This window comes from Brachyhypopomus gauderio, chromosome 18 (genome assembly GCF_052324685.1).
Source record: "Brachyhypopomus gauderio isolate BG-103 chromosome 18, BGAUD_0.2, whole genome shotgun sequence".
Classification (NCBI taxonomy): Eukaryota; Metazoa; Chordata; class Actinopteri; order Gymnotiformes; family Hypopomidae; genus Brachyhypopomus; species Brachyhypopomus gauderio.
Genome location: NC_135228.1, coordinates 18,050,420 through 18,194,306, shown reverse-complemented (window position 1 = coordinate 18,194,306; position 143,887 = coordinate 18,050,420). Strand labels below are relative to the sequence as shown.

Sequence of the window (143,887 nt, the reverse complement as noted above, 5' to 3'; positions counted from 1 at the left end):
ATAAATATTTAACTTATCCCAACAAACATGCGACGTCAGAAAGATGTTAAAATCATTTCTGTATAACATCGGTCAGTCCAGACCCATTTTTGCATGTCTGGTAGACGTTCAAAACTGGTTCAAAATCTGACAGTGTGACTAGGACCTTAACCTTAACTTAACATGGACGTCTATGACGAGTTTTCTATCTGAACGTCTGACTAGGACCTTTATTGGATGTCAGTGGACGTGCAAAAACTGCAACTGAACGACAGTAATAGACGTTCAAAAGACGCTTAAAAAAGACATCGCAAAAACTTTCATTCTGGCTTTTCAGTGGACGTCTTTTGAACGTCTGACAAAGTGTCTTTGCTCATGCTGGGAAATATTGAAATGGACCTTAAAAGGGACATACAAGTGTTTGAATTCCACAAGGTGTATGAACCCTGCAAACATCACTGTTCATCGCGCTGAAGCGCGGCGCACGCGAGGTCATGCACCTCTCGAATTTTGTAACTTCGCGCGTGCCACGCCTCAGCGCAATGAACAAAATCATGTTTGCAGGGTTCATACACCTTTATAAGGTGAAATTCAAGCACTTGTACCAATATTTCCCAGCACGTTAAACTTAATTAAGTTAAATATTTATACATATACTCGAAATGATTCGACATATTGCGCTTTTAATCACATTATTTAATGGTGGTTTATTTTCAAAACGCCCCATTTTAACATCTTCACGTTCTCGCATGTTTCGTCCTGGAATTACAAGAGGCTCATATTTGTTAACGTAATATAGGAGAACTGTTCAATCAGGCAGCTATTTGTTGTGAAACGAAGTTCAATTACAATTGAAAAGTTACAATTTCAACATTTTCAAGTACTTTAGCCTAAATTCCAGCACTTTTCAAACCTGAAACACACTGAAACAGAAAGCAGCATTAAAATTTGTCGGGTAAGTGTTCATTCCCATGTTGTTGAGGGCTGTTTCTTTTATACTACCACATATAGTTTCGGACAACACTGCAAAGCGGAGGTTGGTGCGAGGTGGGCGTAGTCGAGCGCTATGTTCACTCAACCAGGATTTAGCACCCTTTGTTGAAATGTTCCGCTTGCAAACTGGCTTGTTCATGTCCTTCGGTTTTCCATCTGTATCTCCAACAGCACTGTGTTTGTTTTAACTGCCATTTTAGCATTACAAACTGTCCTGTGCATCACGGCAGCTTGGATGTAAAAAGAATCAATACTTAAGAGAAACGAGTATTGTACCGTTTCAGAATGTTCAGTATCGATATATTGATTTTTTTTGACAACACTAGTGCACACATGCCCAGAGCAGTGGGCAGCCCTAGCCCAGCAGTTGGGGTTATGTGTCTTGCTCATGGCCTCAGGCCTGGGAATCGAACCCACAACCCTCTGGTTACAAGATCAGTTCCCTACCACAGGACCATGACTAATGTGCAATTGTTAGAGGTATTCTCAGGATTTGCTTTCTATTGGTTCAGTCAATCAACCTCCTGGGACTGCCGTAGGAACCATGTGCTCAAGGAGAGACACATGCAGTTGTCAGTTGAGACACACACATTTGTCAATAGAGACACATACAGTTGTCAGGTCTTAGACTGATCTGCACAGCTAAACTGTGCTTGATGAGCAATGTGGTTACAAAAGTAAACATTTGTCCCTCATTTACAGTTGTAAAAATTTCCAACAACTATCAACAAATACAATAAAAGAGGTACGACTGTGAATTGGGGGGGGGGGGGGGGGGGGGCAGTAAAATTCCCGCGTGAATTGGCGGGAGTGATATGAGCTAGCAGATGTCATGGGGGGCAGTTAAACAGTGAATTGGGGGGTAGGGGTTGGGCTGTTGGGTGTATGTTTGTGTGACCATGGAGTTTGTATGATTGACAGATCTGGGGGGGGGTTTTTTGGTGGGGATAACATTTTTTGTGGGCCCAATCCTATATTCCCTGGACATTCACTTCCATCCATGGTAATTCTACACTCTTGATGAAATTATTGTTGAGAACATCCAATAATTCCTGGATTTTTTGGGGAAACATGACTCCTGTCAATGCAAATTCTATGCCTTTGGCAACAGTGATGAAAGACATTTTCATTTCTAACATGTAACATATTTTTGAATGTCCACTTATTGACTTCTCTACACAAACACCCTCCTGGACCTCCCGGACTCTACTCTCCCATTACAACCTTGGACCGGCCTGACCACCCCATGAACACTTTGTTGTTACATGCCCGAGTGCTTATTTATTGTCTATCGGATACTGTTAATGAACTCTGTGAAAATAAAAGCGATATGCTTCCGCATTTGGATCCCTCTCTGGTCAATCATACCAGAAATACTTTGCCTTACCATGGATCCAGTGGAGGCAGAGGCACACCTCGCACACCAGGATGCCACGATTGCTGCGCTCAACGAAACCATCCGACAACTCACCAAAACAGCACGGAATCAAGAAGCCACCATCACAGCCAGCCCCGTCGACAGGGGGGGACAACCGGGTCTGTTGTCCCGGGGCCCAGGGCCAGGGGGGCCCATCAAAGAGCCCAGCAATTTATTTTTTATTTAAAGTCTATAATTTTTTAATAATCTTAAAATCTTTGATTAATATAAAATTCTGTATTCAAAATAAGCTCAATGGCTAAAATATATATGTTTTTTACCTATCTGCATAGTTTCCATTAAGTGCATACACCCCCGCCTCCCACTGAAAAATGGTTTGATCCAGCACCGACTGTAACCGGCTGGTACCCGCCCAACAGCGGGAAATACAGTGGTGGGTAGTTAAAGTAAATACAGAAATCTGGAGCGCAGAAAAGAAAGGAAAAACATTTACCTGACGAATTTTAAAGTTGCATTGTGTTCCAGGTTTGAAAAGTGCTGGAATTTAGGCTAAATCCCCCCGCTCAACAAGTTACGTAAACTCAATCCATTCCAATGTGTCTACGGCTATCAACCCCTGTTTTTCCCATGGGATGAAACGCCCTCTGATATCCCTGCTCTTGACGAGTGGCTGACACGTAGTGCTCGTACCTGGGAACTCGCCCACGTTCAGTTAAGCGTGCCTTCCATACCCGCCATATAAATGCTGATCGCCGTCGTCTCCCGGCCCTGATTTATCACCCTGGTCAATGAGTGTGGCTCTCCACTAAGAATCTCAACCTGCGTTCGCCCTGCCATAAACTCAATCCTCGCTACATTGGACCATTCAAAGTGCTTAAAAGAGCCAATGCCGTTACCTATAAGCTCCTGTTGCCCCTTTAAGCCTGGTTTATACTTTCGCGAGCGACCGTAGCGCGCTACTCCGCCCACCTCGCGCGACCCTGCGCGAGCGGTGTAGGCGTTTATACTTTCGCGAGCGTCGCTGCAGTGTTCTCCGAAACGATAGGTGGCAGTGGAGAATAAAAAACCTCTGCAAAACCGTGAAAGAACATTTTTACCTGACCAGAGACCGTATATATACACCAGGCATCAAACATAAATATGGCTTTGCAATGTTGTCCGAAACGATATGTGGTAGTATAAAGAAACACCCCTCAAAAAAAGGGGAATGAACCTTTACCTGACGCATTTTGATGTTGCTTTGTGTTTCAGGTTTGAAAAGTGCTGGAATTTAGGCTAAAGTACATTAAAATGTTGAAATTACGTTAACAAATACGAGCCTCTTGTAATTCCAGGACGAAACATGAGAGAACGTGAAGACGTTAAGATTGGGCGTTTTGAAAATAAACTACCATTAAATTATGTGATAAAAAGCGAATTATTTCGAATTATTTCGAGTATATATATTAATATTTAGCTTAATTATGTTTATCGTGCTGGAAAATATTTAAATGGACCTTGAAAGTGCCGTACAAGTGCTTTAATTCCACCTTGTTTAGGTGTATGAACCCTGCAAACATGACTTTGTCGGTCGCGCTGAAGCGAGATTCGAGAGGTCCTCGCGCACGGGCGGAGCCACAGCGATTACGTCATTTTCGCCGCGCGCGTCAAGTATAAACCAGGCTTTAGTATCGCATTAATCCCTCCTTTCATGTTTCTCTCCTTAAGCCTGTTCATTTCAGGCCCATGTCCATCTCATCTGTTCCTGCACGTCCCCCGGAGCCGTTGGACATTGATGGTCGACTGACGTATATCGTCAGGGAGCTGCTGGAGTCCAGACTCCGACGTGGTGGTCTCCAATACCTTGTCGATTGGGAGGGCTTTGGTCCGGAGGAAAGATCCTGGGTGCCCGCAAGGGATATACCCTGCTCCTCGCTGATTATGGACTTTCACGCTGCCCATCCGCATTTCCCTGCCCCCCGGGGCAGTGGCCGTCCGCCTTCACGTCGTGGAGCGTCAAGAGACACCAATTTAAACTCATGCCAAAAGGCTTCCTTTTGTGCACTAGAATCTCCTCCGAACACACATGTACATGCACACATGTGCAAGCATACAAAAGAGACCAGTAGTTCGTCCTCTGTCTCCCCACTTATGACTGTTTTAATGATTAATTAGTGTATTTTGTGTGAACCCTTTTGCCTGAGTTGTTATCTTTTGATTACAACCTGAAGCCAAGACTAATGCTGATGTATAGCCTCCAGAATAAAATAATATTTAAGTTATTAAAATTACATTTTCTTTGAGCTTCCCATAAAAAAATGACAGCAACAAGGTTTAACATAGATAGGTCTTATGCCAATATTTATTTAGTGCAATTTAATGTTTTAATGTAATTTTATGGAGGAATGGAGGAATCAATACACATGGGTAAACTTGTCATATGCATATGTAATATGCAAATAAGTCCTGGCTCAATAACAGGCTAACTGCAGATAGAGCATATAAAAGCTTTGGCAGTAAACAAGACCAGAATATTTTTTGTTGCTAAGGTCTGGGGTATCTCTGTAGACTACATTTGCTTTTGAGGTTTATTATAACCATATCGATATATATTTTAAAATCAACAGCATTTTCCTTCTTTCCCCAGATTAGATATAGACTTGATTTGTTAACTAAACATGGTACAGTAAGTTTTGTATTTTTAAGGTTTACTTAAATCTCAGCAATGATTTCAGTGTATGATAACAAATCATATAATATTTTACTCACTTTGGATGGAATGCAAGATTTGAAGCCAAACTTTTTTTTCCTATTTTTAGCTCTGTCTGTATACCTCATAATAATAATTTTAAACCTTACATTGATCATTACAATTGTTTTAGACAAGTCCTTGCATGAACCTATGTATATATTTGTATGTAATCTCTGTTTAAATGAACTGTATGGGACAATAGGATTTTATCCTAAATTTTTGCATGATCTGTCTTCATCATCCAATGTAATATCATATATTGAATGTATGACACAGTCAGCTATTATATACTCATCGATCATGTGTGAGTTCACTACATTAGTTATAATGGCTTATGATAGATATGTAGCAATATGTAAGCCATTAGAATATCACAACACTATAGGGCCCCGGACAGTGACTAAAGCCCTTCTTTATTCATGGATGTTTCCTTTTGTTATTGGACTTCCAAATTTTATTCTTACAAGCCTACAGCCATTGTGTGGATCACATATAGACAAACTGTACTGTGACAACTGGTCTGTTGTGAAGTTATCTTGCATTTCAAGTACAGCCAACAATGTATATGGGCTTTTTTTGCTTTCTGTATTTATGGCTCATGCTGTAATAGTCTTGCTGTCATATCAAAGACTTATTGTTGCTAGCAGGAATTCTAGTGACAACAAAAAGAAATTCATACAGACCTGCGGGCCACATTTTCTGTCTCTGCTAAATTTTACTCTAGCTGTGCTCTTTGATGTAATGTTCAGTCGGTATGGGTCAAATGAATTTCCAAAACATCTGCGGAATTTTTTCCAAATCGAAATTCTTGTTGTCCCACCTCTTCTGAACCCACTCATGTATGGCCTAAAACTTTCACAGATCCGCAAGAAAATTTGTTCGAATCTTCGTTTGAGGTTGCATTTGCTGATGTTTTCTGTTATACCCTGGAGAGACACTGAATGTGTGAATCAAAAATAATTATTTACTTGTATACTATAAACATGTATTAGTAATGTAAAAATTGCTGCCGTTTTAATTGCAACAGAGTTAAAAACATTTATTGATTCCATTATTCCATAATTTGGAGATGTGATTTTGGAGATAGTAATTTTACTACATTACTGTGCAAAAATCTGAGACCTTTGTCATGTCATTTCAAATGCAATTGTATTGCGCCAATGTATGGGTTTCCTTGAAGAACAAGGAAAAAATGAATAGTCTGTTGTACGTAATGGCCATTTTGACTTGGAATAAAATAAATGGAGCCTGTTTACTTACAAAAATGTGAGTGGGAGAAGAGTTAATGCATGTAAAACTAATTTTAAACTAATGAATTTGTGAAATGTGCCATATTTGTCAATTGTGATTTTTCACCGCAATCGAAATTTGTCCTCTGTATTTACCCATCTGTGCAGTTAGAACACACACACACACAAGTGATTACTAGGAGGCTTTGGCGCACACATGCCCAGGGCAGTGGGCAGCCCTAGCCCAGCACCTGGGGAGCAGTTGGGGTTATGTGCCTTGCTCATGGCCTCAGGCCTGGGAATCGAACCCACGACCCTCTGGTTACAAGATCAGTTTCCTACCACAGGACCATGACTAATGTGCAACTGTTAGAGATATTTTCAGGATTTGCTTTCTATTGGTTCAGTCAATCAACCTCCTGGGAGTGCCGTAGGAACCTTGAGCTCAAGGAGAGACACATGCAGTTGTCAGTTGAGACACATACATTTGTCAATAGAGACACACACAGTTATCAGATGAGACAAACACAGTTATCAGATGAGACACAGACAGTTGTCAGTTGAGACACATACAGGTCTCAACTGAGATGAGCTAGCTGAAAGTCATGTTTGCAGGGTTCATACTCCTTTACAAGGTGGAATTAAAACACTTGTACGTCACTTTAAAGGTCCATTTCAATATTTACCAGCACGTTAAACTTAATAAAGTTAAATATTTATACATATACTCGAAATAATTCAAAATAATTCGCTTTTTTATCACGTTATTTAACGGTTGTTTATTTTCAAAACGCCCAATCTTAACTTCTTCACGTTCTCTCATGTTTCGTCCTGGAATTACAAGAGGCTCGTATTTGTTAACGTAATACAAGATAACTGTTCAGTCCGGCAGCTATTTGTTGTGAAACAAAGTAGTTACAATTTCAAGCATTTTCAAGTACTTTAGCCTAAATTCCAGCACTTTTCAAACCTGGAAAACAATGCAACATTAAAATTCGTCAGGTAAATGTTTTTCCTTTCTTTTCTGCGCTTCAGATTTCTGTTTTCTTTAACTATCCACCACTGTATTTTCCGCTGTTGGGCGGGTACCAGCCGGCTACAGTCGGTGCTGGATCAAACCATTTTTCAGTGGGAGGCAGGGGTGTATGCACTTAATGGAAACTATGCAGATAGGTAAAAAACATGTATATTTTAGCCATTGAGCTTATTTTGAATACAGAATTTTATATTAATGAAAGATTTCAAGATTATATTTAAAATTATAGACTTTAAATAAAAAATAAATTGCTGGGCTCTTTGACTCGGTTGTCCCCCCCCTGTCGACGGAGCTGCATGGGGGGGGGGGCAGTTAAACTGTGAAATGGGGGTGGGAGGTTTATTTAATGCATATAAAGCTAATGACAGATAAGTGAAATAAGCCTCATACAGTTATATGTATTTGCTAATATAACAGATATGTTGCAATTAATATTCAAGATTCATTACATCTACGGGCTTAAATGTATTTATAACTTGCATATAGATATGCAAATGTTTTTTTCACCAATGGGTGCATTTGTACTTTGTACATTTGTACAAAGGACTTGAAGGGAAGCTGAGGCAAAATGTATAGCCTTCTGATAAAGGTTGTCAGGAATAGCACCTGATCACCCCTTCCTAACCAGCCACACCTGTATCCTATTGCCACACCCTTCTAGCCACTATTTATACACTCCTCTGCACTTCCTGGTTGCGAAGTATTGCCAACACATGCCGCATAACGACCATTTCTATACACTGTTTGATCTCCCGTGTTCTGACCTTTGCTAACTCTCCAGACCTCACCCCTCGTCTAGCCCTCCTGTACCTCCCGGACTCTACTCTCCCATTACAACCTTGTTGTTACATGTCCGTGTGCTTATTGTTGGTCTATCGCAGGGGTGCTCATTACGTCGATCGCGAAGGAAGTGTCGGTCGATCGCGAAGGAATGTGCGTAGATCGCGTCACATAAAATAGTAGTAGATGAATCGCACATCTGCACTGACGGTTGTATTTTGATTGACATTCACGGTAGCCAATCTGCAATCCACTCAACAAATTACGTTCGCCACCCCCCAACCCCCCCCCCCCCCCAACTCAACAAATTACGTTCGCCGCCACCCCGGTAGATCTTTCTGACTGGGTCATCTTATAAGTAACTCGCAAGCTGAAAACTGTGGGCACCCCTGGTCTATCGGATACTGTTAACAAACTCTTTGAAAATAAAAGCAATACACTTCCGCATTTGGATCCCTCTCTGGTCAATTCATAACAGAAATACTTCGCCTTACCATGGATCCAGTGGAGGCAGAGGCACACCTCGCACACCAGGATGCCACAATCGCTGTGCTCAACGAAACCATCCAACAACTCACCGAGACAGCACGGAATCAAGAAGCCACCATCACAGCACTCAAGGAGGCAGTCCGACAAGTCACCAAAGCAGCGCAGAGCCAAAGGGGCTGCCACTGCTGCCACGACAACTGCAGCAGTTTCTCCGCCCGTGAGTGTCCCTGTAGCTGTGTCGGAATGATACGACGGATCCCCAGAGCGCTGCCCGAATTTCCTCATGAAGTGTTCAATGTATTTTTTTATCCCAACCACTTCAAGAATGTGCAGCAGAAGGTCCATTTATCCTGTCACTCCTCACCGGAGAAGCAGGTGCTTGGGGCACAGCACTGTGGGACAGTAAGGATCCAGCCCTCCAATCTGAGAATCAATTTTCGGCGCTGTTTAGAGCAGTCTTTGGTCATCCTGCCGCAGGCTGTGATGTAGGTAACTAGCTCCGCGATATTCAACAAGGGCAGCGCAGTGCGGCTGAGAGTTCCGTATGCTGGCTGCAGAGAGCGGCTGGAGCGACTTGGCCTTGAAGACTGTATTCTGCCATGGTCTAAGGACAGACTTATGGGTCAAACTTGCCTGTCAGAGTGAAACCCTGTCGTTAACGGATTTTATTCAGGCCACAGTAAATGTTGACAAATTATTGATGTCTCACTGTCCTGGTTCAGGAAGAAATCTGGTCGCAGTGACTCATGCACGGCTTCCCCGTCTTCTGGCTGAGAGGCCCCAGAGACAAAGGAGCCCATGCAGCTGGGCAGAGCACCGCTTACTCCCCATGAGAGGTCCAGACAACTCCGCGACTGATTGTGTATATATTCTGGTGAGGAGGGCCACAGGGAAATAATCAAGTTAACCTACCTGTTCAGTTATCTTGGGGGAGGGGTGTCAATATGAACCTGTCAGTGCTAGACTCAGGAGCGGCTGGTGAATTCCTAGACCTTGAGTTGACTCCTGCGTATTCTCACTAAATGGTCAACCCATAGGTGAGGGAGTTATTACACTTCGTACCAATCCCATAGTACTCAGAGTAGGACTACTCCACAGCGAGATGAGGCAATTCTTCCTCGTGTCCACTCCCCGAGATCCCGTCATACTCGGCTTTCCCTGGTTATCTACTCAAGATCCTGAGATTTCCTGGATGATATGAGAACTCAGACGGTGGAGATCCAGTTGCCTCAGCCACTGCATGCACTTACCTCTCTGATACTCCTCTCTCTGATGTCATCCCTGTGCAATACCAGGAGTATGCAGATGTTTTTATCAAAGATAGCGCCTGCCATCTCCCCCCTCACAGATCACAAGATAGACCTTCTGCCTGGAGCCCCCCTGCCTAGAAAAACAGAACCTTACCCTCTCGCCCCAAGGATTCAGCCATGGAATCTTACCTTACCGAGACACTGCAGAAGGGATTTATTCAACTGTCCACCTCACTTATCACAGCAGGTTTATTCTTTGTGGAAAAGAAGGGTGGGAGATTATGCCCCTTCATAGATTATCGTGCTCTTAATGCTGTCACATCTAAGTATGCTTACCCTCATCCTTTCATTTTTGCCTCACGTCTGATGGAAGCAAACATTTTCACAAAGTTAGATCTACAGAGTGCGTATAACTTAGTCCGCATAAGGGAGGGCGACGAGTGGAAAACTGCATTCGTTACCAACAGAGGGCACAATGAATACCTTGTGATGCCATATGGGTTGGCTAACAGTCCCTACGTAGTCCAGGCCGTCATGGATGAGATTTTTTGAGATATGATAGATAAGTTTGTAGTTGTCTACATTGATGACATCCTGATTTATTCTCTCTCTGTCACAGAACATGTCCAACACATCTCTACTGTTTTACAGCCCTTGTGCGAACATCACCTTTATGTGAAAGCCGAAAACTGCAAATACCACTGCTCCACGGTTACGTTTCTGGACTGCACACTTTCTCCTGGACAGATTTCTATGGATATGGATAAGGTGGAGGCTGTGAAGAACTGGCCAACCCTCCGTTTTACAAAGAAGTTGCAGCATTTCTTGGGTTTTGCCAACTTCTGTCACCATTTTAGCATGGGCGAAGCCACCGCGGTTGCGTCATTTTTGCAGCTCGGACCCTTACGCCATTCGTGACGCGTCAAGTGAACCTAGATTACAAAGCTCAAGTGTTGAGTGAAGGCAGCAGCAGATGCAGACGCGACCGGAGCATGCACAGTTTTCTCATGAGACAGCGGTCACAGCACCAGCTAACCCGGTCACAGCACCAGCTAACATGTTTATAATTGTAACGAGTAACCAGTGTTGGGAACGTTACTTTAAAAAAGTAATTAGTTATAGTTACTCACTACTTGTTCAAAAAAGTAACTGAGTTAGTAACTGAATTACTCTATAATAAAAGTAACTCGTTACCAGGGAAAGTAGCTATTTGCGTTACAGTTAAAACAAAAGTTATACGCCGATGAATAAGGATTTTTTTGAAAAAGCAGTTTTCACAGTCAGTTGAAATGAGTAGATCAGAAAGGTGTTTAACTTTTGATATTTATTGCACATCCACAGACCAGTGCAGGATAAAATCTTTTAAAATCCCAAATCTTTGTAAAAAAAAAAAAAAAGCAAAAGTAAACAGTTACACTATATAAATTGCATTTACGTCTATCAAATTTAATTAAATTCTCTCAACCTGAGACAACTGGTTTGTTCACAACAGAAGTAAACTTAACAATAAAACCTCTTTTCTTAAATAAATCAAATACCCAGTCTGGTAGACATTAAGGAACTTCAAGTATTTTCTTAAATAATGTTTATATCGCCACCTTGAAAATGCAAATTTTTCTTCGGCTTGCTCCTGACTCGCCATTTCAGCCTCTTCTCCGTTTGTGTCGCGTGTCTCTCCGTGTCACTGGCGTGCTTGATCGCGCGTGTAAAAACACTGGCTCTGATTCGCTTACTGACTTGTTAAGTTAAACAGGTGTTACACCGAGAACTGTGACCTATCGAGATCTGTTACTCCTCACCAGCCTGGACAGCGATCCGCTACTGTTAGTATATTAATATATAGTAACGCACCGCTTTTAATGACCAGTAACGTCAACGGCGTTGTAACGACAGGAAAAGTAATTAATTATATTATCCCGTTACTGACAAAATGACGCCGTTACCTAACGCCGTTATTTTTAACGGCGTTATTCGCAACACTGCGAGTAACTATAGAGCACATAGAAAATGTAAAAGTATTAAACTAATGGAAAATATGTAGTGAAGTAAAAGTGGAAGTAGGAGAAAAAAATATTACTCCAGTAAAGTACAGATACAGCATTTTAGTACTAAAGTAGTGAAGAGTTCTGCTTTATTACTATACATCTCTGGTTCCCATATTGCATCTCCCTGACCCCCAGCTCCAGTTTATCCTGGAAGTTGATGCCTCAGAGGTGGGGGTAGGTGCAGTCTTCTCTCAATGACAGGGGAGCCTGCCAAAATTATTCCCCTCTGCCTACTTTTCAAGGAAGCTGAAACCCACTTAGAGGAATTATGATGTGGGTAACCGAGAGCTCCTTGCCATAAAACTAGCTAGAAAAGTGGCGTCACTAGCTAGAAGAGGCGGAGCACACAATTATAGTTTATACGGACCACACTGTTATTTTCTCGGTTTTGGTTCTCTGTATCTTACAGACCAGGATCAAAGAACACAAAAGCTGATACTCTCTCTTGCATCTACGAGAAAGACCTGGGAATCAAGGTGCCAGAGCATATACTGCGGGACTCCTGTTTCCTTGCGATTGTTAGATGGGAGGTTCAATTGAAGTTGGATGAGGCACTTCATATTGATCCAGGTTCAGAGAACTGCACCGAAGGAAATCAGTATGTGCCCATGTCTCTCAGAGGGCGCATCCTTCAACTCGCCATGACACAGCAGGCACTGGTCACCCAGGTATTATATGCACAAAACATCTTATCTCACAACGATACTGGTGGCTGTCCTGGGAAGACGACATTAGAGATTATGTGTTTGCATGTGTCGTTTGTGCCCAATCCCGCACTCCACGCTCTCATCCAGCAGGCAAAGTTCTCCCCCTACCTGTTCCTCATCGGCCATGGACCCATCTTGCAGTCGATTTCATTACAGATCTGTCGGCAGCAGGAGGAAACACCGTCATTATGGTGATAGTTAGCCGGTTCTCTAAAAATGTTTTGTCTGATCCCATGTCCCAAGCTACCCACAGCTATGGAAACAGCACTTGACATATTTAACTATGTGTTTCGCATATATGGCCTACTCAAAGACATTGTTTCTGATCGAGAAGTGCAGTTCACCTACCATGTGTGGAGACAATTCTGTAAGTTACTGGGTATTACAGTCAGTCTGACTTCTGGGTACCACCCCCAATCTAATGGGGAGGTGTAATGTTGCAATCAGGAAATAGAGAGGTTTCTCTGCCAGTTCTGCGTCTCTCAGAATGATTGGCATAAGTACCTCCCATGGATGCAATATGCTCGAAATTCAATCGTCCATTCCTCTACAAAGCTCACACCTTTTCAATGTGTCTACGGATATCAACCGGCTTTCTTCCCGTGGGACAAGACCCCCTCAGATGTCCCAGCCCTGGATGAATGGCTAAAATGCAGTGCCCACACCTGGGAAATTGCACACGTGCATTTATGTCATGCCTTGCACACGCGCTGGCTTAACGCAGACCGCGGCCATCTCCCCACCCTGGTCTATCACCTGGGGCAGAGGGTATGGCTGTCTACCCAGAACCTTAATTTGTGTCTGCCTAGCAGAAAACTCAGCCTTAGGGATATCGGGCCGTTTAAAGTGCTCAGTCGAGTCAATGCAGTCACATACAAATTACAGCTGCCACCACATATTAACCCTACCTTTCACGTCTCACTTCTGAAGCCTGTTCACTTTAGCCCTTTAATGACTCCTCCCATACCTACTAGACCTCCAGAGCCCCTGGACATTGATGGCTGATGGTATGTGGTCCAGGAGTTGTTGGAATCTTGGCATCGACGAGGAGGTCTCTAGTACCTAGTTGAATGGGAGGGGTATGGCCTGGAGGAACGGTCCTCTGCCACTCTCTCATTGTGGATTTTCAGGCAGCTCATCCCAACTTTCTGGCTCCCAGGCACGGTCACCCGCCTTCTCGTCGTAGAATGGCTGGAGCTGCTCATTTGAGGGCGGGTACTGTCAGGAATAGCACCTGATCACCCCTTCCTAACCAGCCACACCTGTATCCTATTGCCACAAGGGGAGGTCTAACCCAGGAGGCTAGGGTGACCCCATGCCTCAGGTAGGGGTCAGCCCTGAGACAAGAGTTAGGTCCAGGAGTGGGACAGCTGCTCTGCAGCAAGGTTGTCTGTAGGGGAAAGAGCAGCCAGGTTCTGCCAGGGTGTGAGGGTCCTGTAACCGACTGGGGGGCTTGGAGCTGGCATTGTCACGTGTGTTTTGTGTTTTTGCAGCTCCAAGACCATAGGAAGCACATCCCTGCCTTGTTTCCGCCTCTTCATTGTGTGTTTTGTGTGCTGCCACTGCTGGCTGCTGCCGCTGGCCGCATAGCTGCAGGGATGTGTGACTTGCTGGGCAGGGTCTGATAAGCTACGGAGGCCCCCTGCCTCAGTCGCCTTGCCCCCTTGGTGAGACACCCCATGATATCCTAGAACCCATGTGATCAGTGTTAATTTTGACAGCAATTTTTGATTTAGTTTTAGTCTTAGTCTTTTGACTAAAATGTAATTTAGTTTTAGTCATAATTTAGTCATTGATTTGTTTTTAGTCTTAGTCTAGTTTTAGTCGACTAATTATCATTAGAATTTAGTCGAATAATATCAAAATAATTTAGTTGACTAAAATATAAATGGTGTAGTAGTCATTATATACACTTGCACAAAATGAAACATTTATTAACCAGTTACAGAATATTATTTTTTGTATGTGCAATATATACAAAAACAAATTTCCAAACAACTCTATTGACCTGAACTTATAGTTATTGAGCATAACAATAACAAAACATTGATGACCAGTAGGTCCGCTCTACCTGAAAACATATGGAGTTTATGAACAATGCATATTACATTCTATATAAAACTGGGCGCCGTAAAACAATGCCATAGCCCGCAGATGTCGTTTCATTTGTCGTATTTGTCCCGACATCATCATTCCTCATGGTTTACACAGCATCTTGTTTTTCTCAAAGTCAAAGGAGAAATGTGTCCATATATCGCCGCTCATCTTTCTCCCTGCTGACATTGTCGAGTTAACTTCGAGTTTAATTTCATGAGTGACCACAGTTCACGGGCTGGTTTTGTCCTAACGGGTTCTGCGCGATGTGAAGACGTTAGTTCTGATTGGATGGTTACCCGGTTTGTCCCGCCTCTCCGTGTACGCTAAAGTAGTTACGGTTGGATCTCTTCTTAACTTATCCCTACCTTTCACTAAACTAAATCAGGTCTGATTGAATGTCGTCGCTGGACAATATTTTCGTCTCGTTTTTATTCGTTGACGAAAATGTCCTTTAATTTCGTCATCGTTTTTATCCCTTCGTATAGTTTTAATTTAGTTATCGTCTCGTTTTCGTCATGAAAAAAGGTTCGTTGACGAAAACTATGACGAAAATTATTCGTCAACGAAATTAACACTGCATGTGATTGAGTAGATCTCCTCTGACACCTCAAGAAAGGGCCCATCGTATCCGTGAGGGCCTGTGCATCTACTGCGGTGAGGTGGGTCACTTCCAGGTTGGATGCCCAACTCGTCTATTCCACTCCAGAGACAGATCACACTCGCAAGAAAGAATAAACACACCGTTACTCTCTATAAGTGGCAGGTCTCAGCTTAACCTTCCCATACAACTCACCTGGGGTGGTATTACCAATATCTATTCGGCTTTAGTGGATGCCAGAGGTGACTTCTTAGACACAGATTTAACCAAGTCACTCCACATTCCCACTGAACCAGTGAATCCCCCACTATGAATAAATGCCGTCAATGGTCAACCTATCGGTGACGGAATGGTAACAGTACGTACCAAACCTGTCATTCTCTGGGTATTTATGTTCCACTCTGAACTGAAACAATTCTACCTGGTATCCTCGCCCCGAAATCCCATTATACTCCGTTTCCCTTGGTTAAAGACACATGATCCAGAGATTTCATGGAGGAATGGCGAACTCACAAAATGGCGACCACAGTGTTTACACACCTGTATGCACCTACCCCTCATACAGCAGTAGAGAGTCCCGACATGCCCCTCTCTGGAGTTGTACCTGAACAGTATCAGGAATATATGGATGTATTTAACAAAACACATGCCAGTCTACTACCCCCTCACAGGCCTAGTGACTGCGCTATCGATTTCTTCTCCGGGTCGGCCTTACTTAAAAGATCCAAGCCATACCCACTCTCCCATCCCGAGGATGCTGCAATGGAGTCATACATTAGTGAAACCCTGCAGAAAGGGTTCATCCGCCCATCAACGTCTCCTGTGGCTCCGGGTTCTTCTTTGTGGAGAAAAATGGAGGTGGGTTATTTACATTTACATTTATGGCATTTAGCAGACGCTCTTATCCAGAGCGACTTACAAAAGTGCTATGTAGTTGCTTGGAATCTCCAAGGTAGAATAGATAGTCCTGAACACAAGGTACTCTAAGCTGGAAAAACCACTAGATGAAAGTCAAATGATACCTAACAATTATACCTGAATATACACATCCCCTGAGGAAAAAGACAGTAAACAATTCCTATAACCCAATTATGCACAATACCTGAGGAAAGAGACGATAAAGTACAATAGACAATAGTCGAAGTCGACGCATCAGAGGTGGGTGTGGGCGCTGTTCTGTCCCAATGACAGGGAAAACCCTCAAAATTGTTTCCCTGTGCTTACTTCTCGAGGAATTTAAAACCAGCAGAAGTTAACTATGATAGAGAACTCCTGGCTATGAAACTAGCATTAGAACAGTGGCGTCAATGGATGGAGGGTTCTGAACTTCCTTTTATAGTGCATACTGACCACATATTCCTCGCATCCTTCCTCGCGTATTCCTCGCACCTTACCCACCGGTAAGCTTCTCCCATTACCTGTTCCACGTCGGCCATGGTCCCACTTAGCGGTCGACTTTGTCACTGATTTACCTGTCTCAGGGAGCAATACCATCATTTTTGTTGTAATGGATGTGCCATCTGATCCCTCGCCCTAAGTTACCCACAGCCATGGAAACAGCCTCCAACATCTTCCACTATGTCTTTCGAATCTATGGGCTCCCGAAAGACATCATATCAGATCGGGGAGTTTAATTCACCTCGCGCGTCTGGACCCTGTTCTGTAAACTGCTCGGAGTGACAGCCAGCCTAACTTCGGTATATCATCCTCAGTCCAATGGTGAAGTGGAGAGGTATAATTAAGAATTCTGCACATCCCACAGGGACTGGCATGAATATCTCCCCTGGGCAGAGTACACACATAATTCCATAATTCACTCTTCGACTAAACTCACTCCATTCCAATGTGTCTACGGCTATCAACCCCTGTTTTTCCCATGGGATGAAACGCCCTCTGATATCCCTGCTCTAGATGAGTGGCTGACACGTAGTGCTCGTACCTGGGAACTCGCCCATGTTCAGTTGAGGCATGCCCTCCATACCCACCATATGAATGCTATCACCCTGGTCAATGAGTGTGGCTCTCCACTAAGAATCTCAACCTGTGTTCGCCCTGCCATAAACTCAATCCTCGCTACATTGGACCATTCAAAGTGCTTAAAAGAGTCAATGCTGTTACCTATAAGCTCCTGTTGCCCCTTCAGTATCGTATTAATCCCACCTTTCATGTTTCTCTCCTTAAGCCTGTTCATTTCAGCCCCATGTCCATCTCATCTGTTCCTGCACGTCCCCTGGAGCCATTGGACATCGATGGTCGACCGGCATATATTTTCAGGGAGCTGCTGGAGTCCCCCACGCCAACGTGGTGGTCTCCAATACCTTGTCGATTGGGAGGGCTTTGGTCCAGAGGAAAGAGCCTGAGTGCCCGCAAGGGATATACCCTGTCCCTCGCTGATTACGCACTTTCATGCTGCCCATCCGCATTTCCCTGCCCCCTGGGGCCATGGCCGTCCGCTTTTACGTCGTGGAGCGTCAAGAGACACTCCGTTGAGGAGGAGTAATGTCAGGAATGACACCTGATAGCCATACTGGACTCAGCTGTTCCTCATCACCATGCCCACATTCCTGGCATTCTTTAACACCTCCGTCTCACTTCCTAGTCGCGAAGTACTGCCAACTATGTTGCGTACCGAGCATTATACTATCCTGTTGATTCTCCTGTGTACCTACCTCTGCCTGTTCCCTAAACCTCGTTTCCTGCCTAGCCCTCTGGCGCCTTACGGACTCGTTATGACCTTGGACTAGATTGACCATTCCCAGTCAATTATACTAGCTAAACCCCATCCATGCATTAACAACTCGCATTCTCTTATTGTATCTATGTGTCAAATAAAAAACATTGCGCTTTTGCACAAGGATCCCTCTTTGTCTCCTTTATTCGTTACACTATTGTTCTGAGACACCAATTTAAACTCATGCCAAAAGGCTTCCTTTTGTGCACTAGAATCTCCTCCAAACACACATGTACATGCACACATGTGCAAGCATACAAAGGAGACCAGTAGTTCGTCCTCTGTCTCCCCACTTATGACTGTTTTAATGATTAATTAGTGTATTTTGTGTGAACCCTTTTGCCTGAGTTGTTATCTTTTGATTACAACCTGAAGCCAAGACTAATGCTGATGTATAGCCTCCAGAATATAATAATATTTAAGTTATTAATATTATATTTTCTTTGAGCTTCCCATTAGAAAAACGACAGCAACAAGGTCTAACATAGATCCATGTGTCTTATGCCAATATTTATTTAGTGCAATTCAATGTGTCAATGTAATTTTAAACAAAACGAATGGAGGAATCAATACACATGGGTAAACTTGTCATATGCATATGTCATATGTAAATAAGTCCTGGCTCAATAACAGGCTAACTGCAGATAGAGCATATAAAAGCTTTGGCAGTAAACAAGACCAGAATAATTTTTGTTGCTGAGGTCTGGGGTATCTCTGTAGACTGCATTTGCTTTTGAGGTTTATTATAACCATATCGATATTTATTTTAAAATCAACAGCATTTTCCTTCTTTCCCCAGATTAGATATAGACTTGATTTGTTAACTAAACATGGTACAGTAAGTTTTGTATTTTTAAGGTTTACTTAAATCTCAGCAATGGTTTCAGTATATGAAAACAAATCATATAATATTTTACTCACTTTGGATGGAATGCAAGATTTGAAGCCAAACTTTTTTTTCCTATTTTTAGCTCTGTCTGTATACCTCATAATAATCATTTTAAACCTTACATTGATCAGTACAATTGTTTTAGACAAGTCTTTGCATGAACCTATGTATATATTTGTATGTAATCTCTGTTTAAATGAACTGTATGGGACAATAGGATTTTATCCTAAATTTTTGCATGATCTGTCTTCATCATCCAATGTAATATCATATATTGAATGTATGACACAGTCAGCTATTATATACTCATCGATCATGTGTGAGTTCACTACATTAGTTATAATGGCTTATGATAGATATGTAGCAATATGTAAGCCATTAGAATATCACAACACTATAGGGCCCCGGACAGTGACTAAAGCCCTTCTTTATTCATGGATTTTTCCTTTTGTTATAGGACTTCCAAATTTTATTCTTACAAGCCTACAGCCATTGTGTGGATCACGTATAGACAAACTGTACTGTGACAACTGGTCTGTTGTGAAGTTATCTTGCATTTCAAGTACAGCCAACAATGTATATGGGCTTTTTGTGCTTTCTGTATTTATGGCTCATGCTGTAATAGTCTTGCTGTCATATCAAAGACTTATTGTTGCTTGCAGGAATTCGAGTGACAACAAAAAGAAATTCATACAGACCTGCGGGCCACATTTTCTGTCTCTGCTAAACTTTACTGTAGCTGTGCTCTTTGATTTAATGTTCAGTCGGTATGGGTCAAATGAATTTCCAAAACATCTGCGGAATTTTTTCCAAATCGAAATTCTTGTTGTCCCACCTCTTCTGAACCCACTCATGTATGGCCTAAAACTTTCACAGATCCGCAAGAAAATGTGTTCAAATCTTCGTTTGAGGTTGCATTTGCTGCTTTTTTTTTGAATGTGTAAATCAGAAATAATTATTTACTTGTATACTATAAACATGTATTAGTAATGTAAAAACTGCTGCCATTTAAACTGCATCAGAGTTCAAAAAGTTAATTGATGCCATTATTCTATAATTTGGAGATCTAATTTCAAATTGCAATAATCTGAGACCTTTGTCATGTCATTTCAAATGCAATTGTATTGCGCCAATGTATGGGTTTCCTTGAAGAACAATGAAAAATGAATAGTCTGTTGTACGTAATGGCCATTTTGATTTTGATTAAATTAGATGGAACCTGTTTACTTATAAAAATCAGTGTGGGAGAAGAGTTAATGCATGTAAAACTAATTTTAAACTAATGGAGTAAATTCAATTGCAAAACAAAGCCCAATTAATATATGTGTAACTGTTAGAGAAATGTGTTACTGTTAATAATGTGCAACTGTTAGAGAAATAATCAGGATTTGCAGGTCTTGGTTCAGTCAATCAACCTCCTGGGAGTGCCGTAGGAGCCTTGAGCTCAAGGAGACCGTCCAAGAAGAGACACATGCAGTTGTCATTTGAGACACATACAGTTGTCAGTTGAGACGCATACAGTTGTCAATAAAGACACACACAATTATCAGAGAGACACACAGTTGCACAGCTAAACTGTGCTTGATGAGCAATGTGATTACAAAAGTAAACATTTGTCCCTCATTCGCATTATTAAAGTTTTTAAAATTTCCAACAACCATCAACAAATACAATAAAACAAGTACGACAGTGAATTGGGGGGGTGGGGGGTGGGGGGGAGTGATATGAGCTAGCAGATGTCATGGAGGGGCAGTTAAACAGTGAATTGGAGGGTGGAGGTTGGGCTGTGGGGTTTGTGTTTGTGTGACCATGGTGGTTGTATGATCGACAGATCTGGGCTTTTTTTTTTGGAGAGGATCACATTTTTAGTGGGCACAATCCAATACTGCCTGGACATTCACTTCCATCCATGGTAATTCTACACTCTTGATCAAATTATTGGTGGGGACATCCAATAATTCCATGATTTTGGTGGGGACTCATCCTGTCCATGCAAATTCTATGCCCTTGGCAACAGTGATAAAAGACATTTTAATTTCTAACATATAACATATTTTTGGATGTCCACTTATTGACTTCTCTACACAAACACCAATGGAGTTTGTGCTAGACATGGAAGAGGAAAACTACTGGGCCGTGATGTCACAAGGGAGAACTGAGCCCGTGGAGGCTCATTTAGTGCATATAAAGCTAATGACAGGTAAATAAAATCAGCCTTATACAGTTATATGTATTTGCAAATGTAACAGATATGTTGCAGTTAATATTCAAAATTCATTACATCTACAAGCTTAAATGTTTTTTATAACTTACATATAGCTATGTAAATGTTTTTTCATCAATGGGTGCATTGGTACCTTATCAGCACAAAGGACAGTTTTTGTATATCAGGATTATTGAGCTTATCTTGAAGAGAAGCTGAGGCAAAATGTGTAGCCTTCTGATAAAGTTTGCTTATAAGACTCACAAAAAAAAAATCTTTAAAAATGTTCTTGCAGCATAGTTTAATCACAAATTTAAGTAGACATCTCAGAGTAATAACTAAACAAGAATGTGTTAAACTATGCCTTGTATCTTGTTGGTTCTTTGATATGAGGTTTTCAATGTTTTCTTACTGAACCTCTAAACTTTGGTCAAGAGTTTATTACTCATTCTGACCCAAGTAATGACTTTATTCTATGAAAACACGTCATACGCTGCCATATTTACTATGTCTGGAATGACGGAATTGATGCCAAAATATTTGTTTCTTTTTTTATCTCTGTCTGTTTATCTCCTAATTATTCTTTTAAATTTCGCATTGATTGTTACAATTATTTTAGAGAAGCCTCTGCATGAGCCTATGTATCTCTTTGTATGTAATCTCTGTTTAAATGAACTATATGGGACAACAGGATTTTATCCTAAATTTATGTATGATCTGTTTTCACCCTCACATGTTATATCATATATTGGGTGTTGTACACAGTCATTTGTAATATACACATCTTTTATGTGTGAATTCACAACTTTAGTTGTAATGGCTTATGATAGATATGTAGCCATATGCAAACCGTTAGAATATCACATTATCATAGGAACCCAGACAGTGGCAAAAGCTGTTCTATACTCATGGGCCTTTCCTTTTATAGCTGGACTTGCAATGGTAATACTTACAATCCAAATGCCATTATGTGGCTCACATATAGATAAACTTTATTGTGACAACTGGTCTATTGTCAAGCTGTCTTGTGTGGCAAGTACAGCCAACAATGTTTATGGCTTTGTTGTCATCTCTGTATTCACAGCACATGCAATACTTGTCATATTCTCCTATCAGAGACTGATTTTTGCTTGTAGGAAATCTAAAGACAGCAAAAAAAAGTTCATGCAAACCTGTGTGCCCCACTTACTTTCACTAAGTAATCTCACAGTGGCCTTGCTCTTTGACACAATGTTCAGTCGATACGGGTCAAGAGAATTTCCTGAACATCTGCGCAATTTTGTCCAAGTTGAAATTCTTGTTATTCCTCCTCTTCTCAACCCACTCATGTATGGCCTCAAGCTCTCTGAGGTGCGAAAGAGACTTTTTCAAAAGTGTATAAAGAATAATAGAAAAAGGAAAAAGTAGCTTTCAAATTTTCTTCAGCATTTTTATTTGACCATTGTATGTTATCAGTTTACAATAACAAATCATCTTTCTCTTTTCTGTTAGATTGAATTTAATGGTGTGAAGATTATTTAGTCCATCATCCCATATCTGTTAGTAGTTTAAAAATGTCGTTTTTATAATGTAGGAGCTTTTCAATGTTTTAGACCACATGTGTGTTAGCATGTTTTGGATTGTGCACACCTATGTTATGTTTTAGAATGCAATTGCACATGTATTTGATATTTATCATGAGCTCTTGGCACTTTTGTTTGTTTAGAAAAAAAGAAAATAAAATATTCATCTAAATATATGTAGAATATGTATAGATATACAGAGGACATTTTGAACAACAGGAAGTATCACATTTAAATATCTGGAAATATTTGAAACTGCTGTGCTGCATCAGTGGTGCATGAGTTTATGACTCACATGATCATGGATTTTAAAAGCTTAAAGGGTTAGGGTTAAAGGGATTCCAAGTTCACACAGGGAGAATCTGCAGAAGAGGACTGTTTCTCAGTATAAAAACTGAGTGGTTGACCATGCCTCACCATGCCATGTACTACACTACCCTTCACATTTCCTATTCACTGCCTTTTCACTATTCACTTGCCTATATCTCATAGACAGGCCTTTTCACCAATAAAAAAAAACTTCCTAGACTGTTGATTCCACTCATTTTACCTGGATTGCACTAATTGGAAATCTAGCAAGCCTGAGCAAATTCCTGGTGAGGACTTTTATTTTCTGAACCTGGAATGCCCACCTCTGAGCATAAGGCAGTTGTGGACATGGTGTTGACAATATTCTTTAATAGGATTTTAACTGGGTTTTGGTTAATGTTTTTATCAGAATTAAGATTAGGATGGGTTTGAGGCTGAATTTAGCTGGCTTGGGTTGAGGTCTGATTGCCAACATTGACCTTTGAACTGTTTCAATTGTGAGTACTGCTTGGTGTAATAAACTTGCCTGTGGTTGCATCTAAACCCTCCTTGCTTCCAAACTCTTCATTCATGACGATATTGCTGATACTCCGTTGAGAATTTATAAAAAATTACAAAAGAAAAAGAAGTCAAATGTAATAATAACACCAATGAGTTCATTTAAGTCCAGGAATTTCATACTGTTATCTGCCAATTTGACCATGGCCACTAGATGGCAGACTAGTCTCAAAACATAGCAGATGTCATCTGGCATCAACATCTTCTCCAGGACATATTCAGCTCAGGTTAATTACGACATGCCACAGCATCAGTACCCCCATATTTAATTTGTGTTAGGATTAGGGTTATGGTTAATGTAAAGGTAGGATAGACTCCAGGTTAGATGCTGGGTGGAATTGCCATGTTCTTGATGCTTGATTACAATATATGGTTATCATGCTAACTTAGATGCAAAAGGTAGTTTTTATTCCTGTTTCATTAATTTGGCATTTCATTGTACATTAAACAAATGCAATGCAAGAACGAACGTACAGTATTATCTATATTAGATCATTATATGTATCATTATATGCTGTAAACCCAGCTATTAAATGTTATTTCAAATACTTTAATACTTTTTATAAAAATTTTAAAATTGACTATTCTTTCCAGTGTACAAGAGCAGACTGCAAAAAAAATTATGATTGAATAATACAGCATATAGCTAATCCCAACCTTTTCTTTACTAGTTGAAAAAGGTGCCGCGCTCCGACTGATGGTTTAAAGTTTATTACAGGTTGTTTTCTGTCTTACACTTCCAAGACCACCGTGAACACTGAAATAAAATACAATATACATCAACGAAAACATCATGTTCCGGTCTATGAATTATTTAACGAATTATTACATAAAACGCTAATGTTCTTCAACCTAATTTACACACACATACAGACAAGAATATTTTACTCAATTGATCATACCGTGTGCACCTCCAACCAGAAGGTTAGGCATAGCTAGAAGTCAATTTTCTTCCAAGCTCTTTGTCCTTTTGTAAGCCGCTTGCACACACCGACTAACTTTTTGCGAAACTTACATCCCTTCCCCCCAAGTGCATCACGTGACCAACTGATGACCTCACTGCTGACATGGTTAGGTGTTATTAACTAAACAATTCTTACACAATTCTTGTACACATAATAATCAAAATATACAAATATGAATAGATATTAAAAGAAAATGAATAAATTTACACAAACAAAATGCTTATATTACTGCATTCGTTACACTGCCACCAAAATTACAAAGGTTTGCTTTCACAATATTCAAAGAAATAAAACTTGTAATTTTCAACAACGTCAAACTCAAACCATAATTTTCATCAAATGTTATAATTAGGTGATTGGCTCCTTTTATTTTTGTTAATGTCAAGCTATTCTGAATAGCATTCAACCAACACAACTAATTTCTGGACTGGACGCTCAAGAAATGAAGGTTGTGTTAAGCGCTCACCTTTTGCTCCTAACTTATTTTGGCCTACTTGTATTTTCACCTTTCGTACGAGACCATCATCATCTTCCTGTGCCTCAACAACTTTAGCTAGTGGCCACTCATTTCTAGGAGTGTTTTCGTCCTTAACAATGACTATATCTCCAACTTGCACGTTTCGTCTGGTTGTATGCCACTGCTGACGAAGGCTAATGTTGGTTAAGTATTCTCGGCGCCACCTGCTCCAGAACTGTTCTGAGAGATACTGCACTTTGCGCCATCTTTTCCGTGCGTACAGATCCTCTTGAACGAACCTTCCAGGAGGTGGAAGGGGTGTTGTAGTCTTCATACTAAGCAAGTGATTGGGTGTCAAGGGTTCAATACTTTTGGGATCAGCGAGGGTGTTTGTTGTCAGCGGGCGACTGTTGACTATAAACATGGCCTCATAGAAGAACGTTCTTAACGAGGAGTCATCCAGTCTTCCTTTAGCCTGAGCAAGGACAGAGCTCATCACGCTTCTGGTCATCCGTATCTGACGCTCCCATATGCCTCCCCTATGACTGGCTTCGGGAACATTCATAAGGAAATCACATTCCTTTCTTGCCAGATAGGTCGCAATCCTTTCCTTGTCAAGTTCCATTAAGCACTTTCCCAACTCATTCCTTGCCCCTATGAAATTTGTACCTTGGTCAGATCTGATTTGTCTGACTGTTCCTCTTATTGCAAGGAAGCATCTTAATGCATTTAGAAATGCATCAGTTGTCAGGTCCTCGAGCATCTCAATATGGATTTCCCTTGAGCTTAGACATGTTAACAACAACCCATATCTCTTGTATTCCTTTCTACCCTGTTTTGTGTAGAAAGGGCCAAAGCAGTCGATGCCTGTATATGAGAAGGGAGGTGATGGCTCTATTCGATCAACAGGCAAGTCAGCCATGCGCTGTTCTTCAGTTCGGCCCCGCACCCTCCTGCATGTCACACAACCCTTGATGTGCTTGGCCACCACTTTACTGGCACCCATTATCCAGTATCCGTTGGCTCTGAGCTCGTTTAGTGTTTGCCCTCGGCCTTGGTGCTGTGTTCGTTTATGGCAATGGTCCAGTATCAGGTGCGTTACGATGCCTTCTTTCGGGAGTATTACGGGATGCTTGAACTCTAGTGAAGCTGATGACCTTCTTAATCTGCCACCAACTCTGAGCACTCCGTCCTCAAGAAACGGGTCAAGCTCATACATTTTATGAGTTTTCCTGAGTTTTTGTGATTGGCTAAGAAGTTTCAGCTCTTTTCCAAATGCTTCCCTTTGTGCCGCCTTCATCAACACGAGAGCTGCTTTCTTTCGCTCTTCTACAGTAACAGGCCCAGATATGTCCCTATGTACCAGCCTTTGAATGCGAGCAATGACGTTAAGGCAAGTAACCCAGTCTGAAAATCTTGCCAACCTTTTCAAGAGGTCGTCATCTTTTACCACATCAGTTTTCAGTACCTTGACCTCTGGGTCACCTATTAGAAGCTCTGGGGTTGTTGGGTTAGTCACAATGTCCTGTTCCCATAAGAAATTGGGTCCTCTTAACCAATCTGATGTCATTAGATCTGCCACCTTGAGTCCTCTAGATGCATGATCTGCCGGGTTTTGACTTGTTTCAATGTAAAACCATCGATTGGGGTCAGTAGACTCTCTGATTTTCTGGATCCGATTCGCAACAAAAACATGAAAGCGCCGGGCATCGTTCTTGATGTACCCCAATACCACTTGTGAGTCCGTCCAAAAGTACTCAGCATCTATTCTCAGGTCCAACTCTTCTCTGAGAATCTTACTTACGACTGCAGAGATTGTGGCAGCGGTCAACTCCAAACGTGGGATACTGACAATCTTCATAGGTGCCACTCTGGCCTTGGCCACAACCAAAGTGCAATGCACTTGTTTTTCAGCTACTACCCTGATGTATGAGCACTGCCCATAGCCATTAATACTGGCATCAGAAAAGTGATGCAGCTCAATCTTCTGGATCCTGCCAAGATTGTTGGGTACAAAGCACCTTGGTATTTGAATGGTTTGAAGATTGTTCAGGTCAGCGAGCCATGTCTCCCACTTTGGCCTTAATTCCAGCGGAACGGGCTCATCCCAACCTACACCTCGCTTGCACATTTCTTGCAAGACTCTTTTCCCAGTCAAGATGTAAGGGGCGAGAAATCCTAATGGATCATATATGCTGGCAACTGTGGATAAGATGCCTCGTCGAGTGACTAGTTTTCCTTGTTGGATCACATTGAATAAGAAGACATCCCGTTCTATGTTCCACTTCACTCCTAGCACTCTCTGAGCTGGTACCTCTGTGTAGTTTAGATCCACATCTTTTACTTCTACAGCATGCTCACTCTCTGGAATGGTCTCCAAGACAGCTCTGTTGTTGCAAACAAACTTGTGCAGTCGCAGTTGTCCCTTCTGACAGACTTCTCTTGCTTCATGTACAAGTTGCTTGGCCTTTTCAACTGTAGCCAGACTGACAAGTCCATCATCCACATAAAAATTTCTCTGGATGAAGCTTGTTGCCATGGGGTATTCACGCTCATATTTGGCGGCGAGGTATTTCATGCCGTAATTTGCGCATCCTGGTGATGATGCAGCTCCAAATATGTGCACCTTCATGCGGTATTCCTTGGGCTCACTCGTTGTGTTCCCATTCTCCCACCACAGGAACCTCATGAAATCCCGATCCTCTGGAGTAACATGAAAGCGGTGGAACATTTTCTCCACATCACAGTTGATCGCAATTGGATACTGTCGGAACCAACACAGCACTCCAGTCAAAGCATTGGTTAGATCAGGTCCTGTGAGGAGGTGATCATTCAACGAGGTGCCTTCGTATTTGGCAGAACAGTCGAAGACAACTCTTATCTTCTCTGGCTTTCGCGGGTGGTAAACGCCATGGTGTGGGATGTACCAGGTGTTCCCGTCTTTTGGTGTTGCATGTACTTCCTCTGCATCACCGTCCTTGAAAACATTGACCATTGACCCTTAATGTTGCATCTATTGCAGTTGTTAACTTGGTTTGTAATTCTATTTTTTCTTCTTCAAGAGCCTGAATTACTCCCTCAAATAAAAGAACACTCTCTTTGCGTTGAGCCATTTCTTAATTGTTTTGAAACAATACTATAAAGTATTAACTTTAAGCAGAACTTATGCTACAAGTAATGATCAGTGTTAATTCAATTATCAATCTTACACAACCAAAACAAACAACCAAAGTAGGAATGTCATATTACTTATCAACGTAGACTAGAAATATTCACATAAAATGGACTATCACACTTATTTAAGTATTTACAAGATATGTTTGTTTCTTATCAGCTTTATAAAACCTAAAAGTCAATGGTTTGATATTGCCACTCACGACCACGGCGCTCTGTTGCCCCTGTGATGTTTAGCTAAAACGACACAGTTTCAATACTTGTCCTCGACGCGATCCGACGGCATATTTTGCTTGTCTCAGCAGTTGTAACGCTCCGCGCAGGCTTTCGAGGTTGAAACGTAGCTGTAATCTTCAAGATGCGACGGTCTTTTCTTCCTCTCCCTCGTCCATCTCAGCATGGCTTGCGAGAAGGACTTGCATACACCGATCGGTGTCCAAGTTTTCATGCGTCGGGCTAAGCTGCACTCGACACGACGTGTTCACTATAGCTAATCCCAACCTTTTCTTTACTAGTTGAAAAAGGTGCCGCGCTCCGACTGATGGTTTAAAGTTTATTACAGGTTGTTTTCTGTCTTACACTTCCAAGACCACCGTGAACACTGAAATAAAATACAATATACGTCAACGAAAACATCATGTTCCGGTCTATGAATTATTTAACGAATTATTACATAAAACGCTAATGTTCTTCAACCTAATTTACACACACATACAGACAAGAATATTTTACTCAATTGATCATACCGTGTGCACCTCCAACCAGAAGGTTAGGCATAGCTAGAAGTCAATTTTCTTCCAAGCTCTTTGTCCTTTTGTAAGCCGCTTGCACACACCGACTAACTTTTTGCGAAACTTACATCCCTTCCCCCCAAGTGCATCACGTGACCAACTGATGACCTCACTGCTGACATGGTTAGGTGTTATTAACTAAACAATTCTTACACAATTCTTGTACACATAATAATCAAAATATACAAATATGAATAGATATTAAAAGAAAATGAATAAATTTACACAAACAAAATGCTTATATTACTGCATTCGTTACACAGCACTTGTAATATTCTTGTGTAAGCAAACATCTGGGTGAAGGAAGAGATGTCCTGACATGCTAACAATGCATTTGACAGAATTTCCCCCTTGAATCTTCAGGTGATTTTGTTTGAGGCCATGTGGACCATGTGCATGAGTAATGGTCAACAGGCCATGAACAAGAAGACCTATGATACCATTAGTAAACTGTTGTAAGGCAGCTTTAATATCCCTGTTACAAGTGAAAAAGAATTCAATGTAATGAGGGTTTGTAGAAGCAGAGACATTTTCCATGTAAAATGATAGCCAGACTTTTCTTTTTGATGGGGACATTGTAGTTCAGAGAAGCTCTATCCAAACATGGGTGACAAAAGGCTTAGAAACAAAAGGATCTTAGAGGTTGTCACTTCCCTAGCAATCTGGTGTGACAATTGTGGTGTGAGGGGCATGAACATGGATCAGGCAACCACACCAACAATCCTGTCATTTAGGGCAGTGAGCGATTTCTTTGTGCCAAAGATGAGTTCTTTCTTCTTCAGTGGCTGCATTGGAGACTAGACGGTATAAGGAGTTTTATGTGCCACCGAATATCTTGCAGCAGCAGGCATTCAGATAGTGTTCCAATGCGAACTCCTCCAGCTCAGCCTTCTCAAATGCTCTACTGCCAACACACATTTTCCCTGTTGCTCTGAGAGCAGCTTTTGGACTGAAAGTGCTACTTGTACCTATACCCAAAACATTGCTGGAGGGCTGTGGTCAACACAGGTAGGTCATCACGTTACTCCAGTGGCAGATAAAAGAGAACCTCTCCCCTTCAGCTTTTTTAAAAACATGGACCAACTTTTTCAAGCAATATGGATTTTTTGTTTTTTATGGTTATTAATAGTGTGAAGTGCTGCCATTTTTTACAGCTTTCTCTATACTGATATAGACGGGAACAAGCTTTATTCAATGATGGGGTGTTGCTGCTTCTGGGATATTGCTACACTGTGTCTGGTTATGTATGAGGGCATGTGCAGACTGAGAAAACTGTCACGTTGAGGACCCCGGCCCCTCCCTTTTGGGCGTGTGTTTACGTAGTCTACGTGCATCGTCTGCGTCTGTGGAGATTCCGTGGTGAGGGCTATGTCATGTGATAATCCGTCTCACCTGTGAATCGTCTCGTAATCACATGGGGTTAATGTGGTTTGTCTATTTAATGTGCGCTCGCGCAGTGTCCTGTGCTCGTCGTTGTCTAAAGTCTACACGTTGCTGTGTATGTATATCTGTTCCCCGTGCGCTATTGCGCAATATATGTTAATAAATTGAAAGTGACGTCCGTCAAGAAGGATTTCGTGTCTCGTCCTTCGTCCAGCCCCGAGCGTCACAGAACGACGAGCCGTTCGAGACACCAACCCAGAATGCCAGGCTACAAGGGGAAGCCGAAGAAGGGCAAGAAGCCCAGTAAGCGGCATCACTGCTCTTCGTCTTCTCCCCCACGCCACGAAGCTCCGCCGACTCGGACGCAGCTCATGGAGGACCCGGAGTGCTCCTACCTACTCTGCGCGGCTCGGGAGACCACTATTCCCGAGCTGAAGGAGGAGTACTACCGGACTGTGGTCCGAGTGTGGCGAGAGCGGCACCCCGCACCTTCCCGGGAGGGCTCGCCCATAAGAGTGAGCGTCCCGGAGTTCTACCAGGCATCGCCACCAGAGGGCGAGCTTGTAGAGGAAGAGGACCCCCCGACGCAGGAGCAGCTGGAGCAGGATCCCGTCTGCGCGTTCCAGCTGGCCGCAGCACGGAATACGCAGGACCCCGAGTTGGCCAAGGAGCTCCGCGAGGGGGTGGTGCGGATTTGGCGTGAGCGCCAGCGACGCCCCCATCCAGCACGCGCCCTCTCGCCTCTGAGGGTGGACTCCTGCGTCTTTGGTGCTACAGAGTCCACCCCAGAGAGCGAATTCGGGGAAGGGGTCCTGGAGGGCGAGGAGGAGCTGATGGACTACGAGGAGGAGCTTCCTCGCGCTGCGCCTGGCACGTCCGCCAGTCACGCTGCACCTGGCACGTCCCACAGCCGCGCTGCACCTGGCACGTCCCACAGCCGCGCTGCACCGGGCACGTCCGCCAGCCACGCTGCACCCGGCGGAGAGTTCGCAGCGAAGGCAGGAGGGGGATTGCCCAACACAGCGCCAGCAGCACCGGAGCTCTCTCCCCTACTCGCTCTTCTCCTGGCGCGCAGCCTGGCACCTATGTCGTGTGTGTGTGTTCCCGTGTTTGTCAGTCTTCCCCTTTGTGTACCAAACCCGTTTTTCCCTCTTGTGCCACTGTGTGTGAACGTGCCTGTGTGTGTGTTTGTGAATGTGCCATTTAATGTGTTTAACGTCTTTTCCCCCGTCTTCCCAGGGAGGGTGTGCTAGGCGATTCGTGATGGACGCTTCGCCAAGGGCAGTCACCTCCCAGACGCAGGACTGAGCGCGTCGGATCCGCCCATCGTCGTGGGTTCGGGGCACTCGGTCCTGTTGGCACCCCGGGACGGGTAGTGCCCTTGGAGGGGGCGTCTGTCACGTTGAGGACCCCGGCCCCTCCCTTTTGGGTGTGTGTTTACGTAGTCTACGTGCATCGTCTGCGTCTGTGGAGATTCCGTGGTGAGGGCTATGTCATGTGATAATCCGTCTCACCTGTGAATCGTCTCGTAATCACATGGGGTTAATGTGGTTTGTCTATTTAATGTGCGCTCGCGCAGTGTCCTGTGCTCGTCGTTGTCTAAAGTCTACACGTTGCTGTGTATGTATATCTGTTCCCCGTGCGCTATTGCGCAATATATGTTAACAAATTGAAAGTGACGTCCGTCAAGAAGGATTTCGTGTCTCGTCCTTCGTCCAGCCCCGAGCGTCACAAAAACTGACAGAAAACAGTGTAACAGTGCTGCTTTAAAGTTTGTGAACCACCCAAACATGGTCATTGTTTTCTAAAAAAAAACATAAATAATCTTATGAAATGAACATCCAAGCAGACCTTCCAAATAAGGGACACAGAACAAAGTATTTTCATTATTTATTCAAGAAAGGTTTTGCTGGAATGCTTTGGTTTGTTGTTTTGCTGCATAATTTATTTTTGTTCCAGCTTCAACTCCCTGACTGATGACAGGAGATTCTGGTCAATAATTAGTTGATGGTCCAGGGAATTTATGGTTCCCTAGATAATTCCATCCTCGTGCTTCACTTTTTTGATGAGGTGCTTTATATACAGCAATGATTTTTCTGGCGCCTGTTGTTGTGGCAAAATGATTAAATTTTGGACTCATCTGTCCAGAGAATGGACTACCAGTTGGTTTTTCAAACTGCTCTCTGGCAAAGTTTGAATGGTCAACTTTGTCCTTTCTATAGAACTGCAGGGTTGCCAACTCTCACGCATTGAGCGTGAGACACACGCATTTGACTGTTTTCACACGATCTCACGCCACACTTCCGATATCTCACGCCGAAAAAACAAATCTAATTTATTTACCTCTGATCCACATCTATGATTCAATGAGTTACTAGTTCACTCTGGCGCCAACCACCGGTGATCGATAGATCGCGATATAACAATTAATTTGTGTCCATTTTACGTTGGCCACCCTCGTCAACAATTTACACTCGCCACCTCCTCCAGGTTGAAATGTCACTCCAAGCGATCTTCAAAAGTTGGCAACCCTGGATTGTACAGTAGACACACCTTGGCACAACAGTGGTTTGGTTGTTTTCCTCTCCCTATGAATCAGTGTGACTCAAATCTCTTTGTGACGTTGGCGGCTAAACGAAGGACGAGACACAGAATCCTTTTCGCAACTGACGTCACTTTTATTTCATACATAAATAGCGCAGTAAGCGCACGGAGAAACAGGCACACACGACAACGTGCAGACTTTAGACAACGACGAGCACATGACACTGCGCGAACGCACATTAAATAGACAGACCACATAAACCCCATGTGATGACGAGACGAGCCACAGGTGAAACAGATAATCACAAGACACAAGCGCACCCACGGAAATACACAGACGCAGACGAGTAGACGTAGACGACGTAACCACACGCCCCAAAGGGAGGGTTCGGGGACCGTAACTTAGACGCCCCCACCAAGGGCACTACCCGTCCCGGGGTGCCAACAGGACCGAGTGCCCCGAACCCACGTCGATGGGCGGATCCGACACGCTCAGTCCTGTGTCTGGGAGATGACCGCCCTCGGTGGAGAGTCCGCCACGAACAGCCTAGAACACCCTCCCTGGGAAGACCGGGGAAAAGACGTTAGACACACACAACGGAACATTTACAAATACACACACAGGAACATTCACACACAGAGGCACGAAAGGGAAAAAGGGATTAGGCACACTTACGGGAAGACTCACAAACACCGGAACAGACACACACGACATAGGCGCCAAGCTACGCGCCAGGAGGAGGGCGATCAGGGGAGAGAGACCGGGAGCTGCTGGTGCTGCGGTGGGCGGTCCTCCTCCTGCCCTCGCTGCAAATCCTCCACCGGGTGCAGCGCGGCTGGTGGACGTGTTGGGTGCAGCGCGGCTGGCGGACGTGTCGGGTGCAGTGCGGCTGGACTCTCCCCTCGGTGGGCCGTATGGAAGACCCCTTTTGCCTCGCGACCGCCCTCTGGAGTCGACAGTGTGGGCATCTTCATCGACCTCCATCGCCTCACTGCCCCGACTCCAGCTCATGGGCTGCTCCGGGCTGCCACCCCGGGAGTAGTCCATATCGCTCTCCCCGGAGCGGTCGGGGAATGGGCCCACATCTGGACTCCCCCTCCCCTTCACAGTCCCGCTGGAGAGCTCCGAGGGGGGCGGACTCTCTTCCTCATCCTCTGTATAGGACCCTTCCTCTTCCTCCGTGTAGGATTCTTCCTCCTCATCCTCCCCACCGTAGTCCACGGTGGGAGAGGAACACATGGATGGAGGGTAGTCCTAATCCTCCTGCTCCTCCCCACCGTAGTCCACGGTAGGGGCGGAGCACACTGACGGAGGGTAGTCCTCCTCTTCCCCACCGTAGTCGACGGTAGGAGCGGAGCACACTGACGGAAGGTACTCCTCCTCCTCCTCCTCGCTCGGAGAGTCCTCCCCCTCAAACTCACTCTCAGGCGTCTTCTCCGTCGCGCAGATCTCCACTGAGCCTACCCATAGTGGCAAGAGTTCCCTGGTGGGAGGTTCATGAAGTTCATGAAGACCTGTGTACCACATTTGATATCACTGGTGAACTTTACTATAACTTTGCTTTTAGACACATTGTTTACTCGATATGGGTCAGAGAATGTTGCTCCAGTGTACTGGTATTATTTTTTTCAGGTTGAAGTTCTTGTTATCCCATCTCTCCTCAATCCACTCATGTATGGTCTTAAGCTCTCAGAGCTGAGAAGAAGACTTTTTAAAAGGTTGCAAAAGTAAACAACCAGCTCTCCACGGACTAGGTCATTTGTTTTCAAATTACTTTGATATTTAGTTAATAATGAAAGACTCTTTCAGTAACAACTACACCATAGTAAAATTATATATAATTATATCTGTTGAAATTACATCCTAAGATTATTCTTTTTAATATCTTGTTTCGTCAGGTCACTTGTCATTGTCTTTTTTGTCTAACGCATTAAAATGCAGACTGCTGATACAAACAATTATATAGAACTGAAATGTTAGTGACATACAAATAGACTTTATTTACCACAGTGTATATGGAAAATCAGGAATAATTTACAACTCAATCCAACTACAAGTCTGACAACAAATGTGAGCACATATTAAAACAATCATGGGGATCATCATTATATAATTGTTGCTTTGTGTTTGTCCCTCTGGTGGGCAGGGCCTATTACAATCTCCTGCATCTAAGGGTCGTTTGTCTGTCTATATATGTCTTGTCTTTGTACCAGTTGACTGCTGGATAGTTTTTCCTTAATTTGGAGTACTAATAATTTTTGCACTCCATGCCCATCATAATAATAACTGAAATCAACTTGTATGTATAATGAAATAAAGGAAAGGAAAATAAAGGAACATGTATAATGAGTTGTGTTTTACTCATCATAAGTTGAATAAACACACAAAGCATAAAGTATAAATATCCAAATCTCTTTTTGGCTGCCATAAGAAGTTTAGCATGTCTGTATGGGTCTGTAGCAGAAACAGGAATGCAAGTTTGTGGCTTGGACTTGAGTCTTACCTAAGATTTGACTTTCAAAAACAGGAGACAAGATTTGTTTTCAAAAACAGGAGACTTGATTGGATCTCAAGATGGCATCACCTGTGGGTTAATGTTAAGCCAGGAGAAAGACCATAGTAATGTTAGCTACTAGCAGAGTACAAGTTTATTGTTGACAACATAATGGTACAGACTTATTAGAATAGCATTACACTGAATTTGATAGGGTACACGTAATGTTATGTAAATTATACACAGCCAATAGTTTGAGACTCATGGTTATTATGGTTGTACTCTTAAATGTTGAAAAATATGTTAAAAGTTACTATTCCACGCCTACTAATGTTGGCATTATATATGAATTTTGGTTACCATCTCTGTATACAGAAAAAAAGACAAGGTCTGCAACAAAATGCATTTACTTATCTAGCTGTTTAAGTAAATGTGTGTTCCATGCTTTGCTTGCGAGGTAGGTAGCTATTGAGCTACATTTCAATGCAGCTATTGTTAGCCAACAAACAGTATAGGGACATTTGGTGTTATTGTATCAATGACATGGAAGAAACACTGGAACACATTTATGTCATGGTGTGCTGGTCCTGGTTGTTTCATCTCTACCCTTTTAGTCACTATTAAACCCACAGGTTTTTGCGGTCATTGCTGTGCGTTGCATGCTAAACCAAGTAGCTCAACGCCAGTCCCTATGCTATGTCTTTGCTGTCACGTTGAGGACCCCGGCCCCTCCCTTTTGGGCATGTGTATACGTTGTCCATGTGCTTTGTCTGCGTCAGTGAACTCCGTGGTGATGGCTATGTCGTGTGAATAATGTGTCTCACCTGTGAATCGTCTCGTAATCACGTGGGGCTAATGTGGTCTGTCTATTTATTGTGCGCTCGCGCAGTGTCCTGTGCTCGTCGTTGTCTATGTCTACACGTGGCTGTGTGTGTTTACTGTTCAACGTGCGCTTACTGCGCAATATCAGTGAAGTAAAGCGTGACGTCTGTCGCGAAAAAACGGATTCTGTGTCTCGTCCGTCTGTCGTCGCCCAGCGTCACAGAACGACGAGCCTTCCGAGACACCAACAACAATGCCAGGCTACAAGACCAAGCTCCGAGGGGGGCGGACTCTCTTCCTCATCCTCTGTATAGGACCCTTCCTCTTCCTCCGTGTAGGATTCTTCCTCCTCATCCTCCCCACCGTAGTCCACGGTGGGAGAGGAACACATGGATGGAGGGTAGTCCTAATCCTCCTGCTCCTCCCCACCGTAGTCCACGGTAGGGGCGGAGCACACTGACGGAGGGTAGTCCTCCTCTTCCCCACCGTAGTCGACGGTAGGAGCGGAGCACACTGACGGAAGGTACTCCTCCTCCTCCTCCTCGCTCGGAGAGTCCTCCCCCTCAAACTCACTCTCAGGCGTCTTCTCCGTCGCGCAGATCTCCACTGAGCCTACCCATAGTGGCAAGAGTTCCCTGGTGGGAGGTTCATGAAGTTCATGAAGACCTGTGTACCACATTTGATATCACTGGTGAACTTTACTATAACTTTGCTTTTAGACACATTGTTTACTCGATATGGGTCAGAGAATGTTGCTCCAGTGTACTGGTATTATTTTTTTCAGGTTGAAGTTCTTGTTATCCCATCTCTCCTCAATCCACTCATGTATGGTCTTAAGCTCTCAGAGCTGAGAAGAAGACTTTTTAAAAGGTTGCAAAAGTAAACAACCAGCTCTCCACGGACTAGGTCATTTGTTTTCAAATTACTTTGATATTTAGTTAATAATGAAAGACTCTTTCAGTAACAACTACACCATAGTAAAATTATATATAATTATATCTGTTGAAATTACATCCTAAGATTATTCTTTTTAATATCTTGTTTCGTCAGGTCACTTGTCATTGTCTTTTTTGTCTAACGCATTAAAATGCAGACTGCTGATACAAACAATTATATAGAACTGAAATGTTAGTGACATACAAATAGACTTTATTTACCACAGTGTATATGGAAAATCAGGAATAATTTACAACTCAATCCAACTACAAGTCTGACAACAAATGTGAGCACATATTAAAACAATCATGGGGATCATCATTATATAATTGTTGCTTTGTGTTTGTCCCTCTGGTGGGCAGGGCCTATTACAATCTCCTGCATCTAAGGGTCGTTTGTCTGTCTATATATGTCTTGTCTTTGTACCAGTTGACTGCTGGATAGTTTTTCCTTAATTTGGAGTACTAATAATTTTTGCACTCCATGCCCATCATAATAATAACTGAAATCAACTTGTATGTATAATGAAATAAAGGAAAGGAAAATAAAGGAACATGTATAATGAGTTGTGTTTTACTCATCATAAGTTGAATAAACACACAAAGCATAAAGTATAAATATCCAAATCTCTTTTTGGCTGCCATAAGAAGTTTAGCATGTCTGTATGGGTCTGTAGCAGAAACAGGAATGCAAGTTTGTGGCTTGGACTTGAGTCTTACCTAAGATTTGACTTTCAAAAACAGGAGACAAGATTTGTTTTCAAAAACAGGAGACTTGATTGGATCTCAAGATGGCATCACCTGTGGGTTAATGTTAAGCCAGGAGAAAGACCATAGTAATGTTAGCTACTAGCAGAGTACAAGTTTATTGTTGACAACATAATGGTACAGACTTATTAGAATAGCATTACACTGAATTTGATAGGGTACACGTAATGTTATGTAAATTATACACAGCCAATAGTTTGAGACTCATGGTTATTATGGTTGTACTCTTAAATGTTGAAAAATATGTTAAAAGTTACTATTCCACGCCTACTAATGTTGGCATTATATATGAATTTTGGTTACCATCTCTGTATACAGAAAAAAAGACAAGGTCTGCAACAAAATGCATTTACTTATCTAGCTGTTTAAGTAAATGTGTGTTCCATGCTTTGCTTGCGAGGTAGGTAGCTATTGAGCTACATTTCAATGCAGCTATTGTTAGCCAACAAACAGTATAGGGACATTTGGTGTTATTGTATCAATGACATGGAAGAAACACTGGAACACATTTATGTCATGGTGTGCTGGTCCTGGTTGTTTCATCTCTACCCTTTTAGTCACTATTAAACCCACAGGTTTTTGCGGTCATTGCTGTGCGTTGCATGCTAAACCAAGTAGCTCAACGCCAGTCCCTATGCTATGTCTTTGCTGTCACGTTGAGGACCCCGGCCCCTCCCTTTTGGGCATGTGTATACGTTGTCCATGTGCTTTGTCTGCGTCAGTGAACTCCGTGGTGATGGCTATGTCGTGTGAATAATGTGTCTCACCTGTGAATCGTCTCGTAATCACGTGGGGCTAATGTGGTCTGTCTATTTATTGTGCGCTCGCGCAGTGTCCTGTGCTCGTCGTTGTCTATGTCTACACGTGGCTGTGTGTGTTTACTGTTCAACGTGCGCTTACTGCGCAATATCAGTGAAGTAAAGCGTGACGTCTGTCGCGAAAAAACGGATTCTGTGTCTCGTCCGTCTGTCGTCGCCCAGCGTCACAGAACGACGAGCCTTCCGAGACACCAACAACAATGCCAGGCTACAAGACCAAGCTGAAGAAGGGCAAAAAGCCCTGCAAACGGCGTCACCGTGCCTCTCCCTCCCCTCCGCGCCATGAAACCACGCCGACGTTCGAGGAGATGGAGACAGACCCGGCGTGTGCCTTCCAGCTGGCTGCGGCTCGGGACTGCGAGCGCGACAACCCCGAACTGGCGGAGATGCTCCGCGAGGGCGCGGCCAGGACATGGAGGATGAGGCGAAACCCCCCTCCGTCCCGCGCCCTCTCGCCTCTGAGGGTAGGCTCATGTGTGGTCGGCGCCACAGCATCTACCCCAGAGGAGGAGTTTGGGGCAGAGGACTACCCTCCGCCTGAGGACTCCGCCTCCACGGTGGACTACGGTGGGGGAGGGGATGAGGAAGACTACCCCCCTTCTATATGCGACAACTCCACCGTCGACTATGGTGGGGAGGAGGAGCAAGAGGAAGAGGTGGAAGCCTACCCTCCGTCGCTATGCGACGCCTCCACCATTGGCTACGGTGAGGAGGAGGAGGAGGAGTCAGAGGAGGAGAACTACCTCCCTCCGCCCGTAGGTCCCTCTCCCACCATCGAGGAAGGTGAGAAAGAGGGGGAGGAGCAAGAGTACCCTCTGTCGGAGTGCTTCGCTTACCCCGATGACGACGGTGGGGAAGAAGAGGAAAACGGGGATTACCCTCTGTCCGAGGGCTCCTACACGGAGGAGGAGAGTGCTGCACCTGGCGCGTCGTCCAACCGTGCTGCACCTGGCGCGTCCGCCAGCCGCGGTGCGCCCGGTGGAGGGTTTGCAGCAAGGGCAGGAGAAGCACCGCCCACCGCAGCGCCTGCAGCACCAGTGGCTCCCGGTCTCTCTCCCCTAATCGCCCTCCTCCTGGCGCGCAGCCTGGCGCCACTGTCATGTGTGTCTGTCCCAGTGTTCGTGAGTTTGCCCATATGTGTACCAAACCCCTTCTTCCCTCTTGTTCCTCTGTGCGTGAATGTACCTGTGTGTGTATTCGTGTCTGTTCCATTGTGTTTGTCTAACGTCTTTTCCCTTGTATTCCCAGGGAGAGTGTTCTAGGCGGTCCGTGGCGGACGCTTCCCTGAGGGCGGTCACCTCCCAGACGCAGGACTGAGCGCATCGGATCCGCCCATCGCCGTGGGTTCGGGGCACTCGGTCCTGTTGGCACCCCGGGACGGGTAGTGCCCTTGGAGGGGGCGTCTGTCACGTTGAGGACCCCGGCCCCTGCCTTTTGGGCGTGTGTATGCGTTGTCCACGTGCTTTGTCTGCGTCAGTGAACTCCGTGGTGATGGCTATGTCGTGTGAATAATGTGTCTCACCTGTGAATCGTCTCGTAATCACGTGGGGCTAATGTGGTCTGTCTATTTAATGTGCGCTCGCGCAGTGTCCTGTGCTCGTCGTTGTCTATGTCTACACGTGGCTGTGTGTGTTTACTGTTCAACGTGCGCTATTGTGCGATATCAGTTAAATAAAGCGTGACGTCTGTCGCGAAAAAACGGATTCTGTGTCTCATCCGTCTGTCGTCGCCCAGCGTCACATTTGCATTTCTCATTGTTGAAAATCAACGGGAATAAAAACTTTTCAACAAACCCCTTGCCTCTCGCTCGCTCAACGTTGCTGCCACAATTTCGGCTTAAAGTTTTAATGCACCAGCATACAAGACTAATATACATCACACAAGCAGAAATGGAAATAAACAAGGAAAATGGAGAGAAGTAACTTATAAAAATAGACATTGCATGAAGGCTGTGATCAGTCCATCAAAGTCTTCATGCTGCTCAAGTGGCAGGTCCACTTGTAGTGTTTCCCCCCTCCAGTGCCAAACAGAGATGCATCATGGTTACAGCGCCTGTCTAACCATGACGCTGAGTAACCAACCATTTGCAGCTGCTCAGTGTAGCAGAACGTGCTGGAGAATGGCCGAGCTAAGATCCTGTGGGACCTCCAGATACGGACGGACAAATATTAATGGCTAATGAACCTGTGGACAAACAGCAGAAGAGGATAGATGAAGCAATCCAAAATGATTGCACCATCAGAACCAAGGAACATGAAAAGCTCCAAAAGTATCAAAGGCTGAAAGCAGAGCTAGAACAGATGGGGGACGAGAAGGCAACAGTGGTTCCCATAGTAATCTGAGAACTGGGGGCTGTGACCCTCAAGCAGGGAGAATGGCTCCAGCAGATCCCAGAAACAACATCAGAATGTTTACTAGACACACCTCTTGCCTATACTGGTTCTCCTGTTTAAACTCTCCTCTCCCACAAGTTCATTGCCAGGTTTTGCTGACCTCATGACGTGCACAAAGCCTTGTTTGTTCATGCTACGTTCCCTGCTTGTTAAACACGGCATGCTATGGATGGCAGGCATTCTATGCGGCACGCGCTGGAGGAGGGAGTGTGCACAATTATATTGTGTTAAACGTGTTGTTTTATTAGCGTAGTTTGCCTAGTTATGCTTTTAGTGATCATCTTCAGTGTTGTGTTTTTAGTTACTTCACCCTCAACTTGCATGACAACTGGCAACGCACAGCACTGCCGGCAGGTACCTGGGGGCTTTAATAAGAGGGAAAACGAAGGAGAAACAGGTGTATGCAATAACTAATAATCAGATGATTCGCAACGCGGCAGGTGTGTTATGTGTGTGAAAGAGTGTGCATGTCCCTTGTGCTGGGTGACCAGTGCACGTGGGAGGCAGGAATGTCCATTCAGTTATTTAAACCACTTATTGGCATCTCTGCATTTAGGACTTGCATACTGTCCCTTTACAAAGATAACCCTATATGTCACAGAGGTCATTTTTACCTAACACAGACTCTTTTTATGCTAAAATAAGCTTTTATCTTTTCTTCATTTCATCATAGAACCCAGTTCCAGTCTAATTCCTAATTCCATGTTCAACAGAAATACTTATTACTAATATTACTTCATGCATTTTTTATTTGGATACAGAGTCATTTTGCTTTTGTTTGTACATGCAATAATCTGAATGACTAAGAATGGTATTTGAGGTACTCACTTTTGTTGTATAGAGAAACATATTACACTGGCTATTTATCCCATCATGAACTCTTGTGGACTTCTGTGTGGTAGTTCATCACTGCCATCAAATTTGAAATGACCTCTTCCACGCAAAAGTTCAAACTAAAATATTATTTTGCATAACATACCTAGACATACTGTTGATTTTTTAATAAATGTCCATATTTTCTCATGCTTGTTTTATAAGTAGACTTAATCAGTTCCCTGAACAATATTCTGAGATGTTTTCCATATGGGAGATGAAATGACACGTGTGGAGGGCCCCATGGGAAGCTACATGTCTTTTAGCCTGTATATTAGCCTCAGAGACAGACAGACTCTATTTGGGGAAAGTCACAAACTACCAGAGCATAGACATCACTCTCTCAGATCCTGACAGACACAGTAGGCTACATTATGTTATACATCAATTCAACAATTTTCATGCTTTAAACTATCTTGCATATTGTAAAATAATGTAAAACAATGTATTTCTAAAACGAAAAACTTATCAAATTGTTCTTACCTATTTATCTTCTCATTTTTAAGGTAAAATGTACAACATCTCTGCAGTGACTCTTTTATTCACGGCTCTTAATGAGACCGATATGACTAGCAGGTTCATTATATTTGTATTTACCCTTACTGGTTTTTTAATAACAGTTTTTCTCAATTCTGTGTTGATCCTTGCTGTTGTAATGGAGAAAGCCCTACATCAACCAATGTATGTTTTTTTGTGTAATTTGTGCATTAATGGTTTGTGTGGAACTGTAGCATTTTATCCAAAGCTTTTATCTGATTTAACCATGCAAATCAGTTCAGTCTCAATTCATGAATGCATTGTGCAAAGTTATGCAATTTTCATCTATGGCATAGGAGAATTCACAAATCTGAGCGTAATGTCACTTGACAGGTACCTAGCAATATGCAGGCCCCTCTATTACCACAGTGTTATGACTTATGTGACAGTATTGAAATTACTGACATTCATATGGATGTTTCCTTGCTGCACAACTTTAGTGATCATTTTAATGGCAGCTAGGAATCCCATATGTGGACAGAATGTAAATAAACTGTACTGTGGAAGTTTTTACCTAGAGAGACTTGCATGCAGTGCACATATTTCTGAAATAATAATCAAATTGATTTTTTTTGGTTTGCTGAACATTCTGGTGTTGTTTGTGATTTTTTCCTATGTGAAGATAGTAATTGCCTGTAAGCAGTCTAAACCGAAACAAAATAAGTTCATGAGAACATGTGTTCCACATTTGGTGGCTTTCTCAAATTTCATGGCATTATCACTGTTTGATGCTTCACACACACAATTAAAATTAGATGTTCCTCAGATGTTGCAAAACTTTAATTCGGCTGTCTTTTTAGTTTTCCCTCCTGTTGTCAATCCCATAATATATGGCATAAAATTGAGTCCAATCAGGACACAGATAGTGCTTATTGCCAGAAGAATTGTATTTAAGGTCACTTAAAGCTCTGTAAATGTGCCTAAACAGAACAGTCTAAAATGATCATCTCAATTGTGAAATTACACTTTCATGAATTTAAACTCCTGTTTGTCACTATGGCCTTTTCTATTCATATTAACTCTTTACATGGTCATGTAGCTATGTAATTATATAATATATGTTAGATGACTTTAGGTTGCTAATGAGAAGTAACACTAAATATAAAACATGGAATATGTCATAGTATATGGAATCTTAATAACTGTTAATACTTCTATTATGCATTGTGTATAATTGTAAGAAGAATTTTATTATGATTATAGCATATGAATAATGCTTTTCTTCACCTAATTATTACATCATAATATTTGTAAATATAATGCTGTAATAATTCACAAATACACTGAAATCTTCATAGCTCATCATCATGGAAACTCATCACAAAGGCCAACTGCCTCTGAAATGTCCTGTTTTTTGGGAAATCTTCTTGTGTATTACCTTGTGTATGAACTGGCAAACAAACTTCAATAGCTGTTGATTGTACCTTGTGTTGTAATAAATATCACATGCAAGAGCCCATGTGTATAGTTTGAGAAAGAGGAGTATATTCAACATTAAATGGAAATTAAAATTCCAAAATTGGAATACTTTAGCCCAATTTAATTTTATTCTCAATAATTCCCACAAATAACAATCCCACAGTCCCATCACAAAGGGTAACCACAATCCCACCATTGCCCATGAGGTTCCATCATCACACTTCAATCTCATATTCTTTGAATACAATATGTTGATGACATTGAGGTTTTCTTTGCCCAGTTAATCTACCAAAGGTTCCATCTCAGCATGTAAAATGTTGATTCAGCAGTGTCCAAAATGTGCCCAAGCTTTGCACTCATTGTAAGTATTAATAGTAAGTACAATGTACAAATGAGATTTGTTATATAATGTTTTGGATGCACATTGAACAAAGATCTCCACTAAATGACGACATATAAATGTTTACATATAAATGTAAATGTCCTATTGTCTCACCATCCAAAATAATTCATTTGGTTTCTGTCATATGGACAAAACCTAAACCATACATGTGTAGAATATACACAGGCCTGCTGTTTCTCACTATTAAGATGTAAATGTTTGATCTTTGATCATGCGAAAATCCTTCTAGGGAGGCTGTAGGGAAATTGAAGCCATCAGGATTATCATGTGTTTTTCTCTGCCATGACAATTTGCTGCAGCATACATCACATGATAGAGACTTCCATGAATACCTCTTGCAATAAGCTCTAAGTTCACCCAATGAGAACAATGTGTAAAACACAGCATACGAAACAACACTGCCATTCATGCACCTACATAATCCAATTTTTTTACTTATTGTCCAAATTGTTGTGACCTCTTTGCATTTACTCCTCCCTCAGTAAGTAGAAAATAAGAATGACCAGACCTCTGTCACTTCGCAAAACAAAGAGCAAACATGAAACCTCACTGTGTACTGATCTTGGTCCTACTGGTTGTCTTAGCCCTGCACCGTAAGTGTGTTTTTCCATTTGCACATTGTCTTTTGTTATTACTTTGCACTGTATCGGTAAAACATATGCTTTGGTAACGGAGAACAGGCAGCAAGATTATTTATTATTTATTATAATAATATGGGGAGTAATGAGGATGCATTTTGTGTGTATGGAATATGGCGTTTTCCTCATGGTAAAGAGAATGAGGCTGCATCGTTTCCTTGGAGCTGTGCCGTCCTCAAGGGAGTTTGTAGACAAGGAGCATGCCTGCCTTCAGAGCTCTACTTTGGACCATTAGGCTGTGGGAAGGAATTTTTGTGAGTTAAAATATACTTCATGGTTTCACATTTCATTTTGAGCATGTTCTGTTACTGCATTTATATGACCGACGTTGCAAAATAAACATAATGTGCACAATGTGCTTTTTTTTCAGATGCTGTGTGTCATATTTCCTTTGACTGCTGACAATGTATGTAGAATTTAATAATCTGGTAGTTAAAGTGAAGCTTATGGTGTGAATTCAATAACCTCTATGCCTTTGAGCTATTTAATGGACCTCAGCTCAATCCTGGGATATGAAGACCAGAAGAGTCTTTTTTGAGCTGCTCTCGACTACTCCACTACATATGAATCATAAAATTGATTATAGTTATTCATTATCTAAACCTGGTATAACCTATTATTAAAGATTGTGACAAATTGTATTCTAAAATCTGTTTGTTGCGATGGGCTGTTTGTATGCTTACAGAGAAATAAACCGTAAGCAACCTCATTAACATTCTGGCTTGAATGTGCAATTATTTACACAGACCTTATGTATCCACTTCAACCATTTTCTCCCCCTTGTAATAACCTTATATCTATTAAACAAATTTCATGTAGCAAGTGACTGAAACACATTTCAGATATTACGTGTGAATATGGTAATTTACAGAAAGCAAACTACATAAAAAAAAAACAACACACAAACAACCCCCCCCCACACACACACATATATAATATATATACATACATATATATATATATATATATATATATATATATATATATAGTCTCATACAGCTCCAACACCATCAATAAATTTGAAGATGACACCACCATCATAGGTCTGATCTCCATCAACGAGACCATCCTGTCCATCCTGTCAAACTGCTGTCAGGAAAATAACCTTTCCCTCAACATTGGCAATACCAGGGAGCTGATAGTGGATTTCAGGATGCAGAAAAAAGTGCATGTATCATCATAGACGGCGCCAGAGTAGAGAGAGTCAGCAGCCTAAATAAATTTGGCATGAACCCCTGCATCCGAACATTTTATACATGCACTGTAGACAACATTTAGACAGGCTGCATCACCACTTAGTACAGGACCTGCACTGCCATATAGTGTAAATCTCTGCAGAGGGTGGTTCGTGTAGCCCAGCACATCACCGGGGTTCAACTGCCAAACCTCCAGGAACTGTATACCCGCCACTGCCTGAGGAGGACCACCAAAATCTTAAAGGACTCCACCCATCCAAGTCATTCCCTATTCACAAGGTTGCTGAGTGGGAAGAGGTTTAGAAGCATTCAGTCAAGAACTGGCCGGTTTCAAGACAGCTTGTTTCCCCAGACCATCAGACTGCTGAACAGCACACAGTAGGTCTTCAACTCCATATTCAACTCCAAGTCACTTATTTAATATATATGGCACTAGCATGTGCATAAGTTACATTGTATGTATTTATATTCTGTAATTTATTTTGTACTTTAGATTTTATTTTGTATTTTATTTATTCTGTAAAATAAAGCACATTATGAGGGACTATGCACCCAAGCTTTTCACACACCTTTCACACCTGTGCTAATGTAACATGACAATAAATGTTATTTGATTTGATCTAAGTTTCTCTATTTAGCCCCCTAGTGGAACAACACATTAACACATCTCTTTACTTTCGATCGCGGTCCAAATAATTTGTTTATTTAAAACATTGCACCTTAATTTGGTGCAATGGTACCAATTTCCTCCTGAAAATGTAATATAATATTCTATGTTTGCAAATGTTTCATTGAACACTGCTTTCATTGAACGTAGTCAAAACATTACTTGAAACACTGCGCAACGAACCGTCACGTTTGCGTGTTGAACACGTCACGTCACACACACACACACACACACACGTGACAGGAAGTAAATAAAGTTCCCGCGCTTCATACGGACGGTACGGTCGCCTGACCAGCGTTGCCATACAATGGATGATCTGTATTTAGACAACATTGACGAATATGTTAACGATCAAAATAAAATTGTAAGTGTATGTCCTATGGAATTCGTATTTGCTCTTTACTGTATAATCACTTCTATGTATAAGTCCAAACCCCGAGCAAACTAACTAGCTAGCTGAGACGCACTCGTTTCCTACGTATTTAGGTTAGTTAGCTAGCTGGTGTTGTTGCTGGTCAGTTTGATCTTGTTGGTCGATAGAGGATGGACACCAAAACAATGGTGTTGGATAACCTTCTTTACCTTTGTAATATGTTGCATGTCCCGCCAAGTAGCTAATCTATCAGATAAACTTCGATTGATGAACGTTAAATTAGGTTTGGGTTATTTGTGCAAACCAAAGCATTGTGGTTATTGTAGTTGACAATTTGTAAATAACAACAACAATAATGGATGTAAATAATAATAACAATGCAGGTTTGAGAGTAAATGTTGCATTTTCATAGTAACATTTCGTCGTCTCCGATGTGATGTCCTAAATTGTCTACTGCGTTTTTACTAAACAGGTCACCTATAAATGGCTCAGTCTTACTCTGGGAGTCCACGTCAACACGGCTAAACAGTGAGTGTCCTTCATTGATGATGTCCGAGTCTGTTTGTTCGCCCGCGGTGTGACGGCACGTTGATGTGTTGCAGAATGCTTCATCACTACCTGGAGCAGCGGCGCGAGGAGAAGTCTCGCGCTCCTCTGCACGCCACCTACCTCGTGTCTGGGAAGCGCTTGGAAAACGGTACCATGGTACGATTAGGGGCTTGTTAATAATGCACATAATGACTAAGTTAGATTTGTCGTTGTTATTACCTGTATTTTGTCAGAATACATGTTTGTTGCATACATGAAGTGAGGAGATCTTGTCGTTCCTTTTAGTGTCATAAGGTGTCAGTAGTGCGTGAAGAAAAGCTGGAGGGTATGGTTTCTCACTTTTCAAACATCCTGCAATCATTTGTCAAACACTAGTAGTTATTAGCATGCTACAAATCTTCAGTTGTGAAAGAGTAGTGTTCCAATTAGGCTATGCTTGAATGTTCCCATTGAGTATGTTGGGATATACATTTTTTGGGTTTTCTGCCAAGTTAATTCTTTTCATTATTTCAATTTTTCCAGATATAAAATCCAAGCTGGATTTGACCATTAGTGTACATGTGTACAGCATCCAGAAAGCGGAGCTGAAGGACAGTGGCCCGCTCTACAGTACAGACTATGATGCTGTTAAGCAGAACTTGAAAAATTGCAACAAGTATGTGAATTGAAAACCATACATGTCATTGTCAGAATATGAAAATATTTTGAATGAAACACAGTGTAATGTCAACACCTTATTGCAATCCTGTAATCTAAGACTAACTATTTGAATATGTGTGATTAATTTAAAATGGATAAATATTAGGAATGTTTTATTTTTAGTATGCTATTATGCTTCTGGTCTTTTAGAATAACTTGGCAAAAATAGTTTTTGCAAAAATATATCTTAGTTCCAAAACGGGTGAACTACATCATCCTAATGTTATGCAGATCAACGTAAAAATAAAAAGAAAGAGAAGTAAATAGTAGTACGTGTGTAGTACATCTATCAGAATTATTGTTCTAGTAATTCTGTAGAACAGACTCCTCTATAACAACACATTTTTTACCTATAGATATAGTGCCATCCGCTGTGCTGCTGCTGTACCAGTGTCCTCTGAACAGCTACAGAGAGCTCAGGAAAAGCCTTTGGCTCCAGCACCTGATAAAGAGGCCAGTAAACCGGGCCTGAATGACCACATCACAGCTGCTGCGAAAACTAGCATAAAACAGCCTAAAGGGATCATGGGGATGTTTCCAATCAAAGCCGCTACTAAAAGTGAAGAGTGCAGCAGAGAGGTGAAAACGGAGCAGAAAGAAGATGCATCTCGAGTAAGTGTGTGTTATTGAGTGTTTTCAGAAGAATACAATATGGATAATAGAAATATTGATACTGTGACCCTACTTTTTAAACACTACAGTAACATAAATCTAAAATGAGATACTACTTCATACTCTTAACACTTGTCCTTGTAATGGTTTTACTACCCAGCTCCTTTGGCTTTGTAATTGATCTCCCATAAGCAGCAGGATATAATTATATATATATATATAATATATATCTCCTAGGTATGCCTTGAGCCATGTTTTTGCACATGGTCTGTTCTTTGTGGCAGTATGGGTCCTAAGGGATACCTCTCAGGCCTTGAGCAACTGATAAATATCTGTTGGTTTGTGTTAAAAATGTGTTATATATTGTGTGCGTGTGTCATAATGTGTGTTTAATGAATCATTTGTTCAGGCTGAAGGTGCTAAAACGAAGCCATCTTCCAAATCTGATGCTATGAGCAAGTTTTTTGGGAAACCATCAGACAGTGAGTGTTTTTATTATTATGGCATTTAAACACTATGTCAACAAATTCAAGTATTGATTCTCTACTTGTACGTTTTAATACAGAAAAGGCTGCCAATGACAAACCAGACAAAAACATCAAAGAGGAAGTGGAGGGAGCTCTGACATCATTGTCGGCTGTGAGTAGAACAACACAGTCTCGCTCTTCACCTGAACGCAAGCAGCCCATAAAAGAGGAATTACAGAAGGACTCTTCTGCAGTGAAAGATGACCCCAAAGATTCTGGGAAGTAAGATTTTGATCCTTGTTCTTTAAATTCGGCTGCTTAATAAAAAATTAATTGTTAGTGGAAAGGAAATTATTACTGGAGCATCTGCCAAACACTAACTGTTCATTTAAGAGCCTAACAGTAATACAGTAAATAACATGGGAATTAAAGGAAGTTAAAGGAATGGGGGGAAAAAAACTTCCAGGCAACAATATCACTGAACTGCTTTTAAGAGTTTAAGTAAAAAAAAAAAATGAACGTAATTTCCTATGGTTGGTGGTGTGGTTGATGCTGCATTCAACATCACTCAACATTTGTGCCACCCTTAAACAGTAAAACGAAGCGACTCGAGCGGTCAGACAGTGGAGAGGAGAGAGGAGAGAACCAGAAGAAGAAGAGGAGGAGAATCAAGCGTCCACAGCCCGACAGCAGCGATGACGAGGGTGCGCAAACCGCTTTCTCCTGCTTGCCTGTTTGTCTTGAGTCAGTCCAGATAACAGCCATTAGAACTGCATGCATGCAAAAATTAAAACAAAGAAATAATTTCTCCCTGCAGGGAGAGATGGATTTGACTGAAATGTCACAGTTGTTCTCTCCATGCACACATCCTAATTGACAACATTCATTCACTCTTAGTAATTCCAGATTCTCCACCGGTGCCTGAACCGCAAGCTCGGAGCCCTGAAAATGAAGTGAAGAAAGAGCCTGTTTCACATCAAGAAGTGAGAAGTATTTACATTTGTACCCCCAAAAAAGAATTGGGAAATTATTACATTCTCACAAATTACTACAAGTTTAGTGAGCATTATTAGCACCAGTAAGAAATTGGTACCTTCCACAGGGATAAAACAACCTTTTGTTGCTTTTGCCAGTTTCGCGGACATTAAAATTCACAACACTTATATAATTTTCCAAATGATGTACACATGTGCCTTTTCACCCCTGACATTGGTCTGACGTGGCTGAATTTGCTATGGTATACATATCAGTTTTTAAATGAAACAAGCAAAGGCCTGATGCCCTAAAACACTGATCTTTCTAGCTGAGGCTAAAGCCAGCAGCCCTTTGCATTTGTGCTTCTGTAATTACAGTGTTTTTTTGTTTTTTTTTTTCTTACCGTTACACAGTTTATTAGTTTTGACAGCTTATCCTCAAACCACAGTTGTTTATAGTCTTGAGAAAGAGTATAATTTAAGGAATTTGTCTGTTCTGAATTGTTCGCGGGTATCTCATATATTGCAGATTTTAGAGGGTAGACGGAGGAAGAGGAGACGAGTTTTGAAGTCCAGCACATTTGTTGACGAGGAAGGCTGCATGGGTATGGATCATTTCATTTCATGCGTTTTCAAACTCGCAGCTTAACTGAGTCATGAGCCAGTAGAAAGTGCTATATATATATATAAAGGGCTATATATATAAAGGGGTATCAGAGAGGTGATTTCATCAGTGAAACATAATCTTGTCATGTCCACTTAATAGAAATATGTGTAGTATATTTGGCCAGATTAAAAGTATGTGTAATGGAAAGACATGGGCTTTCACCTCATGCATTCACGTAAATGAATCCTTCTCTTGGAGCGAGACTGCTAGCATGTGTGGTTTTCTTGATTTTTCCCTTCTTTACCCTCACTTTTCATACACTGGTAGAATCTTTATATTCGGTAGAGTGAGATCTTACATATATGATGTAGCACCTGACATCAGCATATGACCAAATACGACCTAAATGCTTACAATTAGTGGTTAATTACTTGTTACAGTTTTCTGTTTTGCACAGTTTTATGATTGGGTTAAGGGCTAGGCGCTAGTGGGATAAATCTACATTGGATGAGCTGTGCTTTGTAGGAAAGGCCACTGCAACTTGAACATTTTCCAACACCATCAGTCTGTCTTCAAAAAAAAAGCAAACAAGCTTAGTATTTCATTCATGTTTACCCAGTGACCGAGAAAGGCTTTGAGAGCGAATCCTACTCTGAGAGTGAAGATGACTTCAAGGCCGGTGGTCACCCCTCCAAGGATTCAGTCTCACTCAAGCAGGCGCTTGGGAAGAGAGAGGAAGAGAAGAAGTCAAGAGAGAAAGGTCAGAAGAAAGCCCCTGCTGCTGCAAATAAAGCAACCAAACAGGCGACCATCATGGGATTTTTCCAGAAGAAATGAACTTACCAAGACTTTACTTTCCTTCACTGACTCTTAGGACAAAATAAGGGTTTGTACCCTTGAGCTGGATATGCGTTGTATTTTTTCACGTTCATGCTACCAGTGCAAGTTTACTGATCAGAAGACTCCCTTATGCACTTGAACCATGCTGAAGCACACATCTGGTATGGTAGATGTCCCTGTCTGGCTTGTCAGGTGTACTGGGCACTGGTGAATTTTGGCCTTTAGGATTATATGGTTTTGGCACCAGAACACCATGTTTTAAATAATAAACTTCACTTTGTAGTAACACCTTATATTTTACACATTCTTGTGCTACTCGAGCTGAAGTCTTTGGTTCTTCTCAAGCGTTTGTGACTCATTAATTGCCATACGTAAAATCCTATGAACATTTTTGGGAAACAGGACATGATCAATTCAGAAAGTATTCTTTCCCTCCTGCTGTTTCTTCGGTTGGTGCTAGTTGTGTGTTCTTGCTAAGGGTGAGAGTTTTCCTTGAACAGGGTTCACATTTCGACATGACATCACACTCTGGCACTGTGGTTGGGCCGACCTCAGACGAATTGATTTATTAAAACAAAACTTGACTGCTTGGGATGGCATGCCTCTGGAAATGCGTGTCAAACTCAAAATGAAGCCTCTGATCTAGTGCCACAGACATGAAATTGAGCTTTTGGGGCCAAACCACAATTTTCTCCATAAACCTCTTTTTATCCCTGGAAGTCCCTAAACTTCATTTTTGTTTTATTTTTGAACAATACTGACAGCAAAGATTAAATGATGTATAATACAAATATTGTTTGGGGGTCTTGCATTGGTCTAAAAAAGTAAGGCCCTTTAAAAGGACAAATTTGTTTATGCATAGGTATTTTGTCATCAGTAGGCTCAAAATCCCAAGATTGTAAATTTGCTTTGGAGAGAAAAGAAATTGGAGCATTGCTGTTGTTTTAATTGTTCGCTCCAGTGTAGAAATATCCCTAAAGCAGTTCACATTACATCTTTCCCCCTTCCATGTTACAGTTAAAGACATTTAGAAAGCGCGGAAAGCTAAAAATGTAAACTGGAAAATGTTTTCAAAATACAGGAAATTTAGTAATGAAGAAATCACAAGAACCCTGTTCTTGAATCATAAAGAAGAGATTATTTTCTTAGTTTTCTTTTGGGAGTGTAAAAAAAAAAAAAAGATGTGAAGCACCTTGTGGACTTGCCTTGCGACTTTTCAGACTGAGGATTCTTCAAATAAAGAGGAATTATCACTCACATTTAAGCGTATATAAGAGTTCTACTTTACATCAGTGATGGTCATTTTGGTGTTTTATTTTAACAAATGAAATAACCTTCTAGAATTGTCAGAGTAATCTTTTTATTATTTGTTTGTTTTAATCCCAATATTGTCCTGAAGGACAATTAACACTGACCTTGCTGTGTTCACTCCCCGCTTAGAGAAATGATTCCTGACAGGCCTGTCCCTGTTGCATCCAGAGGTAGCATGAGTGTGTTGCCTGCTTGGATCACTTATACCGTTGTTTAAAGTATTAGGTGCCTCTGTGTCTCTGAGAAAATCTCTTGCTAGATTGTATGGCTATCTTCGGAAAAATAAGCCAAGCTACTTCAAAGTGCTCTTTACTTGGCATTTGCAGTGCAACACTGTGATTAACTGTTTCCAGGTTCATCTTCAAAGGTGTATTCAACTTGGAGGATGGTTGAGCTAGTTCATAACGTCTCCTGTTTGCAAATTATCAAGCACACACAAACAAAAACGCAATGTTACTAAAAATAATGTAAAAGTACCTCATTCCTGGTCAAACATCCGAGACAGCTGATTATGTAGTTTTCCTAGGTTAAGCTTGTAGCTTATAATGTAGTGTGTGTGTAGATAGAGGAATATATATCACACACAAAAAAAATACTGCATCTGTACTGTCACGCAAAAAAATCAAAATGTCTATAGGCATTTTAGGCATTTCCAAAATATATCAATTAAAACCCCACATTAATAAATTCAAACCAGCCTATGGCAGTCTTTAAAGCCATTAGAAGCAACATGGTTTTGTTAAGATGTAATCACATTTCTAAAACAAAGTTGCGGATTATGCTGCTGTTTTGAGTGTTTTCATATACACCACACCACCATCACAGTATTGTATTTTAAATATTTTATTGTACATGATTATTATGCATTATACAAGAGGAATGTCTTGTATTCTGCTGTTTATGATTTGTTTATACTGACCATCAAAAGTAAACTGAAACAATACAATCTGTTCTTTCCAACTATTATTTTAAAAACTTTAATAGATAAGAACTTTATTAGCTAATAAAGAATCAAAAGCCTTTACATCTCTAACTTGCCAAAAGCTAAATGAGGGCATATGAATATGAGCCAAGCCTTTTTCATTAAGGGAAACAAAACAAATTACTACTAATAACTGCATGTTCTGTTCTGATTTACTCCTAGAATTCCCTCGTTCACTGCAAACAAAACAAACAAAACAATCCTATATTTATTGAAAACAGATTTTACACTTTTTTGGACACAGTGATCATATTTTGCTGGAGGAAGATTTTTTTTCTGTCCACACTGAAAAATATGCGATACATGGTTGAGAATTAGGTAGCATGCATTATTTCTTTGCATACTCTTTCTTTCTGGAAGAGCTGTGCCATGGACTTCTTTGGGGGGGCAGAATTTCCACATCTGGAATAATCTTTGCAATCAGCCAGAGAGAAGTTTGTACTTTACTGTTTTGGGTCAAAAGTAAGGCATTTACACTCTTTACAACTATCGTCAGATGGCATGCATGCAAGTGCTGATTGCACCTCAAACACTTCACCTCTCATTTATCAGTCTGTCACATCAGTTGACTTGGCATGGAATACCCATTCATCATAATCCTTTTGATATGACGTTCAAATGGAAATTGTGGGATGATTATCCTGGTTTTTTTATGGCAAAAAACTAAGCAATCTGTTTTCACTCACTGCAGCACCCTTCGGCTACTAATATGCAATTTTAATAATTAATTTTGGTATTAGCAGCACTTTGAGACAACGTGATTCTTATCTTTAGTCAAAGGTGAGTAGGGGAGTCTTGTACTACAGATGGCCAGTCATACTTGCACCTTCCTTGGAGTGTTTTTGTTCTGTTAAGCTTAAAGAGTGGTGATTATGGAAAGCGTACAGGTGACCGTAGTGTTTATCATGAACACGTCAACGCCGTCCGTGTCATGGTTCTGAACACTGGCTGAAATGAAGTTATGCTGAGAGAGAACGCATAAAACAACACACAATATAGATTTGTTAGTATTTTAATTTCACTAATTCAGGGGATACTTCAACACCTAAATCAGCTATGAAAGCCAACATCTCTCTTGACTTTAATTACCTTAAATGGTAATTTGGCACCCTTTGAGTCACAACGCCATCCGATTTGCTGTGATTCACTTCCTGAAAGGTGCAGAAGTTACCACAATCGTTATCCATATACAGGCCTTTATAATCCCACGCTGCCTGATTTTGATGTTTTACTAGACCATACAATGTCTAACCTGCATTATTCAACATACTCAACATTTGTGAGTATAATAATTTAACTACATTTACATTTTAATGTTTAAAAAATATGGAACTTTTTTCCACCCTAAAGCTATGTACAGGATCAAATGTCAAGGTGCAACCAATATATTTCCCTCCAAAAAAAACTGAGGCTTTAACAATGGGCAGCCAGGCTGAGTAGGCACGCTTATACAGTGAACTCACCCCTCCATTTGATTTATACCCAATGACTGCCCCCAGCTGTTCAAATTGCAAGAGCCAAGACTAAGCATGCATAGCAAAATTGGCCAAATGCTATTTAGAGGGAATTCAAAACCTCCAACCCAACAACGAAGGGACCAAGCTCATGCCAAAGATGGCAATGTTTAAAATCAAGTTTGTGTTCCAACAGCAAGTTTTGAAATCTCTTGTGAGGCTGAATGTTCCAGCGTCTCTCACAGTAAACGTACTGCTGCAGATCATTTGTAACATTACATTCCTTCATGTCTAGTCATCAAGGTACAAAGTTAAGAAAAGGGTTTTTTCAATGCATTGCAAATGAACAAAAACAGTGTAGTCACATGCACAGACCCCCCCAACACACACACACAATAAATAGGAACACAAAGTAAAAATGTATTTGTGTCCCTTTGAGCCACTCAGAGAACAAATTGCCAGAAACTGTCAGATTCAACAGCCAGCGGAAATAATTCACAGTTTCTTTGTGCGATTATTAAGGTCTGCATCTGAGGGGCTTCTGTTTCAAAATATTTTGTCGGGCCTTCAGTGAGAGATGAGCACTGCTGTCTGGCACTGTGTGTGAGGCTAAACACAATGACTCATTGTGGTAGGAATGGGAGTGAAAGGGGGCTTTTGGGGTTCAGAGGAAACAGAAAGGGGAGGGATATTAGTCACAACTCCTTAACCTTCACAAGTCGATTTGGTGGCCAGATTCAGTTGACTGTGATGAGCATGGCCCCCAAGCAAAAGTGGATTATCCTACACCTGGTGACCTGAACAAGACTGCTGACAAGCAACACACAGGCCAGTTCTCTCTGAAACTCAGATTGGCTGTGCAGCAACATCTGCATTAAGCAGCAATCGTCAGCGTATCTGATGGCAAAGCTATTTGAAATCATGTAATTTGCTCTGCCGTGAAATTCAGTGTACTGTGATATGTCAGAACAGGTGGCCCATTCATTTGCTCATAATATGCTACAATGGCTTGTCCTGTTTTATTGAGATGAAACATTATTAAGTTGAAAATAAGTAGAAATAGGTTTTGCAGCAATGTGATCTTATTCAGTTCAAAACTAATTTTAGATTATACTACATGTGTCTGGAGAAGCGTTTCCAGTTTTTTAGTGGAAAATTCTGACCTACATTTATATCAAATTAACAGCGCTGTATTGTTGGACCGGTCCTGTCAGGCCATCGCAACCCTCGAAAAAACAAACTATAATACTGTATCTCAGGCCTAACATTTGGGCACACCATGTAAAAGCCACAAATTCTTTCACTGCTTCAGTGTCCAGAGAGAAAGGATAAAGCAAGAATCTTTTAGCCTGTTACATCAATAAAGGTTTACATTTCCTTATATCATGACATGAAAAATGTTCTTATGTGCACACATTGAAAAACCAAACTGCTGTGCATAAAAAGGCAACAGACTATTTTAGTCAGAATCATGTTACTTTTCATTTACAATAAATAGATCTTTTTCATGGTATTTTTTATATGTATATGACTAATGACAAGATATAAATTGTGGCCTACATCAACTTTATAAAAGTATCCTGGCCAATAAGCTGTCTACATTAAGCTTTCTCTTATATACTGTACAAATACAGTGGTCACTTGCTTTTTGTTTAATAAAAAGGAACACTTCAAACTTTTTTTGCTTCAGCTCTGTTTTCACCCTGGCACACCTACAGCCAAGGCATTTTTATGTTTACGTTCCCTCTTAATTACCGTGTGCATTTTCAGGCGTCCACAGTAATGGCTTCACTCCAGTTCAAGGATTCTAGAAAAGCTACAAGGGATGGCAAAGTTGTACTGAACTGACTCCTAGTAATAAACAAGAGACCAGGATCCAGGATCTGGTTTGTACTACAGCACAGTGTGTGTATTCTGATAATAAAAGAGGTGTTGGAAGACTTGAGGAACTAAGAAGAACAGAGCGTGTCCAGCTGCTCGGGGTTTAAGTACTTCACTACCTCCTTAATGCCATCTTCACAGGTCTTGTTCCTGTTGAATTCTTTCTCTTTTTCCTCCTCCTCCTTGAACTTTCTCCAAGTGTCTGTGTTTATAAAATAGTAAATAGAACAGTGAACTGCTATTGCAGAAATTTTGCAGGCATTTTTCCAACAAAATACAGCAAACAATAAAGTGCATGGCAAAGCTATGCAGTCAACAGTGGCAAGAATGAAAAGACGACTGTGTAGGAAGGACATTCCCCAAATTTTCTATGCTGTACTACTGTGTATTCTGTAACTAATCTACCTGCAGATGAACTCAGCCCATCCATATTCTAATACTGCAGCATTTTGTGCCTTTCCCATTTCCTCTACGTTCATCTTTCAAATGAACTTCAGTATCTCTATCCAATGTTCATGACTTACCACCCATGAAAGAAAACTGAATTTATATACACACTTAAAATGACAACAGCTTTACAGCTTCAACTTCTTTTCACCAAATCAAAATGAAGCACAACTTGGAAGAACAAGGAAAAACTTTCATAACTGATAGGTGAGCTCACCCTCATCTAATGTGGTGAGAAGAACATAATTCTCTGGATGTTTTATGAGGTCCTTTTTTTGAACATCACCTGTTTCCATCAAATGTAGTACCCCTAGAAATATTAGAAACTGGTTATTTCCACCTGATCACAAAACAGTTTCTAAAATTTTAGTGTCCGTATCTAGTTTTTATGAGCTCTCCATAACAGAAAACTAGTCCATCACAATTAGTCAAATTGAGAATTAAAAATTGTCAAGATGAAATTTCTATTTATTGATATTCAGATTTTACACGGTAATCACAGTATCTGGATGGAAATTCCTTTTCCTCCTTTGTATTTGGTTGTGTTTGTCAGAACATTTTTTACAATTTTATTATATTTTTCTGCCTGAAGAATTATTGAACAAACTCAAAACATGCAAATTAATCGAAACTAATATATGCAAATTTCTCCGCTGAGGAATTAATAAAGGATTATCTTATGTTAAACTAATTAACATTTATAAGTGCCTAAAGCTTCAGTGGAATTTCATATGAATTACCTTCTATTGTTTTCCATACTTGCACTTCAAGCTCTGTGGCTCCTTGTCTCTCGATAGCAATTGTTCGTACCAAGTCCTCTGTTTTAACAGCAGATGGTGGTTCAACCTTATATACCAAAAGACTGTTGTTATCTTGTCCCAGATAACACTCTGTCCTGTTGATTTCAGCCTTAATGTCTGTTGAAGCAAATAAAAACATGCATACTTTTCCAACATTTTAAACACCAGAGAATTCTCCGTAATACATCCAGCTCCTGCTTTTAGAGTTAAGGTGAGTTATTCTACCTGGGCAAATCTTACAGCATTTCCCATCTATCTTAATGGGATGTTTGCATGGGTACTGGTTGGGACATGTGATGCGTCTGCACTCCTGGAGGCCGTCTCTGCAGGTGCATAAGATGCATTCCAGAACCTTCCCCAGCACAGGGTGCCACACATCACCATGGGAGTAGGTCTTCCCACTGTACACGCAAGCTTAGAGAAACAACTATGAATCAAAGGCCACATAATGCTCCATAGGAAAGTGTTAGCTTATTCATGTTAGCTTAGCTTGTGTTCTTATCAAGGGATTTCTGAAGCTAAACAAATCTATGTCACGTTAAGTGACAAATCTTTGATCAGACCTTTGTAGTTGTAATTAACAAGCTTCTCAGTGATTGGAGCTCACCTCTCTGGTGTTTGCGTTGTAAGAGGATTTTTACTGTGGTTTCAGCAGCGCCTTTGAGGTGCAGCGTGTGTAGGCTGAGGCCCCTGGAGGAACCTCTCAGAGTGGATGGAGTTGACCTCACAGGTCGTCCCCTCACCTGCTCCCCAGAGCACTCATCCACAGAATGCCTCTTGGGTGAGACATTAGAGAAACAAATGTGCTTGTCTGTGGACAGATTTATCTTTGGAATATTTTTATGTGGTTAGGGAGGCTGCTTATTCGCTTTTTTTTATTTTGCAGAACAACGTGAATGAAAAATTGTGACACCGGAGTTGATTAACAAAGTAAGCGTCTAAAATCATTCTAAAAACTATATGGCAGAATGTAACATATCGTATAAGTAGTTAGTTGCCAGTCGTATATTAGAAAACATACCACTCCTCTATTCAGCTGTTGTCCTGCTTCCCCTGAATTGATGTCAGTTAGACCCTCTGATCATTTCAGAGAAACAAGAGTCAGCTGACACCTTTACAATAAAAACACACAACCACTACAGCCACATTAACACATGTTCATTCAATTTTAAGCCAAAGCAAATCCAGCTTCAATTATAACTATAGCATCAAAGTCATCTTCCGCTTGTACTGTTACTACTATTACTGCTACAACTACTACAAGTACTAATAATAATAGTAACCTTTGCAAACCAAGCAGCAAGTATCTGGAACAGGAACTGGTGAAGAGCATGTGATGGGCTGACAGGTTTTCAGTGCACAGAAAATATTTCCATTCTTGGAGACAAAAAGAAAGATCACTTTATAGACCACCACCCAGATTCACTCATTCTCCTCTACCACATCCTGGAATAACTCCAGACAACATTATAACAACATTAAAAAAGGATCATACCATAATGTCACTATTTGTATGCTAAATTAAAAGTGACTTTTAAAATACCAATGATATGAATGATTAGATTATGAATGGATGAACATAAAGGAATGTCCAGAACAGAAAAAAGCAAAATAAAACATGTGATGACTTACAGAGCATGTGCACATAACACATTGATTGGACTGTCGGGATTGGAAGAGCTCATGGTTGGTGAAGGTCTCCCCAGTTTGATATACAGTTCCATTGTGCCGACAAGTTTTAATGGGGGCCCTCAAACCAGCAGGAGTTCTGTGTTCATCTGGGAATGATAACAGTATAGGTTGGATTGACAAATAGATTTGTAAACAGACAGGCAGCCACATACAGATAATGACAAGAAGACACTTTATAAAATAAGTGATAAATTAAAATACAGTAAAATAAGAAACGTAAAGAATAAAATACAAGAGCAGAAAAAATAAATAATGATGTTAATGTTTAATTATGGGTTAATTAAAAAGGCAATTTAGAACAGATAAGTCTGTACTTTCCTTTTAAACGTGCTTAGATCAGCTAGAGCACTCAGGGCGATAGGAAGGAAATTCCTAAATCCATAGTAAGAAAAGGCTGTCTAGTCAGTCTTTATTCAGGTATGACCACCATGTTTCTATTTATAGATTTAGGAGCACAGACATACCAACAATCGGTATATTAAGGTAAAATGAGGTGAGCCCATGCCCATGTTTGAAGGTCATTAAAATGAACTTTAAATCAATTCTGACAGACACATGCAGCTGTCTGAGAACAGGTGAAAATCATGATCCCTCGTTCTTGTGCACATCAGAATTTGCCACGTTTTGCATTCTCTGCAAACTACAGACAGAACACAAAATGAGTGGACAGAGTCATGTATGAACTGTTTACTGTCTGGTTTTGAGAGCTTACTTATAAAGTTTATAAAGCTAAGGTTACTGTTGACAAAAACTCCAGTATCTGACAGATTTAGCTTTCACAGATAAGATCTCCAAATCCACCAGTGTGACTACATAATTCACCATTCCAATAACAAGGACTAGGGTTGCCACCTAGATCTGACAAAAAACAAGGACACTGTCATACTGACACAGGGTGGGGGTGGCGAACGTGAATTGTTGACGGGGGGGGGGGGTGACGAACATAAAAAAACCGTGAAAACCGGGACAGGTGGCAACCCTAACAAGGACACATTTATTTACTTGCTTTAGTAACAGTGGTATTATTTATACTGTCATGCCAATAAAGCACATTTGATTTGAAAGAGAAACAGGATCTTTCACACAGAGGTCCTTCATCAGCTGTGCAAAGCAAGGTGCTTCTGAATTAGTATAAGGAGGAACTGGTTTGTATATGAAAAACTGGATGTTTAAATCACAGCATTAATTCCATTGGGTTCTAAAGTTCCAAGAGTATATATCTATTTTTTTTCTTTTTCTTAGAATTTCCTAATTTCATTTTTGCCATACCAACAACTGGCAATACAAACAGATATGTCATTAATGTAATGTCCATTAGTAAAATGCTTCACCACCTGAAAACACAAATCTTTAATCCTGATGGTCTACAGGTGTTCACCTGGTGTTCAACGCTATATGCTGGTGTTCAACTCTATAAACAACTGGTTTAAGACTTCCTGGACAAAAACCTTGTTGATGTAACTAATTAATGATGCCATGAAAATTGCTTTACAGTAAACCAAATACATGATTAAAAGAACAGCTAGCAGCTTGTAGTATTCAGAAGTGAAATTATTTTAGTTGGTGCTAACAACAAAGATGACATAGTACTTCCCAGCATACTGTAGATTGGGAGGTCAAGAGGTAAAATAATTTGCATAATGATATAAAGAAATAATAATTAGCAGTTTTGTTCTTAATAGAAAATATTTTATATATTTATGTATACTTTAATATATGCATAATTGTCTGCCAACTCATCGCATTTGCCATTAAAAATTTGGGAACTTGAAGCTTTAAAATGTATAGACACAGGTCTGCATTGTAGTGGGACAGTATTAATGCATTCAGGTAAAATATTCAACTAGGGTGTTACAAAAGGTGTTACAATAAGAAGATAGATAAAGATATCTGAGAAACTTGACACCGTCAGGAAAATTTATGCTTAATTATGATTTTCTAATCTAATGTTGCATTTAAGCACAGACATCCCAAAATCACACGGCAGTAATTGAAAATTGCAACATGTCATCATGATATAATCAGGTATTGCCATGCTGATGTGTAGAGCCAACTACATACTGTGATCGAAGGAGTTCAGTATATCTGTAAAACAATTAGAAATAAGATCTGGGATCTGTTAAAATCATAGAATGTATGATAATAGTCCTGGATGTTGTCTGAGAGAGAGATCATTAGAGCTGACTGTTTACCCCTAAGACTCGTAACCAGATATCCAAATGTTGATAATTCCCCAAGAAATAAATGTGTTGTAATACAGACCTGCAACATCCCCTTCTTATTCACTTTGGGAATACTGAAAAGAAAATGTGTAAAAGGGGAAGTTGCCTCACTGAAGGCAAAAGCAATATTATTAGGAAGCCAAGTTTCTTGTAAAAAAATCTGGATTATTGATCAAATCTGGATTATGATTTTCAATTAACTGTCCAACTACAAAAGGCAGACTGGCACAAACAGACGTTTGTGACACAAGCATCAATGCAAAATACTAAAAGACACTATATAAAAACAGATAATCATGTAGAAAATCCAAATTGCATATAATAATAATCTTGAAATGCAGTGTACTAAAGTATAAAGTCTTCCTTAAGTAGTAAAATTCACCATGATGTAAATGGGACTTGCTGATCATGACTGACACGTTAAAAAGAAAGATAGTGACAGCTGAGCACAAGCTGTTGCATAAAACCAGTCACATGGTTAATTTTGAAAGCATTTAAACAGCTCCAATAAAATCCCCAAAAGGTTGTGTGCTATATGAAAAGATCTGACTCTCAGTGACCAAGTGAATAGCATTACTGCAGTAGGTTTGAAGGTCTGGAGAATGTTAGACTTAAAAGGTGTGACTTTACCTGCACAGCGTGGGCAGCACTGCTGGGTGTCGGTCACTGGATTCTCACATCGCAGCACAGGGCATTTGATGGTGTTGCATTTCACATGACCAGACTTAGAAGGGTTACAAATTTCACACAGTTGAGAGCTTGTCGTACACATATATAGATGCATTAATACAGACAGAAAGAAGGTTTCTCACACACATACACACACATGTGGTAACACTGAATTTATACATTCGTTCAAGTGAGCTTCTGCTGAACAAAGTACATAACCTACTTCAGTGCAAGTACACTGCATACAGAACATGAGTCCAAACGGCTGCAAATAGGGATGCCAGCTCTCCCCTGGGTTATACGTCTTCTCTTTGAACGTGCACAATACAGCAGGCGCTGCACAATAAATAACAGACTTAGCTCACTACATCTGATAACTGAGGATTTACATCTGTTATTTGTTGAATTTTATGGTAACTAAAACGAAAAGCGAGAAAACTCTAATGCTAAACAAAACGAGTTTCGCTCGAACGGCATGACTAAAGATAGAGGGGTGTATAAAATCGCTAATTCCAAAAAAATATTTCGGAGATAAACAAAATGCAATTAAAACAATAATAAAAAGTTAAGTAAGACATTCAGTTTCGCAACATATTCAAGTTCTTGTGTAACACTTGAAATTTTAAATATACCCTAGAAGCCAAAAACTGTGTTTTATGATTCTAATAAAACGTCCATCAATAACATCTTAAAAGTTTCTTATGATGTATATCATGCCACTTACGTTTTTTGCTTTGTATCCCTTCCGTTTCGCAACTCACGACCCATCCCATGCTGGCTAAAATGAAAAAGTGTTTCAGGTACGTCATTCTTTTCTTCTTAATCCAAAAAATCCGGGTCACGATTGTCTTGAGTAACTTTCTGCTCACTTAGTAACTGCGACAGCAACTATCAGACGTCTGCGAAAGCTCGTATGAAGCTTAAAGGCTTTATGGAAAGCGCCTCCTACAGGAAGCCATAGGCCTTTTTTTCTTTTCTTTTTTTCTTTACAAAGTACCGTTAAGTCTCGAGATGTTAATGCTTTACTACTTTAACATATAAGTGTAAATATCACACACTAATATATTAATGTCTGCTGGAAAGCAGTGGTGTTCATCTTGAGAAGCTGCTAGTGGTTCCACATCTGGGGCCTGTAGGTATCTCCACACGTCCACACGCTGGAACAGTTGATAGGGTTATTTGTACAACTGCTGTATAAGTTGATGATGTTCCTCCTGTACACGCAATATATTCATTTGTTGAAGGAGCAATTTAAAGTAGCAAACGGGTCACCTTCTTCCAAATGTCTGATTTACACGCCAAGCCAGTTGAGCCCGTTAAAGTGATTGCATCTCTTTGGGCAGTAAATTTACAGGATAAAAGCTGACATAAGTAATACTAGTAACATTTATTAGATTACAAATAAAAAGGGTACATGTCATTTTGAGCAAATATTTAGTTTAGTATTTTCAGTGACTGCAGATGTCAAGGTGATTATTCTGTCTGAATATGGTTAACATTAAATTGCTGTTCATATTTCAAACTCATTAGACATAAACCCCATTTGAATTGAATTTATAGTCAACAGAGTACAACCAGATTCTGAAAGACAGGATTGAAAACATTCTGCATTCCTTCATTATAAACAGAAATATGATGGCAAGAACCAACAATAAATAACATAAACAGCTGTATTTAAAACTTACATTTTCACTATGCTTGTATACAGTGACCCACAATGACCAGAATTTGAAGCAAGCGACAGGGTCAATACATAGAGCCAAAAGAAATGTATGCAAAATTAATGCAAACAGAAGTGGCTTTACAAATGTATATTTAAGTTATAGATAAAGATGCAGAATTTCTCTTTCATTTTAATGATAATCACTTTCAATGTGAGCTGCTTGTTCCGTTGCTTTTAAGTGGACGGTCTTGTACTTCGTCTTCATATCTTTTAGTAACATCAGAGCCTCTTCATATTGTTTTCTGTTTTTGTCTTTGCATTTGAGAATTTTGTCTGAACAGAGGAGGTATCGATTAGCTCAATAAAACCATCGTTGCCACCACACCTATATGCCTTCATATGGGCTAATACACCATGGCATCTCCAACTCTTTCACGTCTGACGCATGCTAAGTGTAAACCTGCTCTCATCTGTGAACAGGGCTAACAATGCTGGTGTTCTCTGGAGAATGCCAGTCTGGCTGCACAGTACAGGACTGTGAGCACTGGTCCCAGTAGAGGACATCAGGCCCTCATGTATCTCCTCCATGCTTTTAAGATTGTGCTGGGAGACACAGCAAACCTTGTGACGGCACATATGGATATGACTCCCTGGAGGAACAGGACTACCTGAGCAACTTAGAAGGGGATGTTTGTGCTACCAGTAGTGACAAGGGCAAAAGCTAAATGCAAAACTACAGTACTGTAAAAAAAAAAAAAAAATAAATAAAAATCAATCAGGAAGGATAAGGAGATAGTAATTGTCTGTGGACACCACCTGCAAACTTTCAGTTTTGGGGGGGATGTCTTGCTGTTGCCTCTCCAGTGCATTTGTAGTCAGTTTCATTTGCACTAAAGCAGGTGGAATTTTAATTTGTGGATCGCAACACCTGTTGGTGGCCACCAGAGGGAGGTCACAAGCTGGGAGCTAATCAGGGTTTGTTAGCCTGATGGTCCTCAGCATTCTGTCCCAGGACGTTTCTCAGTTTTTTTTCTCTTTATTTATAGAATCTGGAGGTTTACTCACATGTAATCTTATCCCATCTGGTTGCATGAAATCCCTTTGTCATTATGTCTCTGTAGTGTAGTGGGCAGAGCTGTGTGTTCTAGTAGGGCCACTCCTTCAGTTTAGACCCTGTCCTAGTGGTGGCCTTACAGCTCACATCTGCCCCATCACATCTGCATTTGGGTCCATCTAGAAAACCCTCCCCTCCTAATGGTGCAGACCATTGGGGGTGTCTTATCCCTAATCTTCCAAATGGTCCTTACATTACAGTAACTGGTTTACAATTGCTTATGCTTTCTAATTGGACAGACTGATATGCCAATGCTTATTTGACATGGTGTTATACTGTGATAAAGTGTTCCCTTATTTTTTAGCAGTGTACAATGCAGAAAGAGGGACACCGCACTCTGCTGAGATAAACACACATGCTTACCTAAAGGGACTTTGTTTATTGTTCTCATCTCCTTAATTTCAGTCAGGATTTCTTTGACTTTCTCTTCTTTCACTTTGCATGGTTTGACAGGTGGCAAATCCCTTATCTGGAAGAAGTATATTGAGAAAATATCTTTGTAAAAAATGGACGATGCAATTTTGGCAATTAATATTCACACAAGTAGTCAGATAGCTCTCGTATATAGACACAAACTATAGACAAATTGTGCAAACCTAGTGAACCTGGAGCGAAGTGGAAACAGAGAGATGGCTGAATTCTTTGAGTAAAAGAAACCCAAAGTTACACTCCTCTACTCATATACTCTTATAAATGGTGAATAAGCTACTATGATTCACATTTTACAGTCACAACGCCCTGTAAAATGCTGTAAAAGTCATTATCATTATATTGCAGCACACAAAATATATAGACACAAAGAGCATTCACAATGCACACAGCTTGAAATAATGAAACCAGGTGGAAGTGCTCCAGAGAGCCTGATAACATGTAATAATAAAAACTGCTATTTTAATTTTTGTCATTCTTTATTTAACTGTGCTTAATTCTGTTATGTGATTAACATTTCCTGGAGCAATTTAGAAGGGCAGGGCAGGGCCAGGCAGGAAAATATTTTAGACGGGACACAACAGCAACACTAATATGGAATGTAAAATGTGGACAGGAATGTGAACAGGCTGTCCTGTATCACCAGTGTCTGGAACAGTGCTGTTCCGTTCTATAGTGGCACGTGTATCCATTTATTATCAGCAAACCCCTATTACATTTCACAGATGTCCACAATGTGAGTTTGCTGTGTACTTTACAACCTAGCTGTTTTCCTTTCACTATGAATAAATAAAACATAGCATTCTGAACTGAATCAGGTAAACAGATCTTCAGCAGGATGGTTGGTGATTAATTATTATTTTTATTGTTTTTTAATGTTATTGCAAACATCATTAAATGGGTAATTAAATTTAGCGGTGGTCATTAGGAATTGGTATGTGTTGCAACAATCTTTTACTAAGGAAATCAGGTCAGTCAGAAAATCTTATTTATGAGTTTAAGAGAAGCACTGGTGATTATTTCACAATCAGGATTTCTCAGTTAGTCGGAGAGCTAAGGGTCACATTTCCCAAACGCATTGTAAAACAAAGATCATCTTTAAATACTACAGCACGTATTACACTGGGCACGCTCTCTCTCATTTAAAATGTTCTTAATACTATGATGATTTTGGGAAATGGGGCCAGGAACAATAGCAGATGCTTAAAAGATAACAGTTGCTCTTATTTAGTTGTCCTTTCTCAATGAGAAGCAGCATGACATTCAGCCTCGAGAGCTTCAGGTCATCGTGTTTTTTTTTTTTCATTTCTCTCCATTCCCACTCATTTCAAAAATAGTAACTGACTGCCCTTATTTGTTGTCAGAACAGCTAAACAAATCCAGCTAAACAAATGGCCAAGATGGGCTGAATTTGTGGACAAAAAAAAAAAGTGAAACCTTGATTTTATTTTCTTACCCTTTTGTGTTGTTCTCTGTATGGTCTCTGTAGATTATCAAGATTGGCTTTAGAACTTCTGTACACAAGTAGGTTATTGAGTGTGCGCTCCAGAACTTTCACTGTCTGCTGGATCCCTGATTGATGATAATAATACTTTTTATTAAATCATTAAAGGTTTAAATTAAACACTGGCCCAGTACCAAAATTTGAAGGTCTATACTTACCAACAGGTCTGGGCATATCTAAAACCACATAGTCACCTAGGAGAGCTTCGTAGCCCCTGAGTTTCCTTGGACATTCTGTGTCTTTTTTCACAAATTCAAACATTTCTTCTGCTATTTCTGTTTGTTCCTGAGAGTCAGGTTCAAGCAAGTCATTGACCTTGATGTGTACAACAGGAAGAAAACCGAGCATGTGAAAAATGGCAAACATAAGATGTAATGCTCCATGTGACTAAGGCTGAACACAGGTCTGATAGAAGGTGAACAGGTGCTCAGACCCCTGGGCCAAAGGGTCAGTTCTCTGGCATAGCATTTAACCTTCCTAAGTGATGGTGTCTGTCACACCTATTCCTTCCTTGTGCAAAATCACATTTTGAATATATCCCTCAAATCCAGAGGTCCATCAGTTCTAGCATAATGGCATTTTGTATAACTGTAAGTACAAATTACCTCCGTTACAAAGAAAGGTTCTTCAGCTTGGTACATCTCCCTGGGTACTTCTGTGTTTTCCCCTTCCAAAACCTCAGACCCATTGGCTGTAGCAATGTGTTCCTTCCTCTCATTGCTGGTTTGTGAGAAGCAGGGGAGCATTACATCAGACTTGCATTCTGATGGCACTGTGCTGTTGTTTTCAATGCACAGGGCTGTTGTGATCAATGGAACCTTCGGAATTTTAGTGTTTACCTGCATTTACAAAAGAGAGCAGATGATCACTGTACTTATGAACTGTGATGACTGATGGTTGTTTGGTTTCATTCTAACTGAAAATTTTAATTATAATTCCTACTAGAACAACAAAACAGACTTTTAACTGATGTTTACAATATGTTTTTGAGAAGTGTGGATGATCATGTTGCATTTCTGCTATTTTTCTCCCAGATTGCTCAAGGGAAAATATACTGCTTGCACCACAATACTATACTTTGGAGTGAAAACTCAAAATTGCAATTTTGAATGTGCCACATGACATCCAGACTGAGGGCTGCTTAACAGGACAGATAAGGGATAGAATAGTAATTTTAGCAAACAGATCAAAAACATTGTACCACCTTTCTAGGGTTGCGAGGGAGCGTAATTTGTGGTTTCACATTACCAGCAGTCATTTTGCCTCTTATCTTAATACCCAACATTTCTTGAAGAAACCAGGCCAACATCGGTGGGTTGTCTACGTAAAACATAACAGAGGGTTAAAATTAAAGAATTTCTATTAGTTTTAAACCCTAACAGCAGCAACATCATATATTGCACTATGAGGTTTTCACATAAAGAACTTTAAAGTGAATTAAGCCAGTAACCATACCACTCCTCTGCAAAGTCAGTGGGTTTGAGTGAATGACAAGTTCTCTAAGCATTGGAAATAATGACACTGCCAACAATGCTTCTTCCTCAGCTATCTGCAGAAATGTGAAAAACACAGAACTGTTACTGTATTCAGGCCTTAATTTTGTCTCGCGTACAGCCTTCAAAGATGAAAAACAGACCTCATTGCTGGCCAAATTTAAATACTGAAGCTGTGGAAATGGTGGATAGAAATCTTCTGAATACTCTACAAGCCCCCCAACCTCATAGAAAAGGCAAAAAAAGTAGACAAAACAAAAGCATAAATTGTACTGAAAGTGAAATACTAGGCTCTTATAATTTGACAGAAAAATATTGTCTGTGTTAGCTCTGATCCTACAGCCTTTGCTCTATTTAGAAACTCTCTTTGGTCCTCTTGGGGTTCGGAGAAGCCTATATTGGACAGAAAACAGACTGAATAAATGAAAAGTCAAGGCTTTCCAAAATAACATTCTTTGCTTTTGCTTTCTCAATAAACATACACTCCATTCTCACGGCATCATCATTAGTGCCTTCTGCCATTAGAAACGAGGCCACTGGCTTTTGTACTGGTGGCATGTGTTGAAGATATGGGACCTCTGAAATGTGGTTTCCTTGTAAATTTAAATGCTGAAGCCTGTAATGATAAAATGATATATTAAAAAATATATATTTTCTAAATTTACAATTTTTAAGATAAGAAATACGATAAGAAATAACCAGTGTATAAGAATTAATATGAATATATAAGTAACGTAAATGTATGAATATTGCATGTTCGTGACATATAGTAAGCTTTTTTGTTGTTATAATCACTAGAAAAGAGGGGGTTATTCTTGATAACTTGCAATAAATGCTCATGAGACTACTGAAACACCATCTTTAAAGACAGCTGTAGCCTCAAGTTGGCAGTCTCCAAAACGAACAAACAAACAAACAAACAAAATAGTTTCAAATATACTCTGCAAGGATGTATGTAGGATTATGTCTAAATGTAATTAAAGAACACCTGCAGCTAATGCTATAATACTTGTCCATTATAATGGTTGGAACTGTATCATTTAAAAAATCTGTAATCAACCAAATTTGATAATAACTAACCTTTTGAGATTTACAAGGCTGCTAAAAACTTCTTGGGAAGTAAATTTGTTATCATCAAGCATCAACACTTCAAGAGCCTCAAACAAGGAACTGGACAGTGGAGTCCTGTTTAACAGGATTAAATCACTGTGTGATCCTGTGATATACCAAACATATAAAAACACCAAATTCCAAAACAGGAGGCAGCAGTAAACAAACTTTACACTTCATCAGGACGAGCATAGGGGCCAGCCATGTTAGGTGGAAGCATCTTCAGATTATTTCCAGTAAGATGAAGGACCTTCAGTCGAGGTAGCAGGCCAACGGCTAATATACTATCACTTGACAGGTTGTTATAGGATAGGTCCAGGACCTAAAAAAGGCCAAATACAGTAATCAAAAACTTGACTTAGGGAAACAAGACTACATTTAGATCTGTAGTTTTCATAGTAGCATCCCTTGCATGCACATTAAGATCATGCATAGCCTACCTCTAATCTAGGAAAACCTGCTGCATGAACTTCTAAAGTGCAGAGACCATTCAAAGACAACTCCAGTTCCCTCAATGCAGGAAATCTGCTAAAAGGCTCTGAAAAAAAAATCAAAGATGAGTTAGATCAATGAAATTATCTCCACTCTTTTTAGAATAGGATTCGTTCCTTGAGGGTTACAATATATTATTAGGTCATCTTCAGTCAAAAACACTGTATACAGCAAAATTAAATAAGCAAATAGAAACAGATATATTACCAAGGGTCAAAGAGTTATCAGAGGCATTGATATAAGCAACACTGTCAAAGTCTGCCAAGCCCTCTAGATTAACCTGCCCAAGAAAGACACACACACACACACACACACACACACACACACACACACACACACACACACACACACACACACACACACACACTTTGATGTTGAGGGTTTAAGTAATTCCATTAGGTAACATCATTATAAGAAAAACAAACAAACAAACAAACACCACAACCTAATGCAAAACCCACTACACTGAAAGTACGTATATGGTCAATGACAGGTCATGTGTCCCACCAGTTGAAGTTTCCTTTCACTTATGTCAACAGAGCACAGATCAGATGGCTTTTCCACACAATGCAACTCCATCTGGAAAAAAATAAGATAAAATTAGGTAAGTTAATAGTACTCATTTCAAATTACACACATTGAATATACTAACATATAGCAGCTGAATGGACAATGAAAAAGTCTTTATTATTTCTTACCAAAAGTTGTCCATTTAATGTGTTACCAGCACTCTTTGAGATTCTTATCTCAGGTTTTCCAGCTTTAGATAGAAAGAGCTGTCCTGAAGTTTTATTTTTATGTGCTCTGTGCTTTTCGTCCACGTAGTGTTTGTGAACTAGCCAGTGTCCTGCTCCTAAAGAGATGCACAGATGAAAACAGACTTACACTAACAGTCCTACCCAACACACACTGAATAACTTGATACCTAACCTACCTTCTTTACTTTGATGAACAAATGACCTTGCAGGAAAACAGTTCGAAATGAAACTTTCTCCGTTGCTGTCCAATTTGTAGACTCTGAAACCGGCCATTTAGCTATTTATATCATGTATCTAAGGGACCAAATGAGTGCATCTGCAGAACAATTCACTATACCATTAATAAAACACATGTAGATTTTAGACGTATTGATGAGCGGTCTCCTAGCGACAAAGCCGAAAGATATTTGGGAATTGTAGTAAATTAATAAAAGGCACATTAAAATATTAAAGCATTTTCAATGGCAGTACATAGCTCAGTGCCTCGTGATGGGGATTTATTTTGCGACCAAATGTATTTTTTCCAAACCAATGAGTTGATCTGAAAAATTGATGCGCAGTTGACTTTATTTGTATTTACATGACCACATTTCCCATCATGCAATCGGTCATTTCCGCATTTAGAAGGAACGTCGTCCTAAGTAAAAGCTTTATTTTGCCACATATGCATGTCAAAGGATATCGAATAGTAGTATATTAAAAATATATTAAACATAACATTACTGTAAAATCGCTGGAGCGTGATTATATATATGTGGACACTAGTGCATGTGCGCAATGAATGTATTCTGTAAACCATGTCCCAAAAGTGGGAAGGTGTCCAAAATCGTCTAGGCCTATAAGACGATAGGTGAAGGTGAGTAGCTGCACTGATGGTGTCGCGTCCAACAGCTCTATAAAGAAGTAAAAGTAATAGTTATAAAGATAAAAACCGTAAAATCGTATAACGAAAATAAGATGCTAAGCTACGAATCGAGAATACACACTGGGACAGCTCCATTCTGACTGTAAAACTGCACAGGTCCGTGAAATTTTGACCGAAGCGCTATTGCGCCTCCTGAACGCCAGGTGGCGCAAGAGTCACATTCGCATGTAATTGTCCAAAAACTGTGTGTAAAGTTGATAGTCCAGGCAAAGGTATGTCTTTAAAATTAGCGTAGAACATTATCTTGGGCAACAATTGTATTTTGACTGTGAATAGTAATGTGAATAACATGAGAAAGTAATGGACTAGGTAGCTAAAATATGTTTTGCAAGTCTCAGTAGAGCTAGCATATTGTTGGTCATCTAGAAATAGCTGACCTAGCTATATAGCTAGCTACTATATCTGTAAGGTTCTTGAAGTGTTGCAACGTATGATTCAGTAATTTAGCTGGAACAGCTAGAAGTGCTTCGAATAATTGCAAAGGGGAACAAAAATAGGTTCATTACATTTTATTTTCTAACCTTTCTGGAATGTTAACTGACATTTTTGCCTTGAACTGGTGCAGGTGCATATAGTCAGTAGTCTGCACCATTCTGAGTGCTGAAATGCAGAAATGTAAGGAGGAAGAACATTCATAGAAATGCATACAGTATTAGCCAATTACACAGTATCACTGAGCATTGCATTGCATACACACCTTTGTTTATTGACAGCAGAATGAGACGTTATTTTTCTGTTCAGTCCGCAAAGCCTGTGCAATCGTTGGTGTTCAACAACAACTTCTTTATTGGCACATTATTTTAAAATTTCAGCAACCTTAATTAATGATTTCAGGTGTAATGAAGTCAATAATGTCAGGAACCGTTCAATAACATTGCCAGTCGCAAAGTATAAAAATATTAATATGTAATCTCTTGCCTTTTTTCTTATTGATTCATTTATTCCTTCTAGGACAAAATTCAGCCATGGGAAACAAGCCCCCTAAGAGCTCTTCACCAGCATTACCAGGAGAGCCTCCAAAAACAACCCTGTTCAAGCAGGAGCCAGATGGCACAACATATAGAATCCCATCTCTGATCTATATCAGTGACTGTCAAACACTCCTTGCCTTTGCTGAGAAACGGCGCACACCACGAGACTGTGATGCAAAGATCCTTGTAATGCGGCGCGGAAAACAGCAGACTGGTTCTGTCCAGGTGATATTTGGGGAAAAAAAAAGATCTTTCAGATCCCAAATTGAATGACTTTTTTTTTTTTTAGCAGTTTACTTTAATTCTGAAAGTTTTCTAATAAGGCTGTAAAATATGAATGTACATATCATACATTGCTGAATCAACCTTTAAAAAATATTTTAAAATTCTTTTTAGTGGTCACCTGCTCAGGAACTCACAGCAGCATGCTTGCCGGGATATCGTACCATGAACCCGTGTCCAGTCTACGAGAGGCAATCACAAACCCTCTTTCTGTTCTTTATCTGTGTGCTGGACAATGTCACTGAGGGCCACCAGATTTGTACAGGTAAGAACAAGGCACGTTTGTGTTACGTCACAAGCAAAGACACTGGTCAGAGTTGGAGCAACGTGACCGATTTGACAGAAAATGTGATTGGACATGAGATTCGCAAATGGGCCACATTTGCTGTAGGACCTGGACATGGCATTCAGATGAAGAATGGTAGACTTATTATTCCTGCCTATGTTTATTACATTCATTATAGATGCTTCTCCTTTCATCTTCCACTGACTGTTAGACCCCACGCTTTAGCTTTCTATAGTGACGACTGTGGAATCACTTGGCAAAGGGGAGAACAAATATATTTTAAGTCGTGTGAATGTGAAATGGAGGAGATCGTTGATCAGGAGAACAGAAGTTACCTTTACTGCAACGCGCGAAGCACACAAGGTCATAGAGTTGAGTCTTGGAGTGAGAACGGTGGAACAGCTTTTGACGCACCTCACTTTGCCCCGATGCTAGTAGAGCCCTGTCATGGCTGCCAGGGCAGTGTGTTGGGCTTTGCTGCACCTCAGCAATCCAGCGACGAAAAACCTAATGGTGGTTTAACATCAAACACAAAAACATGGTTACTCTATTCCCATCCAACCAGCAGAAGGACAAGGAAGGACCTTGGAATTTATCTGAATAAGTCTCCACTATGCAGCACTGGGTGGGGCAAACCGTGGATTATCCATCATGGTCCCAGTGGGTACTCTGACTTGACTCGGTGTGAGGAGGATAAACTCTTTGCTTGCCTCATGGAATGTGGAAAACGTAGTGAGACTGAAGAGATAGCGTTTGTGGAATTTCGTCTTCGTGACCTTGTGAACAGTCAATGAGACTGAGCAAAGTCATAATACAACAAAAGATGAGCTTGTCTGGATTGCTCAGACAGTGTAGACACACCTAATCAAATATGGATAATTTTGTAACAATATAAGACCTCTGCTCTGGATGTGATGACCTGAGCCTGGGCAACTAAGAATCCCAGCATGCTGCTCACTACTGCAGTATGTGGAAATAAGTAAGACATGTAGACAGGGTGTAAGAGAATTACCACAGATCCATCAATAAATATATCACCATAAGATCAGTGTTAAGATAATCAATTTTGTCAACATGTCTTTGTCTATATTGCTTTTGTCAATGTCTGTATTCTGTTTGAGGATGCATAAAGTTATTAACATCTAACAGATTGAAACCAGTCTTTAATATCTTGCTAAAAGTAATTCTAAATAAATTAGAGATTACTCTAGGTTAAAGGTTAATGTCTAACCTTCATGTTATATTTTCATGAGGTTCCTCATTATTGTGTGCGCCCCATGTACCTACATGTGATCCTAGCATGCACCAGTAAATCCAGTTTACTTTGCAACTGTTGGACAATTTATCATATATCAGCATGTCAGGCTTTGAACAGTAGTATACATTATATTATCTGGTATTCATAATTTATTAAAAGATGGGAATTTATTTAAGACGGTTTATTCAAGATGTACTAGTGTGTATGAGCATTTTCAGATAAATTGAGACTTGCTAATTATTTAAACAAAACAAAACATGGTAAATACTTTTTCCTCCAGAAGGGACATACTCAGGAGGAAGGTGGTGGCCTAAAATGTGAAACTAAAATGTATTTATTGGTGTGTTACAGCAACATGTAAACATGTTGTATGTGAGAAGTGTGTATGCAGGACTGATTGATGAAACACCTTAGCAAATGTGTATGGATTACAGCAAAATGTACTACAAATCACCTAGAATGCAGCTACTGAAAACTGTAGTTTGGATGACAAAGATGATGAACAGACTTGGTTAAACTGCAAAATGCTATTTAACATGTCGGAAACACACTGAGGGAAACAAACGTTAGATTTTCTCATTATCTAATGCTAAAAAAAGAGCTTACTTGGGTGATCAGTTACATTAGTTACCTTAACATGACCTTACCCCAATAAATCATAGTAAGAAATGATTACATATGAGTGTTTGTGTTAAATCTATCCAGCAAAAATGCTAATTTCATCACTACCTAGTCAGTATAAGCCAATCAAATGAGTGGGTGTAAACTCAATAGTAAATTTTGCGCATATGAAGCTCTAACTGCAGAAAACTTGCATGCAATGAGATGACACTTCACAGACAGCTTCCCTCTGAGGGTCTGGGGCAGCTCGCAGAGGTTGCCATACCTCACCTGCTAGGGGGCGCTATAACATGCAAAAATTTGCCCCATGCACTCAGATTGGCCGATCCACATGAAACTTGGCAGACATCATCTATGGGCCTCTGGGAACCAGGTCCTAAAGCAGACATGCCATACTTCCAAAATGGCTGACGTAATCGGCCAATCAGTGATCGGCACGTGTTTGACAGGCTTACCATTGGTCGATCTGCACGAAACCTCTTGGGTGTGGACAAGTGCACACCCCCTATGACATAATCCAGCCGGGTGTCGATTGGCCACTGGGGGGCGCTATTGCAAATAAAGCAAGTATATCCCCTACATAATTCCACTTGGGAACATGCAATTAGACTCTTTTGATTCCTTGCAGTAGTGCGAACAACATTCCCATTACATGTCCTATTAAAAAATGCACAGTTTATTTACAGTTATTAATAGTTTGAAATCATCACTTTTCATACTCCTCCTAGGATTTTCATACTATCATGTCAAGCAAAGTCTTATAATACTCTACAGAGTGTGAAATCAAAAAACAATCCAAAGATTTTGGATTTTAGGACACTTATACCTGCTAAATATTTTTTTAACGGACAGCATCAATACATATAATATTCATATTCTTGAAGCTCTTTCATATTTTATCCAATTCTGACCAAAATGCACAAGCCCATTCAGAATCCCATCCTGAACAAATTTGTCAAGTTTCATCTAAATCGGTTATCGTATGGCTCTACAGTGCAGTATTATATACAGTGGATAAAAATGCATGTAAAGTCCCTCTGTCACCTTCTCCTTCTCACACGCACGCAGGCTGAAACTCACACACTCAGTCTCTCTCACACTCTCACCCACATTCCCCCTCCCATCTCTGTGCCCTAAGTAAACATTGCTCTGGCTACCTAGATCTCTCTGTGTCTATTAACCAGGCACACACACATACAGGCGCAAGCAGGCCTTCCTATAGCATTCACAATGACACTTCCCTAGCCATACCCACCCATATCCCAGTGACTAACACATGCTCATACAAACTGACATTTGGCTTCTTTTTTGTCTCTCTCTCACACAAACACACAGACACACACACCTTTATACCTATATGTATGTATAGTTTCTATGTATACTTATGTATGTATGTATTAGTATATGTTGTCATAGTTTGAATACATATACTACCACACACACACACACACACACACACACACACACTTCTACCTAAATGTATGTATAGTTTGTATGCATATCTATAGTATATGTATAGTATGTCAGTCATACCAGTGATGTCAGTCATATCAGACATGCCAGTCCAGTCATGTCAGTTATATCAGTCATGTCAGTGATGCCAGTCATGTTCTGCCAGTCATGTAAGTCATGTCAGTCCTATCAGTCATGTCAGTCCAGTCATGTCAGTCAAATCTTCAAATCATTACAGTCATGCCAGTTATGTCAGTCATATCAGTCATGTTAATTTTGTTCGTCATGCCAGTGATGTCATTCCAGTCATGCCAGTCATATCAGTTATGTCAGTAATGCCAGTCATGTCAGTCATGCCAGGCTTTGCAGACTACATTCATACTTTGAATACACAGGCAGTCATGTTAGGCGTGCTACGTGTACAAGGAGTGAAATAACAAAGCATAGTCTCTGGCTCCCTCAATCTCTCTCTGTCAGTAATATACAGGCCCAATCATGTATAGACAAGTGCAGGCCTTCCTATACTGTTCACATAGATGCAGCCATAGCCAGATGTGCTATTTTTGTGTCTCCCTTTCTGACACACACAGATGTCATCACACTCTACATCTGTAGAGCACACACTGGCCAAACCCAAACAGCTTTTTTTCACTTTTAGGTCTAAAGGACCTTTTGGGCTTCCTTTTGCCTATTGAGGCCAAAATGCCTATTGGTGTGTGAACCCGCCAATCGCCGCTTGCGGCTATATTTTTGTTTGTTTTTAACAAAATAATGTATTGTTTTGGAGTCACACATTAAGTCAGTGGTTCCCAAAGTGGGGGGCACGCCCCCTAGGTGGGGCGCGGAGCTATTGCAGGGGGGGGCGCGGAGCTTGAGAGTAAAACGTGCACATGTGTCAATATTAGGGATGCACCGATTCCGATATTAAAATCTGAAAAAATTCTCGATCGGGTATCGGTGACAATGTGACCGATCCATAAAAACAGATCTATTCAGTCTAATTCTATGCTTGTATTGCTTGCTTTTCGGAGTTAGTTTAACCTTAATACTCGCGCTGGTGGTATTCCACTTAGTCCGTTTATTTGCTGGTTGACCAAAATAAACCTAGGCTCCAGCAATACTTCACTGTTCATACATGAACTGGTGAGTTGTCCAAAGCTCATTTAATGCGTTACTTACAGAAATAAATTAAAGAGCAGTGGTCTGACTCGGTCTACGGCAGAAAGCTAAAAAACAATATTCCATACGCGCGCTCAACTCGCTCCCTTAAAGGGACAGTACACATATTTCTGGCCGTTACATGCTTTGTGCTCTGCGTGATGTCTGCGCTTGCAAACTAGCCGAATATGTATTGCTGTTTCTCTTATTTCATCTCCTTATTTATTTTAAATTATATTTAGAATTCTTGAACCATTTAAAAGGTTTCTTGCAGTTTCTTTTTTTCATGTTTGACCAAAGTTGTGAACCTATTGTTTTTGTAAGTTTTCAACACATCCCTAGTCAATATGGGGGGGGGGGGGGGGGGGGGGGGCAAAAATATACTCATCTACTAAAGGGGGGCACGGCAGAAAAAGTTTGGGAACCACTGCATTAAGTGTCTCTCCAAGGAAATTACCAGCAGGTAGGTTAGGCATATATGGTAGGTCTATGAAAGCAAGCAGGAACACATCTTATACAACTAATCTCACACAACTAACCAGACCAGCTGATTAAACCAGTGGATTCATGGTACTTCTCCCTCGTTGGAAACAAAATCTGCTGTGGCATCAACACTTTGTTCAAGTAGCTGAACTGATTAAGTAGTTCGCAAGGTCATAGGATTGCACCATCAAGCAATCTGTTTCGACAATGCTTCTGTAAATCCCACTTGCTGATGTTGCTCAGGCTAAACACAGAATTTTGTCTGGTATGCAAAATGTATTAAGATGATCATCTGCACTGGGTGTAAGTGCTTTCTAAAAGTGTTTTAAGGAAGTGTTTTAGAAAAACATGTTATGCTTGATGGAAAAATTGCGAAAGTTACTTAACTTTCCTTGTCACTTGTGCACATCATAATTGTATTTCTCCTTGTGTTTATCATTTTGCAAATGCTTTTGTACATATTGCAAATGGACAAGAACAATTGTCTGTTGTTTTTTACATTGTGTTGCTTATGTCATGTTTATCAAAATGTGTTGTACGGATTGTCTGTTGAATTGTCTTACCCTCCAAAACATTTAGTCTTTAGGTCATCGCCTAGGTCATTATATGCAAAAGTGCTGAACATGTTGTCATAATCTCTAAGGCATCATTTTACATTTATTTATTTAGTTAATTTTTTTTGTTACATTTTGGTAATTTATCCTAACTTGATTAAATTGCTTGCAGGTGAAGATTCAGTAAGAAAGGGAATTGGTGAAGGCTTAGATCAACCAATGGTCTCAACCATAGGTCAGAGGTGCGTCTCATGAACCTTTACTGTAATTGGCAAACATTTATAGACACTAAACACTGCAGTATCATAAAGGATAAGACAAGGCCATGGATGGAAAGACAAGGCCATGTATAGGGTGAACAGCAATTAGGAGAAGTAAGACTGTGGTGTAGAGGGGTAAGACTGTGGTGTAAAGGAGTAAGACTATATGATGTAGAGGGGTAATACTGTGTGGTGTAAGGCTGAGGGGACAAAACAGTGAAATACAGTAAGGGCAACAATTGTGGACCATGTTTTACATGTAAGTCATGGTGTTACATGGCTGAAGCTGGTTGCTGGGTGCAGCCGAATATTGGAAGAACAACTGTGTCTTCAATCGTTCAAACATTTCATAGAGAAAACGTGTGTAATTCAGAAATGTGCTCTCTGCTGTAATGCTGCACATTGACATACATTCTGACATGTTATTCAAATATTTATTTATTTTTTGCATTTTTGCGTTCTTATACCATATAGGATATCGAGACTAGCTCATAGTGGTAGCAGAGGTTCCATTTTCACACAGTAAGAGGAGGCTGTATGTGCTCAGGTTGTTTTGAATGTGTAGAATAAGTTTCTAATTTTGCAGTTTTTCCAGTCAGTCTTTTCTGAATTTCAATCAGATTTGTTTTTGTCAACAAATTGCAGTACAAATTAGATTCCAGTCCAATTTCTTGCTATCAGTCTCCCACATACAGTGATGTGTAACTTTGTGTTCCATGTAAGTTTGTATGTGTGTAACATGTATTTGATATACCACAGAATGTGCAGCGTTCTTGAAATCAAAAACTTAGCTAGTTTCCATCAGAATATACAGTCTACACTGATTGTGACTTATAGTTGCACTGACAACATGACTAAAGTATTTTGACTGCCTTGTTCATTGGCAATGGCACACAGACTAGATATTCTGATGGCACTGACAAATTGACTGACCTAAATATTTGATTTTGGGGCAAAAACAAAGAATTTTGAGTGAAGTATCTGCTTTTGCAGGTATTTCATTGAGTTTTGCTGTTTGCACTAACTGTTTTGAGAAATGCACTAGTTGTGATGCCAATGTAAAGCATGATGTGAGAAATGAACCAAATCGACTGGGAAAAACTGTAACATGTCGGAAACACACTGAGGGAAACAAACGTTAGCATTAAATAATGAGAAAATCTAAAAAAAAGAGCTTACTTGGGTGATCAGTTACATCAGTTACCTTAACATGACCTTACCCCAATAAATCATAGTAAGAAATGATTACATATGAGTATGTGTTTTGTTTAATTTGTTTGTTTTTAACGAACAATGTATTGTTTTGGAGTCACACATTAAGTGTTCCACATGCTGCTGTGGAACTGTGGAACCACCCTGCTACCACGGACTTGTGCTAACGGGCCGCCCAATGGAGGATGGGTTCCCTTTTGAGTCTTGGTCCTCCCGAGGTTTCTTCCTAATCCCCACCCTATAGGGAGTTTTTCCTCGCCACTGTCGCCTTTGGCTTGCTCATTAGGGATCTGGACCCATACGATTGTAAAGCTGCTTTGTGACAACGTGTGCTGTGAAAGGCGCTATATAAATAAATTTGACTTTGTCTCCAAGGAAATGAGCAGCAGATAGGTTAGGCATATATGGTAGGTCTATGAAACGAAGGTAAAAGCACGCAGGAACACATCTTATACAACTAATCGCACACAACTATCCAGACCAGCTGAATAAACCAGTGGATTCATGGTACTTCTCCCTCGTTGGAAACTAAATCTGCTGTGGCATCAACACTTTGTTCAAGTAGCTGAACTGATTAAGTAGTTCGCAAGGTCATAGGATTGCACCATCAAGCAATCTGTTTCGACAATGCTTCTGTAAATCCCACTTGCTGATGTTGCTCAGGCTAAACACAGAATTTTGTCTGGTATGCAAAATGTATTAAGATGATCATCTGCACTGGGTGTAAGTGCTTTCTAAAAGTGTTTTAAGGAAGTGTTTTAGAAAAACATACTAACCAGAGGGTCATTCCACCGAATGGGCGCCATTTGCATGTTGGAACTCTTCCAAATGAATCTTTTTTTAAGTCTGGATCTAATAACACATATATTTAACTATTCAAAACATGTATTGGTCAATCTTAGACAGCTGTATTTAATTTTTTACAAGGTTTCTAACCTGAAGATGGTTACATTTTTCTCAGTCCTGTTACCAAAACTTGTGTGACATTTTAAAAGCCTGTTTAAAAGAATGCCAGCTAATTTCTTCGATTTTCCCTCAAGAAAGTGTTCATTTTAAAGAAATGGTCGACAACATGTTCAAATAATTTATATTTTTGACTAAAACATCACTATATATGCACACGTTATATTTTTGGAAAAGATGCAAAGCCATTTTTATCTTTTCAAGAAGACTCAAACCTGAAATTAATATTTTTTTATATCATGTAATTTATTAAACAAATAGATAAATGATGGACCAAACATCACAGGGATGTCAAAGTCAAATACACCGAGGGCCAAAAAACCAAATTTGCTACAATCCGAGGGCCGGACTGGTTCAATGTTTATTAAAACATATTGAAATGATTGCACATAGCCTATTGAACCAAGACCCAACACAGTGTATATTATTTAATGCCTAAATGAATAAAGCAATATTTTCTTATGGATCTGTCAGTAATTTCAAGTGAAAACATTTTTCAACAAGCAAACATAAAAACAAACTTCCTTCAAAGAAAACATGTCCTGTACATTAAATGAATAAAGTAATAAAGGTTTGAAAAGTGCTGGAATTTAGGCTAAAGTACTTGAAAATGCTTGAAATTGTAACTACTTCGTTTCACAACAAATATCTGTCTGACGGAACAGTTCTCTTGTATTACGCTAACAAATACGAGCCTCTTGTAATTCCAGGACAAAACAAGAGAGAACGTGAAGACGTTAAGATTGGGCGTTTTGAAAATAAACAACCATTAAATAATGTGAATAAAAAAGCGAATTATTTCGAATCATTTCGACTATATGTATAAATATTTAACTTAAGTTTAACTGGTGCGCGCAGTTACAAAATTCGAGAGCTGCACGACCTTGCTAATCGACAGCGTGCGACGCACGGGCGGAGCCACTGCGATTACGTCATTTTCGCCGCCTCGCCGCTTGTGTGCTGCAGTGACTTCGCGGGCTACCGTTGCATTGTGGGGAATGTAGTGTTTGTGCGTGCAAAACACCATCGGGCAGCTGTGGCCTGCGGGCCGGTTCTAATAGTAATTAAATATCATCCAGGGGGCCATAGATAATCAATTCGCGGGCCGGATCTGGCCCGCGGGCCTTGACTTTGACATATGTGGGGTAACAGGAATGAACACTGAGTAACAGGGACATGTGCCATGTGTGTGTGTGAACTTCTCTGGCCTTTTCTAAGACATCTTCTCTAATCTGGCCCAGAGCTCTTTTTTAATTTTCATATAGCGACCTTTGACTGGCCTCAGGGGTGGGATAATACACAAAACATCCTCAAAAAAGTACCAAAGCACGTCTTCACGTGTTGGCCAGAAAAACCTGTTGACCCCTATTTTGTGCATGCAACGGATCTCAACATGTGTTTCACTTGTATCTATGATGATGCCCGGGTATAGGTCACTCTCGTACTTCACAACACACCATTTGACAACAACTTCAGGACTTTGCCACTGAACTTCCATGGCTTCCATGGGAGTCGTTTGATGACTGAATTTGAAATGCTTTGCATTAAAGCAGTCACAGGTCAGGTTTTGTTTGGCTGTGCACATGCAGCTGACATCCCTGTATGTCAGTTCTCCTCGGGCTATGGTCACTGCCTGATGCATCCTCATGGTGGATGGTGTGATGGAGCTGCCCTCCACCACGATGTACACAATACAAGTATGGACATTGGTTTCATGATATTCTAAGTTAATAACCAAATGAAGACACATATTATTTATTGGTTGGATTTCCCGCCAAAAATACAGGAAGTGACATCACACCACTCTGGGGTAGGACTATAAAAGGCCTGATGTAAATTGTTTGGGAAGAGAGGTTTTTTTTTCTGGTGGCAGAGCAGGTAATGCTAAAAGTAGCAAGTATCTTGATGATTGAACTGACAATTGATTTGAGTCTTTTGTGAACTATCACATTTAGTTTTTTTTGTATGTCTTAGTTTGTTCCTGTAAATAGTTTTCTTGCATCTATATGGGGATTAAATAAACATCACTACTTCTTTGCACCCTACTTGAACCAGACCCTGTGCCTTGTCTGCCGGTCACTCACAGATGGAATTGGTGGAACATCATTGGGCATCTCCAAAACATTCTAAAATGTGGTTGTTGCTAGGTAACACCATTTTATTGGCAACTGAAGTCTAGTTCTGCTTGACATTTCTGCCTTCAATGTTTGCAACACTGCACAACATTTTCACATTCCAACAAATATACACACTTGCCCTATATCCTCCCTTACACATTTTCACATTCCAACAAATATACACACTTGCCCTATAGCCTCCCTTACACATTTTCATGGACACTTGATGCATTGCATAAACTGCACGTGGAAGTGGTTGGTTGTGGATGTCCAGCTTGTGCTGGTGATATCTGGGGACTGTGTGGAGGGGTGATGAGATGTTGTAGAGCATCTTTCCTGTCCTTGATTCTATGATATGTTTCCCTCCACTTTTTGCGTTGTCTGCGCTTTCCTATATCACTTAGGTTATTGATTCTTTTCTTCCTGCCTGATTCTAGGTCTTCCCTGTATTTTTCTCGTTCCTTCCCTAAATATCTTTCTCTCCTCTCTGGGTCAGCATCACGTCGAGCACGATAGCGTCGCTGCTTTTCTGCAGCACTTAGTGGTGGATTGGCACGCTGTAAGTATGGCATCCATATTGTGAAACTGAATCTTAACTAATTTCATGTAAAACTTTTAAAAAGGCTAAATAGTATTACATAATGTATGTAATATTCACAATAATAAATCAATAAACCAGAGGCCTCTACTCACTCCTGTTACAGGCACTCAGTCCTGTTACTCTTTATATAAGAAACAGGACTGAGTTTTTAGCATAGAATTAGCAAAAACATGAAATATAGCTACATAGCGGCTATAGTAATAGCATGAGGACAGTGAGCACATTCTAGTGATTTTCCCAAAATGTGTATTTTAAAAATAAACAAATTACATCTAAGAATTAATCTAGGTAACAGGACATCACATTAAGATTGATCTCCTCAGTCATAGTTATAATATGATCAAATATACAGAAAAAGACAAGGAGAAAATTTACTTTTGGTCTTCCCATGACCTTCAAAAGATCCAATTTCCTGTTGAACATGTGATGTGTGGAACTTTCCAAATTTTTCAGATGGGGTAATGTGATATGGTAACAGGACTGAGTGAAAACCTAGGGACACAACTAAAATATGTATTTTAACTTAAATATTCAGGATTTCTTATGAAAAAAATATTTTTTAAGTATAGATGGGATATGGAATCATACAACAATGCAAAAAAAAAAATCTCTGTAGAATTTTAATAATGATATTTCATGGTAAAGTGTATAGTTAGAGAGTGGGGACATCTAACAAATGGTCTTTTTTCAGTGTTCTGGGTTGTTTTTATTAATGTTTTTAATTATATACCTTAAATTTGCCATTATGCCAATGTACAAGTCATTATGAATTATAATAAAATGTATTTTACAGTTATTGTTTGTGCCCATTTATACATGTAATTGCCTGGGGACGGAAATGGCACCGATTCGGCGGAATATACGCAGACCAGCTGATTAAACCAGTGGATTCATGGTACTTCTCCCTCGTTGGAAACTAAATCTGCTGTGGCATCAACACTTTGTTCAAGTAGCTGAACTGATTAAGTAGTTCGCAAGGTCATAGGATTGCACCATCAAGCAATCTGTTTCGTCAATGCTTCTGTAACTACCACTCGCTGATGTTGCTCAGGCTAAACACAGAATTTTGTCTGGTATGCAAAATGTATTAAGATGATCATCTGCACTGGGTGTAACTGCTTTCTAAAAGTGTTTTAAGGAAGTGTTTTAGAAAAACATGTTATGCTTGATAACTTTTCCAAATTGCGAAAGTTACACAAACTAGGCGAAGGGAGAGGGAGAGAGAGAGGGAGGGAGAGAGAGAGGGAGGGGGTGAGAGAGAGAGAGAGAGAGAGAGAGAGAGAATGATCCACCAAAACAATAAATCACTGATAATTAAAGTAAATAATAATGATTATCTTGTTACAATGGCATTTTTACAACCTGTAACAATAAAATTAGAAAAAGCAGAAGAAACAATATAGTTTACAAGAAGTGTACAAAGTCAATAAAGGGTGGATATGAAGCTAAACTAAAATACATTTCTGTCTAAAATAGGGCAATAAAAACATTTCAATAAAGCATATAAAGTGTGTTCAATGAGGCTCAAATATAAAATATCCAAGCAAAAACAAAATGTAACCCAAACCCGTGTCATCACATCAATATAGTAGCAGTTTATAGTGTAGTCTTCTTTCTTATGTTGTTATATAAGAAAGTGAAATTTTCAAAACTATCCGTCCAGTCTATAATTGTTGCAGTTTGGTTTATTACAGTTTCTCAGTTGCCAAGGCACATTTCCTTAAACCATGCATCTATTTCGCCAAACTGTAAACACAAAACCCAATTCACATACTAAATTCACAAAACCTCTGACTCTTCCTGAACTTCCTAAACCAAACTATTGCCTCAGAACAGTTCAAGCAGTGCTCAAAACCAAACAATGTTGTCAAATCAAGCCTCGAGTCAATCAAAATGAACAACAGCACTGAACAGTCATTACACACAACAGCGAAAAAAGGAAAACACAATGGTCAGATCATGAACCTGTAGAAATATCTTTATTGGCCACAAAACAAAAATGTTGTTTAGCAAAAATGAGTAAAAATATACACAAAGAAATACATTACAATAGAAGTGCATACAGTATCTACTCTACTGCAGCATTATGTCGACGTGCTGGGTCAGGCCGCAGGACTTCATCAACATCACAGGCCACATTCTCCCTGGCCAGGCAGCTTGGAAAATAACTTCTAGTATGCCGGATCCATGCTTGGCATGCATCCACACTTATGTCATTACAGGCCAGTTCCATGGCCTGCAAGAGATTTTCCCTGGTGTAGGATTGCCGGTCATAGACCTTCCAACGCCATGAAGAGAAGAACTCCTCTGTTGGGTTGAGGAAAGAGGAGTATGGTGGAAGAAAAAGATCTTGGTGGATACTGAACCACTCTCTGACCTGGACGGCACGGTTACTCAAAAATGCCAAGAGATGTTGAGTATTGTATGGCCCCAATGTGGCATGATGGTGGAGAACCCCATGATTGCTGATGGCAGCACATGGACTGCAGCAATGGCACGTTGGCCAATCACGTTCCTGCCTCTCCTCCTCCTTTTGGCAAGATTGAACCCAGCTTCATCCATATAAATATATTCATGTGGACAGTCTGAGGAATCCATTTGAAACAATCTCTATGAAAAAAATACATAAATCTTTGTAAGTGGAACAGAAAGATATGCTTGTGCTGTGTAGACTGCAGTATTGAACACCTGTACATACTGTAATCTTTGCTCCTTGACGCCTTCTGAGTTGCGGTCAAAGGGTACTCTGTACAGTTGCTTCATCCGCATTCAGTTGTGTTTTAGGACACGGTCAATAGTGGAAAGTCTTATACTGTTGATGCTTTCAAAGTTGACATGGTCGTCAGTGATTCTCTGTTGTATTTCTCACAGTGTGATCGCATTGTTCTGACGGACCATGTCAACAATGAGGGTCTCTTGGTTTGGGTTCAACATAGACGTGACGCCGCCCCCCCCCCCCCCCCCCCCCCCCCCGATGTGGCAGTCTTGTGATTTTGCTGTTACAAAATATATATGTGCAGCACCAAGCCTACAAATGTCTTAGGAAATTAATGTAATGAAACACCTTTTTATGCAACAAATCTGTATTGAGTCATATTGTAAACATATATGTGAAATGAATAAAGCAATTACCTGTTCTTCTCTGAATGTTTGGACTCTGAATGTTTGGACACGGTGAATTTACTCAGGTTGGGCTGAACTCAAAGTTCTGCTTCCCTCATAGTCAATCCATGGACAAGATCATGGTCAATCATGGTTGTCTGTATTTCATCTGAAATTATTTTTCTACTTGCCGTCCCACCCCTCTTCCACCTTTTCCCCTTACTCTGCCTTTTTGTTTCTATCCATAGTGAAATATCTACCATGCATCCTTGTACTGGCTTATATTGGGTTATTCACATCATTAGCCACATGTGTGATCAACTAAGTGTGGCTGTGTTTAAGTTGTGACACTTGTGCTTTATTTGAGTTTCACTTTTGCTACCTGAGCTTACCATTATGCAACCCAAGTGCATCACAGTGCAAAATGTGTTTTAGTTTGTGAAAATACGTTTGTAAATTGTGTCTTAATAGGTGGAACGTGCTTAAGGTTCTGACAAAAGAGTGAACCTGTTGTGATTAACTAGGTGAAATGTGCTTATGGTTCTGCAAAATATGTGACAATTTCAGTAAATGGGTTTAGGACAGACACAGACTTTTGTGATTTAGCAACTGAGAAAAACTGTAATCCTTGACAATCTCTCGAATAACACTAGGGTTGTAAATACATGTTAGTCTTGTATAAAATATAGGAGTGGCATACAGTTTGTGAATAATTTCTTCGTTGTGGATTCGATTGGTTTGACAGCACACAAAGGAAAAGAAAAGCGAAGGGACTGTATAAATATGTCTGCAGTCAGCAGTAAGTTGGCACTGGCTGTACAGTTTGGACCACAGAAGGAACAAACTTAAGCTTGTTAAACTTAAAACTTGGTTTTAACCAGTATCATCAACAATTTACAAGGTAAGAAGGTCCATGGTTTTATGCTTACAATTATTAGAGAAATATACATAAATAATTATATACTGTATATTATAGAAATCTGACTATAATAAGTCCATGCCTGCATATGGTGAAAGAAATAAATCTCCTAGTGGGGATTTTTTAAACATGTGCATTGCAAAATGTGTATACTCATTCCAAACTGAATGCTCCAATTTGAGCAAGATATAATTTGTTATGGTAAAATTACAAGGTTATTTTTAAAAAGTGTCAAGTACGAGTTGTGTCAAGATGTAAATGAAGCTATTAAGTTGGAGATGTAACTTTTTCCTTTTGCTGATCCTTTCTAGATACAAAATGTAACATTCTAAAGAAATAAAAAAGCATGTCAGTTCCTTGTTTTACTTCTTGCCCTTGTAACCTTATTCAGTACGTTACTGAGGTGAATGTTATTTGAAATTCTTTACTCACAAAACACACAGAAACCAAATTAGGGTGGCCATATGTGGAATTCCACAATAATTTGTGATGAAAATAATTTTTATAAGCCCAAATCTATTTCAGGGAGGTACAAATGAATAAGTGGAGAAAAAAGGGCAACAGAAATTCCTGATAAGGACGGCATTTAGAACAGTAGGGCCTATAGACATCATGGACATCAAGACCCTTATGTTGCCTACTGCTGTGTATATTGTCTTTAAAAAGTTGGACTTAATCTCAGTAGCCTTACAGTTTACATTTCCCTTCTTCTGTCTCTAGGACAGAATCCAGCAATGAAAGAGAAACAAACATTATTCTCAAAAGGTGATAAGGTGTACAGAATACCAGCTCTAATCTACATCAAAAAGACTCAAACGTTCCTTGCCTTTGCTGAGAAGCGAAAGTCAGAGAAAGATGTGGATGCAGAGGCCTTGGTTATGAGAACGAAAAAATGTTCTGAGGTGACGCACAGATTCATCAGAATTTTGTTTCACTCTTTCGATGTATATAAATGTTTGTGATGCTTTAAAATGTATACTTAAATCACTAAAAAGTACAATGAATTATTTTTCAGTGGTCAAAGGTTTTGGAACTCGACGTGAAATTGCCAGGATGCCGCCCCATGAATCCATGTCCCGTCTATGATGAACGTCAGGAGAAAATCTTTCTGTTCTATATCTGTGTGCCTGAAGACATAACTGAGAGGGATCAGATTAAGAACCATAAGAATGCAGCACATTTGTGTTATATTACCAGTATAAACAATGGAGACACTTGGACCAAACCAACAGAATTAGATTACGTGATTGGAGACTGGGCGACATTTGCTGTTGGACCAGGGCACGGTATTCAGCGCAAAGATGGAACCCTGATTATTCCTGCGTATGCGTATCACATATGCACTTCCTATTGCTGTTGCTATTGCTGCTGCTGTTGCACATCCTACTCTTTAGCATTCTGTAGTGTCGACAATGGAAACACATGGCAAAAGGTAGAAAAATTGGATCTAGAGTCTAATGAGTGTCAGATTGCAGAGATTATGGATGACAAAAGAGAGTGGCATCTGTATTGCAATGCCCGAAATTGTAAAAAAAATGGGACTTCTAGAGTAGAGGCTTGGAATGGGAGCAACCAACAAGCTTTTGACAGATGTGAGCTTTCACAGTTGCGGGAGACTGGCTCAGGTTGCCAGGGTAGCGTGTTGAGTTTTGCACCTAAATCAACCACAAGCACATGGCTGCTTCATTCCCACCCCACTGACAAATCTCAGAGAATAAATCTTGGAATTTATCTGAATAAGTCTCCCTTCAGTTCTAATGGGTGGGAAAAACCATGGATTATCCATCAAGGTCCTAGTGGATACTCGGACTTGTGTCAAAATGAGAACGAAGAGGACTTTGCTTGTCTCATGGAATGTGGGAAGGTTGATTATTGGGAGGAGATAGTTTTTGTGGAGTTTTCTTTGTCTGATGTGAGTGCTGAAATACAGTAATTTATAGAAACCCTAATCACCCTAACAGTACAGTTCCAAACCTTTTTTTAATTATAAATTCATAATCATCATTTTCTTGTTCCAATGTGTTCTGCCATGTCATTCTGTGAACACAGTACAGTCAAATTTCTAACGTGCATTTTCTGTCACCATGTAAATAGTCTGCAAGAACTTATTAGGAACAGTCATGTACAGTTTTATGGTAGTGGGAAAATAACCTTTGTCAAAAGTTTGCTCTTCTTTAGCAATGATGGAGAAACACGAGATGTAAATACACTGAACAAATCGTTTCATATTCTGCCAGTAACAAGACCTCTGTGGCCTCCATGTTGTTTAACTAATATGGTACTAATATGTACTTCAATTAAAATTTACTGGCTACTGCAATGAAAATCGGTCAGACTTTATTTATTCATCATGTCAACAATAATGTGAAAAAGGTAAACATTTTGTATTTTTAAATAGTAATAACATCAAAAATGGTCACTATCTTTATCCACCCAATCCCATATTTGAATAGATCCGTCTGAAGCAGCCGAGAGGAGAGTTCTTGATCGCGATGGATGCCACACATGAGTAGTAACAACCAGTGAGGTATCATCAGTCTTCGCTTCACACGATGGGTCATGACCTCGATGTACAAAAATAGGCTGTGGCGTCTGAGAGTCAGTGCTCCAGCTAGTTGTATCGTATACATACACTTTTCCATCAAATCCTTAAAAGGAAAACATCAACACTGTGATTCAATTACACTGTGATTCAATTACACGCATTCCATTTTGGTGCAACCAGTTGCTGCTAAACAGCATGACAGAAGAAAAGCCTACCTGACACAGCTAGATAGTTGTCCAGCACAGGGGCACATGTCACATTCAGAATGTCACAGCTGGGCATATTCTGCTCCAGGTTAAGCTGGGCTTGTCTCACGGGACTGTTCAGGTTTCGGAGGTCGGACACTAATGCTTGACCAAAGGAGGAGAGCCTCGCTACAGTGCAAGTGGCTGCATCTGACTGGGGCTGATCTTTCCTCAGTGCAAAAGCCCAGTGTGAACCACTCTTACTCTCTTGAAGAACATAATGTTTCATCTTTGGCTCTCTTGTGTCTCCCACATACAAGGTGCCATTATTTGCACAAACAATAAATACACTGGAATTCACAAACTGCAGACCACTCACTGGATCCAATGAATCTGTTCCTATAGACAACAAAACATAGTTTCAGTTCATAAGATCATTATCTTAAAGGACCACAACAACAACAACAATAACAAAAAAAGACATTATTATTACCTACTGCATAAAGAACTCTCCCTGAGGCTAACTCGGTCTGCTGAACATCACCGACTCTAGACCCATGTAGAACAGAAGCATCATCTGTCAATCCAGACGCTATTTTTCTGCCTTTGCCTGATGGGCATTTAGGGATTATAACTCCAGTCATCTTGATAATATCTGGATTGCAAAATTCAAAAAGGGAAAGTCCACCTTTTTTTCAAGATTGAATATCCAAACACATTTAGGATGATGTTCCAGTGATGCAATTTCTTTTTTTCCCCACACCAACTAAAAACTGGAGCTGATTATGCCATCTTCAAAACCGTGAACACTGAAGAGCAGGAAGCTCTTTCCCAATCGTGGTAAGAACATGTTGACCACAGAAGTTTAAAAAAAAAAATAAATAAATTAAAAAAAAAATTTAAAAAAAACTTTCCCCTCTATTATCTTAACACTGCATATTGACATAAAAACAGGTAACATCCTTTAAGTATTTAGATAGACTTGTGTGAAAAAAATGGAACTTCCCCTTTAACAATTAATGACAGATATAACTCAGTGCAGGAAACCTTTGAGACCTAAAACTTTAAATAATTAGCTACAAGTCAGATTACTCTGATGCAAAAAGAGGCATGAACAATAAATCAAGAAAAGATGCCAACAAGTATTTCATACAGCTAAAATGGGTAATAATGCTTCAATAAAGGCTAAAAAATGAAAAGAAAAACAAACAAACAGTAGTTACCACTATCGCCTTCTCCAATGTCCCAAACCTGGAGTTTGGAACTGTATTGCCCACTAGTGACCACACATCTGTCATGACAAAAAAATATAACCAGGTTTAATTTCCCTCATTTTAGAATCCACATTTTTATAGTTATTTACTGTAATTATGATTCTATTTCACATTATATAAAATATTTCACATCTCAGAATAACCACATGATCTCGGTTCATTTGCATTATTACGTACGAGATGGAATAGTTCGTTTTGAAGGTGGGGATTTTGGACAGTGATTTATATAGAGTAACTGTTTGACATTGGGTTCACATTTATGACTTGGAGATTATATTATTTAATAGCTTTAAAAATGCATTTTATGATCTAAAATAGATGACAGAGGAAAGTGAAAAGGAAATGCTGAACATAAATCAATGTCCATGTGAATACAAATGAATTGAATGAAGAATTCCCGTTACACTGTTTAGCTAAGCAGCACCTTTTCCCAAAGATATGCCTCAGGCACTCAACAGGTTCATCACAAAATCCCCCACGCTGCACTTTAAAGTCTCTCTCTGAACAGAGGCCCTTTTAAAAATCATAGGAGATAAAAACAATATGTCAGAAACAGTGTAAAGCCTGTTGCTTTTGCAATGTTTAATATCATGGTTGCAGGGTAATGGGGTGGTATACGTGCAACCAATCCCATGCAAGAATGTGCACAAATACATGTGTAGGAAACTGTATGAAGGATGTATGTCCAATTTTTGATTCACCTTGTTACTTCCAGCATATAGCTTCAAAGGCAATAGCAGCTCCAAAATTTCATTCTTCTCAGAAAAGTCACCTGCTACACATATACCTGCAAAAGACACGGTATTAGTTTACTATATGATACAAATTTAACTTGCAATTTGTTGTTTTTTATTTACTGGTTAAATCTGGTATAAATTAGGCCTGGTTATTTTAAAAATAAAGCACATCAACTTCAAAAAACGCCCATATTTCAGGCCTGTTGTGAATGACATACCTGGAGCAAAGCATTTTGTGTGTATTTGAAATCATAGACTGTATATATTGTAAGTTCAGTCAATGATTTGAACATGTAAAACCTTATCATATATGTAAAAGCATTGTGTGTGGGCGTGGTTAAATAGTGAGCTGTAGTTAAGCAGTAGAAAACTGACATGCAACCTCATGTTTTCCTTATTAAATGTTTTAACTTGTACCAGGCTACTCTTGCATTAATGTCCAACATGTGCCGAACACTTATCTGACTTAACTGAGGTCATTATCAAAGGTGCTCACTCTGGGTTTTACACATAGTCTACATCTTATTGGTCCAGTTGGCATTATTATTATGAGGGATGATTATGCTTCATTGCACAGAAGTTACACATTGAGTACTTACTTTTTTCACCCGTCCACTCGATCACTTTTGTCGGATGCTCAAGCTGAAATACATGCAGGTCTCTGTAGCTGCATTAAAACCAGGACACATGTTGACGACATACCCCACATCACTGAACGAACATGCAATTAAATCCAGTTACACTAACCGACCAAATAAGTAACTGTACCATTATATTACATGTAGGCTGTCAACTTGAATCGGTTAAACGTAAATATTAATGAACGTTAACCTAGCTAGTTAGTTAGATGGTAAGTATTTAACTAACTAGTTAACGTACATGTGTAATGACTCCATAAACCAGTCGTCAGCTTCGTCGGATGATGTGTCCATATTGTTTCAGTCCCTTAAGCCTCAGGGGTTTCTCCTTATTGGCGAACTAGCTGGTTAGCTAACTAGTTAGATGGCTGGTCTTAACTGGTGGTTAATGTTAACTAACGTAGAACATATTTTGATGATGTTATAGAATAAATATCAATATGAAACAGCAGGCTAGCTACGACATCTAGCAGTTCTCGTCGTAAACGTACAGCTAGCTAACTAGTGTAGTAAGTGGGAAATGGCTAGTTGGCCCACCGACTAGACGAGTTCAAAAGCCTTATTCGCTTCTTGTCTAGTGTCATTTTCAATCCCGAGACGTTTGCTGCCACCTGCTGGAGAAGTAAAACTCTACGAGCACTCCACATCTGTCTCTTTCACACACACATACAGATCCTTTTTAAAAAATTAACATATTGTGATAAAGTTCAATCTTTTTTGTAATGTACTGATAAACATTAGATTTTCATATATTTTAGATTCATTACACACAACTGAAGTAGTTCAAGCCTTTTATTGTTTTAATATTGATGATTTTGGCAAAAAAGTAAAGAAAAAAACAGAAATCTAAAAGAAATTAGCATATTTCATCTGACTAATAAAAGAAAAGTGTTTTAAATACAAAAAAAGTCAACCTTCAAATAATTATGTTCAGTTATGCACTCAATACTTGGTCTGGAATCCTTTTGCAGAAATAACTGCTTCAGTGCGGCGTGGCATGGAGGCAATCAGCCTGTGGCACTGCTGAGGTGTTATGGAGGCCCAGGATGCTTCGATAGCGGCCTTAAGCTCATCCAGAGTGTTGGGTCTTGCGTTTCAACTTTCTCTTCACAATATTCCACAGATTCTCTATGGGGTTCAGGTCAGGAGAGTTGGCAGGCCAATTGAGCACAGTAATACCATGGTCAGTATACCAGTGGTTTTGGCACTGTGAGCAGGTGCCAGGTCGTGCTGAAAAATGAAATCTTCATCTACATAAAGCTTTTCAGCAGATGGAAGCATGAAGTGCTCCAAAATCTCCTGATAGCTAGCTGCATTGACCCTGCCCTTGATAAAACACAGTGGACCAACACCAGCAGCTGACATGGCACCCCAGACCATCACTGACTGTGGGTACTTCAGGCATTTTGGCATTTCCTTCTCCCCAGTCTTCCTCCAGACTCTGGCACCTTGATTTCCGAATGACGTGCAAAATTTGCTTTCATCTGAAAAAAGTACTTTGGACCACTGAGCACCAGTCCAGTGCTGCTTCTCTGTAGACCAGGTCAGGCGCTTCTGCTGTCGTTTCTGGTTCAAAAGTGGCTTGACCTGGGGAATGTGGCACCTGTAGCCCATTTCCTGCACACGCCTGTGCACGGCGGCTTTGGATGTTTCTTCTCCAGACTCAGGAGATCCCCCTTCCGCAGGTCCCCCAAGGTCTGGAAGCCCTTCTCCACAATCTTCCTCAGGGTCCGGTCACCCCTTCTCGTTGTGCAGTGTTTTCTGCCACACGTTTTCCTTCCCACAGACATTCCACTGAGGTGCCTTGATGCAGTACTCTGGGAACAGCCTATTTGTTCAGAAATGTCTTTCTGTGTCTTACCCTCTTGCTTGAGGGTGTCAATGATGGCTTTCTGGACAGTTTCAATTAGGCATACATATTCACTTCAACATTCAACTGCCTCTAATGTAATTCATTTCCATCATATGGACAAATATAATGTTAATAGGTTAATAGCTTAATAGCTTGTTTAGATGTTAATAGCTTGTTTAGAGAACCTTTTCATGATATGCTAATTTTGTGAGATAGGAATTTTGGGTTTTTCATGAGCTGTTTGCCAAAATCATCAGTATTAAAACAATAAAAGACCTGAAATATTTCAGTTGGTGTGCAATGAATCTAAAATATATGAAAGTTAAATTTTTATCATTACATTAGATTTATCTTTACTTTATCACAATATGCAAATTTTTTGAGATTTTTTAGGTGTATACACCTAAAGCACATAGCTACAGTATATCATCACATAACGTCTGCCAAATTGCACATTACTTGTCATCCTCACAACCTGTCATGCTCATAAACACAACCACAGTTGCTTGGGACACCCAACATTTCAGGCAGTGATGTTCCCAGGCTTATACTGTATTTATATGTACTTTTTGTATGAAGTCCATGGGAATTTATTTAATCCCACATACTGAGAGGCTCAGTGTACAATGTACTCAAGATAATTTGAGGAAGGATTGTGATCTACTACTGGATAAGAAATGTATGCTTTCCTTTGCTGGAAGGGGAAATATTTGTCCATATGATGGAAACGAATTACATTAGAGGCAGTTGAATGTTGAAGTGAATATGTATGCCTAATTGAAATTGAGTGGCTTAGTAAAGCCAACTGGAAATGGTAATTCTAACACTTAAATATCAAGAACCAGCCTTAATATTAATAAATATGAGACCTGATGTTGAGATTACTAAACTCAAAAATGTTTGTTTCTAATAGCAAACAGTCATTATACTTATATAATAGCTATTGTTATCTGATATGTCAAGCTAAAAGTAATGTGTATGGGGAGTCCCATCATCCCACATGCTACAATCATTTGGGTTCACAAATGAAGATGATCAACATTAATAGCAATAGATATTAACAGTTTAACTGTATTGTGGAACATAATGCCGTACTTATCAGTTGTATCTGTACACTACTGTCACCTGTGTACAAAGCCCTATCTTATAGAATATGTTTGGAACATGTCTTTATATACTCTTTCATTTAGTGGGAGGAATACCATCATATTTAGATCTATAAAAATGTGTATGTGCACACATACAAAACAGCAGGTGTCACCCTTGCCTTATAAAATAAGCCATGTGCTTAAAGCAATTGCAGATGTTACTTAGTACTCCATAAAATGCTAACGGTACAAGTGGATCCTTATATCTTTTAAATGACTTGGGTGTATGAGTTCTAATGTTATCAATTTGGTTTTTTGTTTTTTATGTTAACATGTATGCATTCTATACCATGGGAATGCCATTTTGCAGTACATTTTCCTATGAATAATAAATAAATATATAGTGGAAATATGCAGTGAAAAGTGCCTGAATTCATTTATTAGTCATACTTTCCTTCACTGCCATTAAGTATTCATTATAGCAATCAACCAATATTATGTTATCAAAATCGTCCACCTCCAGTTTTTTATATTCCTCATTCTGCAGTATCATTACACAGAGAACCTAGACTAAAAGCTCTCTTCCTGCTAAGAGGAAAACTAGGTTTACAGAGGGTTTGATACACAAAGACAGAGTAAGAGGATGAATGAAAATTGGGTCACTGCTTTATTAAGAATGATCCTTATATGCGTCATCTAATGTATCATTACTGTCTACCAAAGAGAAAAACAAGGCTTTCAGTCTGGAGTTAAAGAAGAATATTAGTTCAATTTTATACAGCAGGCTCTCTAAGTAGCTTGTGCTCTCAGAGTTTGAGCATTGGACCCAAACTCCGAGTGTTATTGAAATTATAAATTGGACACTCAAGATCAAATCTAAAAAAATGTCTTGACTGTTAGATCTCTCCCTAAAAGCATATTTGAAGTCATTACCATGAATACAATAATAAAGACTTAAATAATAATAAATAAAGACAGTTTGACACATTTGCCTAACTTTGTAAATGAGGTGGTATACAGATTGAAGTTATTAAGCCAAGCGCTATTCTTGTAGCTGTTTGAGTAGCAAGGTAATTTAAACTGTAACTGTCGACTGTAACATATGATATGACATATTTAATATAGTTTTTAGAAAGGCAGGAAACACAACAAAGAAAAGAAAGGAAAAAGGCAGTCAGTTGAACTAAAGTAGGCAATGGCCAAAGCCCTATGTGAACTTGCTATCAAACTCTTCCCACTCGATGAGGGGGTGTTCAAAACAAATGCACATAACATGAAATTTAATTTTGAATGCTTTATCAAACTAGTTCTTCAAAGGCTTTTCAGTGAACAGTCCCACATGAAAGATCCCATACTGTGTAGAAGAAATGAGCTTTCTAAAGATGTCAAACATAAATTTACAAAGATTGTCTTCACACTGCTCTTTCAGTTGGTGCTATTCAGTCAATGTGAAAAGAAAGATGGAGACATTGTTTGGTAAATGCCAGTCCACAAACACAGAGTAAATCTTGAACAAAAGAGTAGTCTGTCACTCTGTAAGTCTGTCGTTTTAAGCAACATTTGAAGCAATACAAATTTGTTAGCTTGATGGTTTTGATTTTGAATAAGGCAGTTACATCTGTTGGTACAGACAAGTGTCACTTGTAATTGTTTTTTATCTTATAGTTTAATAATAGCACCCAGACTTTACATAACTAGAACCATATAGGACCAGTATTAGTCACTTATCTGTCATTTGGCTTGTGTTGTCTTTTTTAGTTCAACCATTTTCTGTGCTATTGATCTATGAAAGTAATTACCCTCTTTGTATAAACTATAATTTTCCCAATGTTGGAATGAACTTCACAAGGCTGTCTGAACACCTGAGGCATTAGTTGTCTTCAAATGGGGACTGAAGACTCACCTCTTTGGTGACCACTAAAATATGCTTGGCTTGCTCACTGGGGGCTTGGACTCGGACACTTGTAAAGCTGCTTTGTGACAACAATTGTTGTAAAAAGTGCTATATAAATAAATTTTGATTGATTGATTGATTGATTGATTGATATGCACTAGGTAACTAAAAGAGAAAAACGACCCGAGGTTGTAAGTTAAGTAAGTTTGTAGTCATCAGTGTGGTGCCCCAGACCTTAGCTCTCTCCGTGAGTCTACTGGTGACAAATGCCACCTTGAACCAAGCCTCCACGCCTCCACCCCCAACCAACAGCCACTGCAGTAGCGAGGATGGTGTAGCTCCTTGTTTTGATCAACCAAGCTTAGCTGCTGCTGGCCTATCACGGCACCCTGCAGGCGAACTGAACTCTGCCTCAGCTACGGACGCCTTGCTCACTATGTTCTCTTCCTCAGGCTTTGCATTCTGGGACATTTTTGACACAGGGAGCAAGACACGAATATGCAATTCAAAACAGTGATGTTTATTTCAAAAATAAGGAAATATCCTAAAAGGCACATAAAAAGGTGAAATAAATTCCAGGACTATGCAGAAAGAAGCATAAAGCTTGTGCTTGTGAGCTGAGCAAGATGCAATGCAAAGCAAAGCTCTGGACTATGGCACCTGTGGGGTTTAAATTGGAGAAAGCAAAGTGAAAACAGGTAAAACTATTAACTGGATGATTGGCCACGGGGGAGGGACAGAGGGTGATGATTGACAAGCATTGGGGAGTGTGTATGTGTGTGTGTGTGTGTGTGTGTGTGTATTCCTAGCTGGGTATTGACCAGGGCGTGACATTTGGATTATTGGTTCTCAGCTTTGCCTTCTTCATCCTGTGGTCTTGAAAAATAACAGTTTTCAATTTCACAGAATTGTCACTGGTGAAGAACATGCAGAAAAAAAAATGCAGGAAGCAATCACATGTCTCCAACGTTTAATCAAGCAAACGGAAATTAACCTGAACATAAAAGTGCCCTAATAATACCAGAAGAAGCCCAACGTAACATCACTGACCGACAATCAGTCAAAAAAACACCACAGGCTGTTATAAGTCACAAACTAATGATATAACAAAACCCAGGTGGTGTGACCAGTGAGCCGGACACCACTTGGGATCGGCGTGGCAAATAATCAATACAAGGTAACATGAAAACACAGGGCACTGGGCCTGAGGCACAGTGAACATCATGTGGCACCTGGCTCGGGCAATGGTGACAACTGGGCCACTCGGCCCGAGGCTAGGCAAAGCCCATGAGACCCAGTTCTCACTCGCCTGACACAACGGGGAACTACATAGACACCTTTTGGTCAAGGGGACCTCTTCTAGCCGGCTATCTACAGGAGACAGTGGCAGGGCCCAGTTCCCTCAATGGGGCTTTTCCTGCAACCTTTTTGTTGAGTAGTTGTGTTTAGCGGCATCCCCTTCTGTGTCCTGGGCCTGTATTGTAAAAAAGGGCATCTGATCCCCTTACATGAGCAGGGACCTCCTCCTGTTTTTGTCAGCAGAGCCCCTCATGACAAATAGGTGCAAAGCTGATGTCCTCTTCTGTTCACAGGGCTCCTCTATGACCGGACCACAGTTTTTCATATATGCAAACACCACAAACAATAACGGTTTAAAATACCATATTTGGGTGGCCTCTAGGCTGACTGGCCTGTGTGTATATAGATTAGAATAGCCAAATTGGCCCATGGAGATACAGATGTCCAGAGCTTCCTAGCCCAGCCCTGAGCCATTTAGGGAAGGATCCTCCTGGCTATGGGGCTGAAGGCTCTTCTCCCTCTGGTGAACTCATGGAGCAGCTCCCTCTCCACCTCAAACAAAGAAAGACAGAGACAATCATCTAGTGAAGATGAAAACAGTCCAGAAATCCTTGGAGAAAATTGGGGAAAAGTCCACCAGGAAGACTCCAGGAACTTGCTGACCACACAGAGAGCTCTGGGACAGAATAAACCCTTGATGAATTCTGAGGAAACACTGACTGCAGTGCAGAAGAAGGAAGAGGCACATGGAATAAAGGGGAAAAAGCTAATTATGGAGACATTACATAATGGCCGATCAATCTGCCCCCATTCACAGGAGGCTACAGGGGGGCGTAATGACAAGAAGCATTAATGAATCTTAACAACAGACATTAAATAATATATTTTTAGTAAACAAAAAAATATAAAAAACTATTACAATCATTCCTAAATGTGGTAACAGAAAGAAGGAAAAAATCACGAGATCAGTTATTCTCTAAATTTAAAGTGACTCAAACCAAAAGGTCAAACTAATTAGACCGCACAGTGTAACTATGTGATGGATTGACAGAAACTATCTGTGAGAATGTTCTTTAGAGACAAAGGAAATGTCATGCATCAAACACCAGGTGCCTTGCATGGTAAATGCTACAACAACCCATTTCAACTGAAAGAAGACACAACAAAAAACGATTTATATAATGCTGCCAGTTAATAGCCTTTAAAGCTTTTTGTGCTTTCCATCACAATTTTGCTTTGTCATTGTTTTTATTTTCTCTTGCCCTCCGTCAGTAATTCTCTCCATTTCATTTAATGTGTCTCTGCAGTGTTCCTAAGCACCCTTCTACAGTGGATACTAGAAAGTGTTATGTTCTTTTCTCCATCAAATTCATAGAAGGCATTCAGATCTTGTATGATTTACAAAAAGAAAAAGCACAGAAGGTATACAGCACTCACCGGCCACTTTATTAAGTACACCTTGATAATACCGGGTCGGACCCCCTTTTGCCTTCAGAACTGCCTTAATCCTTTGTGGCATAGATTCAACAAGGTACTGGAAACATTCCTCAGAGAGTCTGGTCCATATTGACATGATAGCATCACACAGTTGCTGCAGATTTGTCGGCTGCACATCCATGATGCGAATCTCCCGTTCCACCACATCCCAAAGGTGCTCTATTGGACTGAGATATGTTGAATGTGGAGGGCATTTGAGTACAGTGAACTCATTGTCGTGTTCAAGAAAGCAGGCCCATTATCCTGCTGGAAGTAGCCATCAGAAGATAGGTACACTGTGGTCATAAAGGGATGGTCAGGTAGACTGTGGCATTTACACGATTCTCAATTGGTACTAATGGGCCGAAAGTGTGCCAGGAAAATATCCCTCACACCATTGCACCACCACCACCAGCCTGAACTGTTGATACAAGGCAGGATGCATCCATGCTTTCATGTTGTTGACGCCAAATTCTGACCCTGACCAGACCAGGCAACGTTTTTCCAATCTTCAATTTTGGTGAGCCTGTGTGAATTGTAGCCTCAGTTTCCTGTTCTTAGCTGACAGGAGTGGCACCCGGTGTGGTCTTCTGCTGCTGTAGCCCATCTGCCTCCAGGTTCAATGTGTTGTGTGTTCAGAGATGCTCTTCTGCATGCCTCGGTTGTAATGACTGGTTATTTGAGTTACCGTTGTTTTATCAGCTTGAACCAGTCTGGTTATTTTTCTCTGACCTCTGGCATCAACAAGGCATTTTCACCAATGGAACCTCCGCTCACTGGATATTTTCTCTTTTTCGGACAATTGTCTCCATTGTTAGCCAACTACGTTACAGGTTAACATAGTATTTAGCTGTTTAGTTATTAGTCATCCATGTAAGCAATTCCCTCGCACAATGCACGCCTAACACACTGTAGAGGTTAAAGGTATAATCCACTAAACTGAAGTACTAAAACACATGTTGCCACGCCCCTTAGTGTAATGTCCAACCCATTTTCAGCCACTCCCACATACGTGCTGGCATTGCACGTGCGTTTTTGTTTGTTTTCGTGTTGTGTTTGGCATGTTCTCCCTGTTCTTGTTATGCCCCACTCAGGTGGTGTAGTGTGACACGTACGACCAGGTTGTACGCCATGCAACCTGGGAGTTGCCATGTTAATTTGTTCTACCCATTAAACATTGTGTGTTTCCTTGACCTATTGGCGGCCACTCATAATACTGTTACATTGGTTTTCTTTAATTCTGGTGCACTTTAATGTTCGGTTTAATTTTTTTTTCCATTTAATTTGAGACTGGCATATGATGTCTCCCTTTTCCCTGTACGTTGTACACACTTGAAACGTTGTATAAAAAAAACAGCATTCTGGAATGTCATAGCTGGTCATTTTGCTAACTGCATAAATGGACATTCCAAGAATAGCTCAGATAAAACTGCACTGGCTTTATCTTAAACCAGTCACTAAAGGAGAGTGTCTTGAGAGGGGAAATTGATAGTTTCTCTTTGATCTCTCTCTCTCTCTCTCTCTCTCTCTCTCTCTCTCTCTCTCTCTCTCTCGCTCTCTCTGATTAAGAATGCTAAAGTGAAATTTGCCATCCCTCATCCACTGAGATTAACTTGCAGACTAATTCCCTTACTAACTAAACTTTAAAGAATCCTGCCATACAGCAAAAACCTTATTTGCCTGATTTACGTAATCTGACTACTGCATTCCATCACACAGGTGACTATTAGCAGGGATTATTAGGTAGCCTACTTTAATTTTCTACCAAGTTAACATTATCACTACTGATATCAATCCTGTTTCATTTGTCTAAAATTTCAACATAAGCATATGGATCGGAGAACACTATCTAACCTTTACAAAACTCTAAACCAGCGAAACAAGCATTTGAGGCCGAAATCTGTCCCCTCAGTTATAAAAAGATAATGAAAGTCTATATATCTTAAATATTATTCCATTGATCTATTGATCCATCATCCCTTTATCTCTTTTGTCTGAATCAGTTTAATTTTTGATTTCTCAACAAGCTCTCACAGGCATTTTTTCATAATCTGGAAAGTGTTTGTGTGGCATGTCATCTGAATTTGACACAGGATGAAAGTAAAATGTATTTAATTTGTAATCTACTGCTCTGTCAGCCATTTCCGGTGAATCTGAGAAATGCGTAACAAACCTCAATTTGGGGTTAATTTTAAATGAGCATTCAGCCCACTTAAGGCTTTAAGCAAGTTAAGCATGAAGAAATTAAGTTTCTGATTCTCAGAGGGCAAGGAGGTGCTTTGAAGTTTCTTAGTGGAGCTGTCTCTTTATCCTCAATATGGGAATTTATTCACTGTGTGTTACGTTTGTTGAGGGCATTGGTTAGAGGAATACTGGTGCATGGATAAAAAGATTCAGAGAGAGAGGGAGAGAGAGAGGAATACTCAGAGATAGAGAGAGACAGACAGACAGAAATACTCAGAGAAAGAGAGAGAAAGTAAGAGACAATGGTCCAGTGTCTCCAATAAGGATGAAATGCATAGAGGCTCTTAAAGGAAGTTGCAATGCTACAAATAGGGAACTTTGCACCACCTTGCACCACTTGTGATTCTCTTTTACAATAATAGTGAAAATAAGTGATCCATTTAAATATTTAAAGAAATTCATTCACAAAATCATTCACAATTAATCCTTAAAATACCTTGATACAATAGTCTTTATGCTGCAGTTAATATGTGTCTGGCTCTACAAGTAATTGTGGGAAACTGATAATAGGCTCAGTGTGTAATTTTCATTTTTCACTAGGCATTGATCATAGCTGTTGACTAGAATCGAATGTCACACCCAGAGAGTAATAGATAAGCCCATTAAATACACACATTTGCATAAAGCAATACTGTGTGAGGCCAACCATACATATAAGATTCATAATGAAGACACATGCCAAAATATTTCACTCATTTCACTTCTGATTTTAAAAAATGCCTGGTTGGCAGTCATGGAATGAAACAAAACCAACCATTTTTTTTCCTCCTGGCCTCCATCGAGAGCTCTGTTTGTGAAATGTAATGTAAGCTTTTCCTTGGCTTCTCCACCGACTGCCTGGTGTTTGATAAACCCTGGATTTGTAGGGAGACATGGTGTGCATTTGTAATCAGAGCTGCAGCACTCTGTCCTGATTGCTAATTGTACCTTTGGGCCTTGCATGCTAGCAACATGGTTATTTACTATCTTCACTCCTTCCTTTCTCTGCTTCCAATCCCCTGTTCTTTCTTCCCTCTTCGCCAGCATGAGTTCATGAATGTAATTCCCCCCTATTTAGTGAACTTGTGTGCGAGCTGGTTTTCCGCTTCCAATAGTCAAAATGATTCGGCTGCACTTGGACGCGTGCTGCTGTATTGCAGAGTAGCACACACAGGGGGTAAATTGTTTTGAGACAGATAATTCAAGACCTTTCTTGAATTCCTTGGCAGGTGAAGGTCATGAATTTAAGTGTATTGGTCATCCAAAGAGAAAAACAATACCATAAGCCAACCTCTGAGAAAAGGAGGTCACAGCAAAGAGATTCACAGGTTACACACCAGAAATTAGTCAGATAAGGAGTGCTGGTAAACATAACAGCAGTATCCTGGTGATTAATTGCCATGTTAATTTATGTGTTATGTACCTTTATGATAAACTGTCCAATTTTTATGTTGTTTACATTTGTGAGGCAATCATGTTGCTCTGGATCTTCTGGTCTCCTCTATTTGTAATCTTACTAAAGCCTTTCTGTTTTTCAATTTTTTCAATTATGCTTATGCTGCAGTACTGTATTTAATGGTTTGTGTACTATATTTATCTAATATTCCACTCACAGAAAAACTATATAGCCTGGTGATATCCAGCACAGCTGTGTAAACTGAAGTCTTCCCTTCCGTCATATGAATTTATGGTACTACCTACATAGGTTATTGTAAAGTAATTACTGTTTTACATATTTAGGCCAAATTCAGATAGCACCCCTAATACAAATATGTGGTAAGACTAATATGCTGACATTTGAAAATAACAGGTAATAAGAAGTAGTGGCACTGCAGGTGTTTACGGTATGTTCCTGCTATATATCAGACTTAAACTTAAACGAGCAGAATCCCTCAACATGTTTGGTCAGAGGAGCATATTTATTCAGCAATATTATTTTTAATCCTGCGCCATCGGGTATTTCTGACAACTTTGCTATTTTGCCTTGAAGCAGTAGGAGGAAGTGGTTGTTGGAGGACACGTTGAGAGCTCGAGCTCCCGCCGTACAGCTCGAGTGCTGGTGGGCGTGAGGCCTGACGGGAGGTGCTGTTTATTTACGCCACCTCTTTTAATCAAGGCGGCGCGGAACAAAAGAACGAGGGGCTGGAAAAGCCGTCTTAGGACCACGCAGAGCCCGTGTCAGCATCTCGCAGAGGGAATGCAGTATGAGCATCGTACCCTGCCGCTCAACCTCCCTTTTCAAAGCCACAAGTGCTATTCCTGAACAGATACTGATCTCATTTGACTGCTCATCAAATCATAAGGGGCCCTTTGTGCTCCATTTGCATTTCAATGATCTGGCTATTTTCTGCAGATCTCCCTCAAGAACGGCTGGGCACTCTATTAATTGTATGAATGGCATGGAAAGGAGAAATTATACAAGGATCAGTCATAGGGCATCCATAATTTCCTTCCAATTTGTTGAGAGTCATAAATCAATCTTGCCCCTTCTTCTTATGTTGCATAAGAATATGGTTAAAGAGAGAATGGATGATAGGCAAGATTATCACTATGGCCAAAGTGATAATATCACTAAATGTCCTTTTACAGTGTCTTGCCAATGCATCACTTGTACATTTGTACATCAATAATAATTATATTGCTCTCTTTCTGTTAGTACTTTGGAATATTCCTTATGATGTCTGGACAGGAGCAGGATCCTCTGTCATACATATATCTACTTCTGACATTTTCTTGGCACAGAGTTTCACCTTCACTTCCCATATCTTCCTTTACTAGACCAAGCCATCTTTTGTTGACAGGATTTTTGCAGATTCACCAACACGAAAATACCCAGGCTGTTATGCATACTGATGTTTTCATCTCCTCTCCCTCTCTGGTTGTGTTTCTTTTTATATTCTGGCCCATGTAGGACCATTAGCAGCAAGAGACACGCAGTGAGAAAAGGAATGCAGCATTTAATGTGTCAGAAAGGTAGACCTACATATCATTTTTTTCTTGAGCAGTCTCACTGGTGTTTATGTGAATACTAACATAAATGAGAAAGAGAAAGAGAACTATAAACTCTCCAGAAATATTCAATGAATCTTTCAGAGGTTTACGCTGGTGTATTCACTGTTGCTGTTAGCTGATTTTTCTTAGAGTTAATTTTTTCCCCTCACTGCTAAGATGGCTAATCATTTTGAATAATGAATCCTATCTCACATAAATTGACAGGCAGAGTCCTGCTAGTTCCATCATGAATAATATTAAGTGAGTACGCTGAGAACGTGGGCAGATAAAAGCAGATAAAAGAGAAAGCCTACAGCGAATTAAAAGTAGCCATGTTTAATTTAAAATGTGTGCCACTGTGAAATCAGTTTAGCTGTGGTGACAACCACTGAAACCAGGACAAATCAAGTCCGAGTTGATGTGCTTTGCCAACCACAGTTGCTTCAGAGTACCAAGCCCATACATCTGTGCCAGATGAAGGCAAGATATGAAGTTATTGGGTTAGATTTTCCCAGCCCCTTTTCCATAATCAAACATCAAACTCCAACCAACAGAGCAACAAACATTAGAATCAATAAACTGAGAATTGTTTATTCATATGAATTTCCATCCATCTACTTTCATCTATTTCAGTTACCCATTAGGTAGAACAATGTTTATATGTGTTTTGATGGATCATGCAGAAGGAATGTCTGGCAGTGCAGTAGTTAGCACTGCTAGCCTCAGCTCTAGTGACCTGGTGTGTGTGTGTGTGTGTGTGTGTGTGTGTGTGTGTGTGTGTGTGTGCCCTGAATTGGATTAACTGGCATTAAGATATTGATGACCCTTTATGACCCTGAATTGAATTACATGGTTTAGAAGATGAGTGAATGAATATATCACAACTTCACCAAAAATTTCCCTAAACAAATGAACTGTGTATGGAAATAACACATTAATTGCATAAACAAACAAATTATAGACTTAAGCAAATAATGCATTACTTTCCTAATGAATTAGCATGCATCTGTATATAAATCGAAAATCTGAGTTGGCAGTACAGTAACTAGCAGTTGCTCTAGCATGCAGTAAATTGTGCCTATGAAATGCCAAAGAACAGTTTCACCAGACAACTAAATGTCTGAAATGGGGATTTTGGTGTTGCACATTAAACTTGACTGATTTTATAAACTGCTGTATAGCTTTTTAGTTTATTTAAAATTTTTTGTTAAATAGCCTGACAAAAAGTCCACCAAGTGCTTTAGACATGACTTTTTATTATTCATTTATTTTATTTGTTTAATTTTAATGGGTTTAAATAAATGACATCAAATCCTTGCTCAGAGAGATGAGACTGGGTATTCTGATTAAATATGAAATGGTCTGATTTAATAATTCATGGTCTATCAACAACAGAACAGAATGTGGATCTGTGCGATTCATTTTTCCTGGCTTTAGCTGATGGATTCATTTTTTTTTCATGTAGTCTTAGATAGAGGCAGTGTTACGTATTGAAGTCTGTTGAGAGTTAATGCTATTCTTTTAATTCATGGTCTTAATTATTAAATTTACCTTTGATTATCTTTCTATTTTAATCAAGTTTTAGATTTTTAAAATGTAAAACATGACAGATAGAATGGTTTATTTGAATTGTGGTCATACTGAGCCTCATTAATAATCAATCAATTGTACAAGTCGAGTTTCCACTCTTAAACAGAATCATAAAATCTACCCTATGAATCTATTGGCCAACAGCTATTATAAATACGTTAAATAAAATGCTCATTGCTCTGAGTTTCTGTTAGTATAGTGGCAGTTGTATCAATAGTCTTTTACCAATCTGTTTTTCACAGTAGTCCACTGAAATGATCTTAAGATCATCATTAAGAGGATCTTAATATTACAGTACTTTTGAGGGATGCAGGTCCAATTATGTCTTCATCTTCTCATGATGATTCTTATTCTTATTAGCTAAATTCAATTAGCTAAATTTATCATGGTCGTCTTATAGTAAAAGATAATCTCAACTTTACTTTCATCATTCTGCTTCTTTGGAGATGAAACTGCACAGAATCTACAGAGTTAATTGTCTTCACTGTTCCCAGAGGTAGATAAAACAATGTGTCCTAGGCTGAGATATCTCCTGGTTTCTTTACCATAACTAATTTGCCATACAATGAAGCTTGGAAAGAAAAAGTCATCGTTTCTTTTTGTAGAAACAAAGAGACACAGTTATTTTGTGTTTGCGGTATGATAAAGTAGCAAGAGCAATTCATTGCTGAAACCCCAAGTCCTGAACTGTGCAGGTTTCAGTGGATCCTCCCAAGAGCCAGCCATTTCTGACTCTAGCCAAGCTTTCAGTGGGACTGCGGGCACCACTGACTGTGTCCCCACAGTGTCTCTGTTCTGGACGGTGGATGGACATGCCTTGCCTGATATGTCTGTCCCCCTTTGTGTGTTCTGCCAGTGTGTAATTGGGCCATCTGCTCCGTGTGTGTAAAGAATTGGTAAACCTTGCAAGAGGTGCAGTGGAAGTTTTGCTCACGCTCAGCTGGGCTTTTATGACTGACATTAATAGGAGCTGTTTGAGACAGTTTTTCTTTAATGACACTCTGCATCGTGGCTTGTTTACTGTTTACAAAAAAAAACTTGTGTGTCACTTCTATAGTTACTCATTTTCTTTCCTTGATCTACAAAACATTTCAAATAAATCATGGTAATTGAAACAATTGCACGTAAAGACCAACATGTGCCAAGGCCATTGTGGTCCTTCGTACTGCTTACATATCAATGCCAAGTTCCTCTACCATAGGGAACGTGGGCGCGTCTAGTCCTCCATGAATAGAACTTCTCACTGCCATACACACCCTTCACAAATACAATGTATGGCAACAGATGGCTATAGTCTCCAACTGTACGTCTACGAGGTGTTCATAATTAATAAACGTAGACAGTGGGTGTATGCCTACACATGCCATTACCTATATCACAATGCCCTTAGCAGAGCTGAACAATGTGAGGACTCTTGTGTTTTTGCACCTGCGGTCACTGTTGGCTCCTACTCTGGGACTCAGGGAAGCATCTGTTTGGGCTTTCACATCTGCACCACAGACAAAGGCCTCTTCACATCTGTCTTCCAATGACTGTCTTCCAATAAAACCAGGTTTTAGCCTCTATTTAAGCAGACACATTCTGCAGTTCTCAGTCACTAATAGTACTGCAGTGACATTGGAAAACATTTAACCATTTTAAAGCAGAGTGTGCTGCATATTGATTTGCACAGAAACATGAACCTATAATTCTAAAGCAAACTAGCATGGGAGGCTAATTAAGTTGCTCTCTTTGTAATGTGGCTAAGGGCACTGATAGTGGCTTTTGTGCTGTACCCTTCAAACCACTGTGGATTAAAAGAATCCTGTTATGATGACTCATCATGAGTTGTAGCTGTCAAATTGGCAAAAGTCAGTCATTAGATTTGCACAACTAAACAATAGCAAACACTTTACTTTTTAAAGGTCAGGTAAAATCTATCAATACTTTAACCTAGCAATATGTTTGTCTATAACAATAGAGTATCATACCCCAGCTGGCACCGAGCCAGTCCAACTCCCACACATCCACCAATCACACGCCACAATCACTTCCCAGATCACAGTCACCCACTTATTAGCTCACCACACACATCTGTCACCTATTTTCTTCTCCACTATTTATTCCCACATGTTCCCATACCAGCATCCATGGATGTTCCTGGTCTTCAGAGATTACTTTTCTTATGGAGTTAACACCTTTCCCTCTCCTTTTTTTCCGTTGCTTGTCTTTGTGTTTTTGTTATTAAACCCAGCTTACCTTTCAAATTGCTGCTTCCTCTGTGACTCTCTTAGCCACAATGTTACACACAGTCAATAACTATGAGCTTACTAGACTGCTGTGTGCTAGTCATAGCATCTCTACTGAAGCATACACTTAAAGAGAGAGTGGATAAGACAAAGCTCCATGACTCTGCCTGCAAATGACAGCTGAACAAACACACAATCTAAGTCTAATGCTAATTATGATCTGTTAATTATATGTACATATATGTACATGTGTGGATATGTCCTATATTCTGGTTGGAATACTAGGTGACATCTACAGAAATGGGAATAAAATCAGTAAATTAACATAGTTTAACAACTATACTCCCTGTGTTACCAACATGTTAACAGTTTACAAAAGATGTAGACCAATGTGTAAAAGTAAAAAACAAATAAAGAGAACATCCATGTTTGCATCAGCCTTCAGATGAATAGGCTTACTAATTATCATCAGCAAGGCCACTGAAAAAAACATCTAAAAACTAATAAGGGTTTTTCTCTCAACACAGTAACTAGTGGAGTTCATAAACCATATATCTGCATCCTTAATTAAAAAAATGTGCAAAAGCTTTAAAACCCAAATGTAAAGCTCCTATTATTTATCCGTTTAATAGCAAAGGCATCATGAGCCTTGATGTATTTGTAACGCTGGGTGCAGGAGGCAGACACCACGACGTATACGGTGCACAACATGTATTTATACTTCGACACGTAAGCTCTGTGCGTAGCGCAAGCAGCACACACTCACGCTCACGCTCACGCTGACACGTAGCTTTAGACAAAGACGAGCACAAGACACTGCGCGAACGCACATTATATAGGTGAGTTACACAGACCCACGTGACCTCGAGACAAGGCACAGGTGTAACAAACTAACACGCTCACAAACAACCCACACCCACGGAAGTACAAACATGGACATAACCGCACGCAGACGACAATATGACACGCCCACAGGGACGGGTCCGGAGCTGTTCCGTGACAGTATTGTAGCACGCCTTTACCTTGAAGTTTTATGTAATAGGCACACAGTTAGTCACAAGAAGTCACAAGCTAGACACAAACCTCAAAAATGTAGGGCTTTTACAAAAAGATACTGTTAATGTTATATAAATGTTCATGAACATTTATTTCCCATTACAAATGCTCAGAATATAACGCCTCAGAAAATGAAGATCCCGTTTGTTCTGTAGAGGGTTTGAGAGCGTAAAGCTGAACTTATCTAAGTGTATGTGTCTCAAGAGACATGGCTTAGAGGAGTTACCTAACATTCTCTCCATCCTCAGCCTTTCAGTACTCTTTATTCTGACAAATTATGTCTTGCAGTAATAAGGGAAAAATCTCAAATCTTTAGCAGTAAGGAGGGACCTTCTTCCGTTCTGAGCAGTTAAAAGCAATTTAAGTGACAATAAATTATTTAAGAGTGCACATTTAGCATTTGCCCAATCTGCTCGTCTTAATTTAGAACAAATTTGGTTCTCAGGCTCCTTCTTATTTAATGCCAGTGAGATTAAAAAACGACCTGTTAAAAGGTGCCAGTTGGTTATAGTAACCCATCTTCTGTGATTAGCTTTAGAACATTTCCCTTTCATTAAATGTCAAATTTAAGCCTCTTGCTTCAATGCAATGTACAGGAGAAGGAGTCTTTAATGCACTCTGTAATATGGATGAAGTGATACAATAGAAATAAAATAATAAAATGCATTCTGTTTCAAGCATGGCAGAGCCATAAACCACGTGCACTTCAATGAGTTCATTTTATTGTATTTTGTTTGGTTAATGTCTTCATGTTGTGTTGGAGACACTTGTGAACATCTGGTCAAATTGGTGTCACCTGAGTCTCTAGCTCTGTTATTTTCTTTTGAGTCGGGCAGAGTGTTATCTGGAGCGCACAGCATTGTAAAATGCAGCCTAGGAATAAAAAGACAATAAATAATTCATTTTAGTTCTTTATATTTTAGACATACAATCAGTATTTATTAATGTGATTAATATTCAAACAGTTGATCTGTCCTTCCCTTTACCTGTATCGGTGTCTCTGGGCAGGTGCAATGGTTCACCGGGCTGCCAGTAAGAATAAAGACAATGTAAGAACTCTTGTGACACCTAAAAACATAGGCTCGGTCTGCTTAGATGTAACCATGGTTATACCTGAAAGGGTGATACCTTGCTATGTAAAATATTAAGGATCCCAATAAGGGCACAGGAAATGATTAGTGAAAGGAAGGAAGAGACTGATGATGATGTTAGTGATGATAATGATGAGTTGGATGATGAAGAGGTTGTAGTGAAAAAGGGGAGGAGAATGTGTCACTTGGACCAGAAGATACTGTGAAAAAGAAGTGGTGTGACACTGGAAGGAGGAGGCACGACGAGCGTCGAACAGTGCAACATGAAACGTTTAATAAACACAAACAACACGTGAAGCTCCGTGTGGAGTGCAAGCAAGACAACCACGCTCACACAGACATGAAACTTTAGACAAAGATGAGCACAAGACATCGCACGAACGCACATTAAATAGGTGATGAACACAGACCCTTGTGATCTCGAGACAAGGCACAGGTGCGACTACGAACACGCTCACAAACGACCCACACCCACGGAAGTACATACATGGACATAACGGCACACAGACGACATAGCGACACACCCACAGGGAAGGGTCCGGAGCTGTGACCGTGACAGAGCCCGCCACCAGGGGCTCGCTACTCCCGGAGCGTCCCGCGCAGCTGGAAAGCCCCGAACCTACACCGACGGGCAGGTCTGGAGCCGCCGGGATCTCAAGCCTCCGAGAGCCGTCTCCCCCGATGGTAGGAACCGCCGCGAACAGCTCTAGAACACCCCTCCCTGGGAAGACAGGGGAAAATACATTGAACACGGGCATGCTTACATTCACACACACTGGTACATTGAACATAAAGGGCACAAGAGGGAACAGGGGGTTCTGGAGAAACATTGGGATGGACAGACAGACAGGCACAGGCAGCCACGTGATCGTTCTGGCTGCCTGCCAGAGCGCTAGCAGTGGGGCGATCCCTCCTGGGGTCGCAGGTGAGACAGGCGGCGGAGTCGCTCCGGTCTGCGGGTCCTTCTTCCGAGCGCGTTGCGCTGCCCGGTGCTCCCGCTGACTGGGCGCCCGGTCCTCTCTCTCGGGAAGCCTTCTTGGGCGCTTTCTTGGGCGCTACTGGAGGGCTCGCTCCGCGCCGCTCACTGACCGCTTCTTGTGGCGCTGCTGAGGGCGCACCGAACCCCCACGTTGGACCACGGACTGTGCCACCGCCCACACGCGATCACAGCGACCGCTCCACCTCGCCCATTGATGTCTCCATCTCCTCCTATCCCTCGGAGCCACCCCGACCTAGCGACATCGGCTCCTCCGAGGTCGGGTAGCAGGAACAGCTCGTGCCGCTCCCTTCCGAAGGGGACCGAGGAACCTCTCTCCCACTTGGGCACCCCTTCTTGGACCGCACGGTCACCTCCGAATACACAGAGGCGCGGTCTTCCTCCTCACTCTCGCTGTTTTGCTCGGAGGGCGGGGTGCAGATGGATGGCGGGGGACTGACGTCTTCCTCCTGCTCACCGCGATACTCGGTAGACTCCGAGTATACGGATGGAGGTGCTCTGACGTCTTCCTCTCCCTCACCGTAATACTCGGTAGGAGCAGAGTAAATGGAAGGGGGAGGGCTAACGCCTTCCTCTGCACCGTGGTGATCAGTGGGAGTCAAGTGAACGGATGGAATAGGGCTGGCCACCTCTTCACCCTCTCCATAATATACCGTCGGTTCCGAGTATAGTGACGACGGGGGGCTGACCTTCTCCTCTTCCGAAGTCCGGGAGGCCACGGAAACGGAGGGGAAGCAGCTGGCCTCGCCCTCGCTCTCCTCCTCCGAATACACGGAGGGGGGGGGGGGGGCTCTCTTCCTCTCCAGACTCGTCGCTCCCGAACTCATACTCGGGAGGGGTCAGGGCGAAGACGCCTACACCCACCACAATAGGCGCATTTGACGCCTCATCAGGGAATGCCGGGGTTGGAGCGCAGCGCCTCACGCTCCATATCCTCTCGGCGGCCAGCCGGAAGCACTCTGCCTCTGATGCGTCTTCGGCCGCCTGAGCTTGGCGCAGCAGGTGCGCACATGCTGGGTCCTGCTGCATCTCCCCATCGGGTACCGGCATTTCGCAGCGACGTGCAGGGGAAGAGGCGTGACGGCGCTTAGCCTTCTTCTTACCCTTCTTCCGTGCAGCTGTGTACCCGGGCATCTTTAAGCTCGTCTTTCTGTGATGCTGGAAGGAGGAGGCACGACGAGCGTCGAACAGTGCAACATGAAACGTTTAATAAACACAAACAACACGTGAAGCTCCGTGTGGAGTGCAAGCAAGACAACCACGCTCACACAGACACGAAACTTTAGACAAAGACGAGCACAAGACATCGCGCGAACGCACATTAAATAGGTGATGAACACAGACTCTTGTGATCTCGAGACAAGGCACAGGTGTGACTACGAACACGCTCACAAACGACCCACACCCACGGAAATACATACATGGACATAACGGCACACAGACGACATAGCGACACACCCACAGGGAAGGGTCCGGAGCTGTGATCGTGACAAGTGGGTTACTGAGTGGGCATATTTTTGATTAATAACTTATGAGGCAAATCAGAGGGTTGACATAACACCAGCAGAAACTGAAGAAAATATTTTTGCTGCTTATTAAACCTATATTCGATTACACTGAAAATGTGACCAGCTACTGATTTGTGCAACTTAAGGTGCTTTTTCTGTCTTCTTCTCTTCTCTACCAGTTTTCTTCTTTCTGAACATGGTTTTGTTCTGTCTTCTCTGGATTCTCACTATCCTACCTTAGTCTTTATAAAGGTAGTGCACGCACATCTGTGACAGTTTGGAGAGCTGATCAGTCTTTTCCTGATGAGCGGATTTGTAGATGTTAAAGTTCCACTACCACTTCCATCTCCTCCGCCTCGCTGCCCCGGCTCCAACTCATGGGCTGTCCCGGGAGCAGTCCATCCTCTCTCCTCCGGAGCAATCGGAGGACAAACTCCACCTCCCCTTCACAGTCCCAAAAGAACACTCAGAGGGGAGTGGACTGCCCTCTTCCTCCGAGTAAAGTTCATTGTCCGTGCACTTGGAAACACCCGAGCGCACGGACAGAGGACGATCCTCCTCCTCAGGCCCTTCCTCTTCCTCACCGTAGTCCGCGGGGTATGCGGAGCGCTCCGACGGCGGGTATTCTTCGTCGTCGTCCTCCTCCCCCTCCTCTACGATGGAAGAGGGACCTACGGGCAGAGGGAGGTAGTCCTCTTCTTTGGACTCCTCCTCCTCCTCTTCCCCGTAGCCAATCGTGGACGCGTCGTCCAGTGACGGAGGGTAGGCCTCCTCCCCCTCCCCACCGTAGTTAACGGTGGAGGCATCGCATAGCGACGGTGGGTATGCCTCCTCCTCTTCGCCTTGCTCCTCCTCCTCGGAGTCCCCCTCCCCAAACTCGCTCTCTGGGGTGGACCCGGTAGCTCTGCAGACGTAGGAGCCCACCCTCAGTGGCGAAAGAGCGCGGGATGGAGGAGAGTGTCGCTCCCTCCAAATCCTTGCCGCGCCCTGGCGGAGGGTCTCTACCAGCTCGGGGTCCCTCTCCTCTAGCCGCCTGGCTGAGGCCAGCTGGAAGGCGCACACCGGGTCTTCTTCCAGTTGCGCCAGCGTCGGTGGGTTCTCCTCCTCTCCAAGCTCGCCCTCTGGTGGCATGCCTGCCTCGTAGAGCTCAGGGACGCTTACCCCTATGGAGGAGCTCTCCCGGGAAGGAGCGGGGTGCCTCTCCTCCCACACCCGCGCCGCTGTCCGGCGGTATTCCTCCGCCAACTCTGGTACGGAGGTCTCCCCTGCCGCGCACAGCAGGTAAGAACACTCTGGGTCCTTCATCAACTGCGCCAGAGTCTGCGGGGTTTTGCGGCGATGGGGAGAGGAGGAAGAGCGGTGGTGCCGCTTGCTGGGGCGAAGTGCCTTCTTAGGCTGAGTGGCGTAGCCTGGCATGATTCTTTTGGCTCTGACGGCTCGTCGTTCTGTGCCGCGCGGGAAGGGCGAAGGACGAGACACGGGAATCCTTGCTTTGTGAAGCAGACGTCACTTTTAATAACAAATATTGCGCAATAGCGCACGGAGAACACCACACAGACACTGGTAACGTGTAGACTCTAGACAACGACGAGCACAGGACACTGTGCGAGCGCACATTAAATAGACAAACCACATTAGCCCCACGTGATTACGAGACGATTCACAGGTGAGACACATTATCACACGACATAGCCATAACCACGGAGATCCACAGACGCAGACAAAGCACGTGGACAACGTGTACACACGCCCAAAGGGGAGGGGCCGGGGTCCTCAACGTGACAAATATATGATTAACCATTACTGTGAGCTAAGGGGCATGCTAGGTTTATTAAGATGACTGTTCTCATTAGATATGTTTAATTTCCATTATATAACCCTCACTTAATGAATCTGTTTCTAATTTAGAAAACATAAATTATATATTATTGGCTTCCTGTTTGCTTGAAATTATCACAGCTATCCTATGGTTAGGGAAATACTGTAACAAATTCAGCTATACAACGCAGCCAAATGGTAATATGTATTGTGTCTGTCAGTTTATTTCTTTACTGAGAGAGGGGGTGTTAAGTGTGATTAATATGCTAAAACATTCAGTGGATCAAATGTACAGTTGTGATCAAATTTATTCAACCCCCACTGAAATAAAGTGTTTTGGCCAGTTTGACATTGATTTTGATCATTTCAGTCATCTTATTTACAATTATATCAAAGAGGCACTTATAAATTAGACAAACATAACATAATATTTATGATGGAATAACCACAAATGTCTTTACTGTGCTCACATCATTATCAGTTTTATTCAACCCCCTAGTGACATTATTTTTTAGTACTTAGTACAACATCCTTTTCCAGTTATGACAGCTTTCAAGCGTGAAGCATAGCTTGACACAAGTGTCTTGCAGCGACCTATGGGTATCTTAGCCCATTCTTCATGGGCAAAAGCCTCCAGTTCAGTCACATTCTTAGGCTTGCGCACTGCAACTGCCTTCTTTAGGTCCCACCAGAGGTTCTCAATTGGATTTAAGTCTGGTGATTGCGATGGCCACTCTAGAATGTTCCAGCCTTTCATGTTCAACCATGCTCCAGTGGACTTGGATGTGTGCTTCGGATCATTGTCCTGTTGGAAGGTCCAACGTCTCCCAAGCCGCAGGTTTGTGACTGACTCCATCACATTTTCCTCCAAGATCTCCTGGTACTGAAGGGAATTCATGGTACCCTGCACACGTTGAAGCTTTCCTGTACCATTAGAAGCAAAACAGCCCCAAAGCATAATTGACCCCCCGCCATGCTTCACAGTAGGCAAGGTGTTCTTTTGTTCATAAGCCTGGTTCTTCCTTCTCCAAACATAGCGCTGGTCCATTGTCCCAAACAGTTCTAATTTAGTTTCATCTGACCACAGTACACTGTTCCAAAACCTTTGTGGCTTGTCCACATGACTTTTGGCATACTGCAGTCGACTTTTCTTGTTCTTTGGAGTCAGCAAGGGGGTGCGTCTGGGCGTTCTGGCATGGAGGTCTTCGTTATGCAGTGCGCGCCTTATTGTCTGAGCTGAAACTTCAGTGCCCACATCTGACAGGTCTTTTTTCAGTTCCTTAGCAGTCACGCGGGGATTTTTCTCCACATTACGCTTCAGGTAGCGCACAGCAGTCGCGGTCAGGATCTTCTTTCTGCCACGACCAGGTAACGTTTCCACTGTGCCCTTTAACTTGAACTTGCGAATGATACTTCCGATAGTGTCTCTTGGAATATTTAACAACTTCGCAATCTTTTTATATCCATTGCCATTCTTGTGAAGAGCAATAACCTCTTCTCTTGTCTTCTGGGACCATTCTCTTGCCTTCACCATGCTTGGAAACACACCAGTAGATGTCTAGAAGGAGCTGAGTATCACAGTCCTTTTAAATCTGCCTAATTGGTGCTTATCATGCTTGATTGCTGCTCGTTGACATCCACAGATGTTTTCAATACCTGATGGAAAACACTGGAATGAACCTCTGTTCTTAGGAGTGGTAGTCGTAAAGGGGTTGAATAATTGTGTCAATGAAGAAATCACAAAAAGGCCATTTAATACTTTATGACAAAAAAAATTGATGCTATCTTAGTTGCATTTAGTTCTTTAACAAGTCCTTGTAAGATTTCATTATGAACACAATTACAAATGTGCACTGAATTCCATAAAACCCTTCGCAGCATTGGGGGTTGAATAAATTTGATCACAACTGTAAATCAAGGCTGGAACTATGGAGTAATCAGACTCGGTGTGCTGAGGGGTAGATTGTTTAAAGAATGTCCTCCCCAAGTGGTCAGCAACAGCCGGACTATCTTTTACATTTCTCAGAGTAACGTTTTTGTGTGTGTTTGTATGTTTAGTGTTTTTGTTTGTTTGTTTTTGACAATTTTCTTCTGACAAACATAGTCTCAGTCAGAGAGGGACATCTTTTGGGGCTTGTAATTATTTTGTCTGGCAGAGGAAATTGGCAGTGAGTTTGAAATTCACAAAAAAATGATGATATAAGTCTCAGTGTTCTTCTATTGTTATGGTTTGTAGGAATCCTTTTATATGAACAATTTGTCTAGGTGAACATAAGTGTAAGCTACTAGACACATCGCCTGGACATAAAACATGGCAAACAATGTAAATTTGATTTCGTTGTTTGTTTTTAAATATAATGCCACCTGATCTGGACTACTGTGATGTTCACATTATTATTATTGAGAAATCTAAAAACCATCGTGGGCTAAAGGAAACTGATTATGATGCCAATTATGACGACTCACGATGAGTTGTAGCTCATCAATCATTAGAATAGCACAACTAAACAAAAGCAAAAACTTTTTAAGGGTCATTATTTCTAATTTGCAACAAGCTTGTCCATATGTTACAGTTTTAGCAAAGGTTCATCTTCCAAAGACGTCTTATATAGGATGCTCATTTTATAAAGAGTGTATGCATATATATGTGCCTTATACAGTTATGTTGAAAATATGGGAGTGTCATACCCCAGTTGGCACCGAGCCAGTCCAACTCCCACACATCCACCAATCACACGCCATGATTACTTCCCAGATCACAGTCACCCACTTATTAGCTCACCACACACATCTGTCACCTATTTTCTTCTCCACTATTTATTCCCACATGTTCCCATACCAGCATCCATGGATGTCCCTGGTCTTCAGAGATTACTTTTCTTATGGAGTTAACACCTTTCCCTCTCCTTTTTTCCGTTGCTTGTCTTTGTGTTTTTGTTATTAAACCCAGCTTACATTTCCAACTGCTGCTTCCTCTGTGACTCTCTTAGCCATGATGTTACACACAGTCAATAACCATGAGCTTACTAGACTGCTGTGTGCTAGTCATAGCATCTCTACTGAAGCATACACTTAAAGAGAGAGTGGATAAGACAAAGCTCCATGACTCTGCCTGCAAATGACAGCTGAACAAACACACAATCTAAATGGGGGTGTGGAACTGAACATGTGCCACAGTGATTCTTCCATTGTGTCCAATGAATGATCATCTGTGTGCAGATACTGAAGAAGAGAAGACATGAGAGGAAACTATCTACAACTCACATGTGACAAGCATTAGGTTGCCACTGGAATGATCATTAAATGGCAAAAGTCTAAAGCTAATTATGATCTGTTAATTATATGTACATATTATATCTGCATGTAGTTATTTCTTTAATTCTGGTTGGAATACTAGGTGACATCTACAGAAATGGGTATAAGATCAGTAAATTTACATAGTTTAACAACTAGAACCTCCCTGTATTACCAACATGTTAACAGTTTACTGTCACGGTACGGTGGCCCCCTACTGGTCGCCCCCGTCTACAGCAGCAGCTTGTCCTGTGGGTGTGGTGTTGTGTTCGTTCCTCAGGTGGGCGGAGCCCGCGATCCGTCTCACCTGAGGGTCGTTTGTTCGTCTATATATGTCTTGTCTTTGTAACAGTTGACTGCTGGTTATTATATCCTTCATTCGGATCAGTTCACGGGTTTTGGTTTGCGCACTTTACATATTAAACCATCCTTTTTCCCTGAGACTTGGCGTGATCGCTTCCATTTATTTTAGCTCACCCTACCCGTCACATTTACAAAAGATGTGGACCAATGTGTAAAAAAATATTTAAAAAAATAAATAAATATGTTTATTGTTTGCATGGCTTCAGCAGATGAATTAGTCATTAGCACAGAAATTTCAATTACTCCCATTGTCAAAGCCTTCAGATGAATAGGCTTACTAATTATGATCAGCTAAGCCACTGAAAATAACATCTAAAATCTAATAAGGGTTTTTCTCTCAACACAATAAGTAGGGGAGATCATAAATCATATCTCAATCCTTACTTTAAAAAAACAACATGTAAAAGCTTCAAACTCAAATGTAAAGTTCATATTATTGATCAATTTAAGCAGAGGCATATTGAGCCTTGATGTATTGAAGTCTTTACCTTGAAGTTCTTGTAAGGAAAGTTACAAGCTAGCTCTTCACACAAGCTTTTAAGGGAAAAAAAATTTACTTTTACAAAAAGATAATGTTAAGGATTTTGACATAGAATTTTAGTTGTATGCAAATGGTAATGAACATTAAATAACTGAAAACATTTCTTTCCCATTACAAATGCTCAGAATATAACACCTCAGAATATGAAGACCCCAATTGTTCTGCAGTGGGTTTGAGAGCAGAAAGCTGAACTTATCTAAGTGTATGTGTCTCAAGAGACATAGCTTAGAGGAGTTACCCCACACTCTCTCCATCCTCAGCCTTTCAGTACTCTTTATTCTGACAAATTATGTCTTGCAGTAAGGAGGGAAACATCTCAAATATTTTGCAGTAAGGAGGGACCTTCTTCCGTTCTGAGCAGTTAAAAGCTATTTAAATGACAATAAAATATTTAAGAGTGCACATTTAGGATTTGCCCAATAATATGCTTGTCGTAATTTGAGGCAATTTTGGTTCTCAGGCTTCTTAACTAAGCAGTGTGATGGGCAGGGAATGCGAAATAAAATGGAAGCGATCACGCCAAATCTCAGGGAAAAAGGATGGTTTAATTGAAAGTGCGCAAACCAAAAACCCGTGACAAATTAAGGATCCAAATTAAAGATATAATGACCAGGGGTCAACTGGTACAAAGACAAGACATATATAGGCAAACAAACGACCCTCAGGTGAGACGGATCACGGGCTCCGCCCACCTAAGGGACGCACACAACGCAACAAAACAACAACAACAGCAGCCGCTGTGGACAGAGGCGACCAGTAGGGGGCCGCCTCACCGTGACAAGCAATCTTATTTAATGCCAGTGAAATGAAAAATTACCTGGCAAAAGTCATTATAATAACTCATCATCTGTGATAAATTTTAGAACATTTTAATTTTTGGTGTTTGCTTCACCACAATGTACAGAAGGAGCACTCTATAAATGTACTCTACAAATATCGGATAAAGAGAACTAGACAACATCCTGTTTTAAGCATGACATAAACCATCTGCATTTTATCCAGCGAATTTTATTGTATTTCCATTTGGTTTATGTCTTTACGTTGGGTTGAAGCCAGTTTTACTGGAGATTGTGCAAAATATTTCATAAAAATCATGACGCATACCTCATTTACATTTTAATAATTTCCTATTGTAAACATAAGGTGCATTTCAATAGCCCTAGTAGTTCACAGAAAAATAGAATATATAAGGAATTGACTAGTTTGAGGGAATTTCTAAATCACAGGGAGTAAAAACATTCAATCAAAGGGTAAATAGTGAGTAGGGTTCACAGTTCGTCACTACGCAGGAGGCTGACATGAGCGTTTATGTTATTGTGTGTCTTGGAGATCTTTGGTGAGTTGAGATTGCTGGTTTGCTGATTATCCTCATGTATCCACAGAAAATACATGAGAATATGTCCCAATGTTTATGAGTGAAAATTATATAGAAGTAACTTGTCCAAAAAGGTTAAGTTATCTTGTTAACTTTTGCCTACTCTGATAGTATGCACTTTGGATCACTTCTTTCAAAGATGCGATACTTCTGGGCTTCTGTCAGCACTGGCGAACTGCATTTGAGCCACAACTGGCTGACAAACTATAAATGTGCATTTGGCCCATATGCTGAAAGAGAACTGGTCCATCCCCAACAGAGACATGGCAGTTCTACTCCCTGGCAAACTGCATGCGAGCCACAGGTGGCCCATATCTTAAAACAAAACTCACAAGGCTCAAACAGATTATCCACTTCTGGTTCACACTAGTCTACTTCAGGCAAAAATTGATCAGCACTGCTCACTATCAAACTGTATGTAATGCATGATGATATCTACATATTTACAGGTGCATGAAGTGCATTCTTCTGCTTGAGTCATGCTGTGTTCAACCCTGTGATTATTTGCATTCAGTGTTGTTGAGCAAGTCCCAGTCACAGGTGTCCTCCCATTCCGAGTAAGGAAATTGGTTTCATTTCATGAGTTCATCATACAGTTGTAGGCCTGGAGCAGTATGAGTGAATTGAAGAGACTACTAGCTGCTGTTTTGCTGTACCAGGGCTGTGTTGTGCTGGGGCTTAGCTGCTTTATTGCTCGCTGGGGGCCATGACGGCTGGCATTCGCTTGGCTGTGTTTATTCTGTCAAGCCACTCGGTACAGCTTGGCATGCTCTTGATGGTAAGGAGGGCAACCTTTCACGGTTTAATGTTGATCTTTGTGGTTGGTTCTTTTTATGAATATACTTTCTTTACATTTTCTTTTCTTTTTATGATTTGCTGTGTTTCAGCTGTGCTTTGCCTTCACCCTGTTGCTTAGTTGAGGAAAGAGTGGTTGGCATGAACCACAGTTTTTGCTTTGTCACTCTAATTAGATATTTTATTCTCTTGTTTTATTCTCTTGCTTTTTGTGGGTTGAATTTGTGTGTTTGATAAATTCCTTTTTTCTTAACGGAATGGTTAAGTTAGGAATTTTGTTAAAGTTCATTTCTTTATGTAGCTTTCGGTGATGTTGGCATCAAGGAGGTAGTTGAGTGAAGGTTTGGAGCATCTTTTTTCCCCATAATGACTCCACTCAAGTGCATTCAAAACTAAACAGGCCTCCAAGCACGGGCCACGCCTCCAGGCACGGGCCACTCCTCTAGGCACGGGCCACGCATCTAGACACGGGCCACGCCTCTAGGCACAGGTTGGCTTGCCAAGCACAGCACCGATGGCAGGTGCCTGTGGGCTCATGTAATAGGGAGAACAAAAGGGGGCAAACAAGAAACAGGTGTGTGTGTGTGTGTGTGTGTGTGTGTGTGTGTGTGTGTGTGTGTGTGTGTGTGTGTGTGTGATCATCAGTAAATGGGTGTTTGGGACCATGGCAGGTGTGTGTGATCATCAGTAAATGGGAAATTGGGACCATGGCAGGTGTGTGTGTACAATGCTTATTTAAGAAGGTTTCAATTCCACCCTGGGAACTTTGTAAGGTCCGTCTCTTTATATAATGTCATGATACAGCCCCTGACGCCTCCCCTTTAGGCGTGTGTTTATGTCATCTACATCTAGTCATCTGCATTTGTGGATCTCCGTGGGTGTGGTTGTGTCTCAACGTGTTCATCGGTCTCACCTGTGGCTGTGATCACTCGGGGCTTACGTGGATTGTCTATTTAAAGTGCGTTTGCGCAGTGTCCCGTGCTCGTCTTTGTGTTACACGTAGCAATTGTGTGTGTTATACGTGCGCTGTCTGCGCGTTTCTTTAATAATAAAAGTACGTCAGTGTCTGCAAGAGTGAACTCGTGCCTCGTCTTTCTCGCCGCACCGCGCGTCACATATAACCTGTCAATCACCTGTCTCATCGGTCACAGTTAGTGATAGATCTACTGCATAAGTCATATGTCATTTTCTAACTATATTTTATAATGAATTATAATAGAATTAAACATTATTTTATTAAAATATATATTTATTTTTATTAATAAATATAATTAAAAACCAAGATCAGTTCCACAGAATGGTTTAAAGCCAAACTCCTGAGTTAACCTGATCTATCCTGATCTCAAAATATCTCAAATCTCAAAACATCTGAAATGTCAGAAATCTCTTATTCTCAAAATATTGCAGTGATTATATTTTATGTTCTTCTATGAAATGTACTGCCCCTGAATTTTTTTAAGCATGATTATTCCTAATGGCATTTCTGTGATCAGTAATCTTTATTTGTAAAGCTCTCTTGGTTTTCCTCACTTATTAAAGACAATATTAAACATGGACAAACTTACGTTTTGTCTCATGCTAGTAATACTGCCTTTGATATTAAATACATGTGTAGTGTGGCTACAAGGTTTTACAGCTATATGTCAAATAACATGTATAATTGCCTAATGGGACATTCTGTAACATGTGTAGTCTGAGAATGCATCAGTGGAAGTTCAGACTTAAGCACTAACTGCTTAATATTTGATACATGTCTGTAGGCACTCTTCTTGACTCCCAGATCTGTTATCGGCGTTTTTATCCACCTCCATTTTAGTTTCTTGAGCTGAATAGGATGATTATTCACAAATAATGACAAAATCTAAAATGTTTATTTGCATCATAAGCCAAAGTAGATATAAAATTAAGTCTATTCAAAAATGTATGAATAAAGTCTGAATAAATCTGTTTCTGACCCATACCAGATCAAAAACAGATAAATATATAAGCATAAATATATAATCGTAATTTTAATTCCAACCCATATCCAAGCCCTTTATTTGAACTATGGGTCATCTTAAAACTCATCCGCTCATTTGGTGTAACCTGGTCCTACAAATGGGAGATTATGAATCACTGTTTGTAATCTTTTGTAGCGTGAGACTCTTTGGATATGAATGTGAGTGTGTTGTCATTCACTCCTGTGGTAGGTAGTAGAATTCCAGCTCTTTTTGTAGTCTTTATCTTGTGTAGGTAGCACATCATAGCCAGAGCAGCTCTTTTCTTTATGGATAATTATAGGTTTAAATCAATAATAAGGCAAGCACAGTGGATTAATTATTTTGTGTGAAATTTTATCTTTATTGAATAGTGCTTCTTTGATTGCTAATTAATATTTCTAATAATATTTTACCTTATTGGTGGAGATATAAAATAGTCAGTGAATGATTCTACGGAAACTAGTCTCTATTTCTTTTTGTTTCATTTAGTGAAAAGACTTGTGAAGGAGATTTTAATGCATCTAAAATTATCTTGTATGATTAACCAATTATTTCCCGGGGGTGAATTTCCTATTGTAGTTGTTAGCTTTGTACTGTAATTAGGTCAATTAGAAGCCACTTCCCTTGTCTAGTGTCTGCGGTTGCAATGTTGGTATAGATGGCAGTACTTTGGCAAACAGAAATCTGCCTGAATTGTTATTGTTTTACATTTTACTTGTAATACATCAGAGCAGCAGCTGGCATGCCGTTCTACCCCTGGATTAGGAGCTTACTGTGAAGTTCAGCTGAACATTAAGATGAGATCATTAAGATATGTCTGTGAGTATGCCAACCGAGTCATGAGTTGGAGTTTTGTAGACAGGTGCAGTCTTTGAGAGTAGAAAATGAGCATTTACAGCAATAAGCTACTGAATACTACTATTGCAGAAAAAGCAGGTACAAGTATGGGTAGGTACACACACTTCTAGCATGTGATTCACTGCTACACACTGGACCATGTGATTGTTTTGTAGCACTTTTAGTTGGAGGGGTGGCGAGAATGTGTTTGAGTGGACTGAGGAGATTCAGGCTAATAAAGGGGCTAATTACTTGTCTCCTGATGATGACCATGTTCTCTATCTTATCTTATCTCTATCATATCTTGGATGAGTCTACTAAAATAGGATTAAAATATAGGGATCTGAAAAATAGGCTGTCATATAAATAATTTTTTATAAATATTTTTTTCTTTTAAATAAAGAACTTTATGGGTGTTAACAAAATAATATGTCTTCAAGAGAAATTTGTTTCACATAAACATTGTGAGGGTGGTCTTTACAAGACTTTTTTCTTTAATAAATGAGGTTGTGCATGTAACTGTGCTGTAATACAGATCGCTTTGTAAAGTGCGTATTTGTTTGTAGCCTGTGGAGGGGAGTTTTAAGTACATTTAACTACATATGTCTACATGTTCAATATTAAATGAAAGGAGGCTGCTAGATGTTGAGTGAGGAGTGGGGTATGACATGAGGGAGAGGAGTTGCTCTGTTTTGGCTTCCACTGTTACGCTGAGTGAAAACTTCATTTGCTGCTACAAAAGAGTGAGATGCCTGTGATTTGATGGAATTAAAGTAATTGATGAAGCCACAGCAGGAACCACCATAGCAGTTGTCTCAAAGTACACTGACTCTACAGCCTACAGGTCTTATAATTTGTAAGTGTTGTAACTAGTGAGGCCATGTAGCTAGATACTGAATGCAGAGTTGATCTGCACAACAGCATACGCAGTTTCCACAACAGCACTGTCCTCATACTTCAGGCCCTCATACTGATTTGAAGAGACACATTTCAGACGGGGTAGTTAATGGCTCACAAGCTTCCGAATCCTCCGCCAATGTGACACTTTCTAAGTTGTTGGGTGATTGCCCTGCTGTTATTATGGCAAGGCTTGGGGTTAGAATTAGCTATACATGGCTTAGGTCCTGTCCTATGTCACTTTTTGAACCATCAAGGAAAGAGGATCACCAACACTCATGGCTTTTGAAATGTGTATCCCTGGTTTCTGCTAATACAGGTGGAGCTCATGTTAATGCATTGTTAATATTGTTACTAAAGGGGAGTGGGATGTTTTCTACATGCTTGCGTGTTAATAGGTACAATATGGCGAATTCAGTCAGGTTTTTGGACAGAGGGGATTGTGGTTACTGATTCAAGTGAGCCAACCAGGGTTCAGTCGAGCCATGCAGGTGTGGATATTGATATAAATATAGATCTATGCCAGCTGAAAGCAGATGGACAGATTCAGGTGAGGCTCTATTGAAGAAATTGATGGTGATGGTGAATTGGGCTGTACAAACCGTATCAACCATGAGATTCCTTTAGTGGATAAGGAGGTATCGATGCATTTCATCATCACCTTAGACCGTGAAGAGGTAGACAAGGTTAAGACTACTTCTTGCACACCCTTGGGCTATTTTAATTAAATCAAATGTCTTTTGGGTCCTGCCGTTCTACCAATCAGCTGTTGATGGAGTGGGTGTTCAGTGACCAGACATTTCGGACACTTCTCTTTTCTTTATTATTTCTATTGTCTTTTCTTCCACAAGTACTACAATGCCTTGAAAGGTTGGAATTGATCTTTGCATGGCTCCAACAGGAAGTGTGAATGGCAAGATCAGAAAACTCTCTTTCAGCAGCACATCAATTACCAGAGTTGCAGTAGTGTCACGGTGTGAGGAATGAGGCAGGATTTGTAGACAAGATCCTTAAACATGTAGCTTTTATTAGCTATACATATATCGCACACATAGCACTTAGCAAATAACCAACACAAACAGAAGCAACACTGAACAGACTCACAAAGATGTGCAGGGGACAAGACAACCTCACACAATATATACTAAACATGCAACAAACACCACATGTAACACATTAGACAGATAAGATGGGTGAACACATACACACACAACCACTCCTACAGGAAGTACATATATAGACACGGACTACGCATACACACACCCGAAGGGAGAGGTCTGGATATGTAACATGACAAGTAGCCAAGAAATGTTTTTTTTTTTAGGTTTTGCTGGTTACCATACGTTTGTGGAGGGGTTTGCCAAAATTGCTGTATCATAGCAAAAATGTTGGGGATAAAGAAGCAGAATGGTTGAGGTAAGTTCATAGAGAGCTGCTGGCCAAAAAAATATGAATGAGGGTCCCAGGGTTTAAATCATTGGTAGCTGCTTCTGTGTTGGCTTTTGTTTACTTCTATAAGCCATTTGTGCTCAAGATAGAGGCAAGTCACTTGGGTTTGGCTGCTGTGCTTAAAAGGAGGCATGAGATCAAGTAGCTTATGCCAGCAGAGACCCATAGTGAGCAATGTGTGAAACTACAGCTCTGTGAAGCTTGAGCTATTATTTAACCTTTGTTAAAACGTCTCAGTCACATTATACATTAATACAATTAAATAAGCAGAATGAATAATTCATATGAGGACTGTGTAAATAATGAAGAAAAGAACCAGGTGTTATTAAAGCATTAAAACCATTTAGCAAGTAGGGTTTTATGCATTGTAATAGATGTCCTGTTCCTTTAAAGCAAACATTCATAAATTAAAGGATTTGGGTTGTATTGAAGTTCATTCTGTTTTTAAGGATTTAACTTTTAAAAGGAAAAAAAAATCAAGAAGAGGAAAAAAACCTTTTGGTTGCTTTTTTGTCCTTTTCTTTTGCTTCACCTGCAGAAGTCCTGGAGAGAACCATTCTCTGGTCATTATAGATAAAAAATAATAATAATTGGCTAGATTAATTGAGGGCTAAAGTCCCTAATTATAATAACATTGTTTTTCTTTTTCGGAACATTAAATGTAAATATCAATATTGGCATGTAACTTTTGTCTGCCTAGAATATCTTTTGATTAAATGCCCAAACCTCCTTATGTTTTGTGTCAATGTACTGCTTCAACCACTCTCAATGAAGCTGTTGTCCTAGTGAAGCTTGGACTGGTCCAGTAGCTTGTGATAGATCCTTGATAGACAAGTGCTAAATAAACTTGGTGAGTCAGCCAGGAGTGGATTTATACATAATATATTTTAGAGGACATAGACTTAAATAACTCCAATAAGGACAATTGAAGCTAAATAATGTACAAATTTTAAACTCACTTCAAGTGAGTGGTAACAGATAAGACTGGAGAATTGTAAAACCTTTTGAAACAATATGGGAAAATTAGTAGGGTGATTCTAACCTGGCAAAATGCCACACCAGTACTTAGAGATGAACTCTCACATCAGTCATGTTGGTGACATGGATGACCCAGAAATTGAAAGTGAGTTTATATGAGACTCACTTAATGGTCCAACATCTCATACTCTGGAGAATGCAGAATGAATCCTTCTGTTGCACAGTTCATTATCAGTACTGCATAAACTCCCTGAATGCAATCAGCCTTAACTCTATATGTCTATCTATCAAATAGACAAAACTTATTCTAACTCAATCAGTCAGATTTGCAGAAAGTTGTTGTTGAGCACATACTCAAGAGTGAGAAAACTTCAGTACAAATGCATGCATCCTTGAAACTTCAACCCTACTTTAGCATTGCCTGCATCCAAACCATGAAGTGGATTATGAAACATACTGTTCTATCCTTAAACTCCTCTCAACAGACCTTCAACCATTTGACCCATACAAATCACACACATACATAAAACTTGGTAGTCTCTTGGACACCTGCCTGATATCTGAGCTTCTGCTGGAGCAAAGGTGCCAAAATCCACCTATGTTGGCTAAATTCCTTTAAATGCTTCACAGGTGACATGAAGCAGCACTATAGAGGTTCTAAGTAAAACATGGCTTATGAAGAAAGCAGTAAACCTTCAAATTCTGAACCAAGTGCAGAGGTAGAAGGTTTTAAAATACAGGTAGCTGATCTGTAGTCATAGCTTATTCAGTTAATCCAAAAAAAAATGGATAATCCAAATTGGAAAAGCTAGAGGAAACCTGTACCCAAGCAAATGTGTTGATAAGCTCTTATCTCAGCCTTTAATAACTCAAAAGCAAAAAAAAGGCCCAAACTCTGGTACAAAAACTCTGCTTAGAGCCAAGTATTCTGTAAAAGTGACCATAGCACAGAAAGAACGCAAGTGTTTGCTAAATACAGGATCTCAAGTGACTAAATCCCTAAAGATTTCTCTATGAATGTGTCAAATGAGCCTCTAAGTTATATACTTGTAGAAGGACTTGATCTAAGTGTCCCTTACTTTACACTCAATATCAAATTTCCCAAAAGTATCCTGGAGCAGGAAACTGATGGGTCAACACTAGCCCTAGTTCTTCCTGACATATATTTTATCTTCTTACCAGGGACGTAAGATGTTCTCTAAGAGCAATATTGTGATAGAAACATCCCAAAGTCCCAGCCATTACTCTATGGCTATAGATTATTTATTAAGACCCTTAAAATCTGTGACAAAAGCAGTGCTGATCCCAGCTCAGCAGTTGCAAGGTTGCATAGTAAGGAGCCTCAAATTATCCTGGTTGTGGGATGAACTACAGGGTGCAGAGCCCACAATATCAATGCAATGGTGATTCCTGAATCACCAAAACTGTTCTTCTTGTCTGAGATGTTAGACCAAAATCTTTCACCAAAGCAGTTTGCATCTCTTTGATCCCTCACAAATGAGATCATGTCCTCATTATCCTCACCCCAAAAAGTGTGTTAGCCGGGATCAATTTCATTGATTGGGATAGGACTCTGGGCAGGTGAACTGAGAAACATGCTAACTAGGCAGGTGTGGCAACATGTGGGCAAAGGTAGACACAAAGGTATACACACACATGGAGATACATCAGCAGAGAATTGAGGAGGGGCAGGGCTCCAAAGCTCCAGGTGAAGTTAGGCCTCTTATAAGTAACATGATCACATATGGAGAAATCAAGGGACGCTACAGTTAGAGGCTACAATTTTGAAATAAATTTCTAAAATGCTTTATGTAAATTCATATCTCCTTATTCCAACCTGAGGAGACCATACTACTTGACACTTGTCCATACCCAGAAATAACAGGTGATCCAGACAACAAATCAAGAGATCAGTGTGTGTCCCAGCATTTCAATATCCGGAGAGACAACCAGCGATTTCTACCTGATCCTTAAGCCAAGACATTTCTAAACATGAGAAAACACATCAACAAGCAAAACTGATAGCTATTCAGGCCTGTTGACAGTCAATTGTTCTTCTTGTGAGCTCTACACTTTAATGGGAGACAAAACATGGAGCCAGTCAACATTAGCCTTAGTTATTAACAAAATGTAATGCATATTATATTACAAAGTCCTAAAAAGTATTTGATTAACTTTCCTTCTACTATCATCTTAGAGGTACACTGTGCTAATTAAGATGACCATTCTCCTTCGATATGCTTAATTTCCTTTATATAAATGCCATTAATATGTATCTAATCTAGGACGCATCAGTCATATTGTGGGCTACCTGTGTTCCAGAGATTACCACAGGCGCTGGAAGCTCAAAAGAGGAGATGTTGTAGAAGAAAGCCCAAGTCAGGAGGATATTTTAGCAAGCGCAGTCATATAGTGCCGTCAAATAGATCATCTGTAAATTAAAAATGCACTAAGTTGAAAAACAGAAGTCTTTTGATGATGTTTTTGGTAATGTGTCCTTAAATGTTTTCAATTAAATGTTTTAATTTCATACATTAAAGTCCCTTGTTCACCTGCATTTTTAGGACCAATACAATAGTTTAGTCAATGTTATAATATACTGACAATATAAAATATATCAACCCCCCCTCAGCTAATGTACAGGGTTTTGTCCAGCATGTTTCTGTACTAACTACCAGAAGTGCCTAAGACAGAGTGACACTATACTTGTTACAGCTAACAACATGTAAGGCTCAATTTAAGGCACCGTGTAAGGCACTGTGAATACACCCATGAATGGCCATAGAAGAGGGCATTTCACATATTTTCTATGCAGTACAGTTTTATTTTATCACCTAAATCTACTGGGATCAAAAATCTGTTTTTGAAAGGTCTGCTTTGTCACAAAGTATAACAAAAATATAAGAATTATAATTCAAACACAAATGTGTATTGTCATGTGTGCATTGTGCATTGTCTCTATTTCCCCCATAAGTTACTTTTTACTGCAGCTTTCTTAACCAGACATCCCAAGAAGGTCACACCCCTCATACCATTATAACCTGCGGCAAAAACACTTATGTCTTACAAGGTGACATGATATGCAGATTTTTCATCAATCACTAGGGTTTCGTGTCCTTCAGCATCACCTGTCAGTCTGAAGTTGAAATGATGATGGGAAGACAGAATTTTCCCAGCATAAGCTAACAGTTGAACTGTGAAACATCTGAGGGATGTATTACAGTCTCAAATGGAAACAATGCTTTGAATTAGCTGGTTTACATATATCCCAGATAGGTTTTTTCTTCATTACCGTATTCAGTACGGTCTCCTCTGATCCCTACATACATGCACACACACACAGACACGGTAGTGTCTTTATTGCAATTACCTGTTTCTCACTGTGACTTTAGAGTTACTTTTCTGTATGGAAAACACACATTGTTTAATCATTTGCGTAGGGTAATGCTTTATAGGTTCAGTGCTTCTATGCCCATTTCTAAATCCATTAAAACACTTTTGTGTATGTGACTCGCTGCCTTAGAGGCCAAAATAAAATGGTGCTTCATTTAACAAGGGCTACACTGCATGTCACTTTATCACACAGGTATTTTTTTTTCTTTCTCTATGCTTTCATGAGCACTGTTTTTCTTTATCTGTGCCTGGATCATAGTTCTAAATTAAAAACCTTGTTTTTGTAACTTATCATAATGAAGGTATGGCAAATTATTCAATGGGAATTATCATTGTGCGGCTTGTTAATTTCATTACAATTTCATTTCATTCATTTATGCAGAGAGAAACCGAGTTAAAGTGAAAAATATGTTCAGTGTGACTTTATCAGTCCGGCAGTGCGTTAGCGTTCCTCTGCCCTTTTGTCTCGGTGAGAAAAGGAAAACAGTTTGCTCCCTTTTCCAAATTGCCCACAATTATTCATTCTGCAGAGTGCACGGCAGAGGGTCCGTGAGCTGGTGCACGCCTGCACGTGCAGCTGTGCTGATGGTGGGAATATTAATGGCGTCGCGGTGGGAAGCTGGGGAAATGCGTGTGTCATGGGCAGAGCCTGGAAGCACTCTCTTTATTGACCCATTTGGATCTCTAGTTCCCTCTGCCTGGCTAGAGCAAGATAGAAGAGAGGGAGACAAAGAGAGCGTGAGGGAGAGGGAGGTAATAGCTGTAGGGCTGAGCCCTTTGTGCTGCCTGTGTGGGGAGGATGTGAATAGCCTCATACATCCTTTTCGTTCAATATGGGGATTGTTTCCTTTTCAGCGCATGGATTACTGAAGGCAGTCCAGTTTTGAAACGAAGGCATCCGTCCTTGAGAATCGGGATTTTAGCATGGTTTCACCTTGATTTAAACGGCCAAATCATGAGCGTTTGAATGCCAGTGCATCTGAGGAGAGACTTATTCTGTAGATATTCGCCTTATATTACCCAGAGAAATTTCCCAGGAAGTGAGGTGATTTGGATTTACTGTAGTTCACTATTGTTTATTTGAGCATTTTCAAAAGGAATAAAAACAGATTCATTTTTGTCTTATCAGATCTTTACATTTAAATAATTTGAAATATGCTCTTATCCAAAATAACCTACATATGTATCACCATGACAGTATTTGCCCTCTCTGGGAGTTGAAATCTGCCTCCTCTAGCAGTCGAGCTACAGCAAGAGCACCACGGTCTCCTTCACTACAAGCTTAGCTTCTGTTTTGACCAGCAAAATTTAAGCCACACTGTACTAGGATGTAAGAGCTCAAATCCACCGTCTCTAAGTAACATTCCTTCTGTGTGTCCATCTGTTCTTTTAAAGAACACAGTGTGCCCACCATACAGTATACAGTTGCTGATGACGCCATTTTTTGACTGACGTGTTTTCAAAATGATATGGTTCACTGATACACTCAAAGACCACAAATGATTAGAATGTGTTTTATGCATTCTATGTATAATACACATGTACACAAGCGAAAGGAGCATGTGCAGCATTTTAATTCCTCCAGCACATACAGATGTGAAGGGATCACCCAGCCTCATCCCTGCTGACACCCAGTGACAGGACTGTTGATTAAGCCAGCATCCCTCTACAGGCAACAGGGAAAGATAAATAAAACCCACTGAACAATGTGGAAGTAAAGCGTCTCTCTCTCATGTTGGCCCCGCCCTCCTCCCCACAGGTCCAGCAGTCCAGGATATGAAGTGTTGTGTGATCCTGTGTCCAACTCATGCACAGCGACAGTGTTGTCACCTACTAAAATGTCAATGTGAAATAACACAGTTACACAGTAAAAGCAAGTGTTTTGCCAAAAGCCTTCCATAAATATAGAGGAAGCTGGAGAGATAGATAGAAAGAGATTCAAACCCAGTTTCTTAGCTAGTCTGTCACTTATAGAGGATAATGCATCCTGCTGTATTGCTACACGCCTGTCAAATTCTCTTCCTGTGTATCTTATGTTTTCAGAGGCAGTAAACCCCATAAGCTCCTCTGACAGGCACCAGAGGAAAGACCTTCACATCTTCTCATTACGAAGAACAAGGGCACAGAATAATATGCAAATATAAGTCTTTAAATGTGAGTGACGAGCTTTGGTTTTCACTGCAGAGGTACGGCACAAGTGACTAAAAAAGAGTGTGTGTATGTGTGTTTGTGTGTGCATGTGTGTGTGTGTGTGTGTGTGTGTGTGTGTGTGTGTGTGTGTGTGTGTGTGTGTGTGTGTGTGTGTGCATTTAAGATAGCAGAGGAGAAAGAGAGGAAGAAAGAAAATTAAGGGTACAGAACTAGAAACAGAGAGTTGTGATTTCAATTAAAACGTTACACTTGACCAGACAGCATACTGGCTAAAGAGCAGGTGTTCGTTTGATGGTGTAAGATTAAGACAATCAATTAATCAATAAATCTTTAAATAGGTTTGCCAAGTAAGCACTAAGTAAACCGTCTTTCTTCCCTCTCAATGGGAGGAGCTTGACATTAGGACCCCAATAAAACAAAGTGAACAGGGTTCATATGTCACATTTTAGCAATGGCTAAATCACTAGTATAGACTACTCTTTCTTTCTCTCTTTCTCTCTCCATCAAACCGATATGAACTTGCTGGCAGGGTTGGATAGAAACAGAATACACATAACGATATTACATGAACATAAATGTGTTTTATTACATTTACAGAGGAAAGCAGTAATTAGCATTTGTCAAATATAGCCTGCATTTAAATGTTTAAAAAATTTACCATGCTTTGTTTTTTCTAGTGTGTGTGTGTGTGTGTGTGTGTGTGTGTGTGTGTGTGTGTTCTTGCAGTATTTTATTACATTCCCTTGCAAATTGTGAGTGGAAACAGCTTCATGTTCTGCTGTGAATCATGCCTTTATTTCCTTTCATTAACACATGAAACAATCTGAGTGTAAATAGATTTGATAATTGTGAACATGGGGGGGGCGTTCAACATTTCCACAAAATATGTTTACCATGGATTTGTTTCAAATGCTTTTTCCTTTGTTTTTATTTGAAGATTAATCGCAGACTTGGTAATTAACACAAAAGATGATCCCCCCCCCACCCCCCCCCCCAATCCTTTGGAAATGCATTTTAAAAGTTATCCCTCGATCCTGCATGTAGGACATCCGGTCAAAGCCACGATTAATTTGGATGCCACCCACATTGCAGTTATAACAGCCTCTACTCATTGGAAGTGTGTGTCCATTCAGTTAAATGAGCATTTCTGAGGTCAGGCACTGCTGTGGGGTGAGAAAATATGGCTCATCGGTTTAATTTGTTAGAAAGGTCTTTGCTGGAGTTGAAATCAGGGATCTATGTTGCTCACTGGAGTTCATCCTTACCAAACTCATGAACTCGTTAAACCATGTTTATGGTTTATGGATCTCACTGTACAGAGATGGAGCCTTGTTGGAATATAAAAGAGGTTTTCCAAAACTATTGACACAAGTTGGATGCATATAATTGCCTAAAATATCTTTCTATGCTGTACCATTAACATTACCCTTCAGTAGAACTAAAGAGCCAAGCCCAAACCCTACGTTTATCTTTGACATGCACCAAAGAGACTCATCATCAGTCTGCCAGATAGTGAAGTATGGTTCGTCATTCTGGAAAAGTACGCTTCCACTGCACCAGGGTCCTGAAGCTGCATGCGTTAAACCACTCTAGCTGATGCTTCGCATTGTTTATAGGGATCTCTGGCTTTTCTGCAGCTGCTTGACTTCATGAAGGTACCTGTGCATAGTTCATGTGCTGATGATGCTTCTGGAGACAGTGTGGAACTCATGATCATTGATTTTTTTTTTAAGGTGTTACACATTTCAGTATTTTGGTGGCCCTGTTTTTTTGGGCATACATGGTCTACCTCTTCAATGCTGAGCTGTTGTTTCTCCTAGACATTTAAGTTTTATGATAATAGCACATGACCAGGGACAGATAAAGCAAGATAATAAGTTCACAAACTGACATGGCAAAGGTGGCATCCTATGACTAGATTTAAACACACTGATCACTTTCAGTGCAGCCCATGCTCTGGCCAGTGATAGTCTATGGAGAAGGCAAGGTGTTGTATTTGAACTTAGACTGTTTTTACATCTGTCAACTATGTGTGTGCCTGAAACACCTGCATACATTAATTAGGAGGAGTGTCCACATGTTTTTGATCATGTCATATATGTAATGAATGCTGTAGATAAAAGCATCTACCTAATGCAGCAAATAGAGCCTGTACAGATGTGTTTATTTCTGTGTTCATGTTCAGTGCCTGATTTATTTAGAGGTTTATGCATAATCTATATGTATCTTCCCAAATACTGTCATTAATATTAATGTTAATATTTGTATGTTTTTATGTGATCAGGGGATGTAGAATGTGTGTGTGTGTGTGTGTGTGTGTGTGTGTGTGTGTGTGTGTGTGTGTGTGTGTGTGTGTGTGTGTGTGTGTGTGTGTGTGTGTGTGTTTTCAAGTGAATGGTATAGAAAAAGGTGCCCTTGGAATAACCAGCAGAGAGGGATATGTGATGGGGAGGGTAGACTCATGGACTAAAGTGTCTCTTCTCTGGGAAAATGTCATGTTTTTAAATGCTGATAGGCCTACCTGCTACAGTGAATCCTCAGAGCATGGACAGAAGGGTTTGTTGGCAGAACATGAGAAACTGTTTAAACAGACAGAGCAGCTGAAAGAAATACTTATGTGTTTAGAGGCATGCATGCCCCCCCCCCCCACACACACACACACACACACACACAGTCAGACACACATTTCTAACTTAAAGCAATTGATTTCATCAGTACAGTATAAAAAGTGAATCCACAGACCTCCCAGCCCTCTCTCTGTGTGCACAACCCCCCCACTGCGCTAAGTGACCCCCCCCCCCCCCCCCCATCATTCTCTTTAGTTGAAGTGCCTGTATGGACAGCATGAACTACACTCACTTTTTTGTAGTACAAACACTTGAGGTACAGTGAGAGATGGGGCTAGTGGATCGATGACCTAAATTGCAGTATCTGGCCTTAAGTGGCCACCAGAAAGACTTTGAGCAAGGACTATGATGGCCTCTCGGCCCCCTGATCATAGAGTGGCTCCTGCACAGCCCTGAGGGGCTTGTCACAGAGTCACTGCACCGTGAGCATCTGAGCTGCACACACCACACTGTCACACTTTGGCCATATCACACAAAGCAAAGGGATCGTGTGTAGCAAAGGAAAAATGATAGAAGTGTGTAGAAGGGTCCTGAGGAACCGTTACTTCAAGATCAATTCTTTGAAGAATGTGAAATGCTCGTCACTGCTGTGAATCACCGAATCACCTCTTTTCCAGCTAATCATAATTAAGGCATGATATAATCCCCAGGAGTTTAGAGAACAAAATATCAAATCACTGGTATAGATATTTTGGGCCACAGGTGTTTTATCGATGGGAAGAAATGGAAAGTGATTCTACTTGTGATGAAATTCTTACAATCCCCTTTTTTATTCTCAAAGAATAAAGCTCACAAGTAGACTCCCACAACCTTACATGGCCCTCCTGCCTGTGCGAACAGGAGGTCAAGAGCCAAGCGGATTTGAATTACAACTGTTCAAATGGCAGCAGGCTCTGTATTAACCAAGTGTAAATTGTGAGTGGTATCCTTAGCAATTCTTAAAATCTGCCAAACCAAGCTACTAATTTTGTTTTGGACCACACTCGTCCCCCCACCCACAAGGCCAACCCACCCGATGCTAGCTGGGTCACGAAGGGTGTACCCCTCATAATGATCTGTACCTACGTCTGGACTGGCCCGTCTTATGCGCTGTACCCAAATTATAACTAGGTTAGTGACAGAGACGTGCAGGACTGAGTAGGTGAGAAACTAGCTCCCCGCGCACTTGAGGTGTGCAATACTGCGATAGGCAGACAGCCATCTGTGGTCAGTATGTATTGAGAAGGGCAAGAGAAATTTGTCTTAGTCCAAAAACAACACCTCTTGATTCGTTCCTCCTCATCAGTATTCTGGTATTCTCATCAGTATTCTAAATAACATCTGTATAGTGATGGCATTCTGAATACCCCAATAGCTTTGGGCCCCTATGGCTTCTAGCAAAAATACAGCTTTTAGTGGGAGGAACAGAATGAGTATGGCCTGTGACCCAGTAGCAGACAGGCTTAGGATTGCATACAGTGTAGGGGGCTTCATCTGTATGGGTGGTAGAGAGTTTGCCGACATTGGGGTTTTTGGTTTGATTGGCAATATGGACCGGCTTTGGGGACACTACATGCAAAAGAATTTTGGTTCCCTATGGCAACCTCGTCAGGCTCGATTGGGTTGACATGCCAAGAAGAACTAAATGCATGGCAGACAATGCATGGAGTGTTAGTCACATTGTGAGCTAAGTCAAGTGAGAATCCACAAGCAGTGTTTTCCTGGCACCTAAGGAGGTTAGAATTTGTGGCCACAATAATCCTGGTGACAGTGAAAGTCAGGAAGCAGACAATGCTATACATTTTTGTGGCATTCAACACTACTCAAATAAATCTCAGACAATCAAACAGCAATGCAACAGCCAGTTTTCCTTTGAATGCGTGGGTTCAGGTCCTTAATATGTTTCTGTGGCATACAGTTCGTAATGAGCTGACAGCTCTGTTTCAGGACGTTTTGTTCCCCTCTATGGCCTTTGGATGCCTTCATAAGTAATTTTTTTCTTTGGCATTTAAATATCTACCCATTCAGAATATATTTAGAAAGATATGGCTGTAAGAGACCGAGATAAACTACCTATTGAGACATTTGAATAAAATGACATGGACAGGATCCTCATCAGCTCTTAGCAGGATCTCCTCAGGTGTCCCACAAGGAATGGTGCTTGGGCCTCTTCTATTTTCTCTCTGTACTCTCTCTGTACTGCAGAGTTAATATCCTTTTATGGCTTCTCCTGCCTCTGCTACCCTGATGACACTGAACTCATTTTCTCATTCACTCCCTGACATATTAACTTCTCTACTCTGATCTCAGCATGCCTGCCTGACATGTCACCATGGATAACTGCTAATCGTCCAAGATTTAATCCCAGAAAGAGTTATATATATATATGTATAGAGATATATTGCTAGTAATACCTCCCCACTCCAAGATCTGACCATCTCCTTTGAGAATTCCCTGGTTACAACCAGCTATTATTCTCTACCCATATTACTAGTGTGACCCCAACATGGAAGATTCTCTTGTAAGACATCACAAAGTTTCGGACATTTCTTTCCAGAGAAGCCACTCAAGTTGCTTGTCCAGTCCCTCGACATCTGAAGACTAATGCTTGCCTCCAAATTGAAAATCACAGCTCTAGTCTCACCCTTTACAGTGAACTCACATAGTAGTAAATTAAAGTAACAGTTTTCCAATCAATCATCCAGGCATGCATTCATGACATGAATAGTCAAGTAGAGTCAGCAAAGTCAAATGAATCCAATCTATTAAAACCTTCCATATGTAAAGATGGAAGGACATATACTCTTGCTTGGGTTTTCCAGCATTCCTTCCCTCTCCTCCCCTGACACTTACCATTCCATTTCCCATTCCTGATTACTACTCATTTGTCTTCTCCCAGTGACAGTCTACCTCCCTCGCTCCATTACAAAAACATAGTAAACAATAAGAAAATAGCACATGCTCTTACACTGAACCTCATTAAGCAGCAGGGCCAATAACCACTAAAACACAGCAAAGGAAGCAGAGGGACCCACAGCTGCACTCATACTATGGTGGAGGTAATTTATTGTGCATTTGGGCTTAGAAATTCAATGAAGAAATAAACAAACCCTTACGTAGACTAACATTAAGATAGGATTCACACAAACTGAGACAAGACATTAAGGTCCACTTATTCTTCACTGTAACTGGCATGATAATGTTATTTTTTTATCAACTGCATCAGTATAGGGTTTCAAGCAGCAAGACCTATATGTGACTGCAGCCATTTAAACGCATAACGCCTGTATTCACTGTGTTGCTGTTATGCAGTTATTCTAGCAATTTAAAACATTGTGTTGCAATGTTCAGTAATTTGGAAACAGAGTTTGAGCTTTCTGAACATCTGAGATTTAACACTTATAGATCTAAAAGTAAAATGTGTTAAAAGAATTTGGTAGGTCTTTATAATAAACACTAAGAAAATTCTGCATTTGTCATTAAATAAAAAATATATAGAGATATTACTAGGTAAATTGTTTAGAAATTTCTTTTAAAACAGATTCATAACACATTTTTGCATGTTAAAAACTTCATGCTGCAATGGTGCCAAAAGCTGCAGTAGCACAAATTTACCATAATAGTGTTTACATTTCACCTACGTGAAATATAGTATTTGGCATTTTCAAATGCTTACAGTTGTGTTTAAAATAAAAATAGCTTGTTATGACAAGCACAGCAGTGCACTGAGATCTTCTGTGTCTGAGCCAGTGCGTGGCATGGATGAGTCGTGGAGAACCCATTATGAAATGTTCATAAAGAGCACAAGTGATACGAAGCTCCATGCTATTTTGAAGTCAGAGAACCCTCTCTCAGTGCTCCATGTCTGTCAGCAGAATCTGGGCTAATGGGCAGTGTGGGAGAGGCGGAGTCTGTCACCTTAGTTACACCCCACTACCCTATCCCAGTATGGGGAAATGCTCCATTTTCTTTGCTCCAATATATCCTCAGTTTTTTATTTAATTCTCTGAGAGAACAAGATACTTAAAGCATCTCAGTTCAATCTGTCAATAACAGATGTATGTCATCCAAAACAAAGACATATTTTTTTAATCGTGTTTTGTTTTTATATCTTAGATTCAGCTTGACCCTCATGTAGAACTCAAATAGCATGACATTAAGGCTGAATGACATAAAGTGTTAACTTCTCCTTATGATTCTAAATGCTACCTGATGAAATATTGCAAACAAATTTCATGTTTACTAGTTTCTGGTCTTAGTAATTTATTTTGACCTTCTCCTGTGACCCATGAATGGAGATAAGACAGCCAAGTTGCTGAGAATAGATTTTGTATTTATTAAAAAGGCAAAGATTCTAATGATGTAGACGTTTAATCTGATGCTAGAAAATGAATCATCCTTATCTATCCCTTTCATGCATCTATTCCTTTACAATATGGTGGACAAATATTCAACCATGACTTTACAACAAATCAATGCAGGTCTCCTGAACCTTTACTGTATTTCTATATAATCACTTAAGAAATATCCGTTGGCATTAAATATTACATCATGAATCCACAATGGCAGATGGTGGACATGGCCATGTAACCTTTAGAATAACTATTAAATCATTTTATTAAGACACATAGAAGTACAACAAATATTTTATGATTAATTATGTTGTAAGAAATACCTTCATTAAAGCATTTGAGCTTTTTTTATTATGAGTGGAAAAAATAATAGGACTCAGTGTTTTTTTGGGTATAACAGAACTTTAAGCAAGTTTAAAATGATTTATTCCAGGTTGTGTTTAAAAAAATACATAAACCTTATCTTTATTGTTTACGCTTCTGTTTGAGTACTAAAATGGCACCATTTATGTCAATTCGAAACTGCTAATAGTTCCGCTTCTCGTTCAGGACCATGGACAGCGGCAGTTATCATACTTGTTTTATAAGACTTGCACTGACAATATTTGAATCTGCTTTTGATTAGAATTTCTTCTTTGAAATAAATGTGTAATAAGGAATGTGTAAATAAGTAAAGAAAGGAAAAGAAAGAGCGAGTGAATGAATGAATGAATGAATGAATGAATCTAACCTATAGGCTACTGGTAAGTTAGTTATAGTCAAATAATTAGCTTGTGTTGTATATTTATTTATTTTATATGGGGGGGGGGCATTTATGGTGAATAACATTAGTAACATTCTGAAGTAATTTTTTATGTACGTCACCTTTAGGCCACGTTTAGATCATTACACTCATGTAGCTATAATAGGTTTGATGAATATCCGTTGAAGGAACGCCCAGCAACCTCCCCCTTGGTATTTGCATGTTGCCTATAGAAAAATCGATTCATACTGAATATGTGCAGGGTAAAATCTTCCCTTATCACTCGTCCCCTTCTCTCTGCTTCATCCTGGTCATTGAAGGCCACTGCAACGTTTCGCTGAAACCCCGAGAACCAGCGATGCAATACCTACTTTAATAAATGCTATATTAAATTGGTTTTATGAATGAAATAAAATATAATGGTTCCTTTCTAATGATCTACGAACATGCCGAACATTTAAAAAATCGCCAGTATGCTAACTGAAGTATGACTCAGT

The 143,887-nt window shown here is 40.5% G+C and overlaps 11 protein-coding genes across 19 annotated transcripts; 8 read left to right on the top strand and 3 right to left on the bottom strand.

The window, feature by feature from the left end:
* Positions 1-4,075: 4,075 nt before the first annotated feature.
* LOC143481525 (olfactory receptor 52D1-like) lies at positions 4,076-6,041 on the top strand. The gene is made up of 2 exons (XM_076979561.1): positions 4,076-4,322; positions 5,149-6,041. Exons 1-2 carry the CDS (start codon positions 4,076-4,078, stop codon positions 6,039-6,041), a joined length of 1,140 nt encoding a protein of 379 aa, XP_076835676.1.
* Positions 6,042-18,974: 12,933 nt separating this feature from the next.
* LOC143481524 (olfactory receptor 52D1-like) lies at positions 18,975-19,868 on the top strand. The gene has a single exon (XM_076979560.1). The coding sequence runs from the start codon at positions 18,975-18,977 to the stop codon at positions 19,866-19,868; it is 894 nt and encodes a 297-aa protein (XP_076835675.1).
* A 1,729-nt stretch (positions 19,869-21,597) lies between these two features.
* LOC143481522 (olfactory receptor 4B13-like) lies at positions 21,598-22,542 on the top strand. The gene has a single exon (XM_076979559.1). It carries the CDS (start codon positions 21,598-21,600, stop codon positions 22,540-22,542), a length of 945 nt encoding a protein of 314 aa, XP_076835674.1.
* A 19,951-nt stretch (positions 22,543-42,493) lies between these two features.
* On the top strand, positions 42,494-43,423 carry LOC143481521 (olfactory receptor 4B13-like). The gene has a single exon (XM_076979558.1). It carries the CDS (start codon positions 42,494-42,496, stop codon positions 43,421-43,423), a length of 930 nt encoding a protein of 309 aa, XP_076835673.1.
* Positions 43,424-44,833: 1,410 nt separating this feature from the next.
* defbl1 (defensin, beta-like 1) lies at positions 44,834-45,692 on the top strand. Its single transcript, XM_076980155.1, has 3 exons — positions 44,834-44,934; positions 45,116-45,233; positions 45,350-45,692. Exons 1-3 carry the CDS (start codon positions 44,880-44,882, stop codon positions 45,372-45,374), a joined length of 198 nt encoding a protein of 65 aa, XP_076836270.1. The 5' UTR covers positions 44,834-44,879; the 3' UTR covers positions 45,375-45,692.
* Positions 45,693-47,099: 1,407 nt separating this feature from the next.
* pold3 (polymerase (DNA-directed), delta 3, accessory subunit) lies at positions 47,100-56,929 on the top strand. Its single transcript, XM_076979506.1, has 12 exons — positions 47,100-47,206; positions 47,688-47,743; positions 47,818-47,920; positions 48,050-48,089; positions 48,287-48,419; positions 48,820-49,075; positions 49,485-49,557; positions 49,641-49,824; positions 50,137-50,246; positions 50,440-50,525; positions 51,046-51,121; positions 51,743-56,929. Exons 1-12 carry the CDS (start codon positions 47,150-47,152, stop codon positions 51,958-51,960), a joined length of 1,392 nt encoding a protein of 463 aa, XP_076835621.1. The 5' UTR covers positions 47,100-47,149; the 3' UTR covers positions 51,961-56,929.
* On the bottom strand, positions 55,083-64,352 carry chrdl2 (chordin-like 2). Of its 2 annotated transcripts, XM_076979504.1 has the most exons (13): positions 64,146-64,352; positions 63,645-63,757; positions 63,383-63,476; positions 60,471-60,616; positions 60,122-60,215; positions 59,860-59,915; positions 59,446-59,614; positions 59,064-59,252; positions 58,779-58,955; positions 58,256-58,348; positions 57,711-57,793; positions 55,346-55,407; positions 55,083-55,220 (listed from the first exon to the last, which is right to left on the bottom strand). In XM_076979504.1, exons 1-13 carry the CDS (start codon positions 64,228-64,230, stop codon positions 55,160-55,162), a joined length of 1,422 nt encoding a protein of 473 aa, XP_076835619.1. In that variant the 5' UTR covers positions 64,231-64,352; the 3' UTR covers positions 55,083-55,159. The 2 variants fall into 2 exon arrangements, with proteins under 2 accessions (XP_076835619.1, XP_076835620.1); XM_076979505.1 differs by lacking the exons at positions 55,083-55,220; positions 55,346-55,407 and having other exon boundaries at positions 55,602-57,793; positions 64,146-64,351.
* A 437-nt stretch (positions 64,353-64,789) lies between these two features.
* Positions 64,790-70,896, bottom strand: xrra1 (X-ray radiation resistance associated 1). The gene is made up of 10 exons (XM_076980823.1): positions 70,705-70,896; positions 70,107-70,240; positions 69,965-70,017; positions 69,587-69,848; positions 69,336-69,451; positions 68,737-68,970; positions 68,290-68,446; positions 68,084-68,199; positions 66,562-66,667; positions 64,790-65,417 (listed from the first exon to the last, which is right to left on the bottom strand). The coding sequence occupies exons 1-10, from the start codon at positions 70,764-70,766 to the stop codon at positions 65,275-65,277; spliced, it is 1,383 nt and encodes a 460-aa protein (XP_076836938.1). The 5' UTR covers positions 70,767-70,896; the 3' UTR covers positions 64,790-65,274.
* An 801-nt stretch (positions 70,897-71,697) lies between these two features.
* On the top strand, positions 71,698-86,355 carry LOC143482447 (sialidase-3-like). Of its 7 annotated transcripts, none has more exons than XM_076980829.1 (4): positions 71,698-71,830; positions 73,861-74,105; positions 74,277-74,427; positions 85,023-86,355. In XM_076980829.1, exons 1-4 carry the CDS (start codon positions 71,713-71,715, stop codon positions 85,040-85,042), a joined length of 534 nt encoding a protein of 177 aa, XP_076836944.1. In that variant the 5' UTR covers positions 71,698-71,712; the 3' UTR covers positions 85,043-86,355. The 7 variants fall into 7 exon arrangements, with proteins under 7 accessions (XP_076836944.1, XP_076836945.1, XP_076836943.1 ...); XM_076980830.1 differs by lacking the exon at positions 85,023-86,355 and adding an exon at positions 74,660-74,825; XM_076980828.1 differs by lacking the exon at positions 85,023-86,355 and adding an exon at positions 74,627-74,786.
* Positions 86,356-88,992: 2,637 nt separating this feature from the next.
* LOC143482450 (sialidase-3-like) lies at positions 88,993-92,817 on the top strand. 2 transcript variants are annotated; one of them, XM_076980832.1, is made up of 3 exons: positions 88,993-89,130; positions 89,869-90,050; positions 90,164-92,817. In XM_076980832.1, the coding sequence occupies exons 2-3, from the start codon at positions 89,883-89,885 to the stop codon at positions 91,079-91,081; spliced, it is 1,086 nt and encodes a 361-aa protein (XP_076836947.1). In that variant the 5' UTR covers positions 88,993-89,130; positions 89,869-89,882; the 3' UTR covers positions 91,082-92,817. The 2 variants fall into 2 exon arrangements, with proteins under 2 accessions (XP_076836947.1, XP_076836948.1); XM_076980833.1 differs by lacking the exon at positions 89,869-90,050 and having other exon boundaries at positions 89,033-89,130.
* wdr73 (WD repeat domain 73) lies at positions 91,466-95,083 on the bottom strand. Its single transcript, XM_076980831.1, has 8 exons — positions 94,769-95,083; positions 94,489-94,556; positions 93,854-93,939; positions 93,577-93,665; positions 93,102-93,169; positions 92,372-92,533; positions 91,909-92,277; positions 91,466-91,796 (listed from the first exon to the last, which is right to left on the bottom strand). Exons 1-8 carry the CDS (start codon positions 94,819-94,821, stop codon positions 91,555-91,557), a joined length of 1,137 nt encoding a protein of 378 aa, XP_076836946.1. The 5' UTR covers positions 94,822-95,083; the 3' UTR covers positions 91,466-91,554.
* Between the last annotated feature and the right edge of the window lie 48,804 nt (positions 95,084-143,887).

Bases quoted from the DNA above. Each gene is read 5' to 3' on its own strand.
- LOC143481525 (XM_076979561.1), top strand. From the start codon at position 4,076: ATGTCCATCTCATCTGTTCCTGCACGTCCCCCGGAGCCGTTGGACATT. The intron at 4,323-5,148 runs GTCCGCCTTCAC...TCCTATTTTTAG, and splicing joins TGCCCCCCGGGGCAGTGGCC to CTCTGTCTGTATACCTCATA.
- LOC143481524 (XM_076979560.1), top strand. From the start codon at position 18,975: ATGCAAGATTTGAAGCCAAACTTTTTTTTCCTATTTTTAGCTCTGTCT.
- LOC143481522 (XM_076979559.1), top strand. From the start codon at position 21,598: ATGACTTTATTCTATGAAAACACGTCATACGCTGCCATATTTACTATG.
- LOC143481521 (XM_076979558.1), top strand. From the start codon at position 42,494: ATGTACAACATCTCTGCAGTGACTCTTTTATTCACGGCTCTTAATGAG.
- defbl1 (XM_076980155.1), top strand. From the start codon at position 44,880: ATGAAACCTCACTGTGTACTGATCTTGGTCCTACTGGTTGTCTTAGCC. The intron at 44,935-45,115 runs GTAAGTGTGTTT...CTCATGGTAAAG, and splicing joins GGTTGTCTTAGCCCTGCACC to AGAATGAGGCTGCATCGTTT. The intron at 45,234-45,349 runs GTGAGTTAAAAT...CTTTTTTTTCAG, and splicing joins GGCTGTGGGAAGGAATTTTT to ATGCTGTGTGTCATATTTCC.
- pold3 (XM_076979506.1), top strand. From the start codon at position 47,150: ATGGATGATCTGTATTTAGACAACATTGACGAATATGTTAACGATCAA. The intron at 48,420-48,819 runs GTATGTGAATTG...TTTTACCTATAG, and splicing joins AACTTGAAAAATTGCAACAA to ATATAGTGCCATCCGCTGTG. The intron at 50,526-51,045 runs GTGAGAAGTATT...CATATATTGCAG, and splicing joins AGCCTGTTTCACATCAAGAA to ATTTTAGAGGGTAGACGGAG.
- chrdl2 (XM_076979504.1), bottom strand. From the start codon at position 64,230: ATGACGTACCTGAAACACTTTTTCATTTTAGCCAGCATGGGATGGGTC. The intron at 59,615-59,859 runs GTATGTTTTCTA...GTCTCACCCAAG, and splicing joins AACAGCTGAATAGAGGAGTG to AGGCATTCTGTGGATGAGTG. The intron at 55,408-57,710 runs GTAGTGAAGTAC...TGCACCTTTCAG, and splicing joins GTGAAGATGGCATTAAGGAG to GAAGTGAATCACAGCAAATC.
- xrra1 (XM_076980823.1), bottom strand. From the start codon at position 70,766: ATGCTTGATGATAACAAATTTACTTCCCAAGAAGTTTTTAGCAGCCTT. The intron at 70,018-70,106 runs GTATGTTTATTG...TGTCCAATATAG, and splicing joins TGATGCCGTGAGAATGGAGT to GCTTCTCCGAACCCCAAGAG. The intron at 69,452-69,586 runs GTATGGTTACTG...TGTTTTACGTAG, and splicing joins ACTGACTTTGCAGAGGAGTG to ACAACCCACCGATGTTGGCC.
- LOC143482447 (XM_076980824.1), top strand. From the start codon at position 71,713: ATGACAGGTCATGTGTCCCACCAGTTGAAGTTTCCTTTCACTTATGTC. The intron at 71,831-73,860 runs GTAAGTTAATAG...TATTCCTTCTAG, and splicing joins AAAAAATAAGATAAAATTAG to GACAAAATTCAGCCATGGGA. The intron at 74,106-74,276 runs GTGATATTTGGG...AATTCTTTTTAG, and splicing joins AGCAGACTGGTTCTGTCCAG to TGGTCACCTGCTCAGGAACT.
- LOC143482450 (XM_076980832.1), top strand. From the start codon at position 89,883: ATGAAAGAGAAACAAACATTATTCTCAAAAGGTGATAAGGTGTACAGA. The intron at 90,051-90,163 runs GTGACGCACAGA...ATTATTTTTCAG, and splicing joins GAACGAAAAAATGTTCTGAG to TGGTCAAAGGTTTTGGAACT.
- wdr73 (XM_076980831.1), bottom strand. From the start codon at position 94,821: ATGGACACATCATCCGACGAAGCTGACGACTGGTTTATGGAGTCATTA. The intron at 93,666-93,853 runs GTGAATCAAAAA...GATTTTTAAAAG, and splicing joins TATATGCTGGAAGTAACAAG to GGCCTCTGTTCAGAGAGAGA. The intron at 93,170-93,576 runs GTGCTGCTTAGC...TTGTCATGACAG, and splicing joins AGGCATATCTTTGGGAAAAG to ATGTGTGGTCACTAGTGGGC.